The sequence below is a fragment of the Podarcis vaucheri genome (genome assembly GCF_965113315.1).
Source record: "Podarcis vaucheri genome assembly, chromosome: 10".
Lineage (NCBI taxonomy): Eukaryota > Metazoa > Chordata > Lepidosauria > Squamata > Lacertidae > Podarcis > Podarcis vaucheri.
The window spans coordinates 44,869,336-45,013,514 of NC_138748.1; the positions used below are offsets into that span (position 1 = coordinate 44,869,336).

The 144,179-nt window shown below is 46.4% G+C and overlaps 2 protein-coding genes and 2 long non-coding RNA genes across 7 annotated transcripts in view; 3 read left to right on the forward strand and 1 right to left on the reverse strand.

Annotated features, from left to right (window-relative positions):
* Positions 1–35,373: 35,373 nt before the first annotated feature.
* Positions 35,374–56,294, reverse strand: LOC309542500. The gene is made up of 3 exons (XR_014224261.1): positions 55,861–56,294; positions 39,155–39,246; positions 35,374–38,728 (listed from the first exon to the last, which is right to left on the reverse strand). It is a non-coding gene; the product is annotated as an uncharacterized lncRNA (long non-coding RNA).
* Positions 39,169–88,586, forward strand: PDGFB (platelet derived growth factor subunit B). 4 transcript variants are annotated; one of them, XM_082241322.1, is made up of 8 exons: positions 39,169–39,276; positions 52,404–53,433; positions 71,758–71,854; positions 79,278–79,367; positions 80,711–80,916; positions 83,660–83,795; positions 83,937–84,108; positions 85,609–88,586. In XM_082241322.1, exons 2-7 carry the CDS (start codon positions 53,344–53,346, stop codon positions 84,074–84,076), a joined length of 759 nt encoding a protein of 252 aa, XP_082097448.1. In that variant the 5' UTR covers positions 39,169–39,276; positions 52,404–53,343; the 3' UTR covers positions 84,077–84,108; positions 85,609–88,586. The 4 variants fall into 4 exon arrangements, with proteins under 4 accessions (XP_082097448.1, XP_082097449.1, XP_082097450.1 ...); XM_082241323.1 differs by having other exon boundaries at positions 83,940–84,108; XM_082241324.1 differs by having other exon boundaries at positions 83,976–84,108.
* On the forward strand, positions 71,862–74,847 carry LOC309542504. The gene is made up of 2 exons (XR_014224266.1): positions 71,862–74,476; positions 74,632–74,847. It is a non-coding gene; the product is annotated as an uncharacterized lncRNA (long non-coding RNA).
* A 45,634-nt stretch (positions 88,587–134,220) lies between the features above and the next one.
* Positions 134,221–144,179, forward strand: part of CBX7 (chromobox 7) — a 24,677-nt gene continuing 14,718 nt past the window's right edge. The window contains exons 1-4 of the mRNA XM_082241352.1: positions 134,221–134,622; positions 136,910–136,953; positions 142,635–142,700; positions 143,677–143,743. Of these exons, the coding sequence (XP_082097478.1) occupies positions 134,554–134,622; positions 136,910–136,953; positions 142,635–142,700; positions 143,677–143,743 (246 nt within the window). The 5' untranslated portion in view covers positions 134,221–134,553. The remainder of the gene's footprint in view (positions 134,623–136,909; positions 136,954–142,634; positions 142,701–143,676; positions 143,744–144,179) is intronic.

Genomic DNA, 144,179 nt, shown 5'->3' on the forward strand with positions numbered 1-144,179 from the left:
GGGCAGGAGGATGAAGCAACTGTCCCAAGAAGGAGGAAGGAGAGAGGAGATATGCCCAGGAGGAGAGCGAGTTCACATTCCCAGACGTCTCCGTACATTTTTCCAGATGAATGACATGAGGTATAATATGCAATGGAAAGGAAATACCCTTCTTCCAAGGGCTGGCTGGCTGGCTCACCCCTTTTCAAACAGCTCCCATTGTAGTCTGAATTAAAATTTGCACCATGCTTTCCTTCCATGCTGATTGATGCTGATTCATGATTTCAGAATATCTAAAATGCACCCCCCCTGCACACTATACACTGTGCACACACAATGGCCAGCTGAGGCTCTTGTGACTCAGCATATATTAATGTCTGCTTCTGCCCTCCTTCAGAAAGGCAGGGAAGTCAGAATCGTTGGGCTTACTCAATAAGCAAGTACTGGGCACAAACATTTCCTAATACATACCTCCATAGTTACAATTCCAAACCTCTTCCTATTTTCTCTGCTTAACCAAGGGGGACCACTATGACTCCTCAAGCTTGTGGCCCTTAATGCATTCTCAGTATGCTCTTCCCAGAAAGAACTGCTTAGAAGCATTTCTCCAAAGCTTCTTACCAGCCGAGGAAATGAGGGCAATGTAACAACTGAAAAGGGGATGTTATAAGAACTTTGTGCATCTATTTCTTGGCACTCTCTATAAGAGACACCTTCGCTTCCAATCTCCCACTGAAGAGGCTCCAGCAGACACATAGAATCATAGCACTGTGGAATTGGAAGGGGACTCATCTAGTCCAGTTCCCTGCAATGCAGGAATCTTGTACCCAACATGGGGCTCGAACCCACAGCCCTGGCATTAAGAGTCTCACGCTCTGCCAACCGAGCTATCCATGCTCATCTGGCTCCCCAAGAGCTTGAAATTCATTAGCTTCCCGATTTCACCTCATAGGAAGTTGCCTAATAGAGAGTCAGTCCATTGGTCTGTCTAGCTCAGCAAATGTCTACCACACCAATGGGCAGCAGCTCTCTAGGGTTTCCGACGGGAGATATTCCTAGCCCTAGTCCTGTTAGAAACTCAGGGCAGTCATTGCCAGTCAGTGTAGACACTGGTGAGCCAGATGGACCAGTGGTCTTTTCTCTGTATAAAGGAGCCCCTCTGTTTCTATTTTCAACAAAGGCGTGGATGTGCTGAATGCGATAATTCCTGGGGAATGTTCTCCTTGCCTTTGCTCTCTCTCCCACATAACATGACAACATGGGACTTGCCTAGGTGACATCATTGCTACGGTGCATCCTCTTCTACTGCCTGCAGCTGTTCCATGCTAGCACAGAGACACCAGGCAAGCCTGGGCCCGATCCCACTTCACTAAAAATACACTTGCGTCGCTCTCCACTCTTCCCTCCAGGGAAGAGAACAGCCTGGCTTTGGGCCTGCTCTGCTAAAATTATACACACATCAGCAGCAAGCTCCGTCCCACGTGCATTAAAGTAAATAGTCCTGGAATTGGGCCAGGATTTGGAGCGTGGTGACACCCCCATTCTCTGCTTGGTGGAAAGTGATCTGGATCATCAGGTCTCAAGTTTCAACTGATTGACAGCAAATAAGGCCTTCACCATTTTGTTAGGGAGTGGGGAACTTTTTTCCCAGCCCAAAGAAAGGCCATGTTTCCTTCTGGGCTATTGGGGGGGGGCAGCACATGCCCATGGTGGGTGGGGCCAGGAGCAAAAGTGGGCGGAGCAAAAAAAATCACATTTACAGAGTTAGGCTAATTTCTATCAACACTTCCACAACCCTCAAGGGCACATTCCAGCCAGGCAAAGATAGGCAAGGATGGCGTGTAGCACGGCCTTTGACAGGCACTGCAAGGGCAAAGGAGATCTGGCTGGGAAAGGTGCATGACATAGTGAGAATCCCAAAGGCATGAAAGGGAGACTTGGGTGGCTCTTTTAAGCCCCCGGGCCTGAGGTTGCCCACCCCGGTTAGGAGAATTCACAGCTGACTCAGAGAAAATAATATACTTTCTGCTTAAAGCCACTTCAGAGTTTTCCTAATAGGGGTCCAACCCAAACCTTAACTAAGCCACTGGTCTCAGCTGGTGTGTCAGGAACCTTTGCTGGTTTAAAGACTGGTCCAAGGTTGATCACAACCAGTGCTTTTTTTCAGGGGGCACTAAAGGGTACACAGGGACGCGGGTGGCGCTGTGGGTTAAACCACAGAGCCTAGGACTTGCCAATCAGAAGGTCGGCGGTTTGAATCCCCGCAACGGGGTGAGCTCCCGTTGCTCGGTCCCAGCTCCTGCCAACCTAGCAGTTCAAAAGCACGTCGAAGTGCAAGTAGATAAATAGGTACCGCTCTGGCGGGAAGGTAAACGGCGTTTCCGTGCACTGCTCTGGTTCACCAGAAGCGGCTTAGTCATGCTGGCCGCATGACCCAGAAGCTGTATGCCTGCTCCCTCGGCCAATAAAGCGAGATGAGCCCCGCAACCCCAGAGTCGCCTGCGACTGGACCTAACAGTCAGGGGTCCCTTTACCTAAAGGGTACACAGTACCGACGACTCTTTCTTTTGTTGTTAAAAAGTGTGGCACTTACGGTAGCAACTTCATGGTGAGTACCAGCATCTATTTTTCTCGAAAAAAAGCACTGATCACAACAGCAGCACTACCACCATATGGATTTTTTTTTAATTTAAGGCATGTTTGGGTTAAAGGTGGGTCCCAGGTCCAGAAATGTTGGAGGCTACTTAGGTTCTCAAACTGGAAGGGATTCCCACTCATCCCACTGATGAGTGATGAGGAGATTGCTGCTGGAAGCCAAGGAGTGCTTCCAGACGATGGGTATTTTGCACCTCCTGGTCATTATATTATTTCACATGAAAATAATCCCAGTGACTTTCCATGCTTTGAGAAAGTGTCTATAGTTCAGTACGTTCTGCCTACAATTGCAGGGGTAACACAGTTGGGTGGGTGGGTGAAGCGGCAATGTATCTAAGCATCCCATTTGGGCAACAATGGATTTTAAATTCATGCTAAGAATGCAATTTTGTTTCAGCACTTGGTTTTTTTGTTTGGGGGGCGGGCGGGAAGTAGGCGATTCCAGCATACTCAGCTCATGCAGACGCTCTGAGGGAAGGGCTGCATCTCAGTAGCAGAACATCTGCTGTCCATGCACAATCATGCCTCCAAATAGGGCTCTCCCAGAAAGTTATGTTTGGAAAAAGGAACCGAGTTTTAAAGATGAGAGAAATACTAAAATAAGACGAACACAGTGTCCTTTTAAAGCACTACCAAGCAATACCCCTTGATGGCTTACTCCTAAAATGGTCCCTCTAGTCTAGGAATTTCCAGGTGGTTGGGTGGATAGGGGAGGAGGGACAAGTTTGGTCACTGCAAGAGGAAGCTGGGGAGACAATTCCAGGGCCTAAGGTGAAGAGGTGTCTGCAGGAGGCGGTCTTGCTCCCTGCAGTCCAGGTGTGAGTCAGGGAGGTAAGGGAGGAGGGACTCAGGCAAGGAAGAAAGTGCATCTTTCCACCAGACAGCTTGGGGAGGGGGTGTTCAACCACCTAGCAGTGGCTCCATCACAAGGCAGCCTTTGGTGGAGAAGACCTTGCAGTTTTTCCTTCATATGGCCTGCCAAGCTATAGTTTTCCTGCTACCTCCCACCTACAGTTATGGGTTGGGTTAGAAAGGAAGAGGTGTTATTGAGTGGGTGGGTGTGCCAGAAGAAAGGCGTGGAAAGGTGGCCTCTTTTGGTACAGCCCATCCACGTTTCTGAGCACAATTCAAAGTGTTGGTGCTGACCTTTAAAGCCCTAAACTGCCTGGGCTCAGTGTACCTGAAGGAGTGTCTCCACCCCCATCATTCAGCCCATACACTGAGGTCTATCTCCAAGGGTCTTCTGGCAGTTCCCTCACTGGAAGAAGTGAAGTTGCAGGGAACCAGGCAGAGGGCCTTCTCGGTAGTTGTGCCTGCTCTGTGGAACACCCTTCCACCAGATTTCAAGGAAATAAACAACTACAGTTGTATCTTGGATCCCGAACGCCTTGGTATTTGGACCTTTTGGCTCCTGAACACTGCAAACCCAGAAGTGAGTGTTCAGGTTTGCAAACTTTCTTTGGAACTGGAACATCTGGCGGGGCTTCTGCGGCTTCTGATTGGCTGCAGGAGCTTCCTACAGCCAATCAGAAGCCACGCTTTGGTTTCCAAACGTTTTGGAAGTTGAACGGACTTCCAGAACGGATTCCATTTGACTTCCAAGGTACAACTGTATCTGACTTTTAGAAGACACCTGGTTAGGGAAGTTTTTAATGTTTGATGTTTTGTTGCTTTTTTATTAGTAGCATTAATACAGTATCCTGTTGGGAGCTGACCAGAGTAGCTGGGGAAACCCAGCCAGATGGGTGGGGTATAAATAATAATAATTTTTATCATCATCATCATCATCATCCAGCTTCATTGTCAGATGCCTGTGGGGCAGTTCATTTCTTTTGACCCTGTCGGTGCCGGCAAATGAGGGCTAATGTGTGCCATGTAATGTGCCGAGCAGGGATTGCACTATGAGACAAAAAATGTGTCTGTACTACTAAGTTTCCCACTTTCTCCTGCTTCCACTTTAGCACACTAGCTCCCAGTTCAAAACATATGTAGCTGCCAGTATGTTTTGAATGCTCAAAAAGCAGGTTCACTCAGCTCTATCTCTCACCGTCTCATGTGTTGGTGACTGAACACCTGATGACGCACAATTGGGCATCTAAGCTGAAGTCATTGAAAAATATTGCCTTATTTTTGAGATATGAAAGTCCCATCCAATGTCTGGTACGTAATGACGAATTCACGCTTGCAGTTCATCACTTGATGTTGCAGACATCAGATGCTGAGCACCACATGCGTGAACTCATGTGGACACTCTGCCCACAAAAAACAATAGTTTTGGGTGGGCGTATTACAGAGTAACACAATGTTGCATGTGTGACACCTGCTTTTGTAGGCAATAACCTTATTCAAAGCCGAAGAATGATCTAGCACACTGGTCTTCAGTTGATGGCTTTGGAACGACTCTGAGCAGATCATACTATACATTTAAAGTGCAGCCAATGCACACTGAAAGCACATGACTTCCACTGGGAACTGTAGTTTCTCCCTCAAAGATGCCATTTGCATCTTTATAAGTTATATGAATCATAAGAATTCGTATGATTTGGAAAGGCTAGCTCCAGCAATGAGAGTGGATGATATATGAAACTAAGCAAACCAATGAAAGGACCAATGTCTAAATGTTTAAAATGATATTATATTTGTTTTTAGAGTAAATGGATAATAAGTAATTTAAACTTAAAATGCAAACGAAAGTACAAAAGAAATACATGAAACAAGGTTATAATTTGCTGATAATTTTATTGTCAAGAATGCATTGTGTGGGAGATGTGGGGAAGTCCGATAGAAGATTGAAATAAGCCTTGAAATGATCCATCTTCCTTCTTTCCTTTTCTTGTTGTTTTTGTTTCTTTGTATATCTGACTGCATATCTTTATCTGGAAAAAATGCAATAATTTATTTTTTTTTAAAGATGCTATTTGCAGCACCCTCAACAAATTACAGTTCCCAGGATTCTTTGGGGGAAGTCTTGTGCTTTAAATATGCTTCAAATGCATATTTCAGATATAGATCTGCCCTCCTTTTTGGGAATCACCATTCCAGGACTCGCGTGCTGCTCTATAAAGGTGGCTTCTCTGGGATTTTTTTCCTGTTTCCCTTCTACTATGCACAGCGTTAAACTTCTTGTTGCATTCATCTGCATCGTGTTTTCCCCCCTCCCCCGAGATCCCCCAGGTTAATATTTAAACGAGGCTTCATTGCTAATTAAATATACCAATGACCTCAGGCAGGCCTTGTTATCTCTCACACACCTGACGCATGTGTCACCATTCTTTCTCCTCCTCTTGGCTGTGCAAATGGGCTCGTCTGGGGAGCGGGGCCTCTTCCCCAAAGGAAAAGAATGAGAAAATCCACAGGGGGGAAATAACAGCAGCGATTAGGCAACAAAGGGCCTTACGGGGTTGAAGTTTGAAGGTTCCTCAGTCCCAGACGCTCCCTGCAGGAGGCGCTGTAGGGAAGAAAGCCAGCAGCTTGTCCCAGCACCAGACTTCCTTCTAGCGTGCCATAATAATTTGCAATGTTCTAGGCAGTGTCGCTCTTAATTTGGCAATCTCAGAGGCTGCCTAACAGTGCTGGGCTCTTAACATGTACATCACACAGAATACGTTGCTGCCAGCCAGTGTTGACAGCACTGAGCTAGTTGGAGCAATGGTCTGACTTGCTAGAAGGCATCTTCCTGTGCCCCTGTGCGTGGCCTGCCATTCGCACCCTGTGGCTGCCGACGTATATTACGAACAGCTGATAAAATCATTGTCTGACAACTACCGCAACTGTTTCTAGCCTGTCTACCCAAGTGCTAGAGTGTGGTGCTGATAACGCCAAGGTTGCAGGTTCGACCATATGGGACAGCTGCATATTGCTGTATTGCAGGGGGTCGGGCTGGATGATCCTCAGGGACCCTTCCAACTCTACGATTCCATGAATCTCTGAAGGGAGCCCTCGTCTTCTACGCTAGTGGAGGAGAGGCTTATTGCAGATGAATCAACACAGAGCAGGCAGCGCTAGGTGACGTCACTGAGGTGCAGTAGCAGAGAGGGTGGGGCTCACAAAGCCATCCTCATGCTTTACTGATTGCATGTCTATCCTGCCTTCCTTCCTTCCCTTCCCTGTAGTTATCTCCCGCTTGGACTACTGCAACACGCTCTACATGGGGCTACCTTTGAAGGTGACCCGGAAACTGCAATTAATCCAGAATGCGGCAGCTAGACTGGTGACTGGGAGTGGCTGCTGGGACCACATAACACCGGTCTTGAGAGATCTGCATTGGCTCCCAGTACGTTTCGAAGCACAATTCAAAGTGTTGGCACTGACCTTTAAAGCCCTAAACGGCCTCGGCCCAGTGTGCCTGAAGGAGCGTCTCCATCCCCATGAGATCCAGCGCCAAGGGCCTTCTGGCGGTTCCTTCATTGCGAGAAGGGAGATTACAGGGAACCAGACAGAGGGCCTTCTCGGTAGTGGCGCCCGCTATGTGGAATGCCCTCCCTTCAGATGTGAAGGAAATAAGCAGCTATCCTATCTTTAAAAGACATCTGAGGGCAGCCCTGTTCAGGGAAGTTTTTAATATTTAATGCTGTACTGTTTTTAACATTTGATTGGGAGCCGCACAAAGTGGCTGGGGAAACTCAGCCAGATGGGCGGGGTATAAATAATAAATTATTATTATTAAGGAGCTCAGTGCAGCGAACCTGTTGCTATCCGCCACCCACTTTATCTTCACAACATCCCTGTGTGGCAGATTCATCTGGATGATAGTCCCACTGAGCTTTGTGGCCGAGTGGAGAGTTGAACCTGAGTCTCGCCCCCTTCCTAGATCAGTGCTTTAACCAAGCACTTTAGCCCTATTCCACCCCTGCATACCTGCCAATGTGGCAATGAAGCTTTTGCCTTCCGAATGCTTCTTCACAGGAGCTGAAGTGAGTGGTCCGCTGCTTCTTCCTGTCAAGCTCACATCTGAAGCTGTTCTCTCCTGAAGATTCCCCACCCACTCTTTCAACCACAGAAAAGCTTCATGCTACAGTTTGAACCCGCACAGATTTCCTCCTTAAGATTTATTTTCTTTTTTCCCAAAAAAATTATACACCACTTGCTCAGAGTGGTGGGGGGCTCAAAGTGTGTTATTTTAAATGAATGAATGGTTTTGTTAATGAAAAGCAGCATGAACCAAAATTAAACCAGGAACTCTCTAACTAACCACAGTTTCCCATTTCAGCTCAACTGGGAAACTATCGCTGCCACGGTGGCAGCAGTGAGACATTCCTTGAAGGTAGGATCTGCTGCCCCTGTGGATCCTGCCACCTGAGGAGGCCTTCTCACCTTGCCTCATGGGTGGGATGGCCCTGTTTATCAGCTTCAGAACAAGCAAAGACCCAAAACCACTTTCCAAGTGTGGTTTAAGTTCCTTGGCTTGTTCTAAAGCTGGCAATCCCAGTTTGCTGCTTCTTCCGACTTCCGACTCCTAAGCTGTGCTTAGAGACTTCCTGGTTTTACTACCGCTTGTGCAAAGGGAGCAACAAAGGCACTGCACACATGGGCAAAATGTTTGTTTGTAACATGGCTTCTAGAGCTGACAGGCAATCAACCACAGAACCTCAAGGTAGGGCAACCCTATTGACTAAAGAGTAGGACTTTAATAGCAGCATAGCAGCAGGGTGACCAGGAGCAACAGAGAATAGGATTCCTGCATCTTCAATAGTTTCATGACAAGCTACCAGTGCTGAAATCCCTTCTTTAGCACAACTATTAAAGGCATAGGGGCCCTGTCTTTTTTCCTTTTCTTTCAAGCAGTCACCCTGCATGAAAAGGAGGGATGCAAGACATGCATTTTCTCCCAGTGGTGGAAGAAACAGCATCTATTGCAACTCATCTGCCTTTATGATTATTAAAAGCACTCAAAGCTTCTCCTGAATGTGGCAAGTTTCAGCTGCATGTGCACTGGGGGTGGGGAGAGTGCAAACCTGAGATATGTGCATTGTATATTGACTTTAAAGGAAAAGATAAATTAGCCTTGTTAGCACAAGCTCGCTGCTGACAACAGCTGTGCCAATGCTGGAAGAACAGAAACTCCAGCGACCTGTAATCCTGGCAGCAGTCCTCATGCAGTCTCCATTTTCAGTGGCCCAGGTCTCAGTTTTTAAAGCATCAGTTTGGAGCTGGTCTCCCTATCAAGAGAAACGTGTTGCGATCACTTCTCACGAATGCAATCTGCCCACTAGGGCTTGCCAAATTCAAAACAGGATAGGATACTTGTGTACCTTTAACTGCTCAGCAGTTAAAGTACTTTACTGATAGGAACTTTACTGATAGGAAAAGCTGCAATTGCTGAAATTCTCATTGATGTCCAGCTTTAAAAAACTTCAGAAGTTCAATCTACTACTGAATTTAGAAACACTTTAAGAAACATTTTTATTGAGCTTTATCAGATAAACATAACATAATAACAGTGCTAGGAAAACAAATTTTTCTCAAACACAGAGAGTTTGCAAAATATCAAATCTGTTGCTGTTCAAAGCAGTATTTATTGAGAATGTTCTGTTTGTTCAGGTGCAGTTTGGAAGCACTATTCTATATCTCCAGGGTTCAAGACACACTTTGATTTGCAACCCCCCCTGAAAACCCCACTCCTAGCAGTTAGAAAATAAAATCTCAGTGCTGACTAGGCAGTTAAATCAAATTTCATTAGTGGGAAATATTTTGGTTTTCCCCGCTCCTGTTCTGCTCCATAATTGCTGGGTTTGGTTCTGGAGGGAAAAGGAAGATGTGTTAGAAACCAGAGCTCCCCAGGCATGGTTCTTCCCATACGGAGGATAGGACATAGGCATTGTGCTGCTGAGCAAAGTAGTCTCTGGACGTTCTTGATACATGGACCACTTCTTCCTGCCCAAAAATTCTCACTGAGTGCGTCAGCATCCTCACCCGTCTGGCTGGCCTCCTGCCATGAAGGTGGCTGTGTGATATCACAGACACTGGCGACCTTGAGGCTGTGGATTAGCAGCAGGAGGCTTCTCAAAAAACTCAGATCCTGTTTTTGTGCTGCTGCCTGTGCTGGAAGAGATGGGGAAGAAGGGGAAACATAGGAAGCAGCAGGCGCTTCTCCGAGAAACAAAGAGATGCAGGAAGTCCAGGCTTACCCGATGGCCTTGAATCAGACCCATCACTTTGTGGTGACATTGATGGCTCCCCTTCCATTTTAGGGCATGTTTGCACAGCAGCTGCCTCCCCTTTCTAGGCAGATGCTCTCCAAGACATTTTCATGTGTGAAGCAACAGATCAACGTTGAATCCTCGCTTTTAAAAAATGACACAGCAAAAGAGGGTTGAAGGGAAGAAAGCACCATCTCCTCTGAAATCTGCTGCCTGAATCTGTTTCCTATTCTTTTGCTGTCCACTAGGAATGGCTCCATTTGTAAGTTTTGGTTCCTCTCAGTTCCTCATTCTTACAGTCTTGAATTCAGTTTTTGTTGTTGTTTAGTCGTGTCCGACTCTTCGTGACCCCATGGACCAGAGCACGCCAGGCACTTCTGTCTTCCATGGCCTCCCGCAGTTTGGTCAAACTCATGCTGGTAGCTTCGAGAACACTGTCCAACCATCTTGTCCTGTGTCATCCCCTTCTCCTTGTGCCCTCAATCTTTCCCAACATGAGAGTCTTTTCCAGGGAGTCTTCTCTTCTCATGAGGTGGCCAAAGTATTGGTGCCTCAGCTTCAGGATCTGTCCTTCTAGTGAGCACTCAGGGCTGATTTCCTTCAGAATGGATACGTTTTCCCCAAATCTCAGCCTCCCCATTCAACAGCCTTCTTCTGATCTATCTCTCTTTTCCCCCACCCTCTCTTTTCTCTCCTTATCCTTGATCATTCCCTGAATCTGTGTGATGAGGAAGAACCCAGGAGCAAGGACATCCATTAAAGAAGAGGGAGACAAAGATGAAGAACACAGACAAAAAGTGATGGCTGTATAGCAGCTGCTGACGTGGTGCTAGATGACTTCTTAAGCCCCTTCTTGCCCTTTCTCCAACTCTTGGGAGAGAAAGTAATTGAGGCATTTCTGCAAAGGGATCAATTGCTGCCAGGAGGAATGGGAAAGGCTGCTCCAGGGGCTTCCCTCTAACCTGGACAGAACTGCTCTTAAAAAGCCTTGGCTGGCCTCTTGCACTTTTAGGTTTGGGATGGGAATACCATCCCCTCCTGCTGTTTTCAGGGTGTGGGCGTGTGGGTCTCTTGGCCATTTCCAAGGGTTCTGCTTTCCACTCCACAATGCCAAGACAGCTGTCTTCCATGCAAGTCTCGCTCGCACAAGGAGCTCTGTGTCCAGCAAGCACAAAAGGAAACTTTGAGAGAGAAAGGCCACGGAGAAGGTCCAACTAACTTTCTCACAAGAAACGGAGAAGAAAACACCAGCGTGTCTGTCTCTCTGGCACTCACTCCCAGCTATCCGTTTTCAGGGCCAGTCTGAAGGGGCACAAACAGTTACGATGTCATGATATCCCTTCCCAAACAGATAACACTTGTCTACGGTAGGCTCCTCCCCATTATGTATTGCTTCTGCCACTCGACAGGGTTTCCATAGGAACAGAGGAAGCTGCCTTATATGAAGTCAAACCATCGGTCCATCTTGCCCAGTTCCGGATTTACGTATAAGCTAAACAAGCTATAGCTTAGGACCCCTCTTGCTTGGGGGGGCCCCAAAAAAATTTAAAGGGAAAAAAATCTGGATGGAAATTTCCAAAATATAAGATAAAAAACAAATAAACTAAAACCTGCATACAGCAACAGTGTTTTATGTTGTCTAGGCTCCTGTGATGTAAGTAATGGGTCTCACCTGCTAGCCTGCTCCCTAAAATATCACATATAAAGGGCCCCATTACTTTCAGTAGCTTAGGGCCTCACCAAACCTAAATCTGGCCCTGATCGTGCCGAGTATTGTCTACACCGACTGGCAATCCAGCTCTGCAGAATCTCAGGCAGGAGTCTCTCCCAGCCCTACCTGAAGATACTGGGGGTCAGAGGTGCCAACTAGCGCTGAAGATTGAGGAGGCCTGGCATTGCATCACACATGCGATGTCGCATCATCGGGTGAAGGAAGAGCGCAGTGTGACTTCAATGGCTGGCAGCTCCTCCTCCTCTCTCTCTCTCTCTCTCTCTCTCTCTCTCTCTCGGGCCACATATGTGCTTCCTAACTCTATCCATCCATATACATACAAGACAAACCTTTTATTGGTATGGAAATGCAGCAGTGGGAGAATTAGTGGGCATGTTGATTTCTGCCTGCATTTCACAACACAGGGGTAAGAGGCCAGGATGCAGGTGGCAGGCCCCTTAACGGTCCTGATTTAAGCAGGACATCCCGGAATCTTAGAAGCCATCTTGGCTTCTGACTGCATCCCAGGATGTGCCATTCTGGCTCCTGAGAGATCGCAGCCACGAAAGATGTGCGTCCCAATTTTCCTCTGCAGCTTGTTAGAGGGTATGAGATGGGTCTGCCTTAGTGCTGCATCCCTGCTCATCAACCATGTCCTCTGAATATAGATGAACCTATGAAGCTGGCTCCATCTAGCTCAGTACAGTGTACCTCAGCTTACATACGCTTCAGCTTACATACGCTTCAGCTTACATACGCTTCAGCTTACATACGCTTCAGGTTACACACTCCGCTAACCCAGAAATATTACCTTGGGTTAAGAACTTTGCTTCAGGATAAGAACAGAAATCGTGCTCCGGCAGCACGGCAGCAGCAGGAGGCCCCATTAGCTAAGAACAGTTAGGTTAAGAACAGTTTCAGGTTAAGAACGGACCTCCAGAACCAATTAAGTTCTTAACCCAAGGTACCACTGTATTTTCAACACTGACTGACAGTGGCTCTCCAGGGTTTCAGGAAGGGAACCTGCCCCAGCCCAAACTGGAGGTGCCAGGGATTCAATCTGGGACCTTCTGAATGCCACGCACACGCTGTGCCACTGAGCTATGCCCTCTCTTCTACGCCCCCACGGCAGCAGCTTCTCTAATGACTGCCTATTACATATGTCATTTCCAGGGTACAAAGTTAAGCCAATTTAGTGCAAGCTGGCTGAGGGTTCTTGCACCTTTAATAGTTGCTTGGAAGAGGCAAATGACAGGAAGCCGCTGGAGTGAGGTGCCTGCTGGCCAGGTGAAAAAGAGGACAGGGCTCCTGCACTTTTAACCGTTGTGTGGAAGACGTAATTCTTTAGCTCTGCTGGTTTAGTGTATGCTTTGCTGCCACAGGTTTTATTTGCTTAGCCTTGTTATGTGGTTTCATTCTGTTTGATATTCATGTGTTTTATCTTTTATTGTTAACCGCCCGGAGGATATTGCAAATTTAGAGATATGCAAGTGAAGTCAGTAGCTAAAATAAAGAAAGACAGTCCATGCCTTGAGTGCCATTTGTTTTAGAACCAGCCCTGGGCCACACAATACTCTGCCAAAATGACCAAGTTCCCATCTTCAGCAAATCCACTCAGTCCATTGCTGACTCCTTCCAGCCACACCACTGAAGCAATTCGCCTCTGTCTTTAGCTCAACCCATCAGCAGCTTGCTTTAACGTCATAGCTCAGTGGCAGAGCAAATGCCTTGCAAGCAGAAGGTCCCACATTCATTTCCCGTCACTTTCAGGTAGGGTTGGGAGAGACTTGTGCCTGAAATCCTGGAGAGTTGCTGCCAGCCAATATTGAGTGAGATGGAAGAATGGTGTGTCTCTGTATAAGGCTGCTTCATAGGTTCATATATGTTCAGCAGACATGGTTGTTCCATTGGGGAGGCAAACCAGTGGTCACTCTCCAGCTAGGTACCATGGATAACCCAGGTAGAAGCTTTTGGCCCTTGGACTTCCCTATTTCCCAACAAAGAGCTGGTGGAAAGAGCATTAAAAATGGCCAAAAGAACTATTCCCTTTGGCAGTCTCAAGGAAGCCCCAGCCATTTCCATATGAGGATGTCCCTGGCCTCTGGAACAGTTCCAGCTGCTCTACTCTGACCTCACCTTGGCTGTGGCTTAATGAAACAGATCTCTGTTAGCTGGTGGGCTGTTCCTTCAAGAGAGCTCCTTCCGTTGCCCAGCCTCCTGCCTGGAACTAAGAGCAGCCGCAGCTGGTTTCCTTTAGCCCAAAGAGCAGCTTCCGGCTTTTCTGACCTCCTGCTGCTACCCTGAGAATCCACGTTCTCTCTCAGGCTTTATTCTGAGATCTTAGAGCACGTGTGCCACTAACATTTTGTCTCCATTGTTTTCACACTCATATATTCTTCACACATGCTTTGCGTCTTAGTCATATGAGTGAGAGCTGCATTAAAATGTTGCACTGTATAGGGTTCCAGTCAGTCATTTCTTCCATATTGCATTTCCAGCTGCAATTGCATCAGAGAGGAGACAGGGATGGCTTCATCTGATGGGCATGAAGGTTTTTGTTCCTTCTGCACCTGAACTGCCCCCAACCCCTATTCATCTACACTGGTGCACTCATTTGTTCAGGGGAGTGGGTGGCGCTGTGGTCTAAACCACTGAGCCTCTTGGGCTCACAGATCAGAAGGTTGGCGGTTTGAATCTGCACGACAGGGTGAGCTCCCATTGCATTGTCCCAGCTCCTGCCAATCTAGCAGTTCAAAAGCACCCCAGTGCAAGTAGATAAATAGGTACCACTGTGGTGGGAAGGTAAACGGTGTTTCCATGTACTCTGGCACTCTTCATGGTCCTCCATGCACCAGAAGCCACATGACCCGGAAAGTTGTCTGTGGACAAATGCTGGCTCCCTTGGCCTGAAAGCAAGATGAGTGCTGCAACCCCATAGTCACCTTTACCATTACCTTTACTCGTTTGAACATGCATGATGGCTATTAGGGCCTATTCACCTTACCATTTACTCTTCATCCAGTTTTGTAGTTGTATTGAAGCCAGTTTGAGAAATCAAACAGCAAAATAGGTTTGATATGGATCGTGGCTCATGTTCTGCGAATGTAGCTTCAGAAACTAGCCATGGGAGCACACTGGATGTGGAGTAAGCTGCAATGTGAATGCACCCTTAATTATTTGGTTCCAGTTACAGATAGGTAGCCGTGTTGGTCTGCCATAGTCAAAATAAAAAAATTCCTTCCAGTAGCACCTTAAAGACCAACTAAGTTAGTTCTTGGTATGAGCTTTCGTGTGCATGCACACTTCTTCAGATACAAGATTAATTAGTTATTTGGGAAAGCAAGTGGAGCGGCTATGTGCTCAAGATGTCCAGAGCCTGAGCTCCACCTCTTTCCTCTGAAGACACTGAGCTGAAACAAAACCCCTTTGGCAGTCTCTGTGTGCCTCACTTTCTCTGCCTGAGATGACAGAGCAGTCTTCTGCTACCAAACACGGTGTCTGCCAAGTGTTATTTGCTTCTATTAGCATTATTAGAGAAGCAATTAGTGAGAAAAACAGTCTGCATATGCTACTGTCTCCCTCATGGCTGGAGCCTTGGGTGTGCAAAAAAGGCAGCCAGGATGCGACAGGAATGGCACTGGGAGGTACCCATGGATTGGAGGTAATAAGACCCAAGAGACACATTGGAGAAATCAGCACTGGGGGGTGGCAGGCATCTACAGTGCAAAGTGTTATTGGTTGTATGTGGCAGTGCCCACTCCAACTCCCATCAGCCCCAGGAAGCAGGACCAATGGTCAGGGATGATGGGAGTTGGAATCCAATAGCCTCCAGAGAGACCATGTTGGCTATGCTTTGTATGGGGGAGGAGAGTGTCCGCTGTGAAGATCTGATGCACACTCAAATATGAAATGGGAATAAAGAAGAATACAGAGCAGAGAACTGGGGCTTGCATTGCAATGAGCTTATGTTGGATGTTGAACGGTAGGATGGGAGTTTGGATGGAGGTGCCCTGGCTGAGAGATGGAGTTAAGGTGAGAGGCATGTTGGTGTGATCTGGGTCATCTCAGCAGCACCCAACGGCTTAGTCATGCTGGCCACATAACCCGGAAGCTGTACGCCGGCTTCCTCGGCCAATAAAGCGAGATGAGCACAGCAACCCCTGAGTCGTCCATGACTGGACCTAACGGTCAGGGGTCCCTTTACCTTTACCCTTTAATCAGGTTCTGTATAAAAATAGAGCTCAATCAGAATTCAAACAGGGGAAGCCACTGGGGATCCTTGAAGAGAATAACCCAAAGAAAAGGAAGGATTCTCTGATGTAATAGATTTATTTCTAGCCCAGGAAACAAGCCAATGGGATGGACCTGATTTAAAGATGGGTCTTAGTGTGGTATTGTGAAAGATGAGACCACTCGTATTAGATCATTCACATTCCAGGGGACAGGAACTCAGGCAAGGGCAGCATGAGGCCGGATGCCACACTTAAAGATGAGATGCTAAGGATATCCCCTCTCTTCCTTGAGCCAAGAAGTGACGGTGATACCTCTGTGAGCCCCACAAGCACGAGGTCCCTGGCAGGCAAAGTGACAACAGGTGCTCCTGCAGTGTATAGCCACAAAAACAACTGCGGCCTTCTTTAATCCATTCTCCCATACACTTCATATTCTCCTGCACTTGTCTTGTTTAGGTGGCTTTCGAATGACCTGTTTATTGAGTATTCATCCTGATTTCTTTGCGTAAAGCTTGAGGGGGAAGTTATATGAAACCCACTGTTTATTGAGTATTCATCCTGATTTGATTACAAGGCGGCTATATGACCATGATGTTAAACGGCGGTTACTGCACACCTTCAAGTACATTTCTCCATCACTTTCCTTACAGCAAAAAGTCAAGGAACTGAGTTTGTTATGCAAGAGAACCTAATCAAATAGTGCTGGCAAGTATGTGATTGAACCCTCCTTGCAAAAAGCAACCATCTGGAAGGGTTCTGATTATTATTTATAAATAGATTTTAGGACTCTGCCTAAAATTAAATCAGGACAGGAAGTAGGCAAAGAAGGATGGTGTCCTGCTGTCAGGCTTTTTTCCATGTCCTGTCACCAGGGGACGTTTGTTATGTGACTACAAAGGGGATGGACTTCTCTGTGGTGGTGCCCTGTCCGTGGAGTACCCACTCCATAAGAGTGGCACTGGCCTCAACACTGCAGCTGTCTCAATGCCTGGTCAAACCTTATGCATTTTACTGGACAGTTTAAAGTTGACCATAGCTCAGTGGTTGAGCATCTGCTTTGCATGCAGAAAACATCAGGTTCAATCCTTGGCAACTGCAGGTAGGACTGAGAAATATTTCCTGCCTGAAACCCTGGACAGTCACTGTCAGTCAGGATAAACAGTGTAGGAGGACCCATTGGGTCCTATGTTCCTATGATGATTGTTTATCTTCTCTACTGCTTTTAGCTACCTACATTTCATGCTGCTGCTGTTCTACTGAGTTCCACCATCCTTCCCTTCTTGCAATTTTATATGGGATGGGCACAGGCTCCCAGGTGGTCTGGGAGCCATTGCCTACTGCCTCCAGTCTAAGATGGGGGTGATCAGGCCACCGGGAGTTGGGTTAAGAGAGCCATTGTCAGAGGCTTTGTGCCTCTGAATACCAGTTACTGGGAATTGCAGGTAGTCAGAGTGCTGTTACGCTAATGTCTAGTTTTGCAGGCTTCCTACAGGCCACTGGGATGCTGAAGTAATGGGCCATTGCCTTATAAAGCAGGCTCATCTTATATTTCTTGACAGTCATCTGCCCCATAGAAATTTAGCTGGTGTATATTTTCTTGCCGCTTCTGTCCAAGCCAGGAAAAGCTTCACCTGCCAAATTTATGTGCATCACACCGCACAAGAGCAGAGTCGGTTGGTGGGTGGAGAAGCACGGTAACACTAAGGATGATCTTCTGCTTTGACTGTGCAGAAAAACACGATCATGTTCACCCTTAGTGGTAGTTGATAGCAGGACATCCTCAGCTTTGGTGTCAAGCCTCCTATAGGCCTCTTTCCCTATGACTTCACCCTGAGCATTTGCCTAATGAGATTCCCAGATGCACAGCTGAACAATAAGGCAGGGAAACCCTTATTATTTTGGAATTCCAAAATTCATCCCTTGGGTATGTTCACCCTTCCGATCTCTTTCCTGCCACTCCAGTGCTCTTCAGGTGTCCCATAGCTGGAACCACCATCTGGCTTCTTGGGCTGACTCATCTATCTTCCTGTGTTCCTTACCTTCTAGATCCTCTACGTCAACCGGAGCTGTGGCAAACAAGCCAAAAATAAAAGGAAGGGGCCTTTGCCAAAAGTTGTTGAGCTGAAAGCGGAGCTGCGTCTCATTAGCATCTCCTCTTATTGCATCAGATGCGGCATTGGCTCGAATTTACGTTCTCCAGTATTAAGGAGGAGTCAGCAAATGAAGTTGTCCAGCAATTCCTTAATGGTATGCTGCAGGAGAATCATTAGCCTGCCGTAATAAATGAATGAACCAGAGCTCCTGTGGGCTCAGGGCTGCATTTCCTTCAAGGGACTGCCACTATGATTTCTCAATATCTGCAGTGAAGGCAGGGCAGGACCACAAGGAGAGTGGACACCCTGCAGACTGTGGTGATCAGAAGGAATGAAGCAAACAATTATGAATAGAGTTAGGTTGAGAGGAAATGACTACCAGAAGGTCTTCCAAAGAGCTTCATGGGTGAGTGGGGGTGTGAACCCGAATCTCTCCAATCTTGGTCCAACACTCTGACCACAGTTCAACACTAGCCATTGCACTAGCCTTCCTCAGTTTGTCCTGATCCCACAGAGTAGACCATGGGGCATGGCAGCAAGGCATATTGGTTATTTCAGCACCAGGGATAGCTCCTAGTGAGCAACATGCTCCAACAAGGGCTGGAAGGGAATGGAAGCCTTTTGAGATGCTTCCTTCTCCAAGACAACTCCACTTTGGATGAGCAAGCTAGGATATGTCTTCATCAGTGGCTAGTAGCCACCATGGCTATGGTCTGCCTCCACTGTCAGGGGCAATATGCCTCTGAAAACCACTTGTAGGAATTGCAGTTGGGCTGAATTCTGCTGCACTTATGTCCAACTTACAGGCTTCCCACAGGCATCTGAGTGGCCATTGTGAGAACAGAATGCTGGCCTAGATGGGCCATTGGCCTCATCCAGCAGTGCCCCTCTTATGTTCTCACCTGGCGTGCATGCCCTCTCCCCACCCCTGCAACCCCCCTGGAATTCCTGCTCATGAAGCTGTCATCTGCTCATGCAGACTCATCTGTCTCAAAGGCTCATAAAATTCTTAAGTATGAAGTGAAGGTGCCTCAGTTTTCTAGTCAGATTGAAATGGCTTGAGAGAGAAAATGCATCAAAGAGCTGTACAGTATCTGTGTCACAGAGCAAGGCAGTCAGTAAATCACACAGTTCAAACTGGAGTTAACTATGTATTAGCAACATATATTCTTCATGGCCTTGGCTGAGTTTCAGGCCTAATGAGTACAGCAGCTCATGTTCTGTAGGCACTACTCTATGAAACCAGTTACTGAGACTAAAAGTCCCTACCTACCTGCACCCGTCTGTCTCCTTCTCTCCAGGCTTCTTCCAAGCAATCAGAGACTGTGCCTGCGTGCAGCCTGTCTTTGCTTCTCCTGTTTCATATCTCTTCTGGTTTTGGGAGTCAGAGGGGGAGGGGAGCCTGTCACAGCAGGAGAGAGGGGACACCTGTGACTCTTCACCAACCCAATTCATCTCTGCCTCTTGGCCTCCCTCTTCCCACTCACCTGCTTCAGCTTCTGCCTTTGGTTCTTTACTTCTCTCTGCCACAGGCTCTCCCAACTCACTAAGTCCCGTTACTCCTTCAGCTTCTGAAACCTCCCCTTCCCAGTCTCCCTCTTCTCCCTCTGCCCACTCATCATTGTCCCACCTCCACTCCCCTGACTTTGAGCCTTCTTCCCTTGGGGGTTCCCCAGCTGGTCCCTCCCACCATTCTAACCATTTCATTGCAATTTGTCAAGAAACTACAGGATAAGTATGGATTGTGGTCAGTGGCGTAGCGTGGGGGGTGCAGGGGGGGCCGGCCGCAACATCTGGGGGTTAGGGTTAGGGGGCGCAAATCCACGGGTTAGGGGGCGCAAATCCACAGGTTAGGGGGCGCAAATAACTTGCCTTGCCCCGGGTGCTGACAACCCACGCTACGCCACTGATTGTGGTTAACATTGTATGCAGCTTCAAAAACTAGCAGCCGGAGTGTACGGGATGCACAGAAGGCAGTAAACATGCTCCCAGTGTGGCGGGCATTCAGTTCAAGCTTAGGGAAAGGCACCTGTAAGAACCTTGGCTCCAGGCTCTGGTGCTGTGGCATCCAGTTCAGTGGGCTCCTGCCTGCTGGCCTCATATTCAGTGGTCCACTGATTGCCACCATCAGAACCAAGGGCTGAGCCTGGGTCCTTAACCAGTGACACTGTAGCCTCTGACTCAGAGTGTTGGTCCCTACTGGATTCTAAGGTCATGAACCACCTTGTGCCCTCCAGATGTTTTGGGCAACTCCCACCTTCCCTAGTCATTGGCCATGCTCATGGGAGTTGCCATCCAAAACATCTGGAGTGCACACTATACAATAGTGGCACGTACTGTAGGATGACCTGCCAATGGCTTGATAGACCTCCTGCTGTGGTCACCTATAAAAAGCCAGGAAGGGTGTTGCTGAATGCTTCATGGTCTATGCTGTACCACTGATAGACACTGGAAGCTGCCCTATACTGAGCCAGACCATTGGACCATCTCGCCCAGTATTGTCTATTGAATGACAGCATCTCTCAGGCAGGATTTCAGGCAGGATCTCTTCCCATCCCTGCCTGCAGATGCCAGGGATTGCACTTGGGCAGTGGCGTAGCGTGGGGGGTGCCAGGGGTGCCGGCCGCACCGGGCGCAACATTTGGGGGGGGGGCGCGTTTGGCCGGCCCTCCTCGAGGAAGCAGGAACCCCACTGTCCTCGGACCTCCTCCGAAGCCTGGCGGTGGGGCGGAGAGACCTTCTCCCCGCACCAGCCTTCCGAAGGCTGTCCTGAAGACTTGTGGTGGGAGCAGTGGCGTAGCGTGGGGGTGCAGGGGGGGCCTGCTGCACCTGGCGCAACATCTGGAGGCGCGCGGAAGAGACTCGAGTGCTAAAATCCACGGGTTAGGGGCGCAAATTACTTGCCTTGCCCCGGGTTAGGGGGCGCAAATTACTTGCCTTGCCCCGGGTGCTGAGAACCCACGCTACGCCACTGCACTTGGGACCTTTTCTATGCAAAGCAAGAACACTGGCTTGTGCAGACCTGTCCTGTAAGCATACCTCCTGCAGTTTGCTTTTTGGCCTCTCCATTGAATAATCCATATCCAAAAGAAGAGGGGTCTCTAGCAGGGTTCCCCCCCCATATCCTTTCCCCGGCAAGAAGCAGAAGCGATGAATGAAACACTATACACACGTCCCTCCCCCCCTTCTTTATCAGGCCCCTTGGCTTTCAAATTCTCTCCATTTCATTGTCTGCAATCTTGCTTCTGTTTTTCCGAGTTGCTCCTCGAGTTACAGCCATTCGAGATAAGTCAGCTTTGCGTGATGCAGAGAACACGGGGAAGCTGCAGAGGGGGAGCTCAAAACAGTTCCCTCTTGAGCCAACGCACTGTTAGAAAGCAGGGAGCTTGTGTGGAAACAGAAAGTGTCCCATGGCCTATTGGCAGCCCTGGATACAGGTAAATTGTACAAGGTCTCGTGTTATCTCTAGTGAAAGACAAACAGAAAGGGGAAAGTGAGAAGGAATTCCTGATCCAAAAGGGTTCCTTATCTCTTTTCCGTTTCCTTTGCTCCAGAGAGATACAGAAGCCTCAATGCACTGTTGTTCCCCAGAGAGCTCTCCCTCCTCCCTCTTCTCACCTACAGCGACTGTGTAGTCACCTGAAACCACATTCTGGCTTACAGTAGCGCCACCTCCTCCCAGAAACCCCCTCCCTGCCAAAGCATTACTACCAGTGTCAGAGGCGTGTATAGTCTGCGAATTTACAGGGCCTGCAGAATCTGGTATCTGGGAAGATGCTGACTTCCTAAGAATTTCAGCTTAACAAAACAAAACAAAAGCAAACAAACAAACTTCAAAGAGAAAGTTTCTGGCCCTCATGGGGACCGAGGGAAATGTGAGAATGTGCAAGCAGTCTTGACCAGAAACCAAATGTTTGGCTCCGCTCCGAATTGTACATGCTGGTTCTCTGGTTTGCCTCTTGGTTGCAGTGATCTTCTAGTGAAGAGTGATTTCCTCTCTTCTGTGTTTGGTTATGATCCTGGGAGAGAGAGAGGGGGGGGGAGATTGGGGTGGGTGTTGAGTTGGCTGACGGAAGGGTAATGAAGGACTCCATCAGGAACTGGTTGGCATAATGAATCTGGGAGAAATTGATTTGTTAGGGATCTGTTCCTATGCCCTTTGGATTCCTATTCCTGAGGTGGCTGCCTCAGTTTGCCTCATGAACAGGCCAGTCCTGTTGTTTAATGCATACTAGTGTTATTTGTAAGTCAAACCACCTTGGAAGGATCGGTATTCTGAGAGGTGCCATAATATAAAACACACACACTGTAATAAACAAACAAATAAATTCCCACAGCAGTCAAGCAGATTTTTCTGGAAGTCCACAAAGAGGGTGTGTAAGAAACAGACATCATGTATTGTTTATCCCCACCCTTCACAAACACCCAGAATTCATGGGGATATTGCCTTTGAACCTTGTGGTTCCATTTAGCTATCACGGCAAATGCTCAAGATAAAACACCAGTCTTTCTGGCTGTAGATCATAGTCATAGCCAGGCTTTGCTCTGAAGAACTGGGGTGCTTCCAGACTGTTGCTCTTTTCAGGTGAGATTTAATCCCATATTGGCAAATTCAGGTCGCTAGGAAGGTCTTGAGCAACAAATGCACTTCCCTTTGAAACTCTGTCCCCCCACCAGGGGATAAAACCTTTGTCGGTGCTTTTTTTTTAAATGAAAGATGTGATGGCATTGTTATTCCATTTGTGTGAAGCCTCCATCATTTACAGAATTCAACCCAGGGAGGTTTTTGGGATGCCAGTCGCTGGACTGATGTGACTGGAAGGATGGTGGTCTCCCATAGCCAGCACAAGTCTGCATTGACCCAAAAGCAAAAAGCAAGGTCACCTGGGTCATTTGAAATATTCAGAAGGAAAAAGCCAGACTTTGAGAATTGAAGAGAGTTAGTTGAGGGCAACTCAGATGCTGAAGAGCAGCCTTAGTAAGATGATCACCCCATGGCCTACCCTCCCCAAATACAGACTGGGAACCGGGGAGGGTGAATACAGGAGGACTATGATAAGATGGAAAAAATGTTGGCAACTGCTGTGAATAGCTTTTTATGAAGACATTTTGTGTGGAGGAATTGAAGAAACAGATCACTGGAAATAGGGGGAGACTGAGTGCACAGAGTAGAGAAAACACAGACCTCTGAAAGGGATTGCAAGCCTGCAGGGATATTTCTTTCTTATTTAATAGAAATATTTGGAGGCAGTGTTAGAAGGTGTCCATGAGGTCTTGAGCAGCACCCCTTTAGATGTGGCCCCCAAATCCCCTGCCTTTCTCCTTTTTTCACTTCATTTTTAAAATTTAAACAACCAGATCCATGCCTCTGCAGTTGCTGGAAACCCCGGCAGAGGAGAGGGCTCTTGCGCCTGAATCCTGCGGACAGGATTCCCGATCCAGCAGGCTCTCCTGATCTTCTTAAATGCTGTGCTGGTGATCTAGGCCCCCTTCCCTGTGCTCTCCTGTTATGGAGGCAGATTTCTAAGCCATGAAGATGAAAAAGGCTGAAGGAATTCTAAATCTTCTGAGAGTTTCTTTAACTGCTGTACGATCCCAGAGGCAAGTCGACAGACCTTGCCAATCCCAGGTGAGTTTCTGTGCTTTGCTCCAGCAGGGGTGCTGTTAGGGAGTGGCTTTTGCAGCGGGCCTAAGATCTCTAACCATAATTTGTGTTTAACTCTGTTTACATTGCTGCAAAATGCAATGCCAGCAGGACCCCAGCCACCTGCCAGAGGCAAATGTGTGTCATGAACTTGTGCAGTCAGTGCCAGATTTACGTATAAGCTAAACAAGCTATATCTTAGGGCCCCACTCCCTTGCCCCCCCCCAATTTCACTATTAATATAGTTTTTCTTAATTGTATTTCAGTTCATCAATTACTTTGATAAAATACATATTTTGTTATGTGCAAATGGCTTTGGATACCTATTAGCTCCATAAATTACCATATAGCATATATTCAACGCAAAAAACAGCGACAATTTGTTGTCGACAAAGGACAGCTGGACATATAAAGGGCCCCATTACCTTCAGTAGCTTAGGGCCTCATCAAACCTAAATCCGGCCCAGTGTGCAGTGTGAGTCTTACAAGAACCCAGCAACATGGGACTCCACTGTCTGCAGTTAATGGATCTGTGTTGATGTATTTATTTCCAGTTCCCTTCCTACGTCCTCAGGCGGGCTTTCTCTCTGCAGCCTGGGGTGCAGCAAGTGTCTGGCGGTGGTGACCTTTCCTAAGGACAATGGCCTCTATTGAAACTGGTCGGGAATGCCAAATGTGACTTCCAAGGCAAAGCCATTGGTCTCGGATATGGATATGTCAAGACGAAGAGGTTCCACTTTGCCTTGGCACAGCTGGAGCGGGGGATGGAGCTGTTGGCAGGACGGTGAAGGAGGAGCAGCAGTTTGCCTTTCGGTTGCACCCAATTTCCCCCCTTCTGCTCCTCCCTCTGGAGTTCCAAAGGCTTTTGGGGGTCAGACAGATGTCTCGCCACTCAGTTCTGCTTCCTCCCTTCCCCCAGCAACTTAGCACCAGTCGCTGTTTATCCATAACAACATGGGCTGCGACAAGAGGGCAAGGAGACTTCCTTCTTCCTACAACATGTGACCCTGGAGCTGCTCTGCTGGAGCGGGACCACTTTCAGAGGTCGGAGGAGAGTTCAGCCCCCATGGTTGAGTGAGTCTTTAGTTTCCTTTCTAAGACGAGTGTCAATAGGAGACCAATGTGACAGCGGCAACCTCCCCCCCCCCAATGTGCTGGTTATTAAAGCCCTGAATGGCTTGTGGTCCGGTTGCTTAACTCTCCACCTACACCCATAGAGTCCTACCCAGACCGTAAGGACTGCTCACAATTAGGTTCACAATCACATGTAACAGAGCAGGGGTTGCCAAGGCGGTGCCCACGGATGCCAGTGTGCCCACCAGCAGCTCCCATGCTGCCCACAAATGGTTGCACTCAATATCTCCTCTCTTTGCTCTGTTCCACTTTTCATTGAGTACCAGGACTGGACACCCGCCCTTCTTTCCATTCTGAGCAGAGTAAAGATGCAAAGGGCTTTCTCTGTGAATGACTCAGTGTGGCAATGGATGACATAAGCGACTTATCCCCATTGATGGAAAGTATACCTGCATCGTTTTGTGGCCCTGTGGCTTGTTCTGCTCTTCTAGAAGTGGCAACCATCTTGCCTCACCCTCTTAGGGTGGCCATTTTGTGTTATTCTATGACACCACAACAACCCTTTTGTGATATGCCTTGCCCTCGCGGCAGCCATTTTCCAGCTGTCAAACACTTTCTCAAAATTCCAGATGTGCCTAGCAACTCAAAAAGGCTGGCAACCCCTGTAACAGAGCTTTCTCGCTTCACAGGCCCCATTTTCTTAAAAACTTTCGATGGGGGTTATGAATGAGGGCAGCCAACGGGGGAATGGCTAAGTGAATATTGCTTTACGCTGACAATTCCAATGTTGTTATTGTTTCCGTCTATATGTTTTAAAAGGCTTTATGGAATGGGTTTGTATTTCAAAATATTGTTTGCCACTTCGTGGAGGATTTACTCAAAAAGCAGAGAACCAGTCTCTTAAATAAGCAAAATGAATGTGTAAAATGGGAACTTAAGAAGCAGCATGTCACAGCCTGTCCCAGATGAGGAAGGCACACGTCTGATATTTAACTCTTGGTGGGCAAGAGAAACACTCACAGCAGCTTCCACGGTGCTCCGGATACACGTTCACATGCTTCTAGCCTCTAGGCAGCTGTCCATGGGTCTGGGCCCTAGGGTGCAGTTGCAGCAACAGTGGGGGCCCTCCCCTCCTCTGGCTTATATAGACCCACTTCTGACGGGTGGCGGGCCCGCAAACTGAGACTTCTCTTGCACAGAAGGCATAGCTGTTCTTCCCTTTTCATGCCCCTCCTGGTTCTACAAGACAATGGGGCAAGAAAAGGTGGGGAATCTACTGACCCATCCCTCATCTGAACCGGACCTTCTTTCTCTGCCTCATACTGCCCTAACTCTCCCTTCTCCCCTGGCTCCTGTCTTGTGGGTGGTGTGGCATCCCATAACTCACTGGTCCCTCTCCTGGGTCCCTTCTCTGGTCCCCTGCCTGTGCCACACACTCTTTGGAGCCCTGCCCGTCCGTGACTCAGCAGGACTAAGCAGTCATGGGACAGAGTAGGGGGAATACCAATTTTGGGACCCATCTATGATCATCAGACTAATTTCGTGCAGGTAAGTCTAAACCACAGAGCCTAGGGCTTGCCGATCAGAAGGTCGGCGGTTTGAATCCCTGCGATGGGGTGAGCTTCTGTTGCTTGGTCCCTGCTCCTGCCAACCTAGCAGTTCGAAAGCACGTCAAAGTGCAAGTAGATAAATAGGTACTGCTCCGGAGGGAAGGTACCGTATTTTTCGCCCTATAGGATGCACTTTCCCCCCTCCAAAAATGAAGAGGAAATGTGTGTGCATCCTATGCGGCAAATGCAGGCTTCAGGAAGCTACCCGCATGCCTTGCGAGCCCGGCAGGAGTTCCCGCTGGGTTCGCAAGGCTTGCGGGCGGCAGCCTGCAGCCCAAAGCACGAGGCACGCTCTGGAGCGCACCCTGGGCTTCGGGCAGATATCGGGCAGCCCCACAAGCTCGGGGGACAGCAGGGAGGCGGAGCGCCGCCATCCCGCTATTCCCTGACCTGGTTTGGAGGCTGGCGGTGGGGAGAAGCAAGCTTGCTTCTCCCCACCGCCAGCCCCACAAGCTCAGGGGACACTGGGGAAGCGGAACGCCGCCATCCTGCTATTTCCCGACCTGGTTTGGAGGCTGACGGTGGGGAGAAGCAAGCTTGCTTCTCCCCACCGCCAGCCCCACAAGCTCGGGGGACAACGGGGCAAGCCGCTGCCCCACGGAGGCTAGGGAGGCTGTCCCTGAAGGCAGAAGAGGGAGACGGAGCGCTCCGTCTCCCTCTTCTAGCTTGGGGATGGCTGCCGGGGGGGGGAATAAATCCCCCCCTTGATTCCCCCCCCAAAAAAAAACTAGGTGCGCCCTATGGGCCGGTGCGCCCTATGGGGCGAAAAATACAGTAAATGGTGTTTCCGTGCACTGCTCTGGTTCGTCAGAAGCAGCTTAGTCATGCTGGCCACATGATCCGGAAGCTGTCTGCGGACAAACGCCGGCTCCCTTGGCCTATAGAGCAAGATGAGCGTGCAACCCCAGAGTCGGTCATGACTGGACCTAATGGTCAGGGGTACCTTAACCTTTACCTTTAAGGTGACCAGACACTCATTTACTCTGCATTAAATGTGCTCCCACTGCTGTTTTGGGAAATGGTGTACACATAATGCCTATCCTGTTGTTTCTTAAGAAATACGGCATTTTGATGCATTTCCGCCCCCATCAGCTTTGACCTGAATCGAGAGGGGGAAAGACCTAGCTGTGTTTTAAGCTGGCAATGTGTACACCAGGGGTCAGCAAACTTTTTCAGCAGGGGGCCGGTCCACTGTCCCTCAGACCTTGGGGGGGCGGACTATATTTTTTGGGGAAATGAACGAATTCCTATGCCCCACAAATCACCCAGAGATGCATTTTAAATAAAAGGACACATTCTACTAATGTAAAAACATGCTGATTCCCGGACCGTCCACAGGCCGGATTTAGAAGGTGATTGGGCTGGATCTCTCTCCCCCCCCCAGGCCTTAGTTTGCCTTCCCATAGTGTACACAGCTTCTTTGCCTGTTGCTGTGTTTGGGGTGGGCATGTGTGTTAGTTGCTTGGAAACAGCAGAGGATGAAAGAAAGGTGGGAGGCAAAGATGCACTAAGAAGTTAAGGAAAGGGAAGGGAAGTCAGTGGCAGCAGGAGTTAAGCAACACGATTATTTTGAAAAACCCTCAAGCCTGCCATCTCATTTTCCAGAATACACCTGTGCATTTTACAATTCTCCACAATAGGCAGAAAGTAAGCAGGTTCTGCTATTCCTATGCTTTAAGAGACAGTGCCGGGGGAAATTTCTCCCTGTCGTGCAGCAGCTAAAGGTATAAGCAAGTGTGTGAGTGTGATAATTTGTTTTGGATCTACTTAGGGTTTCAAAAAGTAAAAACCAGGACACCCCAAAAGTTATTGAGCTTTTTTAAGGAATACCTCAGACTTGTTGAGAGTTTTTTTAAGGAACAAAAGATGAGCCAAAGATGAGCCAGGTGATTGCCTGGGTGATGGGCCATTAAGAAAACAAAGGAATGGTACTTTTTTCTGTACGAAATGAAAAATGGGAGGGGCCTATACTGAATTTTATAGTTTGCTGTGATGTGAGCTAGAAGCTAGAAGTCCTATATCCACAAAAGAACCTGACAGAATGAGGGGTGGGGGGCTCCCATCTGTTCCAGCCTCCTCCTCTTCCTCTGGAGTCTGCCATCTCAGGGCCAAGCTTCATTGTGCCAAGGGATTCACGAGAGTACATATCACATCCAGTAATTATTTAGCAGCTCTCCGCATGGATAGTTAGCCATAGCAAGGATGAATGTCTTGGCATTCTGACATGCATTACACAGTTACCTAACCACAACTACTCAGAAGTCCTATTGAATTCAGTGGGGCATACTCCCAGGTAAGTGGGGGTTAGGATTGCAGCCTTATTTCTGAGTAAAAATGCATAAGATTGTGCTGCCAAGCAGCCCCCATGTAAGTTCTTGAAGGCAGCGCTGTTCTTTGAAAGTCCCGTCAAACTGATGGGAACCAAAAATGCATCTCAGAAACAAAACGATGGGTCTGGGTATTAAAAGTGTGGTTCAAGTGTAAAAATCACTTCACATACATGTAGAGAGCTGGGCTCCTGCACCTTCACAAGTTGTGAACAGAAGATTTTAGGAAGCACACCCTGCATGAAATTCCTGTGCCTAAACCCTTATCTTCTTCCTATACCCTTATCTAGGAGCGAGCCCCATTGAACTCAGTGGGAGTTGCATTGGTCTTCTGAATAGGCATGATGTATGGAATTGTGCTATAAGCATGCAAAGGATTGCAAGGTTGCCCACTCCAGCCTCCAGTGCACCACTTCCTGCAGGAGAAGCAGCGCTGCCCTTTCCAGCCGGAGCTCAGGGGAGGCGGGTGAAAGTTCCTTCATACACTGCTGGTCTCCTCTGAGCCCTGACTCCTCTTAATCTAAGAGTTTGGTAACCACATCAAAAGGCTCTGCTGGCAGCAGGTGGCCCGCCAGCTACAGCTTGAGGAGCAATTAAGCAAAAGGCTCTCATTGGGAGAGAGATGCATTTCTTCCCAGTGTTCAAGGGCTTCTGCAGAGGCAGACAGGGAGACCACCCTGCAGCATGCCAGTGAACTATAAAAGCTTCGCTGGTCTGGGGGGGTCACTAGCCCTGGAATGCAGGGAATGCCTTTTGCATGCAATGTGGGAAAGCTGTCACCCATGAAGAAGTCAGTGACCTATCTCTTTATCTCCTCTTCTCCCTGCCACCCCTTCCTTGCTCTGTCCTGGCCTAGAGGGATACCTGTTGCATAACCCTCCTTTCTCTGCAGGAGCTGTACCTCTGGGATGGCGGAATCCAGGAAGCCCTAAAGCCCCCCAGTGTCTCCCGGGCTGGCTCAGTATTTGTCAACACTGTGGATGCAATTTCTGTGGCCCTGGCCTTACTGACACCAGCTATTTGGCATGTCAGCGGCATGTGAGGGCAGATCAGGAAAGCGCAAGGAGCTGAAGGATCTGTATTCTCCTCATCCTCCAAACCAGTGAGAGATTTCCTGCACTGAAGTGGGTTGGACCACAGGCCCCTCAGGATCTCTTTCAATTCTATGATTTTGTGATTTAAACTAGCTCAGCAGCTGGACTTAGGCTATCCCATTAATTTCCCTCACATTGTTTTCAACGGGAGGAAAAGTCTTTTGGAAAAACATGTTAAAAGCTTGCAGGAGTTTAAGGGCACTCCTCTGATCTTGCTTCCACTCTGCTGTTGTGATCCCAGCAATATGCTAGGATGCGGGTGGCACTGTGGTCTAAACCACTGAGCCTCTTTGACTTGCTGATCAGGTGGTCGGTGGTTTGAATCCCCATGATGGGGTGAGCTCCCATTTTGTCTCAGCAACTGCCAACCTAGCAGTTTCAAAGCACACTAGTGCAAGTAGATAAGTAGGTACCACTGCGCTGGGAAGTTAAACGGCGTTTCTGTGCGCTCTGGTTTCCATCACAATGTTCCATTGCACCAAAAGTGGTTTAGTTATGCTGGCCACATGACCTAGAAAGCTGTCTGTGGACAAACGCCGGCTCCCTTGGCCTGAAAGCGAGATGAGCGGCACACCCTATAGTTGCCTTTGGCTGGACTTAACCGTCCAGGGGTCCTTTACCTTTTTAACCTATGTTGGTTAGGTACTTAAACTATCTTAGTTTCCTCTTGCACTCTCCCAGCCTTAGGATTGCACACTAAGGCTGCAATCTCATATCCAAGTACCAACGAGTAAGTCCATTTTGACAAAATCCAGACTTATTTCTGAGTAGACATGCATAGTAGGATTGTACTGGAGAAGACCAGTTGCTGGGGATCTTATTTGGCTTGTGCACTTTCCAGAGGCATGTGGATGGCAACTGTGAGAAGCAGGATGCTCAACTAGACGGATTTCTGGGCTGCTACATCAGGCTCACCATGTGAAAATAAGAGCAGATGTGCAGACCATGCAGGTTCAGAACCAGACTCCTATCCAGTGGAGCTAAATGTGTAAGGTTGGCGACAGTGGCAGTACTGACAAAACATTACAAAGCCTTGAAAAATATAGGGTGAGTACCATTACTATTGGTAGCAGCAGCAGACATGGCGCTTTACCAAAGAAGCAATGGGTATAGTCCCTGTTCTAAGAAAACTGCAATCAAAACCTTTTATCCGCAGTCACAGAAGTGTTTTGGGAGACACATCACTGCTGCCCTGCCTTGGCTGGCCCTTATTTACCTGGATTTTGTTTGTTTCTGACAGGGTGGAGGTTTGAAGGCTTGCATAGGTTCAAAAAATATTAACATGCAGTGTTAATGAGAACCTCTCCCTCCCCGCCGCCCCTGGAGAAGAGGTAGATGAAATAAACAAGATGAACAATAACAGCAAACACAGACACACAGTTAGGAAGAACATCCTCACAAGGGCACTGGCAGGAATGCAGAGCCAGACAATCACAGGAAGGTCCTAACATGCCTACAGTGTATACATGTTTGCTCAACAGGGGTGCAAAAGCACGTTCATTTGCATTACCTCATCAGCTAGCCTTCTACCCTTGTCCCAAACGGCAACACAGGGGTGGGAGTGGAAGAACTTTTGCTAAGGGGACCCTTTGGGAGCCAACCTTCCCCGTGCCTCTGAGGGACGTGGAAGTGTTTCGTCTCAGTGGCATTGCTGACATTCCAGTGGGCTTGGCAACATGGCAAGAACTGCAGGAGAAGGGAACCTCTAAGAGCATAGGCGGAGAGGAAGGCTGGAAGGGCTGGCAAGCTGAGGGCACAGGGGGCCAGACGCCATGCCTTGGCTATGGCAGTGTTTTCTTGAGATAAGGGAGGCCTATTCACGCTCGCTCCATAGCTGAGGCAGCAGCCGAAACTTTGCGTCTGACTTGACCTTCCATTGTAGCTTGGTGACGCTAGCAGACGATGGAGTGCCGTGATCCAACCTTTCCCACAACAGCTCCCCATAACCTCCCTCAAAGGGACACCCCTTAAAATATAAAAATATAATATAAAAAATTGTGCATTCGTGATGATTTGTGCTCATGATGGTTAACAGGATGGGTCTATGTGATCCAGCTTTCTCTGTGGAAGTTTCAGGGTGGACACACTGCTCTATTTAAGTTCAGTACATGTCCTGGAGCTTCCTGCAGAATGGAAGCAAAGGAGCAACCAGGCCAGTTGGCAGAAAACCCTTGCAAGGCTGTTTGCCTCCTTGTGTGCCAGACAACATTCGCTACTGGCTTGACTTTGGAGTCCTCCAGACCGGGTAATCTGGAGCCCTCCAGAGCAAAGTGTGAGCCAGCAGCAGTTCTTTATCCATGTCCTGCAATTTAGGAATACAGTGGTACCTCAGGTTAAGAACTTAATTCGTTCTGGAGGTCTGTTCTTAACCTGAAACTGTTCTTAACCTGAGGTATCACTTTAGCTAATGGGGCCTCCTGCTGCCGCCGCTGCGCGATTTCTGTTCTCATCCTGAAGCAAAGTTCTTAACCCGAGGTACTATTTCTGGGTTAGCGGAGTCTGTAACCTGAAGCGTCTGTAACCCAAGTTACCACTGTAGCTCTTTTTAACTTCGTTAGTTGGGGAAAGCCAAGTGGCGTATCTACACGCAACAATCTTTTCTTATACCATTTTAACTCCCATGTCTTCCTCCAAAAGAATCATGGGGATTATAGAGCAATGAGGGTGCAAACATTCTGCTAGGTATCAGTAGCCACGCCCAATAGCCTCAGTTTCCGGTGTCCCCAAGGGGAGAATGACAAGGAAGCCAGTTCCAATCTGTAGTGTAGATGTGCCCAAAGAAATAGCTCATGCATCCAAAAGACGACACATCACAAGTATGGTGTTGGGATTGTGTTCCTCAGACACATACACATATCAAATCCCTGATGTGTTTATACCAATGTGCCAGATCACAGCAAGGCCAAAGGGGTGGGGGTCTGTTTGAGAGGGTAGGCTTGGGCACTCTAAATAGTCAATACCAAAAATAAATGCCAGGTGTGCCAGGGAATAAATAAGGTTCTCCACCCTATAGATAAGGGGTTAGGGGGTCATTTTGGCACCTGCCCTTGCTAATGAATGATGGGAAGGGAAATTGACTCAAAGCAGCTCATTAAAATGTATATATAATTTTCCTCCAGGATCATAACAGCTGCTCATTCATTGTTTGCGATTTTAAAAATAAAGGCTTCTTGGCATGGGGTCTGGGAGGTGGAGGCAGCCCAGTGTCCTGCGAAGAGGTAGGAAAGCAGGGCAAGAAAGCAGCTAATTCAAGTACATGTTCATAGCTGGGTCTTTGCATTTATGCATTTTCCTTTCCAGTTCTCGAAAAAATGAGCAGGCACTTTGCTGGCAAGACAGAGCAGACACCCACACAACCCATTCAAAGCACTCTTACACCACTTCAGTGGCCTTGGCTTCCCCCAAAGAATCCTGGGGAACCGTAGTTTGCTAAGGGTGCTGAGAGTGCTTAGGGCACCTCTCACAGAGCTATAATTCCCAGCATCCTTTAACAAGCTACAGTTCCCAGGGCTCTTGGGGAGAAACCATGGCGAATAAGAGTGGCAGAAGAGTGCTTTAAATGTATGGTGTGGGTGTGACCAATCAAACCATGTAAATGTAGGGAAGAGGAAAGAGGGGTGCTCCAGAAGGTCCATACTCTGCACGCAAACTGCATGCAAAATATATTTATGTATGCATGGCTGTCTAGGCACCATGCATTCAAAACATGTTTAAGCATATGGCTTGCCGCAAAGAATTCTGGGAACTGTAGTTGACGATGCTGGGAACTGAAAGTCTGTGGCAGTGAACTATAGTGCCCAGGACTCCTTGGGGAAGTCAAGGGCTTTAAATGTGCTTTAATGGTAGGGCTGTGTTGACTCTGCAATGAATTGGGATGCTTTATTCCATGGGCTTTGTCCCAATGCTGAGTTTGGAGTCTTCACAGAATGGCGTAACAAGCAACACTGGCATTACCGCATTGTGTGTGAGGCCATTCCAGCCACATCACAGCAGGGTGAAGCAGGTTTCCTTGCCATTATTGATCCAAATGATTGGGATGGTGGAGCACCACGGGTTCAGCCATGCCCACAAATCCAGTGTGAATCAGTGACGTCCCATGCCAGGGGACAAGTAACTCCTGCTGGTTATGAGTGGAAGATACCACCCTGCCTTGGGATCCTGTTCATCTCTGGTACGATGCTGGCTCCCCTCTTTGAGACCTACCACACTTTAGAAAACAATTGTTTTATTATCCATCACTGTGCCATCAGTCATTCCCCATCACTGCTTTCCTGGGCACCCCCATCCCTCCCTGTCTGGGATGAGATTAGAAGCAAGTGACTCACAGGACAAGAGGCTTCCACAGTTCACCCTTCATCTCTTACCTGCTGACAAAGACTTTTTGTGACTTGAGAGAGAGAAAGCACCCTCCTCCCCACTTCTCCTCACCCTTCCTTGCTTCTCTGCCTGTGATTCAGATTGTAGCTGCTGTTCTCCTGCTTCCTCCCCCGCTCCTTGTGGGGATCCGGTGTTTCCCCCCCACGCCTCTGCCACTTTTGGCACATCAGCCATGGCAAAGAAAGACAACATTCCACAGAAGCTGCCCCCAGATAATTGGCCCAAAAAATATGGAATCAATTGAATTAAAATAAAGAATATTAAAGGCATAGGAAAACTTACTTGGCCACAACATTAAAAATGGCATAGAAGGGAAGAGGAAGAAGGAATGTGGTGGTCTCAGTTGCCCTTTGCCAAATCTCTGAGTTAGTGGACTTGCTTTTTTTACTTTTCAGGGAGGAACCTGGGCTGGTGAGAAACTCCCAGCCATTGCATAGCTTCACACAAGGTATCTTCACTTGGGGATTTGCTTATAGAGGTCGCAGGTCCTTTAACTGACAGGTCCTTTAATTGACCTGTAATTTATTTTCATAGCCAAGGAGGAAATATGAACGTGGAGAAGTGTCCCTAATTAAAGAACTCTTATTTCAATCCTTGAAGAGGACGTTCTGAGTGGATTTCACAATTTGCAGCAAGAAGAGTGATGCCAAAATGAGACCAGATAGTAAATTACATCCCAGAGTTCAAATACTATAAGGGAGGGAGACAAACCTCTCTCCACCTGCTTTCTCCACAACATGCATTGTTTTGCACATCTCTGTCACGTCCCCTTTGACTTGCCCTGTCTCCATACTAAAAGGTCCTTAATGCTGCCACTTTTCCTCATAGAGGAGTTGCTCCATCCCCTTCATCACGGCAAAGGTGGTCCACCCTCTGATACCACACACAGAAGACCCTGCTTTGGTCTTGAGGGGAAACAATGTTGCGGGAGCAGTTCAGTGCATCGGTCATGCAAGTCTGATGCACCTGCATCATGCAAAAAGCCAATGTGTAGAAATGCACAGGGGCAAACATAGCTTCACGGACAACCCAGGACTGTGATATTCAAGGCTAGTGTGCACTGGCAGGGTCATGCGCATGGTCCAGAATTAGAAGTGGGCGCAGGCGGAAGCTGGAGTGAAAGGCTCTCTGTTTGACAGCAATCTACCCCACATGCAGCGCTGGTGCCTCCTGACATTTACCCACCCCCTCCAAGCCAGCCCACCTCTAGCTTGCAAACAAGAGGCACAAAACACTGGAAATCCCCTCTGCCTCATCATGTGGGGAGGAGGTGGTCTTCCTAGTGTGATCTCACCCTCTTTTGTGTTAATGTGTTGGATTAGTGGCAAAGTGGGCCGGCGGAGGGGGAGGGGAGGGGAATGACGGGCAGGAAACCAAGAACACATCAGACGCACTATATTTAGAGGCTTTTATTCAGCTGAGGACAATATTCCTTGATTTCACATTGTTTAGGAGAGGGCAGAGGGCAGGAGCGCTATTGAAACCCTTTGTCTTCAGAGATGCCACTTTGTCTGGGTCCGTTGAGGGGGGGCGGGGGGGACTTGTTAACCTGCTCAGACGCGGGAGCTTTTGTTTTGCTTTGTTAGAGAAGATAACCTATTCTGGGTGCCGGAGGGGCAGAGAAATATTGTGTGGGTGATGGTGATGTGGTACCTGTCTGGAGACAGCTGACACACTGCTCTCCATTTTCAAGTGCGGAATCAATTAAGAACGACCTCCTGTCACTTATATGGCTAAGGTTAATTGTTATTACCTTTCAGTGGGGAGAGGGCATCAGCAGAGGTGTTCAGCTGTAGGCTGAATACAGCATGACAAATGCTGCTGGAGTTATGGCATTGTGCAAGGATGTCTGGAAGCAAATAGAAGAAAAGTCCCAGTCACTGGGGTTTTCCACAGGCAATAGGTAAAGGTAAAGGGACCCCTGGCCATTAGGTCCAGTCGCGGACGACTCTGGGGTTGCAGTGCTCATCTCACTTTACTGGCCGAGGAAGCCTGTGTTTGTCTGCAGACAGCTTCCGGGTCATGTGGCCAGCATGGCTAAGCTGCTTCTGGCAAACCAGAGCAGCGCACGGAAACACTGTTTACCTTCCCACCAGAGTGGTACCTATTTATCTACTTGCACTTTGACGTGCTTTTGAACTGCTAGGTTGGCAGGAGCAGGGATCGAAAAACAGGAGCTCACCCCGTCATGGGGATTCGAACCGCCAACCTTCTGATCAGTAAGCCCTAGGCTCTGTGGTTTCATCCACAGCGCCACCCGCGTGTAATATCTCACAGCAAAAATGTTATCACGTGGACCGATTTGTAGGCGCTATGCTCATTGCCACTAGACAATTCTTAATTGGATGTTTATTTATTCATTTAATATTTTGCTCCAGGAGATGCAGCCTATGACGGCTCGTTCAACCATGTAAAATAATCATCGCAACATGGGTTATATAGGGCCCAAATGCCGCCAAATAAAAAGCATGCCTTTAAAAGATGGGGGGAATGGGGGGGGGACTCTCAGGAAAAGCCACAGGAACTGTGTGGCCGGTGGCCACCTCAGCTCATGGCATGCAAAATGCAAGCTGGAAAAATCAAACACCATGAAAAACAGAAGGTGGAGCAACAGGATCTCCCTCAACTCAAGGGAAGGGAGCAAAAGACTACACAGAAAATGATGCTGAGAAGGGTCAGTAGAAAACCACAAATGCCCAGCACAGCTTTCATCAGCCTAGTGCTGTCCAGCTGTTTTGGACTGCAATTCCCATCAGCGCCAACCAGGAAATTGTTGTCCAAAATAGCTGGAGGGCACCAGATTGGTGAAGAGGCTGCCCTGCTTCCAGGGAGAGAGAGGGGGGCCCACTTCATAGCTGGTGCCACATGGCTCTCAATGGGTGCAAGTCATTGTGACAGCTTGCCTGACTCCTTTCTCTGTTTGCCTATATAGATTTCAGGCGCATGGTTGGAGCAGGGATTGTGGGAGAGTGCTATGTATTGCGTGAGCATGGTCTGCACCTGTGTAGCACTCAATAAGCTAGTGCAGAGGGATTTGAGGGTATCATTCCAGCTTCAGGATTTGTAGGCAGGACTAAATCCTAAGAAGTCAATAGCCATTCTCCACTCCTACCCCCTGCCCTGTGCTATTATACAGAGACGATATTGGGCTAACTGCATGCAGAGCCACTCTCCCAAAATGACTTATCAAAGTATGAGGACTTTAATGCCAGGATGGTAAAACACATGGCTCGCCAATACAGAGTATATGGCCAAGCATAATTTCAGCATATCCCACCCTCCAGCTTATTTGCAGCTATTATACCAACACTGGAGAATGCCCAGTGCAGTTCTTACCAGACTTCTCATGAAAGGAAACAGAGGTGAAATTATTGCAATGGTAGAAAGTGCTGAATCTGCCTCTGGCCTGACCCATACAAACTTGCAAGCCATCTTTCTTGGTGGGTGAGCACCAGATTTTTCTCTTCTATCACACTGATTTGTTATGTTGCATGAAGCGTGCTTCCCTCCCAGTTTTAAAATATGGGGAAGCATTCAAACAATCCCCAACTGAGTCCATACTGGTAAAGTTCAGCAAAAGCTGCACCACACCGTTCTGTGTAACTCGGTTCAAACACTCTCGAACTGGGCTCTTCCTCTGCTGCCTGACACCCCACCCCCTGCTCTAACCTCCCTCTTACCACAGGTTTACACATTATGTGGGATGCGGGTGGCACTGTGGTCTACACCATTGAGCCTCTTGGGCTTGCTGATCGGAAGGTTGGCGGTTCAAATCCCAATGACAGGGTGAGCTCCTGTTGCTCTGTCCCAGCTCCTGCCAACCTAGCAGTTTGAAAGCACACCAGTGCAAGTAGATAAATAGGTACCTCTGCTATGGGAAAAAGTGTTTCCATGCGATCTCATTTCCGTCATGGTGTCCTGTTGCACCACAACCAGTTTAGTCATGCTGGCCACAGGACCCAGAAAGCTGTCTGTGGCAAACGGCGGCTCCCTCGGCCTGAAAAGCGAGATGAGCACTGCACCCCATAGTTTCCTTTGACTGGACTTAACCATCCAGGGGTCCTTTACCTTTACCTTACACATTATGATCACCTTATGAAAATCACATGAAACTGCTCCATGTGGCAAGCTTTTGATGTGCAATGACTCATTAGGTGATTTCCCCCGTGGCCCAATGTTTGCTCATAACGAGATGCTGAAAATCACCCAGTCTGATGTAGATAAATGGCTCACCTGATGGCCAGTCCCCCTGCTGATATTTTTGAAACTACCTTGGTTTAATGGCGGCAATGATGATGTATAAAACTGGCCCTAAAAGATTCAACGCTGACCCCCAGTATGTGGCAAGAGCTAAAAGTGAAAGGAGCAAGATCAATCATGTTGCGACACCTGAAGCACTAAAAGGCTTGTTATAGCATGAGCCACATGTGGTGTGGTATGGGATGTGCAAACTGAGAGTGCTTCAGCCTGCAGAAGTGCACACGAAGGCAGTGCAAAACCTTTGTGGACCAGAGGCCGTACATGTTGCCAGTGTGGTATAGTAGTTAAGAGCGGTAGACTCGTAATCTGGTGAACTGGGTTCGCGTCTCTGCTCCTCCACATGCAACTGCTTAGGTGACCTTGGGCTAGTCATACTTCTTTGAAGTCTCTCAGTCCCACTCAGTCCCTCTCAGTGTTTGTTGTGGGGGAGGAAGGGAAAGGAGAATGTCAGCCGCTTTGAGACTCCTTCGGGTAGTGATAAAGTGGGATATCAAATCCAAACTCTTCTTCTTCTTCTGACATCCCCGTGCCCCCTGTAGAACAGAAACACAGAATGCAGTGCTGGCTAAGTGAGGCCCATGAACGATCCTGGGCCCCCAGCAAATGCACAGCCCTCCCTTGTCAGCCGGTGGTGAAAACCCTGAATAACCCCCTGAAAAGTGGGGGGGGGGAGAGAGAGAAGAACCCTGGAAAGTGACCCCATCAGATGTCGTATGCAAACTGGTGCCTGGTCAAAAATCAGCTTGGGGGGAGGCAGCCTGTTAGTTCCCTTTTACCCGAGTATTTACCTGAGTGCTTGGTGACTCCCAAAATTCAAGAGCAATTTATTTCCCCCCTTCCTTAGATCTGAGATGCAAGACAGGCCTGGAGTGAAGTGGGGTTCGCTACGTGCAAGGATGGATGGATGGATGGTGGTGGGAATGCAACGGGCTTTTGATTTTCACATCTCTTTATTTTACCTCATGAGTCATGTCATCATGTTCTCAGGCGCTGAGTAACTGCCGGGTCTATTTTTACTCTTGTTCAGCAGGCTTCCTTTCCTCAGCGGCTGCTGCGTGAAGAGGTGAAGGACAGGAGAATGGTGAGTTGGGGGAAACGGACGGGTTATAAGAGATGGGGTTGGGTGATGGGTGGAAAGGGGGGGGAGAGCTGAAGGTGTTTCCCACCCTCCTCAAATTAGGGAGGGAAATATGTTTATTATCCCCAAAGAACAGGGTGTGATGTGTTATATATCATAAATAGACATATATATTGTTATATTGGTGGTAGCATGAAAGAGGGTAGGGGGAGATATTCCTTTTCCAGTGCTATTTGGTACTTTGGAAAAATAAAGAAGGAAAACAGGACATCCCCCCCATCAAAACAGGAAAGAGGTGATGGAGGGGGGAGAAGGGGGGTGTACCCATCATCAAATGCAGGAAAAGAGTTCCATAATGTCCTGAAGCCAGAGAGAGAGAGAGAGAAATGAATGGAGTGATGTGCATGTGTGTCTTCGTACAGGGGAAGGGTTTTTAATCCCCAGCTCATAAAAATACACAGGCATCAGCGCACATCAGCTCACCCCACACCCCTCCAGTGACAGCCTTAATTTCCCCTATGCTTTCACTTAGGAAGGAGACTTACGAAGCAATCCTGCGTTCCAGTTTTGTCGAAGGGGGGTGGGGAAATACGTTACTGTTTTGCCCGTGGAATGACCGCCATCTCCTATGCGTGCTCAGCTTGGAAAAGAAGGGGGAAACGCACCACTAACACCCCCCCAAGGGCACAGAAAGAGCAGGCACCCCCACCTTGAAACACCGCCAAAGCCCACCATCAGGGCAAGGGGACACACCCCCTGCACGCCATGGCATCACAAAACAATGCCCCCACTCTGTCACCTCCATAATGATCTTCATAATAACCAATTGGGTTGAAACACATGTGGTTTTCAACACATTTTGTTATCTGTTGTCATATAATTATTTCAGTCAGGCCTTGATTCAAATAACAAGTCAAATTTTTTGTTGCATTATCTTTGTAATTTGATCTATTTTTATCTGTTTTGACCACATTTCTATTTTTGCTTTGGATTAAAGTTGTACTTTATTTTCCTATAATATTTAGAAGTGTTTTTTTTTAAAAAAGAAACTTTAAAAAAATCCTACCCCATTTAATTTTGGAGTCTGGCTTTGCAGGTTGGGGTCAACATAGCCTGTTTTGATCATTCTGCCAGAGTGATAGGCAAACCTACAGGCTTTATCTGTTGTGCTGGTGGCAGTTCTGCGGGAGTCACAGGGCTGCCACCTAACCTGATGTCCTGTCCCTCCCTCAGCTGGAATAACTTGAATATTATGTCCTTAGGTTGCAACGCTATACACACCTATCTGGAAGTCTCATTAGACTTAATAGGGCTACCCTCTGAGTTGTTATTCATAAGACTGCATGGTAAGGCAGAAGAGTCAAGTTGACCCATCATGGATCAGGTGCTCCTTAGAGAACTCTTCAGCCATCCAAGGGGTCTAGTAATCAAAGCTACTAAAGAGTGCATCTTTTCATTACTTCCAATGCATTCCAATGATAAAGCAGGGATTCTCATCCACTTTAGTGACTGTATGCAACCAGAGGATGTTATTTCTAGGTCAATTAATGCAGAGTTCGGAGGTGTGCCAACTCTGCTGGTGGCATGTCATGCACTCAGGTCCTGCTTTTGGGCTTTCCATAGGCATCTGGTCGGCCACTGTGATAACAGGAAGCTGGGCTAGATGGGTCATTGGCCAGGGCTCTTCCGATGTTCTTCTGCAGCAAATCTCCACCTAGGTGGAAAATCTCCACCTAGGTGGCATCTTGCTCGGTATCTTTATAATCCTTTGATACCTGAAAAGACTGAGCTCAAATGTCTTTTTTATGCTTCCAGTTCCTAGAATTCAGCATAGTCTATTCAAATGCAAAGCACCCTTTAATTCTCTAATCCACTATGTCAACACGCCCCTGCTTTATGCCTAAAATGCTGCCTTTGGGCTACAGTTTCCCAAACACGGTCACCCTGGCCTAGGCTAATGGAGCAATCATTTCCATGAAAAATGGTTTGCCATGCATCATTTGGGTATAATTCTTGCAACAATCCTGCAATTCTTCATATGTTGCAAAGGGAGGTGGGGGCTGAAGCTGCAAGAGATTGGCTTGCCTATACAGCCACCTAATGAGTTTATTACAGAGGGGAAATTCAAAGCAGCAAGATCTTCCTGATTTGTAGATCAGTCTCTTAGCCACTCTGCTATAATGGCACTCTATGAGCCATAGATGTGGAACCATAGGACTTGCTCCCAAAGCCAGTGGAAGAACCCACCTAGATTAAGCCAAAGGCCTACCTAGTCTAAGGTTACCAGATTTTTTCCAAAGAATCCAGGGACACTTTTTTAAAAAAAGAGAAAAAAAAGTTATTTAAAAAAAAATATTAAGAAGTAATATCTTCTCTTCTGTGGTCTCCTCTGTTGTGTGGCTTTCTTCTGGGCCCGGCCTGCTCTCTTGGAGCGCTAGCTGCCATGGAGTAGGCTCAGGTCGGGCCTGGGCTCAGCCTCGTGTCCTTGCCCTCCCAGTGCTTTCCTCTCTTCCTTGGCGGCGGCAGCCGCGTGGCAAGGTCAGGGCTCCCCTCTTTTTTCTCCTTCCTCTTTCTCTCTGTTCCTTCTCCTCTCCTCCTTCTCTCTGCTACGGCTCCAGGGTTTTCCTGGCCCTGGAGAGCTGCTGGGCAGTCGGCTGGGTGGCCGGGCGCTCTTGCTCCCGGCTCGATTTAGGTCACGGGGTGTGTGTGTGTCAGCGGTTCCCCCAGTTGACGCTCCGGGTGTCCCCGGTTCCCCCTCGGTAGTGGGGGCGGTAGTCTCAGCAGCCCGTAGCCAGCCTGGTAGTGCAGTTGGCTCTGGCTGGCTTCAGGAGCTGCTCATTGCCATGGCGCCCGCCATTTTGCCTCACTAGAAGTCCCCATATGATGTGTCTTGTGCCGTTGAACCAATCACGCAACATTCATTCCCTACTAATAAATCCACAACACTTAAAATATAAATCCGGGGACATTAAATGAAATCCGGGGACATTCCGGGGACGGAATTTGTCCGGGGACAGATTTGTAAATCCAGGGACTGTCCCCAGACAATGGGTACATCTGGTAACCATAACCATAACCTAGTCTAGCATCCTGTTTCACACAGTGTTCAAACCGCTGACCTCCCTTGATGCCTTATGAGACATCAAGTAGCTCAAACAAAGCATGCAAGCCAAGTTCTATGGATTTCTTAAATTTTAATTTCTGGCAGTGGAGCTGTGGTTCTCTCCTAATTGAAAGGCAGAGGAAGCCACTGCAGCTTATGGTGCCATTAGCTTCAAAAAGAGGATTAGGCTTTAAAATGGATGGCTTTAAAAGAGAAGACAAATTCAAGGAGGATAAGGATATCAACAAGCCACACAATGGCTATGTTCTCCCTCCACCTTCAGAGCCGGCATGTCTCTGAATCCCAGCAGGTAGGCAGTGTGCTGTTGTGCTCATGTCCTGCTTGCAGGTTTCCCATGGACATCTGGTTGGCCACTGTGAGAAGAGGATGCAGTAGGACTGCATTCATAAGGACTGGCTTTATAGCAAGTTACTCAAAGCAGCCATTCATGCACAAGCAAGCTCCTCTTTCTCCGCCTCATTTCTCAATCTGCAATACAGGGATGTAGCCCTCCATATGTTGCTGGACCCCAGCTCCCAGTAGCCCTAGTCAACAGAGCCAATGGCCTGGGGAGATGGAGTCACAGTCCAACAGCGTCTAGAGAGCCCCGGGTTCCCCACCCCCATTGTAAGGATTACTGAGGCACTGAATGTAAAGCAGCAGCATTAAAAAAACACACACTAAGTACAGTAAATGCTCTGCTCTGGTAGGAAACACGCTCTGCACACAAGTTCAAGCAGCTTGAAGTATTCACCTTTAGTTTGGGGAAAAAATAGATCAAAGCAAGCATGCAAGAACATTTTAAGGTGTCAATGAAAACCAACCTTAGTTGGAGAATGATGATGGGGGAGAACCAGGCGAGTGTCCAGTAGTTTGGCACCATTTCTCCTGGTTCACTGAGGAGAATGTATGTAAGTAGGGAGGTCTGGGAACCTCCTTGCATAGTGTCTATCCATGTCATTTGCACACTTCACTTAAGAACAACTCAAGCTGATGTTTTGGTCTCAATAACCCTGCAAAATAGGAGATGGTGAAAGGCACTGACCTGTCTAAGGACACCCAATGAGATGGCAGTTGAGCAAGGATTTGAACTTGGTCTTCCCATCCAAAGCCCAGCTCTGTGGCACTCCACAAGGTACCCTCCAAGAGAGCCACTACTAGACATTATCTGGCTGCCTCCCTCCCTCCCTCCACCTTGTCCAAATCTGGCCTGGAAACCTTCTAAAGATTTCTCAGGGAAAGACAATCCGTTCCCTTCCCATGTTAAATAAATACGGTAGTTACTGAAATCTTTAAAAGCCTTTGAATATTATTTACTTCTGGCCTCATCCAGTGCTATAGGTGGATAGTCTTGTTTCCAAACATCCTTTTCCTCATTGTCTGAAAAATCAGCTTCTCTACAGCCATGCTTCTAAAAATTCCTCTCAGCATCATCCACGTGTAAATAAATAACCTTCTTCCCATCTCAGCTCCCACGTAATTAAACCGGATTTGGAGAAGACAGTGTGCCAAGGGCTCAAAAATGTAACCTGAGATTTCCTATATTCTTGTGTCACAAGTGCCACTTTTAAATTTGTCCTGGACTCTACACATGCTCCATGTGATACGTACATAAAAGGAACTTCAGAGGACGTCCCACCACAGAACATACTTTTTCCTTAGGGACAAGACTGGTGTGGAGCCTGAGGGCCTCCATGTGTTGTTGGACTTCAGCCCCCAACAGCTCTAGTTAGCATGATCATTGGCCAGGGATGATGGGAGTTGTAGTTCAACCAAGTATGGAGGGTTACAAGTTCCCTAACCCCAATGGCCAATTGTGAACTAATGTTAGTTGAAAAAACATGCCTAGATGATCCAAGGGTGTATGGGTGTTAGGGGAGGGGTAGTACATCTGGTGGGGGACATACATCATTATTCTTTTGGGGTAGTTTGTCCACCTTTGGTCCCCAGCATGCACTCAGTTCTCACCTGTGGCTCTTAGAAACGGCTTTGTCTGGCCAGCTAAATGAGGTGATGGTAGTGGATGGGTCTCAACTCCTCGGTGAGTTAGGAACTTCCCCCATGTGCAAAAACAGGATTGGGAGATTGAGTGAATAAGACCAATAGTGAGTCCAACAGAAAAAAAGGAGGTTTCTGCACAAGCTGTAGAGGGAAGTGAGGGGCAGATGGGGCAGTCTCCTTCTAGAAGAAGGAAGACTCTGGTCCTTAACCTTGCAGGATATCTCTGGGAGAAGAAAAGGCTAAGGAGTAAACCTTACACAAATCCAGAGTGGAGTCCCTAAGACTGTTGGATGGCGCCTTGTACGCCTCCTTCCAGCAACTGCTACAAGCCAAGCTGGTGCCAAATGTATTGCTCTGCTTTCTTTTGGACCACATCAGTGAGGCCGAAAGGGGGTCTTGTAGTCTGAGCAGCCCAGGACCTCCATACCACACACTGACCAGGCTTGCGACCCAGAGAGGTCACTTCAGTGCTGCTAACACAGTGGTTTGGTTTCACTCCCAGAAGCGCACTCCATTGTCTCTCAAGACAGACGGATGCCAACTGTTGATGATCCAACAGCACAAAGCTATGCATACCTAGTAAGTCCCACTAAATTCAACAGGGTTTACTCAGTGGTAAGTGCACATGGAGCTGCAGCCTAAAGGAACAGTAAAGGTATAGGTAAATGGCCCCTAGATAGTTAGGTCCAGTCAAAGGGGCCCTAGTCTAAAATGGTAGGGTTATTAGCACCTGTTACAGTACAAGTAATGTAGCCACTATGATAATTGATTTGGCCCAGAAATTTACCAAATGAACAAAATATACCAATTGTACATACATGTGAAAGGCGTATTGCCTTGACTTTCAGCTACATGCGTCATTAGCACATATTAAAAAGGGTTAGGCTCTTTAGGCAGTGCTCCCACTGATTTCAATGGAACGTCCAAGCAATCACACAGTGGATTATTAAAATATACACAATATCAGTGCTATTTTTCTGGGGGTACGCAGGGGTACTCATACCCCTAAACAATTGGTGAATCTTTTGTCCATTTACTGTATTTATTTTTCCCATTTTGAACTATAAAATGGTGATTTTCTTGAGTCAAAATGAGAGTACCCCTAAACATTTTTTTAGGGGGGAAAAAGCACTGCACAATATACTACTTTTCCTTCAGAATGCTCAAAGCAGTATAATAATAATAAATAAATAAATAATCTATAATAAAAAACATCAAAGTCCACAGGTTTATTTTTCAAAGTCCATATAAAAGGAATTGGCATGCACACTCATTTTTACATTCCTCAAAACTGTAATTCAATTTTATCATCCCTTTTCTGTAAAATATATAATGAACACTGCTTACAGAAAACCAGCCAGTAAACATGTAATAAAACAGTACAATACAAACAGCATTACTAAAATCTCCAAAAAGAAAACAACACCTACAATAGTTGCTCCCACAGGCATTCAAATTTAATGTTTCTTCTCATCTCTAATCTGTAAAGTATGTTTCAGATCCAGAGACCCTGTTATACTAGTGTTAAAAGATACATAAAAGCTTCTTCAAACTATCAGTATTTTGCTGGAGGGATCTAGGAGTCTTGGTTGACCACAAACTTGACATGAGCCAACAGTGTGACGCGACAGCTAAAAAAGCCAATGCAATTCTGGGCTGCATCAATAGGAGTATAGCATCTAGATCAAGGGAAGTAATAGTGCCACTGTATTCTGCTCTGGTCAGACCTCACCTGGAGTACTGTGTCCAGTTCTGGGCACCACAATTCAAGAAGGACACTGACAAACTGGAACAGGTCCAGAGGAGGGCAACCAAAATGGTCAAAGGCCTGGAAATGATGCCTTATGAGGAACGGCTAAGGGAGCTGGGCATGTTTAGCCTGGAGAAGAGGAGGTTAAGGGGTGATATGATAGCCATGTTCAAATATATAAAAGGATGTCACATAGAGGAGGGAGAAAGGTTGTTTTCTGCTGCTCCAGAGAAGCGGACACAGAGCAATGGATCCAAACTACAAGAAAGAAGATTCCACCTAAACATTAGGAAGAACTTCCTGACAGTAAGAGCTGTTCGACAGTGGAATTTGCTGCCAAGGAGTGTGGTGGAGTCTCCTCCTTTGGAGGTCTTTAAGCAGAGGCTTGACAACCATATGTCAGGAGTGCTCTGATGGTGTTTCCTGCTTGGCAGGGGGTTGGACTCGATGGCCCTTGTGGTCTCTTCCAACTCTATGATTCTATGATTCTATTCTATGATTCTATAAGCATGTATTCAAGATTTAAGTTTCCACATTTAAAGTGGATTAAGGTGCTCCATTTCCGTAGTGAAACAAAACCACTTAAAAAAAAACAACCAGGCTTTTTGAGTTTTGGAAAATAATGGGGAAATGAATTGCAAAGTGTGGGGTGAATGAATACAGTGGTACCCTGGTTCCCGAAGGGCTTAGTTGTCGAATAAATCGGCTCCCGAATGCCGCAAACCCAGAAGCAAGTGTTCCGGTTTGCGAACGTTTTTCAGAAGCCGAATGTCCAACACGGCTTCAGATTGAGTGCAGGAAGCTCCTGCGGCCAATCGGAAGTCGTGCCTTGGTTTTTGAATGGTTTCAGGAGTCGAACAGACTCCCAGAATGGATTAAATTCAAGAACCAAGGTACCACTGCAATGGTAAGTGACAAGCAGATCAGGATATCTATGTCAGAGGCAGTTACAGATAGGTAGCCATGTAGGTCTGTCATAGTCAAAATAAAAAAATTCCTTCCAGTAGCACCTTAAAGACCAACTAAGTTAGTTCTTGGTATGAGCTTTCATGTGCATGCATACTTCTTCAGATACACTGAAACAGAAGTTGCCAGATCCTTCTATATAGTGAGAAGGTGGGGAGGGGTATTACTCAGAAGGGTGGTGGGAATGGGAGATTGGCAGATAGCTGAGATGAGCCTGTTGACGACTCTTAACGACTGCAATAGGTCTTACAGGAAAAGGCAAGGGGTGAGAAGGTGAAAAATGGCTTAGTCATGTATAATGAGATAAGAATCCAATGTCTTTGTTCAGACCAGGTCTCTCCATGGTTTTAAGTTTGGTAATGAGTTGCAATTCAGCAGCTTCTCTTTCCAGTCTATTTCTATGTCAGAGGCAATATCTGATGGGTAGAGTAGTGTTGCACTCATGCCCAGCTTGCAGACTGCCCACACGCATTTGGCTGGCCACTGTGAGAACAGGATGCTGGACTAGAGGGGCTAGTGGCCTGACCCAGCAGGCTCTTCTTGTGTCCTTACAGAAGAATGCTCATTGTCGTAAACCTGGTTTACAAACAAATCAGAACAAATGCTCAGTGAAGACTGGATATAATAGAACTGGCTATAATGCAAAATTTGGTGAGAGATATACATGTTTTGTAAATCATTGCCACATGAATTTGGGATATAACCGGCTTCAGAGACATTTATTTTGGCAATTAATTATTTATGTAAATTCTATGGATTATGATTTATTTGGAAAATAAAATATAATGATGATCTTAAAAAAACATAGACCAGACATAACCTAACTTGCACATAAGCCTTCTGCAAGCATATTGGGATGAATGCTGAACAAACAGGCCGTCTAGAGGGGCCTGGAGGGCTGCAGTCTGTGTAATTTGGCCTTCAGAACTTGTTAGGAAAGTATGCTAAGGACTGCAGCTAATGATTCCCTAGCAATCCTCCTCTCCCAAGTTGGGTTAACTTGTCAGAAGGTGACAATGAGCAGGACAGAATGATAGAATCAAGAGCTGGATGGTTTTATCCCACAAGGGGACTTGGTGGATTAGGTACCTCTTCAAGAACCCAGCTGGGGGATCTTAATGACAGCAGGGTTAAGACTTATCAAGGCCTTGGAGAGCCACAGCTAGTCAGAATAGGCAGCAATGGGCTGGACAAACCAACGGTCTGACTCCATGAAAGTTGGCTACATGTGTTCAAAGAAAAAGCACTCATCAACCCTTATCCCCTCTAGCCTGTCCCATCATCTAAGACAGTGTTCCCCAACCTTGGGCCTCCAGCTGTTTTTGGACTACAACTCCCATCATCCCTCGCTAGCAAGACCAGTGGTCAAGGATGATGGGAATTGTAGTCCAAAAACAGCTGGAGGCCCAAGGTTGGGGAACACTGATCTAAGATCACAAGAAGAGCCTGCTGATCAGGCCAATGGCCCATCTAGTCCAGTGGGGAACCAGCAAGCAAGATTTAGGCACAAGAGCCCTCTTCCTGCCTGTGGTTTCCCACAACTGGTATTCAGCAGCATTGCTGCCTCCAACTGTGGAGGCAGAACATAGCCTTGAAGGCTAGTAGCCATAAATAGCCCTCAGCTCCATGGATTTGGCCAACCCTCTTTTAAGTCCATCTAGGGTAGTGGCCATCACTGCCTCCTGTCACTTCTGCATTTTCTTGTGACATAGTTCTCCAGGAACACAGGAAGTGACCTTGCACTGAGTCACATCATTGGACCATTGAGCCGAGCATTTGTCTACATTGGCTGGCAGTAGTTCTCCAGGGTTTCAGGCAGGAGTCTCTCTAGGTCTCCCTGGGTATTGAACCTGGGACCTTCTGCATGCAACAGCAAATGCTGCACTGCTGAGCCATGGCTCTGTTAGGTAATCGATATAAAAGAGGGCCTGGGGATGCATGTATCCAGTTCAGCTATGCATGGTAATGTAAATCTTTGAATCCTGAGGCTGTACTGGATTATGTGGAATCACAATGGAGCCTTTAAGGAAATGAATGGCTAAGCCAGTCTGCCAGACAATGGCAGAGCCTCAGGGGATGCCTTGATGGGTCTTGGGGCACCACACAGATAGCAGACTCAACGTTCTGACTGTAATGAAATTCTGGTCTTGGTGGCTGAGTGCCTGTCACAGCTGATACAGAGGCAGGCTGTCAGCTTTAGCATGAGATGTCTGTGCTCTGCTTAATTTTTGCACTGTAAAGTATTTCTAAATCCCAGAGGTATAAAGCTGAAATTAGAGCATGCTCTATAATCCAACATGTGTCTGACTATATCTCTGTGACAGAAAAAGAGAATGAGGTAGCTGTGTCATTCTCTAACATGTGTGAGCTGTCTGGATGGGGTATGTGTGGGCTTTTCTGGCTAAGAGGATGTTGGTGCATCTATATAGCTTTATGGTGCTTTTATTTAAAACAGAACTGAGGAGGCACTCTTGGACTAAAAAACCCCCACCAACCCTCCCTGCAACCACCTCATAACCTATTTCCTCCCAGCAAAAAACACTTCCTTGTTGAATCCTTGATTACATCAACCCCAAAAGGGGTGAAGAAATGATAACAGTGAAATGACTCAAGAGACAAAGGGAAGTGTGGGAGCAACCCCTACGCTTACAGTGAGGTTTCCTCAAAGCAAGGGGAGGTGTAATCCTGACCCCTTGTCTCCTGCACCTGTGTCAAGATAGCATCTTACCCAACTTTTTCTGCAAAAAAGCACTCAAACACTAAGGCTGCGCACACTCCTGATTACTCTGCACCCAGTGCGCTCCAGTTGCTGGTTTCTGAAGCCATGTGCATAGACTTGAGCCCCAATCCACATCAATCCTGTAGTGTCTTGAGAAATACTGCTTTCTGGTGCATTCCCGCCTCCCCAGCTTTGATTCAGTTTGAAAACATAAGCCATTTGAAGACATCCACACACACCCTCTGCTCACTGGCGTGCACATCCGACGACTTGGAAACTCATCCAATCGTACTGTTCCATATGATGATGTGGAAATGTGATTTGAAGCACGGATGGCAGGGGTAATGACTTCACTGTGTTTTAAGCCAGTAATGTGTACACAACCCAACACCAGGGCAAAGGATCACCCCAAGGAGCCACAAGGTGGCTTTACATCAGGAATGGAGAAGCTGTGGCCAGGAGTGAGGGGTGTTGTGGTCAAGCATCTGGAGCACCACTGGTTCCCCATCACTCAGTCTCATGGGCCATTTGTGCAAAGCCTAGAAAACTTCTGCAAGGCAAGGCATGTTAAAGACTCAAGAGGTGGTCCTCAGAAGGGGGGAATGGCAGGGCAAGGAATGATTCTGCTTTAAAAGAGAAATGAAGTGGCTGGCAGCAGCCACCACAGATGCATGAGGCTTCCAACTGATCCCCTGCAGCACTGACACAGTGCCCCTCCCCAGCTGCAGGATCCTTTGTGTGTTTGTGTCTATGCATGCACAACATGCATTGGGACGCGGGTGGCGCTGTGAGTAAAACCTCAGCGCCTAGGACTTGCCGATCGTATGGTCGGCGGTTCGAATCCCCGCGGCGGGGTGACCTCCCGTCGTTCGGTCCCAGCTCCTGCCCACCTAGCAGTTCGAAAGCACCCTCAAGTGCAAGTAGATAAATAGGTGCCGCTTTATAGCGGGGAGGTAAATGGCGTTTCCGTGTGCTGTGCTGGTGCCGGCTCGCCAGAGCAGCTTCGTCACGCTGGCCACATGACCCGGAAGTGTCTTCGGACAGCGCCGGCTCCCGGCCTCTAGAGTGAGATGAGCGCACAACCCTAGAGACGGTCACGACTGGCCCGTACGGGCAGGGGTACCTTTACCTTTACCTATGCACAACATAGTGCAAATTCCACATATGGGACGTGCACTAGACCACCCCTGAAATGGCAATAACCTGCAGGAAACCCCTGGCTCATTCAGAAGTGATGTGATTACATTTGCTCAAGTGTGCTGAGTTGGGGTGGCTGAACATGCAGAAAGTGTTCAGACTAGTGCATCTGACTGTGGGTGATCTACATCTGATTTCGCCACTGCATATTCCTCTTCTGTCTCTCCAATGTCCTTACTCTCCTTGACCTTAATCAGCCTTTGACCTTCCCACTCTGAATTCCTACCTTGATCACCTAATGTAGTCATTACACTGTAATCATCGAAGTTATGTGTAGATGAGGTCTGCTCTGGAAACAGCTTTTTTCAAACAGGTATCAGAAAATAGCCATCACCACTCTAGGTCTTGCATGCGGCGGGGCCACAGCTCAATGGGGCACCTACACTTGATATGTGGAAGGTCCCAGTTCAATCAAAGGCACGTCTGGGTGGAAAAATCTAGACGAGCACTTTAGGCAACCTTTTGGGGGCTGCATTTCCTTGTGGGGTCATCTCTTAGTGGAAAGGACCAGACCTGCCCCATAATCTCGTTCTTGTGTGCTCACAAATACCAACACTTCAGCCTTTCCTGTGGGCAAGGATTCTAAACAGTAGGGCTAGGAAAAACCTTTGCTTGAGAAGCAATTGCCAATCAGAGCACACAATGCTCAGCTAGATGGACCAATGGTCTGACTCAGTAAAAAGGCAACTTCATTTGCCTGAGACGCAGGATTAGCAGAGCAGGGTCTTGAAGCTTTGCCAAATGGGGTAGATTTAAAGAGATGTGACTGGTACGACTTTTCTATACATGGATGCACAACTGGAGTAGAGAAAATATCACGATAAACATGCCCTGGTTTAAGTGGGGGAAATGGTGTTATTATTTCAAAAGAAAATGATGACTCTGTCTTGCTCTCACCTATTAACTAATTGCCCCTACTTCCCTCAGCAAATATCTGCTGGCTCAACTTTCCAAAGCTTGGATGTTTATTACATTGTGGAAATTACTATGCAACAAACTGCCTTCCAGCACTGAAAGTAATGCCAAGTGCCAACCTTTGCAGGGATCTTGTTGTAACAACTTTTAAAGATTTCTTTGGCTCTCTTCTCCATTAGTATGCAGATCAAAGATATTAAAAATTCTCTCTTCCTTCAGAACCACTGAGGTGGCAGGGCTGAAAGAACACAAATTAATCTTGTCTTTTAAAAAAAGTAGGAGCTTCAAGAGAGAATACTAGGTGCCAAGAGCATTTAACACAACCATGTTCTGATGAGAGCTACCCACCCTCTCTTAATCACAATTTTCCCAGGTCAGATTCACCTCTTTGAAAACAAACATTTGCTGTGTTTGTTATTGAAGATCTTTTTAAAATCTGGAGTGCTGAATTTCCACACCCCTCTCTCTTTGATTCACAGCCAAGAGAGGAGTTCCTGCAAGACCCGTCTCCACCCCTTTCTTGCTCTTCTCTTATAAAAGAAGGAACAACTGAACTGCTAGCACCTTATTTTCTCACAGGCTAAAATCCAGATTCATGCTAGCTCTCTCCCTGGTGCTGTCTCTCCTCCCACCAGAGCTTACCGTACCTTTTTCTTTCTTGCTGCAACAAGAATACAAGAGATCAGCAGCAGCAATTCCAGTCTGGAGACTTAGCAAGACTTAACACACACAGAGGCTGCTTCTCCAGAGCTATTTCTTCACCTGTCTGCAAACATAACAACTCAAGCCTCAAACTCTCACCAGACCAAAGCTACCAATGCTCTTTGGAAAGAAGCCTCCAGCAGAAATTTAACAGCGAAGAAGAGATTCAAACCGAAGGGAGCGGGAACTGTTTCAAGAAGTCAAACAAGAAAGAATGAGGGAAGTTTTTAACCTTTCGAAGCTTAAAAGATTTTGAAGGAATACTGCAAATAATTTTGCTTTTGCCAGCAGACACCTTTGTCCTTAAAAAAAGACCCTGATTTCATGCGGACTGCCAAATCAAGGGAAATGTTGAGAGACTTCTTGTAGAAAAGTTACAGGGTATGCAAGAGACCAACTCTGGAAGCGCAAGTTTTGATGGGGACATTTCCCCCATTTTATTCCTTCTACGTTCATACCTGTGCTTTCTCTCCCCTAAGGAGAAGGCAGAAAGGTAACCAGTAATTATTTTTTTCTTCAGAGCCTTTCAGAGATATCTTACCTAAGTAAGAGTGCATGTTATTTTTTTGGAGAACAAACGTTTGCACAGGAGAAATGAGAAAGCACAGGACCCCCTGTGTATGATACCACAGACTGTATCCCTTTCTCACCTCTGTGCCTGAACTCTAGGAACCTTATTTCTTTTCTTTTTTAAAAAAATAACCCACCTCTCCTTCAATGTGTCTGGAACTTCTGGGAATTGGAGTCGGCATGAATTTCGGAGTGCTCTTCGTGTGTTTCTGCTACCTGCCACTCGTCAGCAGCGAGGTGAGTAATTTATTGTATTTCCTTAAGAAATAAGAAAGGAACACCTACCTGGTGAACTTCAGACTTGTGATAAGTGTGTGAAAGCAAATGAGGGAGAACACTCTGCATAGGTGATTATCAGCAATGTATGTGTACAAAAGTGTTTAATGCGTGGAGGGGTTCCCTCCCCCATCAGGAAACTAACTTCCTTTTACTTGAAAGAAAGCCTCATTGGAAGAAATCCTATTTGCTAAGAAATACTTTGTTGAAACCAATGTTTAGGATTACAGCATTGCAGCACAATCCTATGCCTGTTTACCTGAAAGTTCCCACAAATTCAATGTGATATATGCCTCAGCAGATGTGAATTAAATTGCAGCCTTAATCTAATCAGTAGCCAAACAGAAAGTGTATTATTGAAGGAGGCTTGTGGGTTTCATTCCATGCAAACTTTTAATTACTTGAGCAACCTGCTTGAAAAAGTAACTTGCTCTTTACTGCCTTCCCTTTGGTGTTTAGGTTTTGTAGAGTCCTGATTACGCAGACCAAATCTTCAGATTATCCAGTTCATTCTATGTCCCAACACTGATATTACCATGTAAGATAACACACATTTATAAATACTTATCATTGTTCCAATGTTTTGATAGCCCCTCCAATAGTTTTAGGGAGTAAGAGTTCTTATTTGCAGTGCACTGTACCAACCCCTCTGCCTTGGTGGCTCATGAATTGGCATCTTAGGGATTTTTACAGGCTCCTCAAAGGTAAAGCAGCTCTTCCACAAAGAAACCATATCAGATTGCCCCAGAGGATCAGTGAGATAGGCCTTTGATGAAATCAGGCATTTCTACCTGGGAATTCTGCCCAGGTACCTGCTGCTGCAATGAGGGTGGGAAAGTCTCTGGTAGTTTATAGGAGTCTGCAGAATATTATCATACTGCCTGGGGGAGTCAGACTGAATTGGAAAGCGCAGAGAATTTCTCTCTCTCCCAGGATAAGAGGTCAGACCAAAGGGAGTTGGATATTGCAGTTTTGGCTGGCAGCTGAATTCCAACTGGGGTTTACTAGCGGAGGGCACGGTTTTCCAGCTGTTCCAAGTTGGAAACTGCCGCAGGAGGGATACTGTATCAGTTCCAAAGAAATGCCCAAGAGGAAAGAGAGGGAATGCAGAGACTTGAGCTAGGGAGCGGTTCTTAAAGGGCCCGTGCTGCTTTATTTCATTTTCACTTTGAAGAGACGCCTACCAGACCTACATTCCATGCGTTGGACACTGCAGAACAAACACCAGATTTACACCAGGTGGGACCCCAAGTCCTTTGTTTTGAGGGCCACCCCCTGGAGGTGGTGTATGGCTCATTTATCACTGGTTAGTTACCTCTCACTACCCTGACAGCTCAAGAGAGAAAAGGGGTTCGATTTTCTCAACCGTTTCACCCTCCGGGATAAATGGCAAAGTGAGGTTTCCTGTTGTGAATACAAAAGAACCCGGCGCGGTAAAATATTCCAGGTTAATGAACGCAGGGCACAAGGCTGCTGTGATCTCAAGCATGCGCTCGTTAGTCAACCTACCGAGGTAACTTAAGGTCCTTGTTTTAGCGAGCATGTGCAGAGTAACATATCCAGAGGGGTCTGGAAACACGCAGCAGGTTGTTAGGGGAATGCATCGCTTGCCGGGAGGCAGGACTGCTTCGGTCCGGAGCCAGAGAAGGAAAAGAGCAGGAACTCGGAGCAGGGGGCGTCCTAATCCTGCAGTCATGTTATTTGCAGAGGAAGCCGGAGCATGGCACAGGCAAGCATCAGCAAACTCGACGCGGTTCCACGCCGCCCTTTCCAAATAGGAAGCAGGAAAGGGGGGGTGTCAAAGGGGTTAGGGGGGCCATACCAAGGCTTAATTTGTGCCAAAGCTCACCAGCTGAGGAAGGCAGCGCCTGAGAGCTTCCAAAAAACAAAAACAAAAAACCACACCAGAAAACAAAAGCAGCTCTGAGCATGGGCAGAGTTGCCTTCCCCCCCCCCCCAAGCCACCACGGCGCGCCACTTCGTTTCAGGGCTGCAGCCTCGACTTCCCACGCCAGATGGGCTTGGCTTATCAGCGCCGCTCATTTTATATTTTAAGTAAATAACATTAAGTGCCTGCTCCTCTGGAGGTGGGGGGGGGAGGAGTGTGGCGTTTGGGAGCCAAGGCTTGGGAAGCAGCCAAGCCTCAGGTTGTTGTGCCCACAAACCTGCGCGAAGAATTCTCCTTTTGTTCTCTCTGGGAGAGCGCGCGAGGGAGGCAGGGGGGAGGAGGAGGAGGAGGCGCGTCACGCGCTCCCCCCGCCCCGCCCCCCGCCGTCCGGGCCTGCCAATCCCGCCCCGAGGGGGTCGCCAGAAGCAGGGGGATCAGGAGCGCGCGCGCCAGCCCCCCGCCCGCCCCGTCCCCGGGCGCAGCGCCCGCCGGCAGCTCACCTTTGTCTGCGGAGGGCGGCGCGCGCCCTGCTCCTGCTACGCCAGGCTCCTTCTCGCTTTCCCGACCCAAAGCAACACGCCGGCGGGAGGGGAAGGGCTTTCCCTGCACGGGGAGGTCTTCGCAAGGCAACGGTAGCCGGGGCGGCCCGTGTGTCCTGCACGCTTCTTGCTCTCCCGCTGTCCTCGGGACCGGCTCGAAGGCGTTTTGTTGCCTGAGGCCAAGGGGGCCGGTGCTATCCTGAGTCCAGCTAGGCCTTTTGCACAGACCTCACAGGAGCGCAGTACTGACCTTTGGAGAGGTGCACAGTTTTATACATTTTGGTTTGCATCTTATGTTTCGAATAATATCTGACTTTTCTATTTCGACATCTCCTTGTGACATTGCAGTTAGCATTTTCGGGGGGGGGGGGGTTACGTGTGGAAGTGGTTAGGCTTGCCCAGGGTGAAAAATTGGCACCGGCAATTCCCTGAGGTGGCACAGCAAATTGTGACATAGATAGGCACCCATATTATACTCAAGAAGGGGAAATGCCCCAACAGCATTTCTTAGGAGAAAGCAAGCAAGCAAGCAATAATTAACAATTTGCTGCCTTTTCATAACACCGAAAAGGTAGAGTCCTCTGTGCAATGGTAAGAGTGAGCCTGCCTCTCCTTGCTCTCCTGCTGCTTGTGGGTATGTTCATTTTTGCTTTGCAGGCTGATCTGGGTGGTTTTTAGTTAGTCCCCTACCCCACCAAAGAAGCTCCAGCACTCCAACAGTGTCATGGAAGAAATTCAACTGGTGAAGCTTTTCTCAGCTTGAAAGTGCGGGGGTAGGAAAACATTCTACCTGGCAAGTTGGTTTTGCCTGTGGTGCATCTGCAAAAATAAATGGAGGCCAGTACTGGAGAGAGTTGGGTTTGGATTTGAGAAGGTTTGAGCTCAAATTTGAGAAGGTCTAAGTTAAGTTCCCGTTGAGCCATGATGTTCTTTTAAGTGACCTTGGGCTAGTCAGTATTTATCCTCGTCACAAAGTAGCAGCAAGGGTGAACTCCATGTATCCTCGCTTGAACTCCAGTGAGGAAGGATGGTATATTAATAAGTCAATCTTCACACACCTACACAGTGCTTCAACGTTATTGCACTGGTATAGTTATACCTGTAACTCCAGGGAAGTATCCCTGCAATAAGAGTGGCTTCAAGTTCACAGCGCCAGCCTACAGCATCTCTTTGTACACCCATCATAAACATTTGTTTAGTGCAGTATATTTTATTTTGTTGTAATCACATTTTTTTTAATGTTATAATATAAAGGTAAAGGTAAGGTAAAGGTACCCCTGCCCGTACGGGCCAGTCTTGACAGACTCTAGGGTTGTGCGCGCATCTCTCTAGAGGCCGGGAGCCAGTGCTGTCCGCAGACACTTCTGGGTCACGTGGCCAGGGTGACGAAGCTGCTCTGGTGACCCGGCACCAGAGCAGCACACGGAAACGCCGTTTACCTTCCCGCTATAAAGTGGCATCTATTTATCTACTTGCACTTAAGGGTGCTTTCAGACTGCTAGGTGGGCAGGAGCTGGGACCAAACGACGGGAGCTTACCCCGCCACGGGGATTCAAACCGCCGACCATGCGATCGGCAAGTCCTAGGCGCTGAGGTTTTACCCACAGCGCCACCCGCGTCCCTTATAATGTTATAATATACTACACTAAAATTGCAATTCTGACCACACTTAGAAAGAAAGGAAAGAGTTCCATTGGGTTCCATGCCATAGGATTGGGTTATAAGTTACCTTACTTTCTTTGTCAGAATGTTAGCTTTCCTTTGTATCCTACCGATGAAGAGATGATATAATTCAGACAATTCTATAGTACAGGCAACAACCAATTTATGCACCCGAACCTGGAAGTGACTTTAAAAATGGCTCTAAAAGGGCATGAAAACAGCACCTAGCAATCCCACGAGTTTGTAAGTGCAATCCCAGGAGTCCTTGCACCAATTGTTGAGGCTTGGGGAGAGTTGGTGTTTGAGCAAGGAGGTTTGGAGGGAGCGATTGTGGTGAAATTTGGTGTCTGATAAGTGCTACTGTTTTTTTAAAGGGGTTTTCAAGGGTTTCTAAAAGTTTAGAGGGTGCTTGCAGGTTTCCCCCAATGGTGTTTCAAATATACGCAATTTCACTTAAATGTGCGGTGTCTCGGAATGCAACTCCTACGTAAATGGAGAGTTGCCTTTATACTTTTTTTTTCTCAGACCACGCAGAGATCTGCTTCTCTGGTTTGCGGCTAGTCGGAAGTAAACCAGGCTACATCTTGCAGTCTACTTTGAGTTCAGATTATAGATATCAAAGTGCATGTCATGTGCATGTTGCATTATCAGTGAACTATGGTGGATATAAATTCTCCTTTAAAAAAATGTCAGCTGAGCCCATTTCCTATTGCATATATTCCAAAGAGTTCTGTATCTGAATACAAACATAATAAGTGCTGTTCATTTATTTACTTTATAGGTTGGTATCTAAGTAAAAATGTCCAGGTTAGTTAATGGCAAGAAATAATTTGTCCCACTGTGGCTAAAGAGTAATGGGAAGAATAAACCTTTCAAATGTTGCCTCCCCTTTTTATGCCAAGACATATACTACTATTGTTTACAATCACTGTGTGAACCATTCATTAAGCTTCATGGCTATTCCGGTCCTATTCAAGCAAACATGTATGAACTGACAAAGCACCTGCAAGCGAACACCATGAATATATTGTTTTTAAGCATCCAAAAGTATGCAGGATGGTTAATGAAGGCAAGTAAAGGCACAGTCTCTGCCCCTGAGGAGCATACAGTTGTCATTGAAACATGGTATAGCAATGAATACACCAACAGAATGGGGTCTGCTGTGGAGCAGAATAAGTCTTTGAGACATCATCAGTACACCATTGACACTGTAAGCTTACATAGTGTGATGCACACTCAGTTCAAGGGTTCACCTAAATTAAGGCAAGACGTGGATCTCTGAGCAACCCATAGACATGCCTGCAGGTAATCTTCAGGGAGAACACATTTGCTCACACGCACAAATTGTGGTCTCCTTTAGAGGAAGAGGTGGGATTTAATAAAACAATTTGTACACAAGTCAACTTCTTGGAGCAGAGATAGGCACAGTTGCTTCAATCATGTGACAAGAGCTCAAATATGTTCAGATCTGTTTCACATTATTTCCAAATGCACTATTTATATATACCGTACATGATCTAGGATTGGTTTGACCACCACCATATCTGAATGACTCAAAAGCTGTCCTCTAAATTAAACAAATGGCAGCCTTCCTCTAAGTTGTTGGACAATGACTCCCATTATCCCTGACCTTTGCCATGCTCTCTAGGGCTGACGAGAACAGGAGTCCAACAAAATATGTAGGGCACCAGGTTAGCTCCATCTACACCGTAAAGTTGGGTTGCTGCCTCATAGACTTTCTTGGAGAAGTCCATGAAGTGAACTTGCACAGAACCAAGTGCGTGCTGCAGGCCCCATTCTCTTGCTGTCCTCATCTGGAGAGTTACTATCACAGAACAACTTTACATTATTTCAGCTTCTCTGCATGTCCTGCAATCTACTGCATTTCTTTTGCAAGCTATCCTTCCTACATTGGTTGTAGAGCCTCAACACAGCATCTCTCCTTTCCCAATGTAGCCCAATTCCCATCCATTCACTCATCAGCCAATTATTTCTGTGACACCTTAGCCACCCACATTCCCTACTTTTTTATTGGACTCAGTTCTCTGCAGGGAATAGTGGGGTAGAGAACATTTTTCAGCCTGAAGGCCACATTTTCTCATGGGCAACCTTCTTGGAGGTGCATGTCAGTGGTGGCTGTGGCATCAAATTATTATTATTATTATTATTATTATTAGCCTGCCCATCTGCCTGGGCTGCCCCAGCCACTCTGGACAGCTTCGAACATAATAAAAACACAGCAAAACGTTGAGCATTAAAAACTTCCCCATACAGAGATGTCTTTGGAGAGTTGTGTAGTTGTTTATCTGTTTGCATTTGATGTGAGGGCATTGCCCGGGTTGGGTGCCATTACTGAGAAGACCCTCTGCCTAGTTTCCTGTGACTCTTAGCTCTGTACAGTAGGCTACAGTCCAGTCATGCAAAAGTCAGAGGTATCTGCATGTACAATTCCTCATCCAGGCAAGCAAGGGGCATGATTACAGTTCAAAGACACATTCCAACCAAGCAAAAGAACTGGAGGAAGGTGCAGTGAAAGGCTAGTGAAAGGTGTGGTCAAATAGCAAGGCCTGGAGGGCTGCAGTTGACCCCAGGCCCGAGGTTTCCCACCCCTGGTGTACTGGGACTAGGTCTGTGCCAGCTCAGTGTTGTTCAGTTTTGGATGTTTTCCTCCACTCCCTTGCACTGGGCTCAATAAATCCCAAGAACACACCCTGTTTTTGCATCTATGGCACAAACAGCAACTGACAATCCTGCAAAGATGGGAGGGGATGCAAAAATCTTTAGAATTTACCCAGTGACTCCTCAGTAGGATAGATTCAAGTGAGGTAGTGGATGTGGGAAATCCCCTCTCTTTAAAACCAAATTGATACAACTCCTCCTCCTTCATTAGAGTCAGCCCCCATGTGATGGAAAGGGAGTGAGTGGGTGTGCAGCCTTCCTTCCCCTGGCTGTCCCATTGTTATCCGGGCCATAAAGGGAAGCGGTTGGAGATGTGGGCTGCACTGCGGTTGTATAGACGCAGCCGGTTGTATTTCTTCCCAAAGCAGTAAACATTTGTCTTTCCTTGATGGATCGTGTAATCTAGGTTTGAAAGGAAACGTGTCCCCGTGCCATTTGGCCCAATCCTACTTGGCGTACTCATCCCTCGGCACGTACAGGCACATGCTCGCACATACGCATTGTCACTTGGATCTGGGATTAGGTTGCAGAAATTCCATCCCCTGACAAGACATGTATCCCCTTGCAGAGGACAGCACCTGCCTGCTAGGAAATCCCTGTATGCTGGAGGAGCAGACAAAGTACCAGAGCAATTAAGAGTGTGTGAAGGTTGCTCAGATGAGGCGGCACCCGAAACAGCAAAGCAGAGTGTACATGTGTCTTCCTCTCCATCAGCTGATGTGTGGGACTAGGAGAGAATGACGTTTCCAAGACTCACCAAAAGTGCATCATGCTGATGGGGGAAATCCCTCCAGTTTGCATTCATCTGAAGACCTGCCATTGTATGAAGGATAGCTGGGAGTAAATGTCCTCTGGTCATCTTGGTTGGTGAGGACCGAGGGTTAAAATGTCAAAGGTGAACCAAGCGAGAAAGAAAATGCAAACGGAAGAATTCTTATTTTACAAGGCCATCGTTAAAATGGCATTTCTCTCTTCATGAAGAACAGACTTCTTCAGAGAGAGGATTTCACTGACATATGAAAGAGAGATAGCTTGCCAGGTTCGCAGAGGTGACCACCCATTGCTGGGTATGGCAACAGAAGGGTTAAAAGGCATTTCCCCCAAATGCGGAAGCCATGGCCTTTGGGGGTTAAGTCATCTTGTGTATCTCTTGCTAGGTTCTGCTGGGACTCGTTGAGGTTACTCCATGCTGAGGAATGTCACGGTGCTTCCCCACCACCACCCCAAGCACAATTTTGAGAAATAACATCTTCAAAAAAAGTTTAAAAAGCTGCTTCGCTCTTCCAGTCCTCCAGGTGTGCAGAATGCACCCCACCCTGGTATAGCACAGAGCTGCAGCAGTTAATCACTTGTAAGGCAGCACAGGTTTCCAAAAGCTCGGCTGGGACCTTGTGGGTGGGCTTTCAGGTTGGCAAAAGTGAGGGTATCAACCTGGCATTGCCTGGATCACATTTTCCAGATTGGCAGTTTAGGGTTCCCCCTCCCACTCACTCCACGCTATCATTTTGTTTCCTATGAGGAAATGTTTTGGCTTAAAGAGAATCCACTCTTTTCCAAAATATAGCAGGAAGATATAGTAGCTCAAGGGACAGGTTGAACTGCAAAGCTGGGAGCTTGGATCTGTTTAGAGGTGAACTAAACTGCCTTAAGGGAGAAGAGGAGCCAGTGCCAAGAGGGCATGTATGGCTTTTGTCTCTCTTTCAGTTCCTTAATGAGGTGGGCCAGGAGGAGTTCCTTGATTTGCTCTTATTTCATGGAGCAAAAGAAACAAACTGGGAGCAAGGGAAGGTGTTAGAGTTTTCCCCTGCAGTTTGCAAACCAGAAGGTGACCTTTTCAATCTCATCTTCCATGACACTGGCCTGACACTCTAGATACTCAGAATGACTTTTCAAATAAAACGGAACGCAGACATGCACTTGGTGTTCCTCTCTGAGCCTTGAGAAGTTCTTCCTTCTGCTACCACCCCCAGACTCCAGTTTCACAATCTTTGTTTCCTTGGGGCCATGATGTCAGGATGAAATATATTTCCGGCCGGAACCTCAGAATAACCATGAGGAACTACTGAGCTGTAATGGGGCTGCTGTGGGGAACGTTGTAGAGCTGCATAGCTCATGCCTGCCTTTTTTCTGGGAACTTCCCAGGACTTTGCAGCACTCCCACATTCATATGGATTTGGCAAAAAGGTGTGGCTCCTAAGCCTTCCCTTGATCACAGTCTATTATATCATGCCTGCAGGGTACTAAACTGGCTGCCTTTTCCATTCCTACCTTCACAGACTTCATTAGATATGGTCCATGACACTAAAAATGTCAAGGAGGGGGGGAAGTGATTCTGTGTTGGCCCTACTGTTTGATAGAATGAAGCAGCTGCCTTGGGCAGCTGATTTCGGATGTCATTAAAAGACAACAAATTTAATTTATTATTGGTGTATTTTACTGCCAGGAAGGGAGATGCTTGGAAGATTTTCTGCCTTGAGTTCCAAAATATTTTGGGTGGCCTTGGGTACTACTCACCTTGGGGGGGGACTACTCTTAAGGCTAAAAGACCAGTAGATGTTGTAGAACAGCAGTGGTTGAAATAATCCAAAGCTATGTGACTCTTTTAGAACTTGGGAAACCAAGATAATCTCTGATTATGATTTTAGATAGGACTGAATTGCACAGATTAGTTGGCAACAAAGAGGGAAGGAAAATAGTCCAAATTTGGAACTTAGCTGCTAAGCAGTCCAAAAGTGCATGGCTCCAGAGTCCTGTTGAGAAACAGAAGGGAATATGCAATGTGTCCCCTGTGATTGGCAGACATTGCAAACTTTGGGACAGGCCTGGATATAGATCAATACTAAGAGTCTGGTCTGCTGTAAGGGTCGGTCTTGCCATGAAGGAGGGTGAAGTGATCTGCTTCTGGTAAGCACCATTGTCAAGGATTGCAGAGACAAGGCAACAGCTCAGCCGTACAGCGTTTGTTTTGCATGCAGAAGGTCTAAAGTTCAATCCCAAACAGCTCCAGGTAGGACCAGGAAAAGCACTTGAGATGCACTCCTGTGCCACTGTTCTCTTGCACTAGGTGAGGTGATGCAGGCAGCAGCAGGCACACGGTTGCTGAATTTAAGCAGGCTGATGAATGGTGCTGGCAGTGGGAAAGCAGAATGACAGGCATCAGCACTGGCAAGTGTCTCTGGCAGGCTTCAAGGGAAACAGATATGCTTTGGGAGGGGGCAGTGAATAGAAGATGTGGGCCGGTGAAAGTATAGGCAGCATAATCCTAGGCAGGCCCATGGTGGTTGTTTTTTAAGGGAAGGGAAGAGGCAGAAGAGCTGGGGTCCAGATCCAAAAGACCCAGTGCTCAGCCTCCCTGAGCCACCCACTGACAACACGCCCAATGCAGGCTTTATAATATTTTAAAGTCTGAATTGGGAGTGTTGTTAGGGGGTGGCTTAGGGAGGCCAAGCACTGTGGTGGAAGGGAGAGGGAGAAAGGAGAGATACTGGTAGATGAAGGTGGGAACTGGTGTCCAAATGGTGCAGTAAGACTTTTCAAAGTGTTGCCTTCAACATGGCTGGGGGCATGTGGGCTTTGCTTCAGACAGCAGAATGGCTTGGACCAGCACTGCCTGATGCTCTAAGCAGGGCAGCAGAACAGAAACTCTCTTTCAAGACTTCATCCCTTTCTCAAATGCTCAGATCAAGAAGTTTATTGCAGGAACTACCTCGGGTTGTAGAACACACGCTCCGCATCTGGTTCCTGGCATTGTCTTCTGCCCAGCCCTCACAAGCAAAGTCCATGAGCCGCTGTTGAAAAAGTGTGTATGTGTGCTCTTGTACTGGCTGTGTGGCTGCTGCCTTGTGACTAGCGACCATAATAAGGCTGTGCCTGCCAGTACATACTGTCCACTGGGGAAACCATAAGAAGGGAAGGCAAGGCAGACAAAGAGATATAAAAATCACTGGGCTAGGAATTTGCAGCCTTGCAGCAATGCAAGGCCAGCCAGGAGGCACTTGATAGCCAGCCAGGCAAGAGTCTTCTTTGATCCACAGAGCAGTTAAAAGGAGATCATTAACCTGTTCTGGGCATATACCTTTCCAAAAGCAGAGAAGAAAGTAACTCCAGCTATCCTGATTGGCTCATGGACAGGCTCTGCCTCCTTGTTGCCATTCCACCTTTCTCCCAGCTAATTCACAGACTCATGTGCATGAGTGGATTGTTCATTGTTTGCACTGGGCACCTTTCCTTATCAGGCTTATGAATGTCTGCTTGTCTGGAACCTGTATGTATAATTGCCTGCCCACAGCGCCTCTTCTAAACTGGGCTCTGTGTCATCAGCTTACTGGGACAGTTTGAAATAAACCAGTTTCCTGTTGATAAGTGTAGAAAGCAGTAAAAGAAGCACCTTAATTCACACATGGAGGCCTTCTGTGCAGACGCACACTCTTGCAGCCCAATCCGAATCACGTTTACTGGGAAAGTACACCTGAGCTCAATGGTACTTTTTGCTAAACAAGTCTTCATAGAGCTTCAGCCTTCAGAACTGATCCAAAGAGAGAATAAAGAGTCTTTGTGGCCCAAGCCCCTCTGTGAGACAGAGGATAATGTACTTTACAAGCTGGGTGTGTTGACATGCTTTGGTCCTACTGATAACATCTCTGACAAGAAAAACTTGGCACCTAAACCCACCTCTCTGAACAGGGAGTGGAGCTCTAATTCATGTAATCAGTTCTTTTGCATGTTGGCCTCTCATGATCTTCTTTTGCAATTCCTCCAGTAGAGCTTTGATCCATAAACATCCATCCAATTTTCCTTCCTCCCCTGTTCTCACAGGAGCGTATTGCACTTCTCAGTAGCCCTTCAGCATTTGCTCATGTCTCGGAGGTTCCTGAGTTTAAAATAAAGTTCTATATTCCATGTATTAAGTATCAAGAAGCGCCGGAGTCATCCAAGTAATTGCTCTATTAAGTCACAACTGCTTTTCCTGGCAGGTGCAACACTTTCTACATGTTTCTGTTTATCTGTTTTCCCTGGTTAAGCACACCAATACAGTTCTTGGGGTGTTGAGGGCAGGATATGCAGTATTTCACCATGATATCACTCATGCTATTTCCCCCAGCTACTGATTCCGGAGGGAGATGTGTGTTCTCTGGACATATCTGCCCCACTGCCAACTGGCTTAACAGTTATTCTCTTTCCCCTGGGGAGTCTTAGGAACTGTGGGCTTTTCTGCAGGACCAGAGATTTCCTACAGAAAATTCTCAGTACCTTACTCCCTGGGTTCTTTTGTGGGAAGCCAGGATGGTTTAACTTGCTCATAAGTGAGGGCTGGCTCTTCATTGCCATGACCCTCCTGCAGATATAGATAACACAAACAAACCCACAAATATGCAGCAAATTGTCTGACTTACTAGCATAATCCCAAAAATAGATACATGTTCATTATCTCCTCACCATTACAAAGCTTCCTAGTCTTAGGGTCAAAATAATAATAATAATAATAATAAATTTTATTTATATCCCGCCCTCCCCAGCCGAAGCCGGGCTCAGGGCGGCTAACAACAATAAAACAGTACAAAGGTACAACACAAACAACATTCTAAAATCATTCATTATAAAAATTAATTAATTCAAGCCACTAGCAACCATTGGGCCAGAGCTCTGCGAAGATTGCCGAGGGAGGGAGTCAGGCTGTGCCCTGGCCAAAGGCCTGGTGGAACAGCTCTGTCTTGCAGGCCCTGCGGAAGGATGTCAAGTCCCGCAGGGCCCTGGTCTCTTGTGACAGAGTGTTCCACCAGATCGGAGCCACAGCCGAAAAAGCCCTGGCTCTAGTTGAGGCCAGCCTAACTTCTCTGTGGCCTGGGACCTTCAAGATGTTTTTATTTGAAGACCGTAGGTTTCTCTGTGGGGCATACCAGGAGAGGCGGTCCCGTAGGTACGAGGGTCCTAGGCCATATAGGGCTTTAAAGGTTAAAACCAGCACCTTAAACCTGATCCTGTACTCCACCGGGAGCCAGTGCAGCTGGTATAGCACCGGGTGAATGTGATCTCGCAGCGAAGACCTCGTAAGGAGTCTCGCTGCAGCATTCTGCACCCGCTGGAGTTTCTGGGTCAGTCTCAAGGGCAGCCCCACGTAGAGCGAGTTACAATAATCCAGTCTGGAGGTGACCGTCGCGTGGATCACAGTGGCTAGGTCAGGGCGAGAGAGGTAAGGAGCCAACTGCTTAGCTTGGCGGAGATGGAAAAATGCCGCCTTTGTTATAGCTGCAATCTGCGCCTCCATGGAAAGGGAGGTGTCGAAGATTACACCCAAACTCTTAACGGACGGTGCTGGCACTAATTGCGCCCCCGCAAGAGATGGGAGTTGCCCCCCCAATCCCATATCGCCCCGTCCCAGCCACAGGACCTCTGTCTTCGAAGGATTTAGCTTCAACCGGCTCCCACGTAACCATCCAGCCACAGCTTCCAAACATCTGGTCAGTGTGTCTGGGGCCGAGTCAGGATGGCCATCCATCAACAGATAGAGTTGGGTGTCATCGGCATACTGATGACAACCCAGCCCAAAACTCCGAACAAGCTGGGCGAGGGGGCGCATAAAGATGTTGAAAAGCATCGGGGAGAGTATCGCGCCCTGAGGTACTCCACACACCAAGGAGTGGCGCGATGACAATTCCCCCCCAAGCGCCACCCTCTGTCCCCGACCAGAGAGAAACGAGCGCAGCCATTGAAGGACTGTGCCCTGGATCCCCACGTCGGCAAGGCGGTGGTCCAAAAGTTCGTGATCGACCATGTCGAAAGCTGCTGATAGATCTAGAAGAATCAGCAGCCCTGACCCGCCTCGATCCAGCTGTCTACGAAGGTCATCTGTTAGGGCGACCAGAGCCGTCTCGGTCCCATGGCCAGCGCGGAAGCCAGACTGGAATGGATCCAGAGCCAATGTTTCATCCAGAAACCCACCAAGCTGTTCAGCAACCGCTCTCTCAATCACCTTACCCAGGAACGGAAGATTCGAAACCGGGCGGTAATTGGATAGATCTAAAGGATCTAATGATGTTTTCTTTAAGAGCGGGCGCACCACTGCCTCCTTCAGTTCCCCTGGGAATGTCCCCGTGCCAAGGGACAAATTGATGATATTCCCCAGGGGGGCCCGCACCTCGTCTGGACACGCTCTAATCAGCCAAGACGGGCACGGGTCGAGAGGACAAGTGGTGGGCTTTCCAGCTCGGAGGAGTCTGTCCACATCGGCTGGGGATATCTGGTCGAAGTGGTCCAGTACTGGACCCGAGGACAGTCGAGGGGCCTCCAGTTCCTTTATTGTATCCAAATTGGCAGGGAGGTCATGGCGGAGCGACAAGACCTTCTCCGCAAAAAAGCTCGCAAATGCCTCACAGCCATGTGTCAATTTGTTATTTAAATTTGGCTGTCCCTCAAGGGACGTTAAAGACCTAATAATACTAAATAATTGCGCTGGGCGAGAGCTAGCGGATGCAATGGAGGCCGAGAAGTATGACTTCTTAGCAGCCTTCACCGCCATCTCGTAGGTTTTCATAAAAGCCCTATAAGATGTTCTTGAGGCTCCGTCACGGGCACCCCGCCATACTCGCTCTAGCCGTCTGAGGTCCCGCTTCATTTTCCGAAGCTCCTCGGTAAACCAGGGAGCCCGGTTTCTGCGGGGTCGCAGAGGGCGCTTAGGTGCGATCTCATCGATGGCTGCCAGGAGCTGGGCATTCCAGCCCTCAACAAGCTCAGTCAATGAGTCGCCAGGGGGAGCAAGGTCCCGCAAGGCTTGGCGGAATCTCTCGGGGTCCATCAGCCTCTGCGGGCGAGCCCAAATTGGCTCGCCACCTAAGCAGGGTGGGGGTGGAAAGTCAATCCTGGCTTTCAGAGCGTAGTGATCAGACCATGGCACCTTCGTCGGAGGAGACATGATCACATCTATACCGACGCCAAAGATCAAATCCAGCGTGTGGCCTGCTTGATGTGTGGGGCCCGAAACAAACTGGGAGAGCCCTAGTGTCGCCATGGAAGACACCAGGTCCAGAGCCTGTGAGGAGGGAGTGGCATCGGCATGGATGTTGAAGTCCCCCAATACCAATAGGTTAGGGAACTCCAAGGCCCAGCCGGCCACCGCCTCCAGCAGGCCTGACAGGGTGGCTGCTGGTGCGCTAGGTGGCCGGTACACCAGCCAGACAGCCAAGCTCTCCTCGGAGCCCCACACTAGGCCAACACATTCGATGCCGGGGATCGATGGCGATGGTAGAGCCCTGAAAGGACAATCTTCCCGGATTAATAATGCCACCCCTCCCCCCCGGCCCACAGTCCGCGACTGGTGGAGGACAGAGAAACCCGGGGGCGCCATCTCTCGTAAGGTAACTGTCTCCTAAGTTGTTCAGGTGATGGTCGTCCGCCATCACCTTGTTTGTCAGCCTGCCATATACTTGTTGTTGTTGGTGTGTGTGTGTGTGTGTGTGTGTGTGTGTGTTTGTGTGTGGTGTCATTTTTCATGGTTGTGTGGGGATTTGATCCCTGATCTCCCAGGCCCTAGTTCAACACTCTGCTAGGTAAATAAAAGGTAAATAACCCTTGGATGGTTAAGTCCAGTCAAAGGTGACTATGGGGTGCGGCGCTCATCTCGCTTTTCAGGCCAAGGGAGCCGGTGTTTGTCCACAGACAGCTTTCTGGGTCATCTGGCCAGCATGACTAAACTGCTTCTGGTGCAATGGGATACTGCAGCAGAAACCAGAGCGCATGGAAGCGTCGTTTACCTTCCCGCTGCAAAAGTACCTATTTATCTACTTGCACTGGTGTGCTTTCGAACTGCTACACCACACTGGTCTTGATAGTATCTCAATAGTACTCATTGCTTTTTTTAAAAGTTCCCTTTTCTGGAGATTCTGCTGTCAATGTTGACCTGATCCCACTGAAAAGAGGGAAACCCTCCCCACGACCCTTCCAGCTAATGTGAAGCCCTTAACATACTTCTGTTGCACCTTAAAGCTGCATAATAATTCAGTCTGCATAACTCTGGTACATAGAAGAATATGCAGTCTCAAATGCTTGGCAATCCAACCATGACTTGAATGTGGTCAGAAGTTGTGTGTGCGTGTGCGCGCACGCGCATGTGCACGCTTGTGTATCATAGAAAAGTGTAAAGTTCAATGTTTGTGAAAGACCCTGGGGTACTTTGCACATGCAAACAAGTGTTTGTTGATCCAGGCTTGTTATTTGGAATACTTCTGGTCTCTGTGAAGTTGGAAGAGGTCTGTGAAGGATCATGCCTGATATACCTGATTTCTGTTCTCTTCCAGACCTGATGTTATATGTATCCCTGATCATACAGGCAAGCCATGGGAAAGTAGTCTTGGGCTGGGAATATGGTTGTATCCAAATAAACACCATACAATTGTTGTATTTCATGATTCTGTGGAGTTCAATTTTGAACCGCAAAGTACTGTGCAAAATCTGTTTAATCCACATTGTATGTCCCTCCAGACTGCAGCAACAAAACCATGCAATTCACATCCCAGTTCAACAGTTGTAGCACAATCCCCCCTGCCCCCGTCACAAAAGACAATAGGGAGCACAATGAGCCATGAAGAAACATTTATGGAGCAGTATTTTTCCTTATTGTTTCTGCAGTTAGGCTTTAACTAGAGCTGATGCAATATTAGGCAACCAGGGTTGGGCTTTTAACTTTAGGGGAGGCATGGATGACCCTATCATTTAATAAAAGGTTGCAGTTAATTTACTGCATATTTTAATGAAAAACTGTTACTTTGATAGCAAAAAGAAAAGAGTTCAGTTCAATGGAAAAGCACAGGCTTGCAAAAGGACTTGGGATCAATTCCCAAAAAGACACCTGTCTGAAACTTTGGGTAGCTGCTGCCAGTCAATGTACAGACCTGAGCGATTAATGATCTGGCTGTACATAAGGAAAGTTTCTATGGATACAGAGGGTTATATCTGACTGAATGATAGAGTAGAAACACTGGAATAAGCTAGTCATAACAAAAATCTATTCATTTCAATGGGTCCACTCTGAATATGGCTTAAATCAGATACAACCCAGAGCGTTTTATTTCACAATGGCCACAATCCACCAGTACAAGCCCTAACTGAAATTAATGGGACCCAGTGAAAAGCACTTCCATGTTCTTGCATAGCTCCTGTTCATTTCACTTTGAGCTTGTGCAGGAGAACCTCATGGTGAATTGTGTCCAGTGTATTTGAAGAGGCTACATGTGCAAACAAATGTTGGGGGAGGGATTGAATTGCCCCCCATTCATCATAACTTTACTTGTGTTTCAACTCACGGATTCCAAAAGTCTGCCCTGGAGATTTTTGTGTGCTTATGTGTGTGTAACAACATCTTGGCAAACACTTGGCACAATTGTAACTGAATACTGGATCGATGTAGGTAATCTCTCCTTGAAAACCTAGATCAATTACCCGTGTCCATCCCCTGCTTAATCTCCTTCTTGCCTAATCCCTGCTGCAAAGTTACTGAATACACAAAGTACAGAATTAGCATATCTCATGTTGGCCTCATGCGGATTTCCGTTTTGTGCTATGTGAACTATCTCAAGTTGTGAATGTGACCCATATGCTTTTGGTGTCTGCCCCACACATAACATTTGTTCTACAGAACATATCTGTTCTATATGGAGATCCAATATATAGAAACACCTATAGGCTGTTGCATGTGAGAATAATCGCCCAGTTCATATCTAATGCTAAACCAAACTATGGCTTAGCATGAAAAAACAAAATGCAAGTTTCAAGGTCAAAGATTGTGGCGACCGCACTCCTCCCATGCTACATTGAGCTATGGTTTCATTTGGTGTTACAAACCTGGGCATCTGCTTTGTTCCTCCCAGGCAAACAATGAGTGGCAAACCAAGAGCAAACCTTGGTTATAAACTCATGGTTTGTTTGAAGCAAAAAGAAGAAATCAAGCTGTCAAAGAAAAGTCAACATCCTTTTCTGCGCTTTAAGTTTTAACAGTTCTCATAGCCTCCATATACTGGGTCAACACTATAAAATCAGCAAGGGTTGAAAAAAAGCACCTGGAGAACATCTTCAAACAGTTAACTTGATAGCAAGGGGGCGTATAATAAGGTTTTTCCTTTGAAAGGCACTAGAAAGGTGTACATTAAGGCTGGAAAATGGAACTTACTTATAAGAAAGTAAGCTCCCCTGAACACAAGTGGACTTTCATGCCCATGCATAGGATGGTACTGCAAAAAGCTTTCCCAGATGATTTGCCTGTTGACAGACTTCTTAGAATTCATTGGCATGTGATTGTACAAGTCATCAAGTGTCACACTATAGAAAGAGAGGGATTTTTTTTCATGGATGCTGGACCCTCTGAGGTTTCTGATTCCACCGTTTAGAACAATCTTGTGCACATTTTGTCTCATCGCCCCTCTCTCTGTGATAGATGTGATACATGTGAAGTAGCTGGTACAAAACTGGCACATGGCGCCTACGGTACCCTAACACTTATTCTCTCTCTTTCTCTTTATTCTTTGGCAGGGAGACCCCATCCCTGAAGAGATATATGAATTGCTGAGTGACAGCTCATTGCGCTCCATCAGAGACCTTCAGCAGGTCCTTCGGATAGACTCCGTAGGTAAATCTCCTCAGCACTGAATGCTTCTCTTCCTTAAACCCCAGTCAAAAGCAACAGTAAGACAAGAACAAATGTATATATCACCCAACAAGATGCCACTGCGGGCACTCACTCCAGATAAGAAATACATTGTGTTGTAGAATATTGTTTTGTATACAAATAAGGGCATTCAGATCAAGCCATCCTGCTCACATCTGTTGTGGCCACAGTCTGAACCCCTTCCCATGCCCACCAAATGCGTGAGGGTGAATGGACTGCAAAATGTGTTGGTGAATGGGAGGACAAGACTATCCCATTCATCTTACCATTTCCTGCTCACATTTTTTCCCCAGTGTGTCTGTGGGTCATTTACACTACCTTAACTGCTAACTCCATCTGGGTTGCTGAATCCCTTTCCACACAGCTCACAAAGTGAGTGTGTGGCAACATATCCACAGGACAGTTGTGTACCTTGCTTACATCTCTGTCCTGGGCATCTGATCTATGCCCAGTGGATCTCCTAGGAAATGTGCATGATGGAAACAACAAAAATGGGGGACATAGGAAGCTGGCTTATGACTCAGGCCGTTAGTCCATCTAACTCAGCATTGTCTACACTGATTGGCAGTGGCTCCCAGGGTTTCAGGCAGGAGGATCTCCCAGCCCTATTTGGAGATGCTGGGGATTGAACTTGGGAACTTCTGCATGCAAGGCAGATTCTCTACCACTGCGCTACAGCCCTTCCCCTAAGGTTGGGTGCATGGGCCAAAAAATGGAAAGGTTGAATGTATGGGCAAATAAATGAATGGGATCATAATCCTTCCATGCAACTGATCCAGTCACTGCTTCCTCATCCTGCTTGCCCATCATCTCAAGCGGTGAAAGAAATCAAACAGGAATACATGTGTGGCCCTTTCATAGAGCCATGCATTCCTCCAGTCCAGAGCCACAAGCGAGGATGAGCTGCAGCCCCCTTGCCATAGTGGCAGGAATGTAATTCTACCAGCTGGAGGTCCTGCAAGAAGCCTGGGAACTCTAGGAAGATTATGCTAGTTGCAGCACAGTCTATATGGAAAGCAGAAGAGGAGACAGCTCCACTGCTGGCAGACAAGTCTGAGCAGGAGGTGGAACCAGACCCAGGGCGCTATGGGATATATGCCCTTTTCAGCCCATTAGACCTCATGCACAATGTATCATGTGAGATGGCTACCTGCCCAAGGTACTCCAAGTGTATGCGAGGTGGGGAGTGGGGACCCATCAAAGCGCATTCCCACATGTGCGCTTGGCAGTGAAAATGCACGAAGCTCTCACATATGTCTGGTGCCAATGCAGCGCACCTGTAAATTATGTAATGTTTGAAGCTGCCCTTTGCTAAAGGATTAGCACAGTTGCAAAAAATAAAAAAGGAAAGAAAGAAAGAAAACTCCTCTGGGAACTTACTTTGCATGATGACTGTATACATGGAAATATTGTGGCATGTAACAGCAGAGGAGTCCTGGCTCCTAGCTGCTGAACTCTTCTCTTCCTCCCCCCTCCTTCTGTTTTCTGAGAAACTTTAGCTCAACAGTATTCACTAGGAATTGCCAAAGGCAAATCTAGATGAAGGAAACGTTTAATAGGGCGGCAAGTGTAATAAAACATACCTCTCTTAGAGATAAACATTTTGAAACACAGCTTAACATGTAACCTATTGAATAAAATATGGCTCATGCAGACTTAACAAATATAGCTGTTGCTATGTGGCTCTTTTGAACAAATGCCACACAGATGCCACCTCCACCCGGCATGCTCTCTCTTTCTTTCTCTCTTTCTTTCTTTCTTTCTTTCTTTCTTTCTTTCTTTCTTTCTTTTCATTGCCTGTCTCCTTCTCTTCCATGCCTTCATAGCTGCTGTAGGAGAGCAGCCAAGAGCATGAGCTGTGAGCCAAGAAATCTTAAATTTAAAATTAGCCTCAGCTGTGGACTTGCTAGAAGGGCCTTAGGAAACCCAAGTATTTTGCAGAATGTAAGAAGAGCCGACTGGATCAGGCCACTAACCCATCTAGTCTAGCATCCTGTTCTCACAGTGGCCAGCCAATGCCTGTGGGAAGCCCACAAACAAGAGCCAAGTGCAAGAGCTCTCACCCACTCCTGCAGTTTCCAGCAACTGCTCCTGATCACGATCACATCCATACCACACATTTAAAGCAAAAGGCTTCCCCCAAAGAACCCCGGGAACTGTAGTGTACCCCTCACATGGCTGCAATTTCCAGCACCCCTAACAAACTACAGTTCCCATGATTCTTTGGGGGAAGCCATGTGCTTTATATGCATGGTGCGGATGTGATCTGCTTCACTTTTCTAATCAGTAATCTGTGAATAATAAAGTTGGGCTTCCACAAAAGGTGGTTGCTAGGATTAATGAAATGCTATCTGGCATACAGGCAGGGAAGGCTGCAGTTCTAAGCACTCTTATGTGGAGGGGCGAGCCCTACTGAACTCTGAGGCATTCACTTCTGAATAAGTTTGTTGTCTTAACCTCACTTATCTGGGAGCAAGTCCCACTGAAATCTGTTAAGTCTTGGTTAGTATAGCTCCACATGCATTATGATTACTTTCAATTCTGCATAAGTAGGCACCGCTCTTAGGTCAAAATGCATTTAAGGCTACCAGTGGCGTAGCGTGGGGGGTGCAGGGGGGGCCGGCCGCACCGGGCGCAACATCTGGGGGTTAGGGTTAGGGGGCGCAAATCCACGGGTTAGGGGGCGCAAATTACTTGCCTTGCCCCGGGTGCTGACAACCCACGCTACGCCACTGAAGGCTACCGTAGTTTAAACCTGGACCCACACGCAAGCTGGGATGTGACTGCAAGGGTGTGGCAGGCGTGAAGTGGATACAGGAGGTGCAAAGGAACATTAAGAAATACCCTCAAGGCTCAGCTAGCTAATGAATAGCTCTGTTTTTATTTTTAACAAGATTTCTCCTTTCCCTCCAGAATTATTATTGGCACTTAAAAACAACTACAAACAAACAAACCCCACACTGTGTTTCTTTTAGATTAGGGCAAAGGTCTCCGGGAGTCTGGGAACTGCATCAGTTTCTGCACTAGAAAAATCTATAGCCTTCCATGATTCATAGTGCAGTTAGAGCTGCCCTGTCTCATTTTTAGAATCCTGCTCTTTTCTCCCCTGTGGAAAGGAAGAAATGAGCAACATAAGGCAGCTGGAGGGGAGCAGATTTGCTGCTTTATCATGGTGCCTGGATAATGGATTTTTTTTTTTCCTGGCTTTGTGGTGGGGCTCTTGGGATACCTGCCCACATGACTGAGGTCACCCAGCAGCGGCTGGACTGAGGAGGTTTTTGGCACGTGCAGGAATGTGCGCACACGTCATGGCCACCGGGTTGGCCCTGGAATGTATTTATAAACGTTTTCTTCAGAGTGAATTCCATTCTACTATAGCCTTTTTGCTCCCGCCTGTCCTCCCTGCCTGCCACCTGCCCCCCTCCCAGCCCCCGGCCTTCTCTCTTGTGTTTGACTGTTTGTAGCTTTGTAATCTTTGCCGAGACACTATCTACGGGGGAACAGAATTTCCTGCTTTTGTTTCCTATGCCAGTCGGACCACTGGCGCGCTCTCAAAAGCATTCCCGCTCCCTTTCAAAAATGCCCGAGAGTGGAGGAGGGAAAGGCAGAGGGAGGGCACCAGCTGTGCTCTGCTATTGTTTCCCTTAGAGAAAAGCGGCTAGTCTCTCCCCCCACCCCCTTGGATTCCACAAAGCCGTACAATAGCATGGCTTCCAAAATTAGCAGCACTGGCTTTTCCAAGGCTGGGCGTGCTCTCCCCATCAGTAGTAGCTGCACTGCCCATATATTGAGGCGAAGGGTACCCTTGGGGGAAGGGGGGTGGGGTCGAGGGGAGTACTCTGTTTTTCAATAGAAGATTTGTTTCAAGTCAACAGCGCAGCTATTTTTTCCTTGTCTGTTTAACCTTTGCGCAAATGCAACCCCCACCCTAGCCTGATAAAATTCCAGAGAACAGGGGATGGAAGAGGGTCAGGGAAGAGCCTAGCAGGCCCTAATGCATGAATAAGAGATACAGTTTTGTTCCAGTGACTAATCTTTCACATTCCCTTGGGAAGTGGGGTGTTGCTTGTGGGAAGCCCGAAAGCACATCAGCACTTGCCCCACTTGTGATTCGCACTGCCTCTGACAGTGCAGCAGAACCTATGCATTTGTCTCCTTCATGCATTTGTCCAACCCTCTTTTAGGTAAAGGTAAAGGGACCCCTGACTGTTAGGTCCAGTCGTGACCGACTCTGGGGTTGCGACACTCATCTCGCTTTATTGGCCGAGGGAGCCGGTGTACAGCTTCCGGGTCATGTGGCCAGCACGACTAAGCTGCTTCTGGTGAACCAGAGCAGCGCACGGAAATGCCGTTTACCTTCCCGCCAGAGTGGTACCTATTTATCTACTTGCACTGGTGTGCTTTCAAACTGCTAGGTTGGCAGGAGCAGGGACCAAGCAATGGGAGCTCACCCAGTCGTGGGGATTCGAACCGCCGACCTTCTGATCAGCAAGTCCTAGGCTCTGTGGTTTAACCCACAGCGGCACCCGCGTCCCTATAACCCTCTTTTAAAGTCATCCAAATTTCTTGAGGGAGCGAGTTCCATAGTTTAAGGAGGTGCTGTGTGAAAGTACTTTCTTTTGTCTGTCCTGCATCTCCCAACATTTAATTTCATTGGCTGTCCTCTAGTGTTGCGAGAGAGGGAGAGAAATATTTGTTTCATTTATATCCCCTGCCTTTCTTACGTCACATAAACCAAAGCCGTATGCATGTAGTTCCCAGGAGGTTTCTCATTCAAGCACTCACCAGACCCTGACCTGCTTAGCTTCCTCAAGGTGGTTAATCTCACGCCCCTTCATGCCATCCCCTGGGATACTGATATTGAGTCCCATGTAGAAAATTTGTGGCTGTGGTTCGTTTGGCCATAAAGATGTCTGCTGGTGGTGTATGTGTATGGAAAGCTTGTTTTCATTCTGTGTTCCATAGACAAACACAGGCCATCAGTTCCTTGAGCCTCACAATCCACATGAATCCCATAATATTGGCACCTGTCCTGATTCCCCTTACAAAGTGAGTAGTTCAAACAAGGAAAGACCTGCAGCTGAGCAGGATCTATCATCAAAAATTGCCATTGTTCTAGACTCTAGAGGGACTGGTAGCTCCAGGGAAAGTCTAGGAGGTGTGACGGGAATTGCTCTATCCAGCATTTCCTATGGGAAAACACATGGGTGTGCTCATAGGGAACTGAATTGAAAGCTGGCAGGCCTTTCCATCTCTTGCAGGCTACCCTCAGTGCCTAAAATTTAACATATGCTTGTGTTAGGAATAATGAGGTCCGAGGTACCAAGTAAACTAGTAAGTTTATTCATGTATACCACTACAGCAGCGAGAATCCTATACGCACAAAGAGATTAGTACCTACAAAGAAGGAGCAGCAGATGAAATGAATGGAATATCCAGAATTAGCAAGCTTAACCACCAAAATTAGAGAGCAAGAAGAGAAAAGTTTTAAAGAGGAATGGAAGCCATTTGTAGACTACCTTAAAAACATTGTGAAAATGTTAGAACTTTAGTCAGTTTGGAGTAAACTCAGCAGTTATAGTTTATAATGAGAAGAATTTGAATGTTTAAATAGTTAGGGAAAATATGCAGCAGGATTGGGAAACTTTAGGGAGTCATGGAAGGATGGACAGGAAATAGATGGAATAGAATTATGGATGGATGTAATGTATCTATCCTCCCCCCTTTTATTCTTCTGTTTCTTTCCTTTTTTCTTTTATTCTTCAGTTCTATATTTTGTGATTTTTTTTAAAAAAAACCCTAACATATGGTTTTCTTACTCTGTGAGCCAGTGAGATGGGGGGAACTGCATACCTCATTTGTGGAGCACATGCTTAGCATGCAAAGGATCCCAGGTTCAGACCCTAGCCCCTCCACTCAAAAGAATAAAATAGCAGATGATGTAAAAGATCTGCACCAGTGCCTAAGAGTCTGAGAGTTGCTGCCAGTCAACCCATTCTGGGTTGTGCTATACTTTGCATAGTCCCAGCTGCACCTGTGCAGTAGGTACGGAATATGGTTTTTCCACTATATGTTACAGGTTTGTTGAAGTTTTCAGATGGCACAATAGGTGCTTCCTTATTTAGAGGCTGCAATATTTGACTGGTCTTTGTTGTGATTGAGTCTGCAGGTTGCTCTCCAGCTACTCTCCACTCTCCATTTTGCGCAAAAGCCTTTTTTCCCCAGGCAGAGAAAGACTGGGGGAATGGCTGTAGAACAATTTACAAAACAAGTAACATGCATGGTATTTTGGAATGCTGGAGGAAAAAAATCTTAGTAATTTGGGAGGTAGATATGGTGTAACATTATTAAAATTCTGCTAGCCGATAACATCTCCAAATATTTTAAAAACATGTTTCCTGGAATGTAGAGAAATATATCTTAAAGTTAACGTCTTTGGCACACTGCTTGTTCCATGGAAGTGGCTCGGGGCTTGCTCACTGCTGCTCTGTGAATTACACCATGTTCACATGAAATGAGTGGCATTTTCCATTTCAACCATTCAAGGGTATGCTGCTGAGATATGCATACTCTTAAAGCTGTTTATTTGCCACAATCCCAATTTTGTGAAAGTTGGCATCTGGTACAGAATGTGGATTCCTAATAGAATAACAAAATCATAGAATAGTAGAGTTGGAAGGCACTATGATGGTGATCCAGCCCAACCCCCTGCAATCTTTTGCCCACAACGCTGAACCCCACAACTCTGAGATTAAGAGTCTAGTGCTCTACCAACTGAGCTATCCAACAGCTAGCTTTGTCTTTACTTTTATTTATTTTTTAAAGAAGCTATGTTTCTTGTCTTTCTGACAATTGCAATGTACATTTGCAGGGTTACGTTTATAAAAGAATCCCATTATTGAAGAGGTAGAGATTCCTTGCTTGGCGTGACTGTGCGTCTTCCTTGTGGCCCCTGATCAAGTTCCTTTACATTTCTATTGCCTTTCTAAGATTTATCTTTGCTCCCTGCACTTTCATGCTCGTTCTCTCTGTGTGTGATTGGCAAATATACAGAATAAAGCATGGAGACTCAGCAAGTCCCTGGAAAATAAACCAATTTATATACATTTGGTTGGTTGGGAGAGAGGCTGCAGTTTATGGAGGTTTTACTGGAAAGCGTATGAACTATCCTACACACTCCCAGAACTACACTCATTGCAATTAACCCTCATTGACCTTCCTAATGATTACCCCAAGGAGACACAGTAGTAATTTACCTGAACTAGCGTCTCTCCTGTCTCCTCCTTTTAAATTATGTTTATCTCCATGTACATACTTTGATAATGTAACCTTTCCACTGCATTACTGTCAATTACAGTTTATGTCTGCGTGTTTTCTTTTGCAGAAGAAGATAACTCCACTTCATACCTGAATACTACCAGAATACATCCTGGTCAAAATCCTGTTTCTTTTCTCCGAGGGAGACGAAGTCTAGGTAAGTTGCAGTCATGGCATATCTAATCTATGTGAGGGAATTCAAGCACAAGGCTGGCACTGTAGACACCATGAACCAAATGTGTATCACTGTGTCTTTCTCTTCAGGTAATATGACAGCTTTGTGAGCTTTCTTATAACTTTAGGTGCCATCCCATCAAAGCCAGCTTGGTGTAGTAGATTGTGTTGCACTAGGAGCTGGAAAAGTTGAGTTCCAGTCCCTTTCTGCCTCACCTACTTCACAGGGTTGTTGTGAAGAAGGACAGGGTTACAAATGTGGTTAGATAAAACAGATACCTTTTACACGGGATAGTATTCATTTGGTGTTGCATTTCCAGAGACATAAGGCTACATGCTTGAGGTCAACTCCTGAAGTTGTGGGTGAGGGCCAACAAAGCTTTACTCAGAGCAGACCCATTGAAATTGATGGACATGGCCGGGTTAGGCCCATTCATTTCCATGTGTCTACTCTGAGTAAAACTTTAGTTGACTACCACCCTGTTTCTCTGACCTTGGGAATTTAGCTGAGAGATATGGGGTGGTGTCCAGCATTCATCACACTCAGAGCAGACACATTGTTTGTTGCTCTGAACTGCTTTGGGAGGCAGTGCAGGAAAGAAATATAATAAATAATGGGCATTATGAACTTAGGTCCAGTAATTTCAGTGTGTCTGCTCCGAGTGCAGCTAAGTTGGATACAACCCCTGAGATTCTAATTCCTTAAAAGAAAGCTCAACACTCAGATTCTGCAATGGAAAAACCTGAAGTTCTGCAGTTGGAATGAAACAGAAACAGGGTATTGGTGATTGTGTTTTTAAGGAGTTTTCATAGAATTGTAAAGTTGGAAAGGGCCCCGAGGATCATCTAGTCTAACCCCCTGCAATTCAGGAATAGGCAGCTGTCCCATATGGGGATTGAACTTGCAACCTTGGTGTTATTAGCACCATGCTCTAACCAACTGAGCAATCCAGGTGTTCAGTGCAGAGGGGCAAATATCAGGGGCTTGAAGAACGACGCAGTTCTGTGTTGCCTGAAATAACCTCCACTCTTTGACAATTGCAAGAGACTTACCAAGGCTCCTAGTAGCTTCTAAGGATGTGTGAGAAATTACCCCCAGTTTCCCCACACCTTTCTCCATAAACATGAATTTGTACTTTCGTCTGTCTATAGCCCTGCCATCTCACACAAGGCCAATATGTCAATGCAACAGTGCTCTTGATTCCGCAAATGATGATGTGGGTAATATGAGATACCCATTAAAACTGGACAGGCAGTTGAATGGAATAGGGAAGAATATAGTCCTTGTTGATTAAGCCAATAGCTTTTCTTATTGGATCTTTCCAGTTGGAGGAGAACCTGTGGAGCCAGCAGTAATTGCAGAGTGCAAGACACGGACAGAAGTCTTTGAAATCTCCAGGACCATGGTGGATCCCACCAACGCCAACTTCCTGGTGTGGCCGCCATGCGTGGAAGTGCAGCGGTGCACAGGCTGCTGCAATACCCGAAACATGCAGTGCCGCGCCACGCGGGTCCGTGAGCGCCACATCCAGGTAGACAAAGACAAAGGCCTGCTTTGGGAGGCGGGGGAGTGAAGTTTATATGGGGAAGCAACAGCCTGCTGAAAGTGTTGTCTTTGTACTTTCATTATGCTCTTCTTGCATATTTCTTACTAAAGTGAGTCTCCAGTGCTAAAGGAAACTAAATCCAGTGGCACTGGCCCTGGAACTTTTCATCCCATGAAGACGGGAAAATATGTAACATGATGCATCTTTGTAATAATGCAAAAGGCTCCTTCCTGCGGCCTTTATATCAAGGCAGAAGTGTAGATTTTAAGGCTGCCATCTTAGAGCACACTTACTAGGGAGAAGGTACCATTTGACACAATGGAACTTACTTTGTGAGTTAGTAAGTGGAACTTACCTACCAAGTAAGCAGCACACATAGAATTGCAGTTCATGCCTTTGTTTTTAATCATTTGATACACGTGAGGGGGAATGACTTAATAGGACTATTGAAAAAAACCTTAAAACTCACAGCTAAGGGTAGCACTGGGACACGGGTGGCACTGTTGGTTAAACCACAGAGCCTAGGACTTGCCAATCAGAAGGTCAGCGGTTCGAATCCCTGCGATGGGGTGAGCTCCCGTTGCTCCGTCCCTGCTCCTGCCCACCTAGCAGTTCAAAAGCACATCAAAGTGCAAGTAGATAAATAGGTACCGCTCTGGCGGGAAGGTAAACAGTGTTTCCGTGTGCTGCTCTGGTTCGCCAAAAGCGGCTTAGTCATGCTGGCCACATGATCCGGAATCTGTACGCCGGCTCCCTCGGCCAGTAAAGCGAGATGAGCGCCGCAACCCCAGAGTCGGTCACGACTGGACCTAATGGTCAGGGGTCCCTTTACCTTTACCCTTTAAGGGTAGTACCGGGAGATCTGAAGATGCTGACCTGTTCTTCTTTACCATGCCAGTGCACTTGCTCTTCCAGCAAATCCTCCATTAAGCCAGCAGCTCCTCCTCATTCTCTTGTCTGGATGTGCTGTAAGCGGATACCTGCCAGCTGACCTCTCATTCTGATCCTGCTAAATACCCAGCCAATAAGTGATCTCTGCACTTCCTCCCAGACAAATGAATTTAAAAAGCATTTAAAAATACAATGCAGATCCCCTTGCTTGACCTATGCACGAGGGAGGATTCCAGGGGTCTTCCATAGTAAGAAGGCACGGGGGTGGGAAGATATTACACTATACGTTTGCCAGGAAATTCCTTTCTCTAGAAAGTCACACTGAATAGAGAGAATGAAATGGGGCGAGAAGAGAGCAGCAGAGGGAGTTGTTTTCGTGGAAAAAGAAGCAATCAAGAGGTCAAAGGGCAGCCAAGAAAATGTGACCTGGAAATGCTTCCTCTGAAAATAGAGGTGCCTGCATTGTTTGGCTGGAAATGTTTGTCTAGCCAGAAGCATGTGTCCTGACGTGTGCATTAAGAGAAAAAATGGTCGTGGTGAAGCCTTCAGGCAGGAAACAGCTCTATGCTCAGTGGTAACTTTCAATTGCCTTCAGCAGAGTTACCATCTCTTCCAGATGTAAGCAGCAGGTATTACTTGGACTCCCTGGTCCTATAATCAGTTGTGGCACATGAATTGAGTGCCACCAGTGCTTGGGTGTTTTTTAGGGGGCACTCAAGGGCATGCAGTACTGGCACCTCTTTTGTTGTTGTTGTTAAAAAGTTTGGCACTTACTTTAACAACTTCATGGTGAGTACCGGCACCTATTTTTCTAGAAAAAAAGTACGAGTACCACCACTGTGCCACCTTCCTGTCTGCAGTGGTGCTGCCATGCACCAGGACTGTGATGAAGCGCTGCAGAGGGGCAGTGAGGGCAGGGAAGTATCCTGTTGCCGGCTGCAGGTGTAAATGCCGCTGCACTTGTGCACACTGCTGTTGCCCTGCCCCATTCTGCTCCTAGCAAGCAGCAGCAATGCTACAGCCATCTGGAGTGACATGGACCTATTCGCTGTGCAGATATCATTCTGCAACGCACCTGCTCTGCACTTGTGAAACACAATGTGGCAGGTGGGCAGGCACAGATGGATGGGTGTGGCCGTTGTTTTAAAGAGGTTGGGCTGAATGCACTCTCCATCTCTTCCATTCCTGTGGACCCAACTTATCCCGATTACAGTGGTGCCCTGCAAGATGAATGCCTCGCAAGATGGAAAACCCGCTAGACGAAAGGGTTTTCCGTTTTTGAGCTGCTTCGCAAGATGATTTCCCCTATGGGCTTGCTTTGCAAGACGAAAACGTCTTGCAAGTGTTCCGATTTTTTTTCGCTCCCCCCCTTTTTCTAAGCCGCTAATAGCCTTTTAGCTGCTAATCCGCTAATCCTTTAATAGCCGCTAAGCCTTTAATAGCCGCTAAACCGCTAATCTGCTAAGTCGCTAATAGGGTTGCTTCGCAAGACGAAAAAACCGCTAGACGAAGAGACTCGCGGAACGGATTAATTTCGTCTTGCGAGGCACCACTGTATAGGATCCGACATGGCAAGCTTGACAGTTCCTAGATCATAGTGCATCTCACAATGCACTTTCATGATTACTGGGTTGGTTTCAGAAAAATGATCCTGAAGGTCCAAGAAAGTGATTTTGGTACTTATTAAGAACTTTGCCGTATCCATATTTCACATAAGCTGCAAAGGGCTTCAAAATGTATATAAATATATAAAATCAATGGTACTGGTTGATCTGAAGTTAATATTTTATATATACACACATGACAGATTTGTGTTGTTTTTAATCTCTTCCAATAGGTAAATAAGATTGAAATTGTCCGAAAGAAACCAGTCTTTAATAAAGCCATTGTGGCCTTGGAAGACCACCTGGAATGTCGATGTGAAGCAGTATCACCCAGAGTGTTCAGCCGGCCAAACTCACGAGAGCATAGAGGTGAGCATTGCAGAGGGTTGGATGGGTGGGGAAGAGTCAGAAGTAACGTCAGGGAAGGCGTTTGGGAAGTAAAGAATTTGATTAGCAATCTCCATGAGCTGCTGCCTGCCAGTGTGTATTTCATGCGCCTTCCTTTCCTAGCAGGTGGGCCGCCACTGAGCACTCGGGCTTCTCTTCCAGCAAGGGCACGAGCGCACCGGTTGCCACCACAAAAGAGGAAGCATCGGAAGTTCAAGCATGTGCACGATAAGAAGGCCCTGAAAGAAATCTTCCCAGCATAGAAGATGCCGGCGGGCAAAAGTGCAAATGTCAGGTAACTGCGACAAACACAGCTGCCATGTTGTGAATGCACAGGAACCTCTATCGCAAGAACACCACTTGTGCTTTCGCACAAGCAATCGGCTGGAAGCAGAATTAAAATGACAGTTTCACACAGAAATTAGTTGTGCTCTGTCACAAGGGGAGGCCGTAGCACAGCAACAGAGCGCATCTTTGTAGGCCAAAGATCCCGAAGAGCCAATAAGACAGTGTTGACAACTGAGTCAATGGTCTGACTTAGTATAAGGCAACTTCCTGTGTGTCCCATAGCAAAGCTCCTTCTACAATGTTTACTCATGAGGACCCTAATGTACCCATTGGAAGTTTCCTCCTTGCAGCTTCCATGCCTGTCGCTGCTTACTCACCCACCCACTTTGCTGCGTGAGTTTCAATCAGGCGCACAGTGTGGTAGTCTCAGTGTGAGACTATCCAGCAGGCAGCATGTTTACCAATGGAAGGTGCCCAAGTAGCTTTGCAAATCTGCCTCTTACAACAAACGTTGTCAAGCAGTTGGAGACGGTTGGGCTCATCAAACACATGTAGCTCAGAATCATTAAAAACATCGTTCCATTGTGAGTCACATGGAAATCAAACTTAATTTGCCATTCATGTTAGGAAGCCAAAGAATGAGAGGAAGAGACAAGGAATAAATATTTCCTCCACTGGGATTTGTCTTATCAAGGAGCACTGTGACTGTGCACAGCTTTGATTAGGCTTAGTGGTCTGTCACCTGTCCAGGAAGGAAGGCGTAATAGGTGTAGCAGACGCGTAATAGGTGTAGCAGTTCTGCTGATTGGGAAGACCTAATCAAAGGCAAGGAACAAACAGACTGGTCTGTCAGGCTGGCAGCTTGCTTCTTGAGATGGGATAGACCACTTCCTGAATCGGCTGCCCTCCAGATCTTTCCATTGGCCATGCCGACTGAGACTGATGAGAGAGTTGTTCTGCAAATTATCTGGTTGAGAAAGACTGAACAGAAAAATGGCTTTAAGTGTAGCAAAAATGGCTTTTCCAAGATTAAATAGAGCGTAATAAGAGCATGCCCATTTGTGCCTAGAACAGTCTCCCTCGGGAGGTTGTGGACTCTCTTTCCTTGGAGGTTTTTAAGCAGAGGTTGGATGGCCATCTGTCATGGATTCTTTAACTGAGGTTCCTTCATTGCAGGGGGTTGGACTAGATGGCCCTTGGGTCCGTTCCAGCTCTACAGTTATATGATTCTATGGCACTCCACCCACCGCCCCTAGCTACTCTTCCTACCACCACACTGTTTTCCCCCACAAAAAGCAAAAAAAACCCAATTCTATAGAAACCAAAACTTTAGATTGAGATTAAAGTAAGCAAACTGGATGATAAGTACGTTTGTATAGAGTAGCAGCCTCTCAGCTATGAACCTTCTTGTAGGCAGGGCATAGCACATCATCATAAAGAATAACTAGGATGAACTGAGCACATGATGGACTCTTAAACCTACTTTTTCTGTTTGCTTTTCTTCCAGGTTTATTATTTAATATATTTGCTGTATTGCCCCCATGGGGTCCTCAGAGTTTCTCTCCGTCCATCCGCCTCAATGCTACTTTTGGACGGCCAATGGTGCTTCCTGATCCCTTGCTCGCTGGACGTTCTCCCACCAAAGTTTACCCTTCGACTTCTCACCTAATTGCATTTCAGCATTGTCCCGAAAGGAAGAAACCGGGGTGGGAAATAAATGGAAGAAAGAAAACACAGCCATTTGGTTGGACAATATACTGCCTGCTGGAGCAAACGCACTGGAAACGGGCAAAGACTTGTGGCCCCGATCTCCTTTTGAAGGAGGAGGCTTGATTTCCCCACCACCACCCTCTTTCTTCCTCCTTGCTCCCACCCAGACTGTTAGCTGGGCTCAGGCAGCTTACAGCGCAACAGATGCAAGTCAAGGCAGTCAGAGTGGCAACCAGTGACAGCAAATGCACTAAGGACTTCTATCGTGATGTCTGACTAGATATCTTTAATGTGTGTGTGTATGTGTGTGTGTGTGTGTATATATATATATATGTTTTATTTTTTAAAACCACTAAAACATGCCATGCTCTGGGAATGGAAACAATGAAAGCAAAATTCATTTGTCCAACGGCGCTTTCTGCTGCCAGCTGGGGGTGGGGACAGTGAACAGGAATGGAGCAGCTGTACTATAGGGAACTGCTGGTCCTCCCCACACCCATCCAGGGAGCTGCTTGGGTTAAAGAGGCCTTCTTTGCACATGATTATGGAGGGCTTGACTTATCCTGTTGCTACTCTCCTATTGCAACTGGAATTTGAAATCCCCCCCCTTTTTTTTGAATGACTTGCTATGAGGTTTTCTTAATGGCTTTGCATTCAGTAAAGTGAGGATTACCACCACTGGATAAACTGGAGCCCCAACCCAACCTGCAGTCCCCGTTTCAGAGGCTTTATATTTTATTGGGACAGGGTGGGTAGGTTAATCATAATAACCGTATTAGAGCATGTTCTTCGAATGACAATCAATGCCACCTCTGTTTAAGCGATCTCAAGTAGCAGTGTAAACCGAGAAAGAGACCTTTGCTTGGTATTTTGGAGAGCTGCTGCTCATCAGGGGTCAAACAGCAACGGGTTGCGCAGATCATTGGTATGACTCTGTGATTACCACCAGCCCAGCCCATATCACAGGTCCTTGTGGGTGACTTTATTTCCAAGGCAGTGTTATTACCATCCCTCCTATGATACAGCAACGAATATGCAGATGCTAACTCGTCTTAATAACCTCAGGTGAACATCATCTGATCGGATGAAAACGGAGCTGTGCCAAGCCTTGCAACAGCCATAAAAGATCGCACGATGCATTGTGTAGTCGCGCCTGTGTGCCAAGTGGTGCTTTGACCTCACCCTCTGTTTCCAGTGCTGTTCAACCAGAGTCCCTGGACAAGGAGCCAGTCAGTGGCATCCGATGTGTGTGGGGGAGGCAAAGAAGCTGAGCAGAGATAACTGGCCCTCTTTAACCACTGGCTACTTTTAATCTTCTCTGTTTTTCTCAGCTGTCCTATATTTTGTCTCTTCAAAGCTGGGAACGGTTATCTCTTTAAAGGTTCACAAGCCATTCCAGATCACCAAAGAATAATAACCTCTGAAGGTTTTGGGTGTGTGAGAAAGAGTGGCCTATCTTCAGGAACGATTGCAGGGGCCTGTGGGGAGGTAAAATAAGAAGGAAAGACGTTCACTTTTCCCGAGTCAGAGAAAGGATCATTCACCTGTTTATCTTTAAAGTGTTGGAGGAAAGAGTAAAGAAGGATTGCACAGACAAGACTTCATAACCTCCACTTTCCACCTACCTCTCTGTATTCTCTTGCAAAAGAAGGGCAAAAAAACACATAATGAGTGGGGAAATAGGTAGAGCTGCCTTTGCCAAACTTGTGCCCTCCAGATGTTTTGGACTACAACTCCCATCAGCCCCATCTGGAGGTCATCAGGTTGGCAAAGGCTGGGATAGAGTGTGAATAAAATTTTGCAAGGTAAGTCCCTCTTTCTCCCCTGCTCTCTGCCTCTGCCATTTCTCTGGTCTTTGTGCTGGATTAAGCCCAGCAAAAGGCGCCTTGGATAGACCTTAATGCTTGGAAAGATTTCCTGCCATGTCTCAGGTAGACCAGATGAAGAGTTGAGGCATGGCAGTCACATGCATTTGTCAGAAAGAGACAGACACATCACACAACGCTACCTAAAAGATGTACCTGTGCAAATGTTTGGCACAAGGAAAGAGAAGGAATAACCTGCCCCTGGAGTCACTTTTATAGGAAGCATGTGAAACGCAACATTTGCCTGATGACCAGGTTGGATTGAAAATCCAGGTTTTCCTCCTTTTCCTGCAAGGCTGGCTTAAGCTGTTTTGCTCCATTCATTTGTATGGAGCAAGAGGAAAAGGCTACAAACCGGGAGTCTGGTAGGAAGGTAGGCACACTGACTGCAAACTCGTGGGACAAACTGGGTCTGGTATTTCCACTCTCTTCAGTTGTAGGAGGTGGGGGGGGGGAGGAGAGAGAAAACTTGTGGCTCACACAATTGCCCCCATACCTCAGATCCTGTTATCCAAAGGGTCCAAGGGGGTGGGGGACTGTTTCCCCCTTGAATTGCAGTTGTATGGAGTACTTGGATTCAGGTGCTAGAGGCAGGTTCCTGTACTGCCTAATGCTGGACTGGGAAACACTCCACTTCCCACCAGTTCTGCCAACATGGCCAATGGTTGGGGAACATAGGAGTTGTAGGACAAAACCATCTGGAGGGCCATGGGTTTTCCCCTCCCTGATCTGCTGTATTGGGTAGGTCTACTTTTCTCCTTGCAAACCAAGACTATGGGCTGAACAAACCTTGCAAAACGATCAGTTGGCACTATAGTCAGGCACTACTAGCGAATAAAAGAAGTACGCTTACAGCAACGGCTGTGGTCTCTCAATCTAGTTTCATGGAGGAGGCCAGTAGCAGGAATTTTTTTTAAGGCTGATGGAAACAACAGAGATTTCCTGCCTGTCTACCCGCCTTGCACCCAAAGCTTGCTCTCTGACATGAAAGAACACTTCTTGCTATTCAATCTTACTTCTCGTTGTCTTTAAAAGACCATTTGTTTTCCTGCATCTTTTTCATTTGTAAGGAGGGCAAGGTCTCTCTCTCCACACCCATTTTATGTAAAAATTAATTTATACTCAGTACTGTATTTAAAGTTGTTTTAAAAAAACCTTAAATTCAAAAATTCTGCAGTTTTGTGTCTCTTGTTTTAAAGCAGCTAAAAGCAGGATGGCGGGAATTTGACAGGGGTGGGGAGAGGAGTTTCCAAAAGGCCGACTCTACAACCTGGAAGAAAGAAACACTTTTTAGAGGTCATAAATCCAGACGTAATAAATTTGCCTGTATTTATTCTCACCCATTCCCCCAAAGTAATCACATGTTCAAAATGCAGGGATTGCCCAACAACATTCCGAGAGCAGAAATATTGTACCAGACAGATATGGTTAGTGATCTCATGTAAGACATGGTTATGGCTAGTAATGTTATATAAAACTCAAATTCTAGATGCATTATGAGAACTTAAGCATTGCCCTATTTAAAACAGGTACATCGCACAGCTGAATGTAGACAAGCTTTGCTCAGACAAGATGAGTCACTCCGCTTGTAACTGGGATGACTCACTGTTTGCTGTGTGCCCCAAAGGTTTCATGAGCAAAGGCAACAACATCCTATCGTGGTGGGTGGAATGGCAATTTGCTCTTGAGTGTTCAGGACCTGGCATCTTGTTAAAACTGGTACAGCCCAGCGGGCAGCGTCTCAGCCTTGTTATTAGTAGGCAGGAAAGGTAAATCTCAAACTCTGTTGTTAAACGCACACTCTCAGTGCCACGTCCATAAAAGGGAAGTAATAACAATGATCTTCCTACTTTGTAAGGACTACATAGTGTTAATAGTGGTTTTGAAGCATGTTCACAACAACAACAAGCCAAACCATGGCTAAGTGTGAGTAGTGTGTGGGTACTCACAATAAAGATCACAGCCACTTATCTTCGCTCCCCTGTGCTTGTCCTATTGCCACCCTACCCAGAGCTAGACTATGGTTGAGTTTCATGTTACATCCATACCTGGGCTCATGAATGGTCTCCCCTAGACAAACCAAAAGAAGTAAGCTAAGAACAAACCATTGCTGCAGCATGTGGTTTGTTCTTGCCTAACCGCTTGTGGTTTGTTTGAAGCAGATAAACCTAATGCTAAGGCAAACCATTACTTAGTTCCAAATAGCGCAGTGGCAGGATGACTGGGGAGAAGTGAAGTGGCCACAATATTTTCTGTGAGTACCCTAAAGCTTGCACATTCACACTTAGCCATGGTTTGGTTTGGAGTTACCCATGAACTGGAACTTTATGTGCTTTGCAGTCACTGTTAAAATTGCAGTGTCTCTAGGAAGTAGGATCATTGTTCTGTTTTATGGATGTGGCACTGAGATTGTGCTTACTGTAGGCAGCAAACTGCTTTATTATCCAAGGTATTTACCCTAACATAAATTGAGATCATACATTTATAGTTTTTCAAACAGTCCTGTAGTCTTTTAGTTTTTGCTGTAATAGACTAATGCGGCTCCCTCTCAGGGAATGTATAGTCTTCATTACTCCAGAGTAAAATATCCTCACTTTGTACCAACCACTGCTCACAAGGATGATGAGAGCCAGCAAACCATGGTTATCCCTAGGCTTACTGCAATCTAGACCAGTGGCTCTGCAAACCTTTTGTCTATAAATAACTTCGGTGGAGGAAGGTGAAATCCTCAGAACTGCAATTCACAGTCCCGGGAACAAGGCGAAAGCTGCTGGTGAAGACTTAAATCACAGGTGGGCAGACTTCTCAGGTCCACTTCAATTTCTTTATTAGAACCTCAAGACCCAACAAACCAGAGGCAGATTTTGAGGGCCAAATGGCAAATTACAGATATGGAATGGAAAAGAACAAGATGCCTCTGAGCACAATCATAAAGCATAAGACGAGCCTGCTGGATCAGGCCAGTGGCCCATATGGTCCAAGCATCCAGTGCTCACAGTGGCCAAACATGCCTGTGGGAAGCTCAACTGGTAAAGCATCTCAGCTGTGGCTTCAAGCCCCATGCTGGGCAAAAGATTCCTGTATGGAAGGGGGTTGGACTAGATGACTCTTATGGTCCCCTCCAACTCTAGAATTCTATGATCATGAGTGCAACAGGACTCTCCTCTCTTACAATTTCTAGCAACTGTTATTCAGAAACACACTGCCTTCAGCAGCAGAGGTAGAAAGAACATAACCATCAAGGTTAGTCTGAGCCTAGGAATATGTTTTCAGTTGTAGACGTGAACTGAGCCCACAGGTCTATCTCACAGAAGTCCACACCTGGTTAGTTTTCTTCATTTCAACAGCCTAATATGTGAGGAAAGCCATGTTGCTGCTGTTATTAAACAAGTGGGAGTTGGGAACCCTTCCTAATCTAATGCAAATCATAGTTTTTTCAAACAGCACTGCCGCTAGGAGCTTCGCTACAAGCCTTCACAAACTGTGGCTGCCCTAAAACACATCAACTGTGTGTCAAAAAGGAACACCAGTCACTGATGTGCATATTGTATTTTAGGGGAATTTGTCTCCTGTCCCTAAACATTTAATCTAGGAACCCCTGATAAATTTGCAAGGAACCACAAGATTACCTGGAACGCACTGTGAATAAGTCATGGGGATTTCTCAGTCTAATCAAAATGTCACTGCTGGCAAATTCTTTCTCATCTCAGATCTCAGTCTAGCATTCCCAGAGGACAACATTTTCATCTTGCCCTTAATTTTAATGCACTTCGTACCGTTCCGAAAATTCCTCTCCCCCTTCGCTCTTTACACCCTTCAAAGCTTTGCAAAAGCGAACGTATTCCTCCCTTAGTCATTGTCTAGACAGCTGCAGCTCAGAGTTCAGAAGGGCACATTGTTTTCCTTCCTATGAGTAAGGGAAGTGGTTGCACACACTGGCACCTGCATGCCAGCCAATGCCACAATGCAGTTAGGGCATGGATGGGTATAAACAAAGTCTTCTGCAACTTGCCTATTTAACCAGTAGTTGCCGGAATCTCCTTTTCTCCTTATAAAAGGACCAACTATCCATTTATTGTAATGCAATCTAAAGCATTTCTATACCCCTTTGCATTTCCAATAAGCAAAGAGAAGATTACAGAATATCAAACTAAAACTTTACAAATAAGAATCTGAGACACTAATGAACCACGTATAAATCAGCATAATTAACAGGAAAACCAAATGTACTCTTAAACATTAAAAAAGAGAAAACAGTACAAATAAAAATCAGATATAGAAATGCAATAAAAATTCCACATAGAAACATTATTAATGACGAAATAAATGTAAGTTGCACTCAGGGTTTTTTCCCCCCAGCTGGAACTCACCAGAACTCAGTTCTGGCATCTCTCAGGTGGGCACCATTCTAAGAGAATGAGGGAGGCGTTCACGGTGAGTTCTGGCACCTCCTTTTCTAGAAAAATAGCACTGGTTGCACTCACAGTTCCCCTGCCAATCCCTGGTAACATTAAGTATAATTTACAAGTAGTTCATTCACCTGCCACCATCTAGGGAATGTTTGGCTCTTCAAATGTTGCTGGGGCTGATGGGAACTGTGGTTCAGAAACATTTTGAGGGCCAAAGGTTTCCCACACCTGGCCAAATACCAAGAGCTGCTGTGGGATCTGTTGTGTATTTTTCTTTCTTTCTTTTTAAAAGATGTGTATACCCATCGAACTAAAAATGAAGTTAAATTAAAAACAACAACAACTATGTAACTCTGTGCATCTACCAGCAATTTGAATGCCCAGCAAGAGAGTTCTAGGAAATGGTGAATGGGTGGCATAGATCATTGCCTAAATCCACATTTTGTAAAACAATCTTGCGTGTCGAGGTCCCCAAATAAAACACAATTGACACATGATTTTTGTTTAAGGTTTTTTGGCATAATTTTGGCCACAACTTTATTAAAATGCAAGAAATGTGAGTGGTTGCTTAGGCATTGGTTGCGACTATCTGACCCCGCACGGGGACAGACTGACATTTGCATGCCCGTGAAGTCAGGAAGGGAAAACATTTTGGGGAGAGAGATGGAGCTGGGTACCATGCCCTCACCTCTTCCCAAATGCTCCCAGGGGCTCTTGCATGGCCATAGCCCCTTGACAGGGGTTTGGACAAAAGCATGGCGAGCCCCTGGATTCCTTTAACAGAATACCCTTGCAGCAGCAGCATTTGGAGGGGCAGGCACAGCCAGTCCATACCCCTCCACCAACCAATTCATAAAACCAATGCTTAACCACAACTTTACAAGTTGTGTCAATTTGCGCCGCAGTAGGCAAAAACCAAATGGCACCAGCCAATCAGCCAAATGGACAAAAATCCTACCGGGCCCCTGCCCCAAAAGCAGACGACCCCATGACAGGCATAGCAAGGTCAAGCGAACAACCCTGAAATTAGGGAGGATGGGCGGGTGATCCGATGCATGCAGCAAAAAGAGGAAGCTCAATGCTGCACACAGGACATATAAAGGCTATGGCTGTCAATCCCAAAATGGCAACATGTAAATCTCCCCAGCAACAAGAAGAACTCAATTATAATGGTGGCCAACCTCTTTTCCCACCCAGCAACAGTGGGGAGTCTTGTTAGCCCCCACAGCAACACGTGCTCTCCATGAAGGAGAATACACTTTGTCATAAACAATTGTTAAAGGCAAGTGTGCTATTCTTGCGCAATGTCCTGTCTTCCATAGAACATGTCTCCTAGCTGCCATGAGTCCTGTGGAGATGTCATGGGACGGATGGGCAGATCCAGAGGAGGAATGGGAGGATCTCAGGCCGTTGGAGCTGGCCAGCCCTGCAGTGTGCGAGAGCTTTGCCTGCCCATGTGGCCTCCCAACAGATCACGGCTGATGGAATGAAACCCTCAACAACAACAAAACCAGGTTCCCTGCCTTAGGCAACCATTATCTTCACCGGGCATATTTTAGAGGGTTGTTGTAAAGATTATTGGGGAGGGAGGGTGAATGTTAGAAGCACTTTGAGCATATGGAAGAAGCACAAATACACATACCTGCTATGTTATTCTTATTACAGCTTAATTCCAGCTAGCTAGCAAGGGAATACCCAGGGCTGGGTTTTCCATTCTGCAAAGTCTACCAATATTTTGTTTTCCCAATCAGTCATATCAACAGTCTCTGTGGCGGAGAGAACACAGATGAAATCTGCCAGTAGCCTTTGGAGCTAATGGGATCATCAGGCCACAATCGCTGCTATTTTTGCTTCTGCCCCTCATATCAAAGGAATTTAATATCCTGACCTTTCATGCATTCCTGGTAGGGAGGAGCCCAGTTGCTAAAGTCACCCTTGGCAAAATAACCCACAGAACACCAGGAATTACTGTTCAAAATCATAATGAATATACACCTGAATGAAGTACTTTGTCAGTGAGCTTGCAATATTGTCTGGAGCTGCACTGCATTGTTCTCCTTAACCATCCTGTCTTTGAGAGTCTCTCAGAAGCAAAAAGCTGAAGGCAATGGACTTTACCAATGCTAATTGCCCACCACTGTCTTATTTGCAACTAGGAAGGTAACCCAAACTCACTGCGGACCAAAGCATAACGTATCTCTTTGGGTGACCAGATGTACAGCGGTACCTCAGGTTAAGTACTTAATTCGTTTCGGGGGTCCGTTCTTAACCTGAAACTGTTCTTAACCTGAAGCACCACTTTAGCTAATGGGGCCTCCTGCTGCTGCTGCTGCACCACCGGAGCACGATTTCTGTTCTCATCCTGAAGCAAAGTTCTTAACCTGAAGCACTATTTCTGGGTTAGCGGAGTCTGTAACCTGAAGCGTATGTAACCCGAGGTACCACTGTAATGGAGGACAGAGCCCAGGTGCCTGAACAGTTGGGTAGGAGATTTTGGAATTTCAGCACATGCAGAATTTCTCACCTCTGCAGCACTAGGGTGGCTGCTGCCCCTCTTGCTAGGCAGAGTGAGGCAGTCCACTCTGGTGAAGAACGCTGGGAGTAGCAGTGAGTTGTTGGAGGACAGAGCTCTGTGTGCCACAAGGCCTGCCATGCCCTGCGACCCAAAGCTAGTCTGCTGCCCTAAAATGCAGTGAAGAACACAATCTCATTGCCCGTGTTGAAGAAATATAACGAGGGCACCATCTGTTCTCTTCTGCTGTGGCTGCTTTGTGTGGTATTAATTTATATTTCATGTTTTAATACTGTGATCATCTTTTACTTCATAAGCCACTTTTGAAGGTCTTTGGGCGGGAAAGAGGCCTACACACACACACACACACACACACACACACACACACACTTTATTATTCTGTTATTATTTTTCTGTTTATTAGATTTATATACCGCTCTTCATCAAAAGATCTCAGGGGGGTTCATAATATAAAAATACTATCCACATCTATCTATCTATCTATCTATCTATCTATCTATCTATCTATCTATCTATCTATCATCTATCTATCTATCTATCTATCAATCATCTATCTATATGAAATCAAACAACCCTTCAACGCAGGTCAATTCAACGTAGATCAATTCAAGGCAGAGGTGAGATTTGAACAAGGGCTCTGGGCTTCATAGCTCAGCTGCTATGCTACCCTAGATGTGTTAAAGTAGTTTGCCAGCTGTTTGGCAATAAAGTACAGGGCAGCTGCCGGAGCTTCACTTTTCACTGAGTGAGTGGGTTTCACCCCACTGTACATTCTAGTCTAGAGGATGGATTAGTTTCTACCCTGAAATGTGAAATCTGAAGATTGCTGATGACCATAGACAGTCCTTTAAAAGAAGGGAAACGTTGAGGCCATAAGCTATGTCCACTTAGTCATGGGAAGATTAGGGGCAGTGCTCAAGAAAGCAATCAAATTTGCCTGTGGGTTGTGTGAGGATAAGGAGCAAACAGCTGCAAATATGTCCTGGTTTTTAAATGGCATTCTTGGGGCCAAGCGAGCTGAGAGAGCAGCAGAGCTCTGTGCTAGGAATGGATCAGGACACCCCTTGGACCACTGCAAAACAGGGGCTGGGGTGGGAGGGGGGACATTTAAAGCATCACATGCACAGTGGGGGAAAGGGAGCTAATTTCTTCCCCCTCACCTGTGCTTCTTCTCCCCACTTGAAAATTGTGGAGGTTCCTGGCAGACTGCTTAATGATTTTCTTGCCCATTGGAGCCACTGTAATCTGCTGTGCTTGATGCCAGATTTTTTAAAATTTGTATTTATATTGCTTCTTTTATTTCTTCTATTGCATTTCACAGAATTCAAATTAAGATACAGTAAAATGCAATAGAAGAACTAGAAGAAGCAATTACAAATACAATCTGAATATTTACTGCTGGCATACCACAGACTACCTGAATGTGCGGACCACAGCTTGGGAACCGTGGGTGTAGTGGTCAGAGAACATCAGACGAAGACCAGGGAGGTTCAAAATCCAGGTCTCCAAGCTCTCACAAGTTTGGTTTGTGTGCAGAGCTGACCATCCTAGAAGCAGTTCAACAGCAGGGACTCAAGTATGACTTCCTGGCTGGCAGGACAGTGTGTCCCTTTAATTTGTCCACCAAAGGCAGCTGCCTACTCTACCTGTACAGTTCAGGTGGTCCTGGGCACTGGCAATGCAGACAGCCCATATATAGCATCTGGCCATGCATGTGCTGCCGCCAATATTACAGGTGCTGCACATGAACCTGAGGTGTGCAGGTGTGATCTGACCTGACCACCACACTGATGCAGCTCCTTCTCCCACCTCTTCCTGTTGGCCTGAGAAGAGGAGGAGAAAGGCAAGGTGCAGAGGTGCAGGAGGAGCTGCAGTGGCGGCAGCGGAACAGCCCTTTCCATCTCCTAGCAAGGGTACTGTTCTCCTCCCAAGGAATAGAGACAGGGTATTGGGCAAAAGATTCCTGTATTGCTAGGGGCTAGATGAGAAGACCCTTGTGCTCCTTTCCAACTCCAAAATTCTATGATTCTATGTGTTCTGTCAATGGCGACAGGTAGAGTCCACAGTAAAAAAAAAATCATAGACCTGGTGGGGAAGGGAGATTTCTTTGGATTTGGTATTCTATTACATTGGGCCACTTGGCATTGTAAAGGTAAAGGTACCCCTGACCGTTAGGTCCAGTAGCGGACGACTCTGGGGTTGTGGTGCTCATCTCGCTTTATAGGTTGAGGGGGCCGGCGTTTGTCCGCAGCTTCCGGGTCATGTGGCCAGCATGACTAAGCCACTTCTGGCGAAACCAGAGCAGCGCATGGAAACGCCATTTACCTTTCTGCCGGAGCGGTACCTATTTATCTACTTGCACTTTGGTGCTTTTGAACTGCTAGGTTGGCAGGAGCAGGGACCGAGCAACAGGAGCTCACCCAGTCGCGGGGATTCAAACCGCCGACCTTCCGATCGGCAAGCCCTAGGCTCAGTGGTTTAGACCACAACACCACCTGTGTCCCTACATGGCATTGTACAGTGATTTAATTCTGGGCACTGCAGGTCCAAGACAAAGCTTATGCTGGGCTCTAGGTAACCTGGAGCAGGCCATATGTGGGTGTCTGGCAACCCTAGAGGGAGCAGCCTGCCCTCCTGTAAACATCCCGCTGGGAAAGAACTCAAGACAGTTAAACAAACAGTTTGGAAGCAATTAAACGCAGGTAGCTGGCAGCACAAAGTTTTATGGCTTTGACAGTCAGCTATTTAATTTCAAGTGCCTGCTGTGGTTTTGGGAATGCTTGTCAGAACGAAAGGCAAACAGACTCAAGGCTTCTGGAGGTGAGTGGAAAGATGCAGACCTTCCTAGGGAAAATTCACCAGTCACTTTGAGCTGTTGCAAACCATGCCTGATATCCTGCCCAGCCTGCTAATTCCACCCTTGCAACTCCACCCTGAGTGGCAGAAGCATCTGCAGCATCCAGTGCTGAAATTTGGACTATGCAGGAGTATTCCTAATCCATTTTTACAGCTGCAGCTGCATTAAAAAAAAAAAAGACAATTCAGAATGACACCAATGTTTGACCAGGCTGCTCCAAAAAACTGGGATGTGGCCAATTTACCCTGGTAGCACCACAAGCAAACAAACACATGTGAAAAACCTTTCTGTAGATTCTTCCTCTGGCTTTGCCAAATGGCATCCTTTAAGTCACGCCATTCTTCTGGGATTCCTTATGTAGAGACTTTTATGCATTTCTTTAGCATTATGTTTACTTGGTTTTTGGAAATAACAAATGCAATAAACAGAAACAGTCAGACTGAGAATAATGTCACACATAAATCTGCGTGAGTAGATTCCGTGCACTGTACGTCTCACGCAAAGGCTGAGAAACACTTTAGCTTTGGAAAGCATGGAAAAGTTTATAACCAGTTTAATTAAACAACAAAATTATTCTCACAGTGCTGTCTGTTGTGCATAGTGTGGCATGTGGATGGCTTTAAAAGAGGATAAAAGAAATTCATGGAGGAAAACAACAACAACAACAACAACAATTTTTATTTATATCCCACCCTCCCCTGCCAGAGCCGGGCTCAGGGAGACTAACACTAGTAAAATTACAATAAAAACATAATAGGGGAAAAAACAACAACAAAACAATTTAAAATATGGGTTAAAATGCAATTTAAAATGCAGCCTCATTTTAAAAGTAGCCCATGGATCAAAACCGTAAGGAGAGGGAAAACATAAGGGTCAGACTGAGTCCCAACCAAAGGCCAGGCAGAACAACTCTGTTTTGCAGGCCCTGCAGAAAGATGTCAAGTCCCGCAGGGCCCTAGTCGCTTGTGACAGAGCATTCCACCAAGTCGGGGCCAGTACTGAAAAGGCCCTGGCCGTAGTTGAGACCAATCTAACCACCTTGCGACTTGGGACCTCCAAAGTTTTATCAAGGCTATCAATGGCTAGAAGACACAATGGTTAAGCTCTGCCTCCATGGCTGGAGGCAGTAATGGTTGTGGATACCAGTTGTGGAAACTGCAGAGAGAGAGAACTCTAGTGCTTGGGTCCTGCTTGTGGGCTTCCCATATGCATCTGGTTGGCCACTGTGAGAACAGGATGCTGGACTAGATGGGCTATTGGTCTGATCCAGAAGGTTCTTGTTACATTCTCATTTAAGGCTGCAGCCCTATGCATACTCTTGGGAGTAAACTCCATTGAACTCAGCTGGACTGATGTAAAGCCATGGAATGGATGGGGGACACAATAAGCAGAGGGGACATTGGAGCCTAGCCTGTTCCTAATCAACACTTCTGGGCAGAAAAACTAGTCTGTTTGGGGAAAGATGGCTGCGCATGCAAAAGGTCACAGCTTCCATTCCTTCCATCTCCAGGCAAAAAGACCAGGGGTGCACCTAGGGGTTGGCTAGGTTGGCCCCCGCCAAAAATGCAGGCCCAAGGAGATGCAAAAATCACGCCTCTCCGTTCTGGCTCAGAGTGGCTAGGAACCCGCCCATGTGGTCAGACAGGCAGACTGATGTAGGAGGAGAAAGGGAGGTGGAGCAGAGCACATCCGGCCCCAAAGACCATGGAGGAAGTCACTAGTGGAGCACAAAAGGTGACAAAAAGCAGACTTTCTGAGTTTCTGGTCCATTGTCTCTCCTGACACTGATGCACAATGGAGCCTAGGTACACCTCGGAAAAAGACTCCTGCCTGAAACCCTGGAGAGCTGCTGCCATCAGTGAAGATGAGTGATCTTCAAACTTTTACCCACCCAGGACCTACCTATAACCCATACATATGCACACGCATACATATATATTGTTAGAAGCCACTCAGAGTGGCTGGGGCAACCCAGTCAGATGGGTAGCATATACAGTCAAACCTCGGTTGTCGAACGTAATCTGTTCCAGAAGCCCGTTCGGCTTCCAAAATGTTTGACAACCGAGGCGCATCTTCTGATTGGCTGCAGGAGCTTCTTGCGCTCAAGCGGAAACTGCATTGGACGTTCAGCTTCCAAAAAAACGTTCAAAAACCAGAGCATTTATTTCCGAGTTTTTGGCGTTTGGGAGCCAAAACATTCCAAAACAGAGGCGTTCGGGGACCGAGGTTTGACTGTAAATAATGAAATAACAACAATAATAATTAGAAGACTTACTTCTTAAATTTTTAAACATACTTAAATGGTGGCAGTGTTTAGGTCCGTCTGCAACCCAACAGTAGTGAGCCACAATCTACCATTTGAAGAGCAGCAGTGTAGACAGCACTGAACTAGTTGAACCATATAGCATAGCTTCCTATGTATTTATTTAAATGCTTTTGCGACATTCACAATGAACACTACTGCATATGTTTTCTTCTTTCTACACCTGGCTACTGTTCGGTTTCAAAAGGGCGAATCGAACTCTCACTTGGGCAATGCAATGTATAAAAAGCTTTTTACAACTTTGCACCTTCCAATTCAGCACCAGCCATCCTCAAGACATTGTGCTAAATGAATCCACACATCTTTCTATACATTAGATTAGACATGCTACTTTGGCCAGACAACATTCCATCCAATACTGTCAATACGATACAGTAGAGTAAATTCCATCCAGCGTAGTCCATCTGTTCAAACACTATATGGAATCCGGGGCCTGACCAAGAATGTGAATGCCTGAGAACCTCAGGGCTGTTTCTCATGTTACTTCAAGCTTCAAGACTTCTGATGCAGTGGACTCCAGTCCATAAAAGTTTATGCAATCATGTATCAGTTAATCTTTCATGCAACAGACTTACACGGTTGGCATCTCTCTGGAATTTGCCATATTTGTTTATTTACAAGTATACAAGTATACAAGTGTGCTTTGGGACCAAATAAACAACCACTAATGCTGCCTTGGATTCCAAAATTGAGTTTCTGCACCCCAAGGATAGTTTGGGTTTTGCTAACTCCAGCTAAAAGCTCTCCCTTCTCTGCCCCATCTGCGCCCAAGTTCAGACTGCAAAGGCTTCCAGCTGTCTCTCTGCCCTTCCCCCTATTCTAATGGTGTCACATTCCAAAAAGTAGAGAGATTTACAGGCCATTAGAAACCATTAAAGCCCTTTTGTTATATATGATCACCCATCCTCAGGTAAAACTGTATTTACAGGCTCTTTCATGTGAGTGGCGGGTGGCGCTGTGGTCTAAACCACTGAGCCTAGGGCTTGCCAATCAGAAGGTCGGTGGTGCCAACTTAGCAATTTGAAAGCATGTCAAAGTGCAAGTAGATAAATAGGTACCACTCCGGCAGGAAGGTAAACGGCGTTTCCGTGCACCTCTCTGGTTTTGCCAGAAGTGGTTTAGTCATGCTGGCCACATAACTCGGAAAAACTGTCTGGGGACAAACGTCGGCTCCCTCGACCAGTAAAGCAAGATGAGCGCCGCAACCTCAGAGTCGTTCGCAACTGGACTTAACTATCAGGGGTCCTTTACCTTTACCTCATGTGACTGAGCCTCAAAGCATCATTACCAGGAGCCAAAACAATTATTATGGAGGAAACTGTGCAAGAATGGAGAGGAATATATCTGAGCTCCCTCCCTATGTTCAGGAGCCATCACCAGAGCATTGTCTTGGGCTCAAAGGATGTTCCTACCAAGGCCATGTGCCTGGTGCGTATCAGGTCTCAGGTTCAATCCCTTGGCTCTCCAGTTAAAATAGCTAAGCGGGAAAGGCCTCTGTAGAAGACCCTGAAAAGGCACCGCTGGTTGAAAGAGAGAGTACTGGAGTAGATAAGATCCTTGGTCTGAGGCTGCAATCTTATTTGTTAGCAACAGAAGGGGCTCTCGGGGAGTGCAACTGGTGTGGTCGCACCAGCCAAGGAGCTGCTGGGGTGCTGCAGCAGGTGCCACCATTATGTCCAAGGGAAGCCAGATTTTGGATTGGCAAAGGGTGCCAGTGAAATTTGAGACATCACGGTGTCTGCCCCTATTAGCAAGGTAAAAGTCCCATGGAACTAGAATTAACAAGATATACGCTTTGGTTCTAATAAGACTGGATAAAATGGTAGGTCATAATTACTGTATTTTGCTCCAGGTGTTTTGGGTACACACTCCTCCTTCCTGCTGTATAAATTAAACACAACAATATTTCATAATAAATCATCATAATATTGTGCAGTGGCAACATAATAAATAAATCTGCTGAGTGAAGTGGAGTGGAGTGGAGGGGACATACACATACACGCTGCTGCTTCCTCACTGAGATCCACCTAAGGAGATTCCCATGAGGATCGCTGAAATGTGACGTTAGGCTCTTCAGAGTGAAGAAGGCAATACTCTGTGACCATAGGAAGCTGCCTTTTACTGAGTCAAACCATTGGTCCATATGGACCTGCCTCCACTGGCAGATGTGTTCAATGGCCAACACACCCACGGCAGAAGGAAATCTAATGAACTGTGAGAATGTGGATGAGCACTGCTGTTGGCCACAGGGTAGGCAAGTTCAGAGGCAGAGATGGGGAGAGTGTAGTGACACTCCAAAATATATATGTGTGTGTGTGCTGTCCCTTTAAAGTTGGGTGAAGCATGATTTACATGGAAAGAGTGTGCTTCCTTGTTATAATGGAAAATGTTTGTTTTTCTAATTGATTTAGGAGAGTGGGAGAGAGATAGAAGACCTTCCTTCCCTTTTACATATCCATAATTTTTTCCCATTAATCAAGAAGAAAAAACAAAATAAAACAAAAAAGACCTCTGTGTAGTGAGGGGGAGGAGAGGAAAAGTGAGGAATCCCTAGTGCCCCATTAACCTGATGCCCGTAGGCAAAAACATTTTAACCTAAGCAAACGCTGGACTGGAAAGCCTGAGGCATCATGAGCAACAATAGTGAATTATAACTTCTATGCAATGCCTCCCACAGTAATGAATATTTTGGCATAGTTCTCATCATCGCTGCTCCCAGGCTAAGATTGATTGATTCTCAGACTTGCGGAGACGGAGGGGTAGAGCCTTCAAAAATAACTGTGATCTAAGGGGGCATAAAAACAACAACCAAATTTCAAAGAGTCACGGAGTTGGACGAGAGTCTTGCAGGATTTCTGCTTCAACCACCTGCTGAATGCAGGACAGCCACAGAGCCTTCCCAGCCCCTTGCAGTCCATAAATTGCAGCTGAAGAATCCCTGACAGATGGCCACCCAACCTCTGCTTTAAAATGCCCGGTGAAGGAGAGTCCCCCACCTTCTGAGGGAGTCTGTTCCACTGTCAAAAAGCTCTTTCTGATGTGTAGGAATCCCCTTTCTTGTAACTTCAACCCACTAGTTTGGACCCTGCCCTCCAGAGCAGCACAGAGCAATCTTGAAACTGCAGGATGCTGCGGCACGATTGCTGATGTGATAAGAATTTTAGAGTCTTAGATATATAATAAATGTTCATAAATGTACCAACCAAGCACGTAAATAGATCAGCACAGGAAGACCGACCTGAAACCATTTTTGATTCCCAAACTGACCAAATGTTTTCTCTGCAAGGAGGGAGGGGGGTCAGGGAGCCTTCCCATTGTCTCAGGAATTGGGAAATCACCATCTCAAAGGGCGACAGACTACCAGGAAAGGCAATCAGATAAGGCATTATCTGATGCCCTGGCAGACAGGAAAAACAACACCTTTTCTGTGATGTAGGTATGACGTTTGTGGGTGGTGGTCTTGGGTTACACCCCTTCTGTGATGTATGTATGATGTATGGAGGGGTGGTCTTGAGCTCCAAGGCAGGGAATTTAAAATGTCTATGTAAGGCCTTGCGCACCATTGTTCGAGGTCCTCCTCCTTTTCTTGCATGTGAAGGGGGCACCCTGTTGCAACAGTTCAATAAAGATCAGGCTTACTAGCTGCTTTGCTTCTCAATATTCTCTGGTTGGTGTTATGTACTGAGTTGAATAGGATCCAAACTGCAGCAGTCTGATTGGTCCTAGAACAATAGGATCCAAATTGCAGCAGTCTGATTAGTCCTAGAACAATAGGATTCAGAATGCAGCAGTCTGATTGGTCCTAGAACAATGCAGCAGTATGATTGGTTGGCAGGAACCACCCAATCCTGCTCCAGATAGAAGTGAATCCACAACCTGATTGGCTTACAGTAGAATTCCGGAATTAGCCAATCATGTGCAGCCCATTGTGTAAATAGTGTATATAAAGCAGATACTGTGAGGGGACTTTCATTCATTCCTCCTCACCACTATGAGCTGAATAAAGAGCATGAAATCACTTTGCGACTCCGAGTATATTTCACTGGCGACGAAGGTGGGATCCCGCTGAGCTGACTGCCACACACAGCACCGCAGCACCGCCACCTGCCGCACCGCTGCCTCGCACCGTGTATCCAGGCTTCAGCTCCGGGACACAAGGAACTCAGAATGGCAACCGACAGCAGCTTCTCACCGTTCAACCCAGCATCTGGAGACTGGGAAGCGTACGCCTCCCGTTTCACCTTCCTCCTAGAAGCCAAAGGGGTCACCGACGAAGAAGACGCCAAGAAGAGGGCGATATTCTTCAGCGTCTGCGGAGAGGAGACGTTTGAAATCGCCCGGGCTCTCCTTGCGCCTGAAGACGTCGCTACTGTTCCATACAAAACAATAATGGAACAGCTGAAGGGGCACTTTTCGCCGCAGCCCTCAGTGGTGGCTCGTCGAAATGCCTTCTACGCAAAGCGACAAGCCCCTGGGGAAACCATAACTGGGTTTGTGACCTCTCTCCGCCAAGCCGCCCGGTTCTGCAACTTCTCAGAGCTGGAGAACATGCTTCGTGACCGCCTCGTCGGTGGCCTGAAGGATGAGAAGCTGCAACGACGCCTCTACGCTAAGAAGGACCTAACGTTCCAGGTCGCTCTGGAGGAGGCCCTGGCAACGGAAGCTGCCGAGAGGTCGACGCAAGAGGCACGGCCGAGCCTTCCATCCCAACCGAGGGTCCACCATGAAGACCTCACCGACGACTCAGGATCCGACAGGGAGGAGGTGCACCGAGTACAGCAGCGCACTCAAGCAGCGCACAGACCACAGCTGCCTCGACGAGAAGGAGGAAACTGTGCAAGCTGCGGGGAGAGTCACGAGAGGAGGACCTGCCGTTTCCGCAACGCAGAGTGCAGGCAGTGCAGAAAATCGGGACACATCGCCCGGGTGTGTCGGGCTCGGCCCACCCGACACCAGGCATCAGATGACCAACCCAAGAGCCCCAGGTCCCGGGGCCCAACGCACCAAGGCAACTCGACGGAGCTCACAGACTGCCAGGTATACCAGTTGCCCCACCCCAACGTAGAGAAAATTTATGTAGAGGTACAGATAGAGGGGGCCCCATGCCGCATGGAGCTTGACACGGGTTCAACTCTATCCATAATCTCGGCAAAGACCTTAAGGAAACTGTGTCCTACTGGGGGTCCCAAACTCAGGCCGGCCCCATTCACCCTCCGGGACTTCCAGAAACGTAAGGTCCCCACAATGGGGGTGGGGAGCTTCAGGGTGCAATACCGAGGGCGGACGCGGCAACTAGACTTGCTTGTGGTCAAGGGCCCCTACATTAGCTTACTGGGATTGGCATGGTTTGGACCACTGGGGCTAGCTGTCACCGGGGTGAACCACACTAGCTTACAAGTGGACGTGGACGCCATATGCAAGGAATTTCCAGGGGTTTTCGACGGGAAATTGGGACAGTATACGGGCCCCCCCATTGCGCTACAGCTTGACCCCGCAGTACGACCGGTCAGGCTCAAGGCCCGCCGGGTCCCGTTCGCCTTGAAACCCCGTATAGATGAGGAATTGGACCGACTCGTGGAGCAAGGAGTGCTTGAGCCGGTGCCTAATGCCCCCTGGGAAACTCCAATCGTCACACCCGTCAAGCCTAATGGTTCGGTCCGCATCTGCGCAGACTACAAATGTACCATAAACAAGGCCCTCACGGCCCACGCATACCCAGTGCCAGTGGTCAGCCATGTCCTTGCCACCCTGGCTGGGTCGAAAATTTTTGGCAAGCTGGACTTGGCCCAAGCATATCAACAGCTGCCAGTAGATGAGGCCACAGCAGAGGCACAGACGATTGTGACACACAGAGGAGCGTTCAGGGTAAAGCGGCTGCAATTCGGGGTCAGCGTGGCACCAGGCATATTCCAGAATTTAATGGACTCTCTCCTCAAAGGGATTCCTGGTGTCACCCCCTTCTTCGATGATGTGTTGATTGCCGGGCCCACACCAGAGGAGTTTGAGGACCGCCTCCGCACCGTTCTGCACCGTTTCCAGACGGCGGGTCTCAAGGTGAAGCGGGAAAAATGTCTACTAGGAGTGCCTCAGGTGGACTTTCTGGGATTTATGGTGGACGCAGAAGGGGTCCACCCGACTGGGGACAAGGTACGGGCCATTTGTGATGCTCCAGCGCCCAAGAGCAAGACTGAACTTCAGGCCTTCTTGGGACTATTGAACTTTTACCATTCCTTCCTTCCCCACAAGGCGGCGGTAGCGGAGCCCCTACACAGACTCCTGGACAAGCGGGCCCCTTGGGTGTGGGGCCAGCGCCAGGAGGCCGCATTCCAGGCAGTCAAGGACTTGCTTGTCTCAAACTCTGTCTTGGCACACTTCGACGAGAGGCTGCCGGTGGTGCTAGCATGCGACGCCTCACCCTATGGCATTGGCGCTGTCCTGGGGCACCAACTCTCGGATGGAAGAGAGGTACCGGTGGCGTACTTTTCCCAGACACTCAACGCAACCGAGCGGAACTACTCGCAAATTGACAAGGAGGGTCTGGCAATCGTGAAGGGAGTAAAAAAATTCCATGATTTCTTGTATGGGCGGCCCTTCACCGTGGTGACTGACCACAAGCCGTTGCTTGGCTTGTTTGCCCCCGAAAAGCAGACCCCCCAAGTGCTGTCTCCTCGGGTCCTCAGGTGGTCAATTTTCCTTGCCAGCTACCAGTATGCACTGATTCACCGACCTGGGAAGGCGATGGGCCATGCGGACGCCCTCAGCAGGCTACCACTGCCGGAAACAGGCCCTGACCCAGCACCTGCACAAGAGGTTATGAGCCTGGAGCTGCTTCCCGACCGCCCCATTCAGGCACAAGAAGTTGCACACCATTCCAAGAAAGATAGGGTCATCTCCCGGGTCCTGGACTGGGTGTGGAGGGGATGGTCCAGCAGCAGCCCCGGGCCAGAATTCGCCGGCTACACAACCCGCAAACATGAACTGTCGGCGCACAAGGGGTGCCTGTTATGGGGAAGCAGAGTCGTTGTTCCCCAGCCCCTCCGCAAAAGGGTCCTCACAGCCCTACACGGGACACATCCAGGGGTAGTAAGAATGAAGGCCCTTGCCAGGAGTTATGTGTGGTGGCCGGGGATCGATGGAGAGATAGAGGCCTGGGTCAAACACTGCCAGGCCTGCCAAGAATCCCGCCCAGATCCCCCAAGGGCCCCAGTCCAGTCCTGGGAGTCCGCCCGAGCACCATGGTCACGCCTGCATGTGGATTTCGCTGGCCCCTTTCAGGGGAAAACATTCTTCATAGTGGTGGACTCCTACACCAAATGGCTGGAAGTCGCACTGGTACCGTCCACTTCCACGTCCGCAGCCATCCGAGTACTACGCAGGCTGTTTGCAACCCACGGGCTCCCTGACACTCTCGTCTCAGACAACGGGACTGCATTTACGTCAGGAGAATTCCAAACCTTCACAGCACAGAACGCCATCCGCCACATCCGTTCGGCACCGTTCCACCCTGCCACCAATGGCCAAGCAGAACGCATGGTGCGGACCACCAAGGACACCCTTCGCCGCATGACGCAAGGGGACTGGGAGTACCGCCTTGCCACATTCCTTCTAGCACAGCACAGCACCCCCAGCTCAACAACCGGCCGGAGCCCCGCTGAACTACTAATGGGTCGGCGCCTTGCAATCAGATTGGACCGCCTTCACCCCGATAGAGCTCAGGATGAGGTAGTGGTGGGGGAAGGCAGGAACCCCCGGACCTTCGAGGCCCAGGACCCAGTGTACGCAAAGAATTTTGGGGCAGGCCCAGCATGGGTACCCGCCACAGTCACCAGGGTCACTGGCCCAGTGTCGTACGAGGTGCTAACGGATGGGGGGCAATGCTGGCGCCGCCACTGCGACCAGATACGGCGACGATTCCCGGGAGAAACCCAGGAGGAGAACATGTCAGAGGAGTCCCAAGGGAACAGCGGGGCAGTGAGGCCCATAGAGCAGGAGGGGCCAGCAGGAGAGGCAGAATCAGTAAATACAGAGAGGACCCGTGAGGCCGAAAGGACACCAGAACCAGAACCACGACTGAGCGAGCCGGTTGCACCAGACCAAACAACCCCATCACAGCCAGCATCCTTGGAACACGAGCCAGAACCGGGAGCCCGGACCAGGGAACACCCTAGGCCGCAACGCACACGTAGGCCGCCGGCATACCTTGAGGACTATGAATGCGACCTCCCGGGCAGGACTGGAACTTAGAGGGGAGGGGTGTTATGTACTGAGTTGAATAGGATCCAAACTGCAGCAGTCTGATTGGTCCTAGAACAATAGGATCCAAATTGCAGCAGTCTGATTAGTCCTAGAACAATAGGATTCAGAATGCAGCAGTCTGATTGGTCCTAGAACAATGCAGCAGTATGATTGGTTGGCAGGAACCACCCAATCCTGCTCCAGATAGAAGTGAATCCACAACCTGATTGGCTTACAGTAGAATTCCGGAATTAGCCAATCATGTGCAGCCCATTGTGTAAATAGTGTATATAAAGCAGATACTGTGAGGGGACTTTCATTCATTCCTCCTCACCACTATGAGCTGAATAAAGAGCATGAAATCACTTTGCGACTCCGAGTATATTTCAGTTGGCCTCTTGTTATTTTTCTCCGACCAATGGAGAACCTGCAAAGGACTCTACAAGGGCTCTTGTGTACCCCATAAGGCAGGGGTCTGCAACCCGCGGCTCCGGAGCCGCATATGGCTCTTTTACACCCTTGTCGCGGCTCCAGGGCGGATACTAGCGAGGGGAGCATTGTGCGCCCCGACACTCCCCACTGTGGCGGGCGCTGTACTGGCTGTGACATCGTATGGGGGCGGTGCGTGCGTTAGTCACGCACCGTCCCGACGTCACCTTCCCGCCCGCCCGCCCGCTACATTGTAAGGGGCATGTACGCTGGTCACTGCATTGAAAGGGGGCATGTACGCTGGTCACTGTTTTGAAGGGGAGTGAAGAACACACACACACACACACACACAAAAAGGCAACTTGTTAATTTAACGTTCATTTCTATGAGGAGGAGTAATTCTGAGGGGCCAAACAAAGAAATAATTTTAAAAAAGTGACAAAAAAAGTTATGTTTATAATGACGAGTTTTGCGGCTCCCAGGTTTTTTTCCCTTCGGAAACGGGTCCAAGTGGCTCTTTTTGTCTTAAAGGTTGCATACCCCTGCCATAAGGGAATAAGGGCAGATTTCCATTTATTACACTGACAAGATATCAAGAGTCTGTCAGCATATTACACCTCAGCTCAAGAGATCCGCATTAGCTGCCGATCCAGCCAGGGTGGTGCAGTGGTTATAGTGTCAGGCTAAGACCTGGGAGACCAGGGTTCAAATCCCCACAAAGCCAACTGAGTGACCTTGCTTCTCAGACTAACGTACCTCACAGGGTTGTTATGGGTTTAAAGGAGGAGCTGGGGAACCATGTACATCACCTTCGAGCACCTTGGATAAAAAGATGGAACACAAATGCAGTGAAATAAAAATGAATAAATACAGGCCCAAGGTCAAAGTGTTACTGTTGGTATATAAAGCCCTTAACAGCTTGGAGCCAGTTTGCTTAACAGATGCAGCCTGGATGGCTCAGTTGGTTAGTGTGTGGCGCTGATGATGCCAAGGTTGCAGGTTCGATCCCTGAATGGGGCAGCTGCATATTCCTGTATTGCAGGGAGTTGGACTAGATGATCCTCAGGGTCCCTTCCAATTCCATGATTTCCTTATGCCAAATGTGTACACTTCTATGGACGCCACACAAAGGTTGTTCTGCGTTTGCAAGGAGTCCTTCCTTTAGTGTGGCAGCACCTATGCTTAGGAATGCCTTCACTAACTGTTTTGAGATGCTTTCTGAAAACGCTTCTGTTTCACCAAGTCTATGCAGATGCCTGATTTTAGTAACATTTCTGGGTTTTTAAAATGCTATTGATTTCATCTTTTTGTTAAAACCATGGTTTTATGCATATTTGTTTTCAATTGTTTTGTGTATTTTTTGAGATGTTTTCTAGATCGAGAAAGAGAGTGCAAGTGGTTTATAAATTTCCTTATAATAATAATGATGATGATGATGATGTTATTACAGTGGTACCTCGGGTTACATACACTTCAGGTTACATACACTTCAGGTTACAGACTCTGCTAACCCAGAAATATTACCTCTGGTTAAGAACTTTGCTTCAGGATGAGAACAGAAATCTTGCTTCAGCGGCGCGGCGGCAGCAGGAGGCCCCATTAGCTAAAGTGGTGCTTCAGGTTAAGAACAGTTTCAGGTTAAGAACGGACCTCCGGAACGAATTAAGTACATAACCAGAGGTACCACTGTATATTATGTAATTTTAACAATAATATTTCTACACTACAGCACTTTAGAGCATTCAAAGAGACTACTTGCACATTACCTCCGTAAAAGCCATCCTGTGAAAAAATATTTAGCAGTAGGACAATTATGCCTATTTAATTTCAGGCACTTGGCAAAGACCCTTCAGTTTCTGAACACATTTCAACTATGTTTTCTGTTTTCATGATTAATTTTAACTGATTGTCTAAAGAAATAATTTGGAGGCATCGCATCTATATGATGGACCGAGTATTTTCTCAGAGGTTGGAATGGGAATTGTCCCTCCTCAATTTTGGCACAGATTCCCCACCCCTCCTTTGGCTCAACTACAAAGGGTGGGAACTGTACAGTAGCCTAATTATGTGCTTTCCATTGTCCTTCAAGAAACAGAAAGGAGCAGCTGAAGAGATTTAGCCATTTCCCCCTTGACAACCCGTTTCTCTTATTTCCCCTCCTCCCCAATGTTATTTCCATTGGGGATTGCTGTACATATAACCACTGTGTGCATACATTCATTTTTTCCAAGAAATGGTAAATACATTGTTAAGAGAAGAGGTGAGCGCAATACTGCCTTTCCCTTCAGACAAAGTCATCACCTCTCATGCTGGTGAATTTATTTGCATATATTAATCGTGCAGATTAATGATTTGGCCCCATTACCAGGTGGCATAGTCTCAGGTTGCATAAACATCATACATTTAAAAGCACATTTCTTTTTTTTAAAATAACTTTTTAATTCAAAATTAAAACAAAACATGTTATCCAGAAACATATCATCCTTATTCCCATTTTTCCTCCTTCCCCCCACAGAACACCCCCACCCCACCCCCCAACTTCCCTCAGTTCCAGTCTTTGATTTCTCTAAAAATGCTGTTTTCTGCACATTACACAGTTGTATAGATCCTCAAACTATTTAGCTGATTATTATCAATAAAAAGTTTGTGAATGTTTATTCAAAGCCAGCCAAGGAGTCCAGCTCACTTTGTTGCGTCTTCAAATACTTTGTAAAGGGTTCCCATTCATCTTTAAAGTCACAGTTATCCTTGTCCCGGTCTTATATGTCAGTTTTGCCAGTTCTGCATAGTCCATCAATTTTTCTTGCCATGATTCTTTAGTTGGGGTTTTTTCAGTCTTACATCCTTGTGCTATTAAAACTCTCGCGGCCGTTGTTGCATACATGGAGATGTTTTTCAACTTTTGGGGAAGCTCTTTCCCTACAATCCCTAACAAAAATGCTTCAGGTTTTTAAACAAATGTTAAATAAATGTTAATAGGATCAGGTTGCATACACATCATACATTTAAAAGCACATTTCAAGCACATCCACCCCCCCCACCTGCGCCCACAGAATCCTGGGAACTCTGGTTTACCCCTCACAGAACTACAATTCCCAGCACCCTTAAATGTTTTAAATTGTGTACATGCAACCTCAAACTGTGCATTACAGTATGTTAATCATGAGTAGTTCTCCCACACCCATGTTTCGTTTTTCTGTTTGGAGCAGCTCCTTGAGCTGCAGTCACTCACGGGAAATCAATGAATGTGTGGGAAATCTGTGCTAATTTCTGCCTCCCAATTGACTAACAGCTGCAGAGAAGTCGAATGATATGTCATTAACATCATACACAGTTTGAAGCAGAAGCACATTTCCCAGTCACGAAGGAATGGGCAATGCAAGTGGATCTTAGCTGCGGAGGAATAACAAACTATAGTTTGTTAGGGGTGCTTGGAACCATAGCTATATGAGGAGTGAGCTACAGTTCCCAGGATTCTTTGGAGGAAACCATGGGCTTCTCATCTCTGGCTCAACTTCTAGTGGTACACATATCACATGCATTCCTAAATGCCTTTATTGCTTCTCCGTCTTTCTACAAAAGCCGGATACCCTTCCGCTTGTAAAAAACAAGAAAACTAAAACACTTGTGGTTAGAAAAAACCCAGCCAAATGGGCGGGGTATAAATTAACAACAAATAATAATAATAATAATAATAATAATAATAATAATAATAATAATAATAATACCCACCAGCTTGTAGAAGTATTGCTTCTGTTTGGTTCAGGCCTGAACCAGCAAAAGAAACAATTGCACAACTGAAAGGGGAAACTTCAACCCAAGCAATTTCCATGCTCTATTGTCTTTGCACCGCCGAAAGACAAATAAGTAAATCTACAGAGATTGCAACATTGCCGTGGCATATGTGTGCTTTGTAATATTTAATTTTAGCAGCGTGAGAGGGATTAGTGATTTAGAAAAAAAGAAAAACACAGTTCAGAGGAAAGAGGAAACCTGCTGTAATAGGACTATATTTATACCATAAAAGGAAACAGCTCAGTCCAGTGACTCTGTGGGTATCATGATTTATGCTCAATGGGAGCTTTGGGCCAGTCACCATCTCCCCTCCTTATCTACCTTCCAGGGTTGTTGTGAGGAGAAAATAGGGGGGCTGTCCTGGGCTCCTTGGTTTTGCATTTGAGGTTGGTTTGAAACACACACATATATATATTAACGATTGATAATACCCTGCAGCTACCACCTCCATATAGTCATTATGAGTGCCAGGTGTCCTATGGTTTCACATGTTACAGGCCTCTACAGTGGTACCTCAGGTTAAGTACTTAATTCGTTCCGGAGGTCCGTTCTTAACCTGAAGCTGTTCTTAACCTGAAGCTGTTTTTAACCTGAAGGACCACTTTAGCTAATGGGGCCTCCCGCCTCCGCTGTGCCGTTCTTAACCTGAAGCTGTTCTTAACCTGAAGGACCACTTTAGCTAATGGGGCCTCCCGCCTCCGCTGTGCCGCCGGAGCACGATTTCTGTTCTCATCCTGAAGCAAAGTTCTTAACCCAATGTAATATTTCTGGGTTAGCGGAGTCTGCAACCTGAAGCGTATGTAACCTGAAGCGTATGTAACCCGAGGTACTACTGTATTGGATAGTGCCACAACCCCAAGTCATCACCACAACCCCATGTCTTCACCAATTTGTGTATCTTTTAAATTATGTAATGTAAAAATTAAAGGCTCAGTTCAGAAAAAGTTAAGCACCCCTAAACCCCATAGATATCAATGGTGCTTGAACATTTTAACTAAGCACCTAAATCTAATGGGTTTACATGGGGTTTTGGTGCACCAATGTCATCTGATTTGCATTTAAAAGTGTTTCTCTTGGGGAGACAAAAGGCCTCACAATGAAGTCAGTCCCAAGGCTCTGCACACTTATGGCTCCTTTTCAAAACATTTTGTGAGCTGAAGGTCTAACGAAAACAAACACATTTTCAGTTCCTCATTAATCACGTTTCCCACATGACTGTACGACATCCCGCTCCTTTTCTGCCATGTTTCTTCCTCTTCCCAAGCACACACGCTTGCAGCTGGTGATTAAAGACTGTCTGCTTTGGGGGGTGTTTGTTTTGTTTGTTTGTTTGCTTGCCTTAAAAATAGTAAGGTTTCGGGCGTGTGGGTTTCATTCAAAATGTTACTGAAACCACAGATGGGAGAGAGAGGAAGCCGGCCTATCTGAAAGAGGAAGATTTGTTTGCCTTTACAGATCATGTCCATTGCCCATTCCAAGAACATTGCTTAAGATGATTTCATTAGGATCGCTGTTGCTTGCATTTTCTTCCTTTTTTTAGTTATTATGCTGCTGGGCTGCTTTGGCATACTTGCCTGTCAACATCTTGCTGCTATCTCAGTGCAAGAGGTAGTAGCAGTGTCCGAATTGCCATGGTTGAAACAGCAGGACTTTTACACAGTGGTACCTTGGGTTACATACACTTCAGGTTACATATGCTTCAGGTTACAGACTCCGCTAATCCAGAAATAGTGCTCCAGGTTAAGAACTTTGCTTCAGGATGAGAACAGAAATCGTGCTCTGGTGGCGTGGTGGCAGCAGCAGGCCCCATTAGCTAAAGTGGTGCTTCAGGTTAAGAACAATTTCAGGTTGAGAACGGACCTCCGGAACGAATTAAGTACTTAACCAGAGGTACCACTGTATATCATTCTCTCTCTCTCTCTCTCTCTCTCTCTCACACACACACACACACACACACACACTCACACATATATATACAGTGGTACCTCGGGTTACAGACACTTCAGGTTACAGATTCCGCTAACCCAGAAATAGTACCTCAGGTTAAGAACTTTGCTTCAGGATGAGAACAGAAATTGCGCTGCAGTGCTGAGGCAGCAGCGGGAGGCCCCATTAGCTAAAGTGGTGCTTCAGGTTAAGAACAGTTTCAGGTTAAGAACGGACCTCCAGAACGAATTAAGTTCTTAACCTGAGGTACCACTGTAAAAGGAAGTGAAAAAAATGTTTAAAATAACCATTGTTAAAAAACCAGAAGCTTTTCTGTTAGAAAGTACAGGAACTGACCTACCTAAATAATACAAGAACTCGTTTATGTATGCAGCAACGGCTGCTCAAATATTGCTGGCCCAACACTGCAAAGAAGAAAAAAGTCCTCACTAAGGAAGATTTGCAAATTAAGTTAATGGAATGTGCGGAAATGGCTAAACTAAGTGGGAGACTTAGAAATCAAGACAATAACAAATATTAAAAAAGGGGAAATGTTTATTGCATATTTACAAAAGGAAGTGAATACATTAGCAGCATTTTAAAAACACTTGTAATGTTATGGATAATGTTTAAATATGGAGGTAATTAGAGAAAAAAGACTTTATTGACATGCATAAAGGAAGATAATACAAAGGAACCAGGGGAGGGAGTAGAGGGAAATCGGGGGATTCAAGTAATCCCATAATGTGGATTTAATATTAAGCGTGTATACAGTTGTTTTGAATGTTTTGTTTTATGTTTTATATATATTTTTTTATTTTTCTTTAATGTAATGATTTTGTTTTTTCTGAAAATTAATAAAAAAATTATATAAAAAAGGAACAGCAGGACTTTTAACAGCCAAATCCAAATGCAATATCCTTGCACGCCTCAAGCTGCAGGATGGGACAGCGATCAAAGGACAGCTATCAAAGGCCAGTTTGTGTCATGTGTGAAAATGTTCTGCCACAGACATACCCAGGCAGAGAAAAAAGTCATAATAAAAGCAAACACTGCTATTCTGGACAATTCTGTTTAAAAGCAAACGTGCAAGAAAACTGAATGACCACACACTCAACCAATACCCAAATGCTCAGCATTGCATCATCATAACCAATCTTATTGGCCAATCTGTGAGCCTGTGGGCAAAACATTGTTACCTAGCAACTACAGAGAGTGTTTAACCTTCTGACGTCCTCTTACACCAGTTTATCTTTTGTCGCAATGCAGTATTACAGAAATATTACAAAAATTCAAGGTTTTGTAATTGTTATCCAAATCCACTGGATACTTTATGAACTAGGCACGAATCACTGGTTTTTTTGTGTGAACCTGGACTATAGGTACAAACATGCTTTTCTTACAGTAAATATGAATCCATTGAATCCATTGCCTCAATTGGACAATATGGATCTATAAATCAATGGATACCCTGTATCCATAAGTGTTGCTATATACAGATTTCTTGACTATAACCTGTATTGAAAATACCAATATTATGCCTCTTACCAAGCATGTTGAAAAGACTTTTCACAAGAATTTTCACAGTTCAGACTTTAATGCAATCTTAAACAATTATATTAAGACTGAACACAGCACATAAACATACAAAGGCAAAGGAAGGTACAGTACACAAAAGTCTTAACAGTTAATGAACAAATTATAGAAATAATTATTCTGCATTATTCAGCATCCTCAAAACTAAGCAGAGCCATTACTTATTTCACCTGCCTTGTCATCACTGTGCCATCTGTGTCCAATTGCTGAGACAGCCATTTCTCTGGCCATATCCAAAAGATTTCTTTCAAGACAGAATACTATGAACACATGCAATTTAGAGCCCCACAAATAGTCACTTTCACATCTGCATACCATCTTTTATTATACTGGGTACTTAATTAGACTATTAGCCAAATCTCCGATGCTCCTCTGTAGGAGGAACAGTTGTGATCAAATGCATTCTTGAGCATGGCTTTGCTTAACAAGCTCTGTACCCCTCGCTTTTCTTGGAAAGCCGTAGTTTTAGAACTAGACATTGCTAGACGTGGAACAGGCTCCCAGTTCCAAGCCCCTCAATTCCAGAAAGCATCACTAAAGTGAATAAGAATAATTGTTTTTATATACCCCCCCCCAAGATGGGTGGGATATAAATGATGATGATGATGATGATGAATGGTTGCTGAATTGCTTTTTTATGGTCTTAGAACATTTTCTCTAGAATACTTGATTTGGTTCTACAGATGCTGAATCTATACAGTATAGAGCAGACACGGCCAAACTTGGCTCTCCAGATGTTTGGAGACTACAACTCCCATCATCCCAGTGGTCAGGAATGATGGGAATTGTAGTCCCAAAACATCTGGAGGGCCAATTTTGGCCATGCCTGGTATAGAGTAACAAATATGGAGCTGAGGACTCCTGAAATAAGGGATACTTATTCAGCGTGACACAGAATCAGTTGAGTGTAGGACCTGTGATACATGAGGAAGTTTGAAGTATCAAGCTGGAAACCCACTAGCTAAACATGGTCATGCATCTCCTCTGCAAAATGAGGATTGCAACAACCTTCCTGCTCAAAACGATTCCAATTGTAATCGTAAGTTGTACACTGTTGAGTGCTTTGCATGTTGAAAGTGCTATATAAACGGTTAGGAATAACAGTAATTTTTATGCAGCACTGACAACTCTACAGGGCACATTCAGATAGGGCCAGACTTCTTGCTTCTTTGGCTGACGCATTTCAGATAAGCCAACAAATGGACACTATGTCTGTTCTGCAGATCAAGTGAAAGGGCAAGTGGGTATTTCCAGGTACATCTAGTTAGCTTTGCAATGGCCAAGCTGTCCCCCACAAAGCTACTTAGCTGTAGCAAGGTCCCTGACTGACTGCCAAGAATTCCAGGAATGTGAAGTCATTCTGTGCTTTCCCGCTCTTGCTACAGCCGAAGGGCAAGAACAGGATACACACCGAGAGGTGGGTGGTGGTGGCTGGGGTCATGAGAGAGACACATCTTGTTATCAGGAAAAAACACATAGTCAGCGTCTGGAATAGGTACTGATGAATCACGTGGCACTCAAGACTTAGTTATTAGAATATTTTGGAAGGGCATCTGGTATGGACTGGGCAATTGCCTCTTGCCATAAAAGCTAGAGCAGAGCTTTCTAAACTGTGTGTCGCAACACACTGATGGGTCGACTGCAGTATGTATGTATGTCATGCAAATTCTCCCTGTGCTCCTCCCGGGGCTGGAAAGGGGTTAGTTTAACCGGTTTGCTACTAAAATTGAATTACTGTGTTGTGAAATGAAAACATGAAAAGTTTGGAAAGTTCTGAGCTAGAGTATAAAAACAATGTGAGAATAACATGCTGCCACCCAAACTACAATGCCATCAATAAAACAATCATAGGACACAATCTCCATTGAAATGAATGGGAGCCATGCAATACTTATGCAGGGGAATGTAACAGTGGAGCTTGTCATTAGTGGGTGAGCCTAGGGGATTGCTTTTTAAACCACAAACACATCGGCAAAACGGTCAATTACTTTTGGGCAGCATGGAAACTCTTAATAAGTTAATCCCTGAAAAAGTTGTTTTACCAGAAAGTCAAGGTAGTCATCATTCCTTTTTAAAACAGGTTGGCAATCTCTAGAACATTATCTAGAATATACAGAACTGGTTTGTATTACTGAGACCTGGGTGGGTGAGCAGAGCAGAGTTGGTTATTTTGTTTGTTGCTAAGTTATGTATTTTTGTGTTTTTATATTGTAAACTGCCCTGTGATCCTCTAATGAAGGGTGGTATAGGCATTTAATGAACAGAATAGAAGGTAAAGGTTATCAAAGTGAACCATTTCACAGTGGGATCAGGTGTTAAATAGGGGTGTGTTATTACCCCAACTCTATTTATTATTTTCATTGCCATGATCATACACAAAAATCGCCAGTGTCGAAGCAATGATTCTTCAACATCAATGTTTGGATACCTGATTATCATCTTCCAAAGCAACTACTCTATTCTGAATTTAAAAATGGAAACTCTCTCAAGGCAAATCTAAAAAAAATGTAGTATAAACACCAATAATTGGGAAACAACAACAAAAGAGGTGTCAAAACTCTCTCAAGGCAAATCTAAAAAAATGCAGTATAAACACCAATAATTGGGAAACACTGGCCTGCGAGTGTTCCAACTGGAGAACAACCTTTACCAAAGGTGTCATGGACTCTGAAGACACTCCAACTCAGGACAAAAGGGAGAAATGTGCTAAGAGAAAGTCACATTTGGCAAACCCTCATCAAGATCAACTCCCACTGGGAAACCTATGTCCCCACCTTGTAAGGACGTGTGGATCCAGAATTGGCCTCCACAATCACTTACGGACTCACTGTTAAGGCTGTGTTCATGGACGACAATCTCACTCGGCTACAAGTGATTGCCAAAGAAGAAGATCCTGTGAACCCGCCCTGAGATCTTTTGATGAAGAGCGGTATATAAATTTAATAAATAATAATAATGCCAGCTTCCTATAGTTTTGTCTAGTTTGGCCCTAAGGAGTAAGTTCTAATTTGCATAGCCAGGGCATTTTCACAAGTGAGGCTTACTGTCTCTGATGGCATTTAAATTCAAGTCCCACCCACCCTTGGTGTGCTTGTGGGGAGGAGAGATGTTTGTAATGAAAATGAGCATTCTGGACACATTTACATTTTGAATCCGACTTTTAAAAAAAGATCCCTGTGGGTGGGAGGGAGAGACACCTTATGCCTAAATCCAGACAGTATCTGTGCAAAGGTGAATATCTTCTTGGCTGATATTTGAAGTTTCTGCCCCTGGTGAAATAACAGCATCTGTACGCCCACAGCACTGACTCACAACAGCATATGTGAGTACCACTATCACTTCTAAAAACATGTCCATTCTCAGGTAAACAGGATCTTGCTGGACATAGTGACCTTGTTTACCTCCCTGGGAAAAAAATGTGATTGGAATTTTTTCCTAAGAGCGGGTGAGTCAGAGCTCAGAAATGTGCTGCTCTTTTGATACAGAGTCACTCCTGTTATACTCCCCCTGATACCAGCTCTCTCTCCCCCCCCCACCCCGGCTTCCCCTCCCCCCCCACCCAGAAAACAGTCAAGGTTAAACAAGAACCTCCTGGCATTCTGGTGATGTAACTGATGCTTCATCACTCCAAACAGAGACAGCTCTTTCTTCTATTGCCTTGGCAATTGTCTCTGCAACAGGAAGTGAGGCCTAGTGACCAGGCTTTCTGTGCGCCAAAACACAGGAAGTGTGTTGAGACCTTACTCCTGACCATTGTCAATTCTTTCAAAACACACACACACAAATGCTTAGAAGGACAATTGCAGAAAACAAAAGCGGGGGGGGGGGGAGAGTCAAATGACTGGAGAAAGGCCAAGGACCTTCTGTTTTCGTTTGTTAGCACAATGAATATTAACGAGTATTTCCTACAAACAGAGAAAAGCCAAGGGGTTTGCATATCCCCCCCTTCTTGCAATGAATCTCTCCAGAATCTCTCTCTTTGTCTCTCCATGAAATGTTGTTGAAACTTAAAAATTGACACGTACAAAATTAACCAGTAAAACATAGTGTAGAAAGTCTTCAGATACTGTATTATGCCAATTTACCATGCATCTTACTTCCATCCCCTTAAAAAGCAGGGTGGAAGTGAAATGTACCTGCATTCATTGTGATGCCTCAGGTTTCAAGGGAGAAATCACTCTATTTGCACTCTATTTTTCATTTTCCTCCCTACTTTGAAAATGGATGTGACGAATGAGCGGCTGTTCAACAAACTTGAAGCATTAGATTGTGCCCTGAACACATGTGTCAAATTTCATTTCCGATGCCTCGATTTTCAGCGGAGTGATTACATTACAAACTGACAAATGGAATGCCAAACAGGTGGTTTAAACCAAAGCTCTTACACTGCTTGCCAAAAACCTAACATTTGAATTTAAAAGAACTTTTTTTGGAGCTCAGTTTTGAGCACTGTCATCAAATATCTGGCCATCTGCATTCACAGACCCACACATACAACATCGTTGAAGGCAGAGATGGGATACAGTCCATTCAGAAGAAGACATAGATGTGTTTGTCAACTATTTACTCAATTTTCTGAAAACATAACTAGGGAGATGGCTGAACATCAGTGTGGGTGAACAAGAGCAGAAACACTGAAGGGGACCCCCAACTCTAGCCAAAAGAAGAGACTATAAAGAAGCAACAAAGTCTCTTAATAACAATAATATGAAGAGTTTCATACCACTACATCTGCTACTACACTTTTATTATTAACAATACATGTGTTATTTATCAATTATAATATTTATTTATTAATACTTAATGTATAACAGCAACAACTGTACAGTACTGCTCAACACAAGCTTCCAGGTCAGTAATGGCAAGGAGACGTTACTGACTTTGTGATAGATTTCTCATCTTCTGAACCTCTCCTAAACGTGACAATATATGAGTTAGTCATCATGGGGGTCTTGAATAAATGCTGTTACTATTGTACATTTGCAACTTGGCAATGGTAGTTCGAAATGATAGTTGCAGGGAAGCAGAAGATAAAAATATGGCAAGCTAGTAAGATTAGCAACACTAGATTCTCACATGATTAATTTTTTTAAAGGAAAAAAACTCATTGACCCAACAGCTGCTTCGTGCGACAAAACTATTCTGAACAATTTGACTAATTTCCAGCAGAGGAAAGTATTTGTGTCACTGAGGGTTCAGCTAATGTGATACAGCATATAGTCACATAGTTCACAACGGGATTTATTTTTTTTTTTTGCAATGCACCCATACAGCCACCATATAAATATTATGCAAACAAACTAGTTGTGAACTACGTGACTCTATATATTGTCCCAGGTGCACTAGGTGCTTAATTGTCCTTTAGCAGAATTGTAGATTAGATAGGAAAGGAGGTTTAGCTGTTATATAGACATTTTATTTTACTCTTGAAGATAAGAATGTAAAAAATTCTATAAAGGTTGCTGCCACTGCAAGAGCTAGAGCTGAATTTATTCAGGGGGCGTTGCTTCCTTTATCCTGAGCATATTAAAGGTAAATGTACCCCTGCCCGTATGGGCCAGTCTTGCCAGACTCTAGGGTTGTGCGCTCATCTCACTCTCTAGGCCGGAAGCCAGCGCTGTCCGCAGACACTTCCGGGTCACGTGGCCAGCGTGACAAGCTGCATCTGGCGAGCCAGCGCAGCACACGGAACGCCATTTACCTTCCTGCTAGTAAGCGGTCCCTATTTATCTACTTGCACCTGGGGGTGCTTTCGAACTGCTAGGTTGGCAGGCGCTGGGACCGAACGACGGGAACACACCCCGCCGCAGGGATTCGAACCACCGACCATGCGATCGGCAAGTCCTAGGCGCTGAGGTTTTACCCACAGCGCCACCCGCGTCCCCCCTGAGCATATTAGGATTTCTGTATTATCCATCCTGAGTAAGGTATTAGGCTGCATGTTATATTTTTGCTTGGTTGTAAAATGGTGTGTCCATTGACTAATGCAATAAACTAAAATGTATACACACACCAAAAGCTGAAGATATACAGTACTATACTGAAAATAGATTTCCAAATCTAAATTTCAAGCTTAAATGTTGAGATTTCAGCCTTCAGCTGGTTTGTATCCAAATAAAAAATGTAGGAATTTGATTGCTTGGGTAAACTTTGTTTCAGTTTTAGTAAGTGAAGCAACCATAAGAGTTTCACTAATATGTTCTGCCTTTGACAGAAATGGACCTCCAGTTGTGACCTGTCTCTAGACTGGGGGTGAGACGCTGGGGCTGAGGTGGGTGGAGGGCATATTGACACACTTCTCTGTATTTCTTATATTATTATTATTATTATTATTATTATTATTATTATTATTATTATTATTATTATTATGTTTTTGTATTTTAACTGGTATATAAATCTTAGGATGATGAAGATGATGATAACAACAACAACAACAACAATAACAACAAAGGGGAAATCATAACCAAAGAGATGGCAATCCCTTGGCAATTCCTCGGCTGGGAAATTGCAGCTGGGTTTACAAAAATGAAGCCTCTGAACAAAAGGGTTAAAACAAGAACAAGTTCAGAGGCCTGAAAGATTGTTCTGTAGGTGGGCTATTTTGGAATGCTGTATGGGAGGAGAAAAGAAGCATTAAATCTACTATTTAAAATTTGTGGCAAGAATACAAAGGAAAAAGTGAGATCTAAATATCAGACTCTGTGTAAAAACTCTGTGGGAAATTTTAGACTATGGAGGCCACCTACATGTGGAGAAAACTAGGAATGAGTGTGCCATTTGACTCGCCTTGTAGAGTAATACTTTCCAGATGTCAAGATTTGACCTGGGCAAATCCAGATTGTATCATCCCCACCCCCACCACACACACACACACACACACACACACACATCCATCCAGTTTATACTCAGATTTCAGTTCTAGTGAAACCTAGTAAGTCTCCTGATAAATCTACAACAGCTCCAAATTCAGCCACTGCACCTATTGCATGAAGATATATGTGGTCCTCCAGATGCTGTTGGACTCCAGGTCCCATCAGCCCCAGCCAGCGTGGCCAATGGACAGGGATAGGTAGGTGTTGCCCAGTGCTTCCACATGGCAATTTGGCTTGAAACTGCTCATCTGTTTAAGTTTTGCACAGTGCCTATTTGATGCTGCCATCAAAATGCCATCTCATCAACCCTATTGAATCCACATTTACCATTTCTTTTCTTTTTTTCTGCTCATCAGAATTTCCACATAAATGATGAATTCAGATGAAAAGGGGAAACAATGTAGGACTGAATTTTCATGAGAATGATGTTGTGAGGATGCGGCACAAAACTTGCATGCACAAGCAGTGCTAAGTGTACAATAAACTGTGATGTGGAAGAGCCCATAGTTGAACAACATTTGGAGGAACAGCAACAACTGAAGAGCCCCATCCCTTCTCTACATGAGGATGGGATCCACATCCCTTCTCTACATGAGGATGTGGTTAGGGTTGCCAACTAGAAGGTCTTACACTGCCCCCACATTCTCAGTTACTGTTGATGGGTTGTGGCCCGGCCGGAATCCTGAAGACATTTATTGGGCTGATTTTTTGTGTTTATTTATTATATTTTCCTTTCCCTAGTCTTTCTGGAAGCTCAAACGGCTTCTTCAGCGACCCCATGCCAGAGCTAACTAGACTGAAACCTCAGCCCCCTTAATAAGAGTGTTGCCATGTTACAAAAAAGTCATGAAGCTTCCTAATCTCTTGCATGATATTAATGTCTATCCACAGATCTATTTGGCACTCAACCCCATGTTTCTTCATGATGAGAGACTCCCCTCCCCTCCTTGTGCTTCCCAACCCTGACTCTTCCTTGTCTTCCCCACTCAATTTCACCCCATCCCATCTCTTCTTCAACAGACACCTGCAGTTTCGTTTGAAGGCTATGGGATGCAGTCAGGCATCTCCTGGCTAAGACATGTCAAGACATGGAGGGGAGTGAAAAGAGATGGATTCAACCTGTCAAACTGCGATAAAATATGGGGGTGGGGGGATCCAGTTTTATACTTAGCACACATACACACATAAGAATTTGGCAAAGTCTCCAGACCAGCTGCTTCCTACACACACAAACAAACACACGCCCCATGTGCCATGCATGAAAAGGGAATATTCTGACACCACCATCCATTAGGCAAGGAGAAACGGGATCAAATTCCACGGTAAGCAATCTTTGTTTTACTTGGGTATAGCTCAAGCCATCTTTCTATGCATTCAGAGGACTTGAGGTCAAGTGACTCAGAATGGGGTTAATAGGAGAAAATCTGATCCAATAAACAGGAGCAAATGGAAGCCAGATCAAGATCAGTAGGGAGTGCTGCCAAAGAAGAAAGATCAGATGTAGGGTTTGAAGAGTCATGTGCATATTTATGAGGTGTGAGCCAGGGCTAATGACTCTGAGACAGAACAGGGCCAGATGAAAGGACTAGTGGGGGTAGTGGGGTCTTCTACTAAGTCAGGCTTCTGGTCCACCCACCTAGCCTCTTTGTGTATTTCACCCTTCCTAGCCACACACTGACACACATGTGCATCTTCTCCATCATCCTCCCACAACATCCTATTCTGCAAACATATGAAGACAACCACGGTCTGAAACTAAGTGCATTGTAATCCCCAGCTGGCTACCCCATAATGAGTCCTCATACATCTCATGCAATGAGTGTGGAGAAGACTGGGGCACATATTCCCCCCAGTGAGAAGGGGAAGCTGCCATATGGCTCTTTCCTAGCCTGAAATATCATGCTTTTGTGGGAAATGGGGACCAAGATGGGCAGGGTGCTGGGTAGTTCAGGTAAATGTATTGTGGGCTCTGCCATACAGGAAACCGTGTAGAACAGGCTTAGCCAACATGGTGTCTTTCAGATGCTGTTGGACTCCAACTCCCATATACCCTGGATGTAGAAAGAGGATGCCAGCCTGTGCATTAAGTTCCTTCTCAGAATCTTTCTATTCCTATGGGGGAGTGCTAAATGTAGACTGAGCAGGCCCCACATTTGGGGAATTGACTTCCCCCAGACATCATACTGCTTCCCAAGAGAGATTCCTTCTCACAAGAGTCCTGTCTGCAGTATGGCGTCAACTGGAAGCCAAACAGAAAGAGCCCCTTGGGATATTATCATGCAACGTTGAGTTTGAAGGGGAAAGAGAAAGAGGAATGTGAGAATATTTCATGAAAACTAGAACATTTGGTATGTGACTATTATTATCTACCACAAGACATATTAGAAACACTCGCTGTGGTCTCACTACTTCCATAGGCAAAAGACATGGGAACAATCCCACATTACGAGCCATGGTTTTCTTTCCTTTTTCTTTCTTTCTTTTTTTTAAAAGGGGGGGGGTCCCACAGCCTGAAACCAACCAAGTGAGAGCTATTCTACATCAACACATCCCTAGCCACTGTTTGTAACCTGCATCTGGTTTCCCCCTGGAACCCAGAAAGGAAGGGAGAGTATCTGTCTGAAGTTGCCAGCATTTTCCCAGTAGGGCTTCATTAGTTCTGGACCACAACCCCTACACTTATTCTAGGCAATAAAATGAAAGAACAACAGCCCCCCATCTCTCTCCCTCCCCTCTCTGCCGCCCAATTGTACTTTTATCCACTTATTTGTTTCGTAACAACAAAATCTTTAATAAAAAAACATAAATTTTTTTTGAAAAAAATGACTTCATTAACAGAAATTTGGCAATAAAAGTTCCCTCCCCGCTCAAAACAGTTATCTACACGAAAGGAAAACCACCACTAGCTACATTTCTGAGGGTTATGAAGCTGTTGAATGTGCAGTAGATGTGGCCAGGGTGGGGAACTGACTCCCCCCCCCCCGGGAGGGAGGTTACATAAATCTTGGCCACACTGTAGCATGTACTACAAGATGGAATGAGCAGTTTACAACACAATGCAAGGGAAGATGCTGGAAGTGAGGATGTTATAGAGAATCCACATGGGTCAGTTCTACTGCGGAAGCTAACGCAGCCTGGCCCGGTCAGCACTTGGATGCGAAATTGCATGGAAACTGCTCTGGAAGAACAGAGTGAAAAGTCTGATAGATAAAATCATAAGAAGAAGATCTCTAAAGGGGAACTTGTCGCACAAGCTTTGCAAAACTGTGGTATAAGCAAAACAGCTCATTGCAGTGTTTTGTCTCATGACAAAAGACAAGAATTTGTTCTCCAACGTAATCAGAAGCTTTCCCAACCAATCACTGCTCAGCTCACGAAACGCATGTTTATTATTCATTTGTTGCAGATATATTGTACAGTTGGGCTGTGATTCAGGGACATTGCTTTCCCCTTGCTATCAAACAGCAATTTATTTTGCTGGGGAGATGTTATTATTTTGGCCTCCATTGTTATTCCAAGTGTTGTGTATAATGTGACTGTCATTGGCACCAGTTAGGGAAGCAATGACACAATTCCTGTGCAAATCTTGTCCTGTTTTACAACTTTTAAAAGTCTTGCTTTATTTTTAAAATCCTTTTGTAGCTGAGTGATCCCTAGCTACACCGTTCTATCTCAGGAGCACTTAGCTAGCCTTTAAAACAATGGCAAACTCAGACAAACTTAACCTACCCCTAGCAATGAATATAAGAATTTCCTTGTGTTTTATTCCATTAGGGGTTTTTTGGTAAAGTTTCACACTCATCTTCTCAATATCATTTTTGTGGTTTTTCAAAGGGGCCAGGCACAATAGTAGGATGGCTTACAGCAAAACTATCCCTCTGTTACCTGGAGACTTTATAATATGGTGCAATATCAAGGAGTATAATAATCACACTATAGCCCAGAGATGGGGAATCTGTGGTTCTCCAGATGTTGTTGGTTTCCATCTTTCATCAGCCCCAGCCAGAATGGACAATGGCCAGGGATGACGAGAGCTGGACTCCAAAAACATTTGAAGGACAACCAGGGTCTCCATCCTTGGTCTAGTATGGAAAGATAATGCAAAGGTTTGCTAGGAATTAGGACATGCAGTTGCTCAGTGTCTGAGTAAGCGCCAAGTGTCTTCCATCACAAACAAATTCACACCTTTTCAGAGCTGCCAACCCTTCCACTCACAGACTTTTCCACACCTGATGTGTAAAGTCAAAATGACAACCTTCCCTTGCTTATTTTCTTATGACTCTCTTCTCATTTTTTAATATCATGCAGGGATAGAGAGAAATGGTGCCCCCTCTGGAATATTGTCTGAAGCAACTACTACTAGCAGAAACATAATAAAATGTGCATTTCCCTGGCAACCAGAGGTCCAAAGTGCCATCTAGTGGGAAAGGGGAAAAAAACAAAACTCTGCATGTTCAAGTCAAGAATAAGCCCATGAGTGCTGGTTTCTATAGCCAGTGTCCACACAGATTTATGATATTATAGGAATGGTCCCATGTTGCAGCTGACTGTGTGTGGAAGTATTTATATGGATAGTCCAACCTTATTTATCATGCAACTGCCAACTCACTTTTGAAACTGTTGAGTGGCCTCCTAAAATGGCACTTGGATAACCATCTGGGTGCATGCTGAGCCGTGAAAACACCTTTTCTACCTACATGTTGTTCAGTGCCTAGAAGCTACCATATCAGATATGAAGGCACAGGAACAGGAACAAGCAGTAGTGAAACTACATTTTGGGGACCCTGAAGCTCAAACTGTCATGGGAGTCCCTTCGCGATCAGCAATGAGGTTTTAGTAACCACTGTTATCTTCTTCAATGGGGTTGTTTCAAAACAGATCACCACACCATCACATCTGTGGCTCTCAGATTTTGGGAGTGTTGAAATAGATACAGAAAAAAAATCAATCTCAAATTGAACTCATGCCCTGTTTGCAGGCATCCCTCAAGCACCTGGTTAGCCACTGTAAGAACAGGATGCTGGATTTTCTGGGCCTTTGGTCTGATTCACTGGGACTCTTCTTCCTTTCTTATAATGGAGATGGATAATCTTTCAGCATTACAGTTATCCTGTACCTTCCTGTACATCCCATAGGTTAGAGAAATTTCAGCAAATGGAGCTTTTCTTGACACAGTACAGTGGTACCTTGGGTTACATACACTTCAGGTTACAGACTCCGCTAACCCAGAAATATTACCTTGGGTTAAGAACTTTGCTTCAGGATGAGAACAGAAATTGTGCAGTGGTGGCACAGCAGCAGGAGGAGGCCCCACTAGCTAAAGTGGTGCTTCAGGTTAAGAACAGTTTCTGGTTAAGAACGGACCTCGGGAACGAATTAAGTACGTAACCGGAGGTACCACTGTACTTAGGTGTGTGGGGTATGTGGGGAGGAGGAGTACCTCTGGTAGGGGACAGGTTGTGCACCTTCTGGGGTAGTTTGTCTACCTTCTCTCCTCACCATGCACTCAGCACTCACTTGCAGCTCCTAGAAGCTGTCAGCATCTGACAGCAGCCACAGCCCAGGAAATGACTTCGACTGGCTGGCTAAACCAGGTGAGGTAGCCAATGGGTCTCAAACTTTCTGTGATTTAGGGATTGCCTCTGCATGTGAAGACAAGATCCGTCGGATTAAGCAAACCAGACTAATAGTGGGTCCAACGATCAATAAGGTGGTTTCTGCATGAGCTGTAGAGGGAAGTAAGGGGCAGATGGGGCTCGTCAACCTGGGAAGTTAGTCTATCTAGGAGAAGGAAAACTTCCACTGCCTTGCAGCATATCTTGGGGAGAAGAAAAGGCTAAGGAGTAAGCCCTACACAAAGGTGGAGTCCCTAAGACTGTTGGATGGCGCCTGGTACGCCTCCTTCCGGCAACTCCTGCAGCCAAGTTGGTACCAGATGTATTGCTCTGCTTTCCTTTTGACCACATTAGCAAGATTGAGGGTAGAGAGTCTTGTCATCTGGGCAGCCCAGGGCCTCAATACCCACTGGCCGGGGGTGGTCACTTCAATGCTGATAACACAGCAGGTTGACTTCATCCCCAAAGGCGCACTCCATTGTCTCTGGAAGCAGACAGATGCCAACCTGGAAAAGCAGCACATTTCAAAATGCCGCTTTCTAAACTATTAAAGCTATAGGAGCCACCTGAATAGGTGAAAAGGCCATAGCACAATGGTTGAACATCTCCTTTGGCTAGGTTCAATCCTTGGCAATCTCCAGGTGAGGCTAGGAATGTTCCCCATCAGGGGTCAACATCAGGGTTCAGCCTGTTTCTAACTGCTTCCTCAAGAAAGAAAAAGAAGGAATACTGCCTCTCATGTAACCTCCTCTGAGGATGCATCTGATGATGGAGACACAAGTCAATAGATGTTTTTTCACAACAGTCTTTTTTTTTAGTTTTCAAGGTGCTGCAGAACTCTTGGTTGTTTATTCCTCCAAGTATCCCTCCTCTCTCCTGGCCATGCCTGATGGGAGCCATTTGCTGTGTCCTCCTGTGCCCATCCTGCCGAACCTGAGTAGCAGATGGGAGCAGCTCCTCCTCGCAATGGAATTTCGGAAGCACCAGGGCCTGCCAATCCCCATCAGCCCTATGCTTCATTTGACCCTGTAATGTGTCTCCGACAGTGACCAGCCCAGGAAGTGTGAGGCCCCCTGCGGCAGGCAGGTGTGCTGTGGGCTGCTTCTTTGAAGGCCTCCGTCTGCATGCTCAATGGGTTGATGGATGAGAATCATTCTGAAGGAGGTTAACTGGGCCTACCCTTTGCAATGAGGAAGGAAACCCGACTGCAAAAACCCTGATGATCCTGTGCAAACGACACTTTAAAGGGTAACAAGCAGAGGACAGGATGCAGCCTGCCAGAGGTTTTTGTAAAGCAAGGACTATCTTTGGTAAAAGCTGTCAATCCAATTTAAATACTAACTAAACCCTCTGGGCAGGAACTGTCTCACGTCTGTGTCATTAATGATGCAAAATTAAAGTCAAACAGCAATAAAGTAGAGCTGCACACTGTAACGTATAGTCTCAGTGAAAACATCAGCTGCTTAGTCAGAGATACATGCTGTACAAATGTTTCTCTATTTTAAAATTATATTCCTGTAGTTTGGGGATTAATGTCATGAAATGAACATGGGAAGGATGGGGAAATGTTAGCCATGAAGTCAGAGGGATATGAAACGCAAGGAATACAGACTATGATAATTACATTAAATGTAAAGGTAATTTCAATGACTGTGTGTTAATGATAAAACAAACACCCTGACACTGGTAAATGAATTGATGCCTGTAGAGGGATTAAAAATAAATAAATACAGTATTTTGACTGAGGCGTGTCAATGGCTGGTGGGAGTTGTGGTGCAAAACTGCTGGAAGGCACTAAGTTGATGAAGGCTGTGCTACCTGAACCTTTTAACAGTAAACAGGAATTGAACCTAGGATCTTCTGCAGGCAAAAGCATGTACTTTGCAACCTGCTGAGCCTCCCCTAGCAGCAAGTAGCACAAGTATATAAATTCTCCACATGATGGGAAGCAATTTATATCATTATGGGCGGCCATGCATGAAGTCATCACCGCTCCGAAGTGGTGCAGCCGCTTTTGTGGAGCGGGAATCATGTTCCCTCCCAAGACAAGCACACATTCATTGTGAGTGTAGAGGGTGCCATCTGCTGCCAGCTCAGGAATCCACAGGCTTTGCTCAGAAGCTTGGGCAGTCAAGGACGTTGCAGTTGTTCGCTGCTAATGGCTTCTGGAGATCAGCCCTGAACAGATGCCAGCTCTTACGACATTAAGGAAATAATGGCAGCTTTTGTGTGAGAGATTTTACTTTCTTGGGCTCCATGATCACTGCAGATGGTGACAGCAGTCACGAAATTAAAATACGCCTGCTTCTTGGGAGAAAAGCAATGACAAACATAGACAGCATCTTAAAAAGCAGAGACATCACCTTGCCAACAAAGGTCCGTATAGTAAAAGCTATACTTTTCCCAGTAGTGATGTATGGAAGTGAGAGCTGGACCATAAAGAAGGCTGATCGCCAAAGAATTGATGCTTTTGAATTATGGTGCTAGAGGAGACTCTTGAGAGTCCCATGGACTGCAAGAAGATCAAACCTATCCATTCTTAAGGAAATCAGCCCTGAGTGCTCACTGGAAGGACAGATCCTGAAGCTGAGACTCCAACACTTTGGCCACCTCATGAGAAGAGAAGATTCCCTGGGAAAGACCCTGATGTTGGGAAAGATGGAGGGCACAAGGAGAAGGGGACGACAGAGGACGAGATGGTTGGACAGTGTTCTCGAAGCTACCAACATGAGTTTGACCAAACTGCAGGAGGCAATGGAGGACAGAGGTGCCTGGCGTGCTCTGGTCCATGGGGTCACGAAGAGTCAGACATGACTAAATGACTAAACAACAACAACAACATAGCAAGGCCATTTCTTGGGGCTCTGCAAAGCTACAGGTCTTCAGAGAGATTCGCTGCGTTCTCCAGGAGCTGTTTTCTATTCTGAATGTGGCTGCAACTGGACATCTGGGTGGAGGTGGGCACCCTCTGCATCCTACGTTGCATTGCACTCAAATTGATCTGCTGAGTAGATGTCAGGGCTGGAGTTGCCACATGTTACAAAAATTCTGGCAGCTCAGGCTGAGTTCTCCTGAGCATGTGTAGAGTTTGCTTCTCAAAAAGAAAAGAAAAAGATTCTACACACACACACATAAAGGGGACCTAAAGCTGAAGTTTCCATCGACCATATGCATCATGCTTGCCTTTATATGAGACCATAGCCTTGCCTTTTCTTGGGCTTTGGTTCCTTTGCCTCAGCATACCTGCCGTGGCACAGTGCCGCATTGCTTGAGTCGGCTGATCTGCACGCACAGTGACTTTGCAACAATCTGAATCTCATTCTATCCAAATGCACCTGCACAATGGTACGAGATGCCTTCAACATCCCATTATTAGATTTTCCTACACCCACCATACAGCAAGAGCTCAGAGGGCTGCACTGCAAGAGTGGGCCAGCTGGATTCCTCCCCCCCTCCCCATGTTGCTCCCTCCCATTGTGATTAGGGTGGCCATGTGTCCTAGCTTGCAGTGGGCAGCCCTCTCTTAGAAAGCATCCTCTGTTTGAAGGGCTGTCCGATCCATTCCATTAACCATTTCTAAATTTGCATCTGTACATATAAATTCACAGAGCAGTAGCTGTGCTATTCTGGGGAGTAGGGAAACTTAGGCCCTACAGGGGGCCAGATGTGGCCCTCCAGACTTCTATATCAGGCCTCTGGGACTCTAAGCCCCTCCCCAGACCACAGCCCTTTGGTCCAGATCTGTGTTAGTCCTCCTTGACTGCTTTTGCCCAGGCGGGATGTTTCCTTGAAACACGTTAATGCCTCTTGCTGAGCAGGAAGTATGGTAGAGATGTTTGTGTACAGGGAAAAAGTGAAGCGATGCTCCTGTTGCTCCACCCACTTTTGCTTCTAGCCCCACCCACCTTCCATCTGGTCCTGCTCACCACTGGTATGTCCCAAGGTTCCCCATGAGGAAATGTGACCTTTGAGCTAAAAAAATCCCAGATGAACAAGTGCCTGTGTGGCACCTTAAAGCCTAATCTATTTATGGCATATTTGTGTGTACACACATAAACACAAAATATCAAGTGAGTGCATATATTGGCTTGTAACTCAGGATAAAATGTCACGCATCTGATGAAGTAGATTTTTCTCCGTTGGCACTGCATAACTAGCCACCTTAATTGTGCAGAATCAATCAAAGAGAGAGAGAGAGAAACCAATATAAAGCCAATACAATTCTGGGTGACAGCAACTTGTGTTGTGTGTGTGTGTGTGTGTGTGTGTGTGTGTCTGTGTGTACACTATACTTGCATTCAGACATCCAATATTTTTTTCTTTAAAAAACCCGACTTTGCTGCTAACCCCTTTGTTTACTATGTGGTAATAATCCTGTTAGAAAAACAACTCAAATGCATATCTTCATTGCTCGCCGCTCGCGAGTCTAAGAATACCAAGCACACGGAAATCCCGGAGACAGGCCCTAAGGCCGCGATGATTTCACGATTAAGAAAGAAATAATTAACCGACCTCGACCAATTATGGGGAACGGAAAGAAAACAAGCATAGCTACGGGCCAATGAAGCCAAAGGAAGGAAGGCCCTGGGTAGAAATGAACCAATAGGAACGTTGTATAGGGATATGTTTAAAAAGAAAGTTCCGACTTTATAAAAAGCACATGGGAGTGGTACTGGGGGGCTTATTGCTTTTCTAAACGCACACTCCTCCAAACGGAACTTTTATAGGCGGGCTTTTGACAACAATTGTCCAGAGCCTACCTACGAATGCTTGACGTTTTCCACCCTCACTGCTCGGAGAACCTTGCAAATGCGAAGAATGAAATTCGCATGTGAGATAACGGTCACTTTTGTGTCGAGAAATGTTATTCCGATAGTGAAATACACCACCTGTTGAATGTCTGTCTGCAACGTAGCTTCATAATAATAATAAGCGATGGTGACAGGTGTCAAGGAAGCAGGAAACTGAGGCAGGGAAATATAATGCTACTTGGAATTAGGGTCAGTAAGATCTATGGCAGGACGGCAGGATGCCAAATCTTTGCGGCTCATGTCTGCTGCGCGACGAAGCCCTCATTGATATTAATTTTATAGAACTAGCCATGCTGAAAAACTGCTCGAATAATACTCCTGGCAGGGACGGGACTAAGGGGCCTAAATAGGGTTCGCGATCCCTCTTCTATACAGGAAAATCCCCCGATGCAGAATGGTGTTGGGGGCGACGACGACTGGGGCGGACACAAACCGGGGGCGATTGTGCCTGAGTAACCCTAGGACCCTCCCGGGTGCCGCTTTTGCTTGTGCGACGCGATCCTACGCATGCTTGCTCAGAGAAGTCAGCCCCACAGAGTCAAGCAGTGGGGCAGAAACTTAGGCAACTGCTTACAGCGAGTCAGTCCATTGGCCCATGCAACTGAACTCGGTATTGACTTAGCTGCGCGGTTCCCTCCAGTATCCGTCTCCGTTCTGCCTCGGAGATGCCGTGGACTGGAACCTGCGACCCGCTGCGTATAAAGCAAACGCTCTACTGCCGAGCTACGGCCTCTTTCCCCCGCAGCTCGCGCCCAGGTAAGCGCAGAGGATCGCAGCCTCCGCCACGGGTGCGCGTACTGCATAAGAATGCTATTGCTCTCCAGGGTTCCCAGGCGCGCCTCCAGCTTTAAGCACCGGTGCGCGCGAGTCTTCCCCTCTCCCCCCCACTCCACCCCCGGTATGTATCGCCCCATCTTTAACATATGCATATTTTATTTAATTTTTTGCTCGGCGCTTCTTTTCCCTGCCTGCAGGGAGGAAGTGTCGGAGAGGAGCAGTTCGCTCGCGCGGGCGCGCTAAATAAAGACACGGGCGCCAAGGAACTGGGACTTATCTCGCGCGCTCGGGCAGGTTACTTGTTGTGTGCGAGGAGGAGGAGGAGGAGGAGCCGCCGCTCAATCAGGTCTGAGGCTGGCGCGGCTGCTCCTTCCGTGCGCTCGGTGCCTCGCTGACAGCCGGCGCTCGCGAGAAAAGGAGGGCGGGGGCGCTGCTCTCCCTAGCGCGCGCGCCTGGGAAAATGTTGCGCAGGTTCTAAAATGGAACGTTAGAGGCGGCGTGCCGGAGCGCGCGAGGGGTGTGCGTGCGTCTCTATCTCTCTCCCTCCCCCCCCCGCCTCGCCGCGCGTGTGAGTGTGGAGTAAGTAAGCGCGAGAGCTGCAGCAACAGCAGCAAAATCAGGAGCCCGCGCCACGCAGCGCTGAATCCGCGAGCAGCCGCCTTCGCTTCCTCCTCCTCCTCCTCGCCGTCCTCTCCCTGTATGGAGCTTTCCGCTATCGGGGAGCAGGTGTTTGCGGTGGAAAGCATCAGGAAGAAGCGCATAAGGAAGGTGGGTTCTGCTGGCGTCTTCCCCACTCGTGTCCTCTCCCCCCCCCCCGCCCCACTACTCCGGCTGCAAACAGCGGTCAAATAGGTAGGAGGGAGGCACGCGGGCCCCGCTTTGATTTCTATTTCTAAGCCTCATCTAGGTGACTGACTCCTAGGCAGGGGTCAAAGCGGCTCATCCTCGCTTAGGAGAAGCCTCTAGGAGTGGTGGTGCTGTAAGTAACAGCTCGGCATCGTATGCTTCCCACCCCCACGCCCCACATCTCATACGCATGCCACGGTGCGAGTAAGGGGGGCGTGGCGCCGGAGCGTCTCGTTATCCCGCCGCCAGGGGGCGGCAGTGAAGCCCTTGTCACTCTCCCTCCCCTGAAGGCATGGGCATGGGTTGGCTGTCATGCTCCAGGCGAGGTTGTGTGGCAGTCATGGTGATTGGCATGAATGGTTTCCACCGCTTGGGACCCTTGCTGGAGGGTGAACACAGGGGGCATGACTTCGCCCAGTGTTGCTCTGCCTGTTTCTACTGGGGAGTAAATGCCATTGACTTCAACAAGGCTTACTCCCAGGTCAGCGGCAAGTGTGCATCTAGATTGCACACCATTAGGCTCACTTTGGAACCTTACTTGCCCCCATAGTAAAGTGGAGGTGTTGCAGTAGAAGAAGTTCTCCTGGAGGAGAAACATCCAACATGCCCGTTAGCGGGTGTCGCATTCTCAAAGCCCCTACTCCTCAGTTTGAACCATTTCCTCCACTTCCCTCATTGCCACTCCTATGGGAAAGAGGAACGGGTTGGGTCTCCTGGAAGCCCTGCCAGCTTTAAACATATGGTGGTTGGCACCAAAGGCATGATTGAAACTTGAGATGGGCGCTGGAACATCTGAGTGTTATTGCATGGACTTGATGGTGTTCTTGTCAGAGCTTTGCCTTGTTGTTTAGGCCATTCATTTCAAGTGAGCAATTCACTTTATCTGCTTTATCTGCCTTTTGGGGGTCTCTGTGCTATCAGTTTCTTAGGGGCCGCCAGCCCATTGTTTTGCAATGGAAAATATGACTACCACCCATCTCTCTGTATGAAGGGCTTGCTCAACAACTTGGACATTGAGAGACTGTGAACATCTTGACATTTGGGTGACTTGGGGTGCAGTCCTAGCATTACTTACTTGGGAGTAAGCCCCATTAAATTCAGAAGGACTTACTTCTGAGCAGATATGGTTAAGATTGCGCTGTTATCCCTAGATGTATAATTTCACACCAGAGGGTTAGGAACCTTCCCTTGACTTTTGCAAGTTAAGGCAACCCATTCTGGAAATGGAAATAGCATCATACTTAAAATTTATGATAATCATAGGTGATGGGTCCCCCCCCCCATTTTTTGTCCTCCTGGTTTTATGTATCTTCACAGTCCTTCCTAGAGGAGATGAGTTTGGAAACAACTGTCACAGGGCCAAAAAGAACTGTATCACATCATACTAGCTCAGAGCGCCTATAATCTCTGAACGCTGCTGATTGTTCGGTATTTATTCCCCCTGCCTTCCTTATCCATCCATGTATGGTAGGAAATGAAACCATCACTTTAGGATTGGCTTGCTGATCATGCAGTAGAGGAACAAAACCTTCTGTATTAAATTGACAGGTAGGCTGGCATCCTTTATTGTGGGTCAGTGAGGATGTGTAAACAGGGTGGAGTGGGAAATGATACCTCCCCTAGCAGCTACCTGGATAGGTCTGCCTGAGACGTTGAGAACCATTCCTGTAGCCCAGCCACATGCTCCATTTCCATTCATTTTTATAAGATTATAGACCATCTAGAAGATGACATGTGATCCATCATATTACAGAATGCTGTAAGTAGAGAGCTTGCCTGCCAAGAGAGAGGTGTTTCGTAGGAGAGGGAATGAGAAGAGCAAGGCAGACAGATATCTAGCAAGCAATGCAGCAGGATCCTTCAGAGTTTCTTTAAAAAGGACATTTTTCTTTCCAATTCTTAAGCATTCCTTCTTAATTGCATGCATATGCTTTGATTCGTCTTTCTTTTGGGTCTCTGTATATGCTTTCTAGCTGATCGTTCTGGAAGAAGACCCTCTTGAAAAAGGGCCATTGCTTAGGTCTGCATGGCAAACCTACCTAGGGATATAGCTCAGTGAGGAGATGCTTAAATTTCCAATGTGAGGAATTGGACAAGTTGAAATTTGTGAGGGGGTTTATTATGGTTCACATCCTGCCAACCCAATTTACTTTACTTTTTTCGGTTATTGATTTTGTTTTTTCTTTTGTCTCTCCTTTCCCTCCTATAGGGTAAAGTGGAATATCTTGTGAAATGGAAAGGATGGCCCCCCAAGTAAGTGCTGGGGTATATTTGTAAAGCTGCATTTGTGTCAATTATCTGTCATTTGTGTTTTGTTTCTTGTTGACCCCACTTCCAAATGGAACACCATTCTTTCCTTACTTCCCTTCCTGGCCCTATTTAACCAAGATTTCTAATTTCTTAAACATTTTCTTCAAATACGTATCCTTGGATTGGTGATGGAAACCGTTCATTAGCAGGTGGCTCCTTTTCCTCTGGAACCCTAAAGATACAGTACCTTAAACTGAAGTCTTCTAAAAAAAAAAAAGAAACCACAGGAGTAGTCCCAAGGAAATAGTTGGTCTTCAAGTCTTTTTAGAGAGCATGGGATACAGATCTAAGTGTTTGCTCCAACTCCAGTAGAGTGACAGCAGAACAGTAAACAGGGGTCTACAAATGCTGGCTTAGCACCAAGCCATTATTTGTGGTCGGTCGCAATGTCCCCTTCTCTGCAGCATTCTCTAGTGCGTAGAGAGGACTCGGGAGAGGGGCACAGTCACCTCTCATATGGGGGGCAGTATGAAGAAGAGAAGGAGCACTGCTTTTTCACCTGATCGAAAACTGCAGTGAAAATAAGGCTCCTCATTATAGCTTCAAAATACTGCAATATATCTTTACAGTGCTGCTGTCCAGAGAGGGCTGGGTGCATTTGCCCCTGACCCTCCTGAGTGGGTTTGTGGATACCTGTCAATAAACTTCCAGTGTGGTATTAACATGCATTTGGCTGCATAATGCTCCCCTCACCCCTCCTTTTGGATGAGGCAGTACCTGCCACTCGTTATTTCTTTCAGAGGTGTTTCCACCGAGATATCGCTTAAACAGCTGCAAGTTTGATGCCTGGTGTTTATTGCTAGTTAATGCCTCCCCAGAGGAAACTGCATTGCAATAGGGAGGCATCTGCTTTCTTCTACCCATGTGGGATTATAGTATGGGCAGAGTAGTATCTTGCATATTTTAATGCAGGGGTATGTGGGAACTGAAGCCCTCCAAGAGGTTGTTGGGACTCCAGCTCTCCCAGCATGGCCAGTGATGGTGGAAGTTGTAGTTCAGCAGCACCCAGAGGTTCACAGCCCCACCCCATTTTAATGAAATAACTGAGAAGGGGCTAAGTGCCTGTTCATGTCAGATGCAATCCAGAAGCTGCAATTTAATAACTTACAGGAATATAGCCACTCTGCAAAAACAGAGCAGAGCGTACCCACCTTCCTGCTCGCTCTGAGCTCTGTGTAGCCACAGCAAAAAATATTCCTTTTTGGACCAGGAAGAGAGCTGTGTCCGGACCATACGTTGTGTCTTCCATATTAACAATGTGTGCTGCTGCTGACAACATGGTGTTGTCAAGCTCATTAGCTAAACACTTCCCCCAAGATGGCTTCAAATTAGAGTTTGGCTGGATTTATTCGTTAGTCACATCATATTTAAGGAGAGAGAGGAGTGTACTATTGCTGTTTCCTAATCCATGGTGATTTCCCACTATTTTTCAGTGGCACTCTTTATGTTCCACATAGCAGTCTTCCACTGCTCTCTCCCCCCCCACCCTCAAGCTCCATAGTGAAACAAACGCTAAAATAAGGATACGATGAGCTCATAGCTTTTCCTAGGACTGAAAAAATAAGGGCTTCTTAGATCCATCAATAAATGAACAAACCATTCTGAAGATTGACCGATAATTTATTTTAAGAACATGAAGGTTGTAGCTGTGCTTAAAATACAGCTACAAATATTTTATGTTCATTTTCTTGATTGCCACTGAATATGTTGTAAACGAGCAATGTACAGCACCCCCCTCCATCTCTGCATCCGTTCATCCTAACACATTCCTGTTCATCTTATCTCAACTTTTGATACCTGCATAATATCTGTGTGTGTCTGCGTTCCATCTTACTCCATAACCCTTCCCGGTTTTGTGCCAGTTCTTCCACTGTGGCTTGAAGAAAGCAGGCAAATGGTTATGCTTCAAACTGTTTGGCCTCTCTCCTCCCCAGTTTCCCCCCTGCTCATGCTCTCTTCCTTTCCTCCTGATTTTCTGGATGCCTTTTCCAAACAATTTTTTAATAATAATGAAAATGGCCTGCATGCCCCACCCATAGGAGCTCAGAGCCAGGGATTTGAAGGGTTATGGCTCTGAGTCAGCTGCAAGCTTGTTTACAACTTGGGTTTGGAGGGGGGGAGGGAGGAGGAAGGCAATCATGTGACTTGTATTTTCCAGAATGCGTGGTCTGCAGTTCTGCTGCAGTCTGGCCTCTCTCTCTCTCTCTCTCTCTCTCTCTCTCTCTCTCTCTCTCTCTCTGTCTCTGTCTACGTGTGCGGAGCTGCAATGTTTCTCTATACTGTATGCAGTGTTTTCTCACTGCAGTCAAGCAAGAAGCTAAACTGCAGAGGAATGGGCAACACCCATAGGACATTTTTTAAAAGATCTAATACATTCCCTATCCGTTACTCTTCTTCTCTCCCCCCCCCCCAACCCCAAACGCTTGCCAGCTCTGCTGCCTTCTGTAAGGAATCCTTAGCCTCTCTTTCCCTCGCAGCTTAAAACAAATGGCAAAATTCTGTGCAGCAAGGAGGTAGAAAGCAAGCTCAGCTCGCATTTTTATTTTTCTGGTTTGGTAACTTTTTTTGGTGGTACAGCAGGCTGGAAGGAAGATGGCAGGGGCAGAGGAAGAGCTCTTACTGGGAGGTAGAGCTTGGCTAATGATGAGGACTGAATAAGAATTAATGAAAACGAAGCTGGCGATGTAAGCTATTTATAACCTTGCCCTTCCCCTGAGAGCTGGATGTGAGAGACATCTTCTGAAGTAAATGTATTGATTTATTTAACATCACACCTCATTCCCTAAAGCCTCAGGGCAGGTAAAAAAAAAAGGGAAAGAAGCCTGCTGCAAGGCAGGCATGTGAGAGTTAGCTGCTGGGTTTTTTCCATTTCACATTGCAGGAGAAAATCAAGGCTGAGCAATTTATTTATTTTAAAAAATATTTATACCCCGCCTTTCAGCTTGGCAAGAAAAAGCTGTGATAACTTGGAGAGATGGGAATTTGCCTAAGGGTGCCCAGAAAGTCAATTCCTGAGTTAGGATTAAAGCTGAGATTATCTCAAATCCTGATCCCATGCTGCCTCTGAGATTCATCTTCTAATTCTTTGACAGGTCACCAGAATGGAAGTTTTTGTTTTTTTTGTATTTATTTATTTATTTACTGCTGCAGAAAGATAATCTCATTATTATTATTTTAGAAAAGTAAACGTGGAGAAAACCTACATTATCTTCTGTTGCAATCCCACTGACCTGGTTTGTGCATCAGCGCACACCATAAACTGTGGCTTGTTCCAAATATGCCTGCTGTGCTCTAACCTGCTTGTCCTGGAGAGAAATGAGCCACGATCCATGGCTTAGCGCCAGGTTTGAACAAGGGATCATGCTTTGTTTCTCCCCAGTACAAGCAGGGAGGAGCAGCTGCGTGCAGTTGGCTTGTGAGAAATGATTTATGGCTTACCTTGACGTGTAGGTGCTGCAACTGTGTCTCTATGGGTGGGATTCAACTAAGTTCTACTCAGGTAGACCCAACCGAAATGAATGGACATGTCCAAGTTAAGTCCATTAATTTCCATAGGTCTACTTTCGGAGTCAAACTTAATTGACTGCTACCCTGTCTGTGTATATTATATATACAGTTTTTCTTTAAAGCATAAACCCTGTTTGCAGAATGTTTTTCATGCCAAAAGAAATATCAATAGCTGCCATTTCATCATACATCTCTGCATGGACTTTTTCCCTTTCCACTGTGCAGTCATAAAACTGCTACTGGCTTACAAGATAATATGGGGTGACTAAGTTACCAAAGCTACCTCAAATTATTTGCTATAAGCACTTTAGCAGCTATTAACACATTCCCCACCTCTTCCCTCTCTTATCTTTTTTAAAAAACACATTTTGTGTATCATTTAGAAGAAATTATACCTGTGGCATAAACAGCAGCTCTTCTCTAACTGTTTTCAAAATAACTTTTACTACTGAAGATTTTTCACCTCCCTAATGTGTTAAAAACTTAACGTTCACCTTGACGCCATCAACATCTGCAACATCCTCTCCTCTTGCAACCACACAGGCCCGCTTCTGCACATCACAGTGAGCCATAAACATCTATTAGCATTGCTGTACTATATATAAATATATATACACAGAGAGAGAGCGCTAGCGTAATTCTCTGATGGCATCCAGGCTAGATTACAGTAATGTACTGTACATGGAGCTGCTATGTTTGGAAGCATCCACTGGCCCACAATACATTGCTAAGAAGTTGATGATGGTGAGTCACTTGAAGGACACTGTAGAATCTGTCGTGTCTTCATAGAAACTGTAATGTCTTATAGTTTGAGCACAATTCAACAGGCTGGCTTTGATTGATTTATTTTTTGATTGCCATAAAAGTAATATGGGTTAGGGGATCTTAAGGATAGGGACGCGGGTGGCGCTGTGGGTTAAACCACAGAGCCTGGGACTTGCCGATCACTAGGTCGGCGGTTCGAATCGCTGCGACGGGGTGAGCTCCCGTTGCTCGGTCCCTGCTCCTGCCCACCTAGCAGTTCGAAAGCACCGTCAAAGTGCAAGTAGATAAATAGGTACCGCTCCAGTGGGAAGGTAAACGGCATTTCTGTGTGCTGCTCTGGTTCACCAGAAGCGGCTTAGTCATGCTGGCCACATGACCCAGAAGCTGTACACCGGCTCCCTCAGCCAATAAAGCGAGACGAGCCCCGCAACCCCAGAGTCGGACACGACTGGACCTAATGGTCAGGGGTCCCTTTACCTTACCTATCTTAAGGATGGCCTTCTCCCACATATGTCTACCTGGGCATTTAAATCATCTTCAGAGGACCATTCTATGTATGTATCCACCACAAGAAATGTGGTCACAGTGTTTGTTTTTTTCTTTCATTCATTCTCTCTCTTTCCCCTGCCATATTCCTGACTGCTTGAAGCCTATGAGGATGCTTTTCTGGAGGGTCTTTTGTCTCCCCCCCCCCCCCGATTTCCTGGTTGGAATTTGTTCCTCTTCCCTGCTGGGTGGCTTTGTATTGTATTTTGTGTTGGTTTTTAAGTTTTATGCCACCTTCTGGAACCGTAGTTGATTGACAGGAAAGGTAAAAATACTTCTAAAGTACCATGTGTTCAGAGATCAGTTTCTGAATTCTTTTTTTTAAAAAAAAACTTTAATGAATCATACTTCACAGCTCTAAAGTCATTAACTACGCAGGCAAGAAACACTGTAGCGTCTCCAAATCTAGTAGCCTAGTAAGATCCTGCCATTGAAAGAATAAGCTGGTGAAATGCGCAGGGTTCTGCATAGGAGAAGTTTTGTGGGAATCCGGTTTTCTGTTGGCTGCAACAGGCAGATTTAAGACTGAGAGCACAGAGTTTATGATCCCCTTTTTTCAAAGAAGGATGGTGACTTATTTGATCCATTCCATGTACGGAAGTAGAAGGGTATGGTATAAATTTTATTTTAAGAATTTATTGGCAGAACCCTTGGGTGGGAAATGCAAATACTTTATTTTTCAGCTGTTGAGTGGATTGTAGTCTCCAGTTGATAAGGGGGAAAGTGCTAGAACTTTGACAGTGCTAGCAACACCCTACTTGACCAGAAACCATTTGATGGTTTTCTCTTGACGTTTTTCCTCTTAGATACAGCACATGGGAGCCAGAGGATCACATTCTTGACCCTCGCCTGGTGATGGCTTATGAAGAGAAGTAAGAATATTTCCTTTTTATTTTGGGGAGAGGTTAAAACGAGAGGCCTTGCATCAAAGAGATCTAGCATGGTCAGGTTGGCTCAAGAGTTTCTCTCTTCCCCTTTCAAGGCACGGAGAGCTAATAATCAAGCTCTTTATTCTAATCTAAAGAGCAGGCACCCAGTTGAACTGAGGCTTCTGTGCTATGGCTCAATTACCTGAGAGCACCCCAGTGTGAAGAGTTCCCAGAATATGCTGCAGCCTCTTCACCTGCCCAGTAATAAGACAAATGACAATACTCCTAGCTGCCTGGACTGCATGTTACTAGGAAAATAAATATGTGCCACCAACCCATGTTGGATAGATGTATGCCAGCAGCAGCCATGTGTATTCCCATAATGTGTAGTTAGGGTCTAGAATATCAGCATCTTACCTAGTCCAATGGGAATTACCATTGGTTGCATTAGCACATAGCACTAAGCTGAAAATCCTGACTTGCTAAAGCAGGGTATGCACAAGCTATGTGTGAATGTACTCAGTCCCTTTCCTGCCATTCACCCTTTGAACCGGCAACAAAACAAGGCAGGATATAGCAGTTAACCAGAGCTTCCCGCTGTGTGTGAACCACAAAACTATGCTTAATGGTGAAACCAGCAGCGTAAGCTGGCTTTAGACTGTGATATCCATCACGTAGGGTTTTGTGTATTCTTGTGTGCTTGCATGCACCAAACTGTCGATCCCAGTTATTGCTTGTATAGCAGGTAGGTATCGACTCGGTTAAGCATTGCTGAATTAGGTTGTGGGGGAGGGGGGGGGAGTATAGCTCCAACTACCAACCAAGCCAAATGAAAGTATCCCCCTTCTCCACTGCGATTTGTATTTGCACAAGCAACAGCTCTGTGATATGCCTTAAATAACCTGGATCAACAAGCGACCTTGTTGGTGCTCTTGCTGTGTTAACAAATGGAATTGCTAGGTATCTTCTGTCTCCTCAGGGAAGAGAAAGATCGCGCCTCAGGTTACAGGAAGAGAGGCCCCAAACCAAAACGTCTCTTGCTGCAGGTAAGGGCCCAAGTTTGTTGAATGACACTGTCCGTTCCAAAGCCCCAGCATTGCTGTACCGACTCAGCTGTCCACTACATGCATATATATATATTTTTAAGTACTTCTACATTTATTTTGAAAATATATGCCTTGCTTTTCCCTCCACAAAAGAGTTGCTCAAAGCGGCTGACAGAAAAAGAAAAGAAGCAAACATAACAAGAAAAAACACAAAGTTCATCCCCAACAACCAAGGCCAAAACAATCAGTGCAATTAATGTCAAATTATGGTTCTGAACACAGCTCACCGGCTCCAAATCTTGGAGCTATGATTAAAAGAAAACACTTTTCTTTAAAATGTAAGAATCGCTGCGTACACATTTTCAGGCAAAGTTACCCTACAGATCTCTAGTTTGGCTTAATCTTTCCCATCAGAAAGATGCATTGCACACTATCG

Bases quoted from the DNA above. Each gene is read 5' to 3' on its own strand.
- PDGFB (XM_082241322.1), top strand. From the start codon at position 53,344: ATGTGTCTGGAACTTCTGGGAATTGGAGTCGGCATGAATTTCGGAGTG. The intron at 53,434-71,757 runs GTGAGTAATTTA...ATTCTTTGGCAG, and splicing joins TGCCACTCGTCAGCAGCGAG to GGAGACCCCATCCCTGAAGA. The intron at 83,796-83,936 runs GTGAGCATTGCA...TTCCTTTCCTAG, and splicing joins AAACTCACGAGAGCATAGAG to CAGGTGGGCCGCCACTGAGC.